The sequence below is a fragment of the Macaca nemestrina genome, chromosome 16 (genome assembly GCF_043159975.1).
Source record: "Macaca nemestrina isolate mMacNem1 chromosome 16, mMacNem.hap1, whole genome shotgun sequence".
Classification (NCBI taxonomy): domain Eukaryota; kingdom Metazoa; phylum Chordata; class Mammalia; order Primates; family Cercopithecidae; genus Macaca; species Macaca nemestrina.
In genome coordinates this window covers 104793626-104936993 of record NC_092140.1, presented here as the reverse complement: position 1 = coordinate 104936993, position 143368 = coordinate 104793626, and the positions used below count along the sequence as shown (strand labels likewise).

Sequence of the window (143368 nt, the reverse complement as noted above, 5' to 3'; positions counted from 1 at the left end):
CTACTAAAAATACAAAAAATTGGCCAGGCGTGGTGGTGGGTGCCTATAGTCCCAGCTACTTGGGAGGCTGAGGCAGGAGAATTATGTGAACCAGGGAGGCGGACGTTGCAGTGAGCTGATATTGTGCCACCGAACTCCAGCCTGGGCAACAGAGCGAGACTCCATCTCAAAAAAAAAAAAAAAAGATTTTGTAGAAGAGGAGCCCCTGATGATTCTGTTTAATGGTCAGACATATTTGAGCAAAACCAGGAAAGTGAAGGTAATAGAAGCTAAAGGAAGAAAATGTGTCACTTGAATTCTGGCACTCTGAATTAAAAAACAAAAAAGTCGGGGTCGGGCGTGGTGGCTCACGCCTGTAATCCCAGCACTTTGGGAGGCCAAGGCGGGCGAAACACGAGGTCAGGAGGTCGAGAGTTCTTGTTGGTTTGTTTTAAAAGATGGAAGATAATTAGAGCATGTTTTAATACTCCTGGAAATAATCCAGTCGAAAAAGTTCGAAGGTATGGGGGAGATGGCTAAGAGGGAGGAGAATGGAAGAGGTTCCAAGGTTGAAAAAAGGTGGAGAAGGTCTAGAATAAGCAGAGAAGAGGAGAGATGCTAACTAGAGAAATACAGTAACATTGCTTGGTAAGTTTAGGTGCTCAATTGACACCAACAATTGTGAGTTTATAGTGAAGCCTTGTCTGGTACTCTCGTAACCCTATTTTTTCCACTGGTCTTCATCAGGTACAGACATGGAAAAGACAGATGGGGAAATGTACCCAAGGTTGGAATTTGTTGGGCAGTTGCAGAGAAAGGACTCTGTTATCATCAAAGACATGAAATTTAATATAAACGACAATTTATATTAAATGTATTTTATTATTTATATTAATTTAATATAAATATAAGAAATGAATGGGGCTAATGAACAGGAAGAAAGTGGAGGAGTTAGATTAGAGGTCCTGATGAAGTTAAAACAGTTGCAATAGTCACTTCGGCGTTTTGAATTAGTGATCATGGAAGTGGAACAGTTTTGAGCTGGTAACAAGGTTCAGGGTTTGACGATGGGCATGGTCTGGAGGAGGCCATTTGAGATAAGGAGTCCAAGGTTTGAAGCCACTGGAATAAGTGGAGAGGTCGCTGTGAGCCAGGCGGCAAAGACTGAGGGAAAGCAAAGAGGAAGTTGGAAGAGATTTGGTAAACGGTGTACCAGATGGCCCAAGATTCACAGCTGCAGAAAATCTGCAAGTGGGTGGAAAAACCGAGGAGAAACCACCAACCCTGCCTTCTGACTCAGACATCCCTGAGCTGTGAGAGAATCAATAACCTAGACCTGATAGGACTCCAAGGGAAGCAGTATCCTCAAAGGACTACCAGTTTTCTGTGAAAGGAGAGGTGGGGAGAATATTCGGAAAACAAGTGGAAGATACGGGGTATCTGCTAATCACAAAACAAATTCCAGTGGGCTTTGGGAGGGATTGAACCAGGATATGTTGCTGACCAGAATGACCTGTAGTCTGGGTGGTGACCAAGGACAACAGAGGTGTGAAAGGAGGTGGATGTAGACCTGACATACACTTCTAACAGAATATGGCTATGGCCTGCAAGTGAGGCTCAGTGGCTCTGGCAAGAGGCTTGTCACTCTTCCTTTTTCACCCAGGTCAGCTGGTGATGCAGTTGCAGCCAGCAATGAGTGAGCACCAGCCTGGGAACATCTATTCAGCAAAGGTGGTGGAGGATGGGCCCCTGCAGGCTGGTTTCCTACATGAGGCTGATGCTCTCGTGGTTTTAGGGTCAATGTTTTTGGGTCTTGGCTGTCTGATGTTCATCAATAATTTGACCCAACCTGCTGCATTTCTCTCCAATCATTGCACCTCTCTCCTTCCCCCTACAACCTAGAGGGTCTAGGCAGCTCTTCTCTCACCTGCCCTGTTACCACAGCCTCCTGCCTTTTCTCACTGTTTTCTCTCTACTCTTCTGTCTTCCGGCTTGCTCTCACTCAGTGGATTCTCCACACAGTCCCTCCTCCCCACTCTGCCTTGACTTTTGGACAAAGTCTAAACTCCATAGTGTGGCTTAGAAGGCCCTTCACAGTATGACTGACCCCTGTGGCACTACTCAGGATTCTTTGTTTCAGCCAAGAAAAGCCAATTCTTGTTGATTAAGCAGAAAAGGAGTCTTTTTGGAAAGATATCAAGTAACTCATAGAATTGTCCAGAAGGCTAAGGAACAGGCTTGGAAAAACAACAGAAGCTCAGGGAGGTAAGGCACAGTCAAAACCCTAACACAGAAACCATCTGCTCATGTGGCAGAGACCAGTCCTCCCAGTTTCCTCAGGACAAATTGGTCACCCCGCTTAGTCAGTGGCTGTTGGCAGGATCTCCACTTGACACCTGCCATCTTGCCATTGGACACTGGTTGCCACACAGCTGCACTCTTTTATCGGGCACTTTCTGCCCCATTGGACACAGGGATCTCCGACAGGCTCTGTGAACAATTTCTAACCATCCTCCCCTTTATCTGCCTACCTCCCAAGTCAGAGTCCTGGACAGGAACACAAGCGGGCTGTGTGTAAGGTCAGTGTACTGTGTTGTAGCTGCCAGGAGCTCAAAGACGCGGTATCTGCTTGCTTTAACCCTCCTCCCACCTATTTAGGGATTCTCATAAAGTGGAAAATGTGTTCAGATATTGCGCAGCCAAAAATGATAGCTACCCATTGAAGTTTAACTGTCCCTGATATTTCCCTTTGCCTCCTGTCTTGTTTACTGTGCTCCAGCCATACTTCGCATGTTTCAAGTCACTGCAAAGTACCATAACCTCTCTCACCTCTAGGCCTTCACACATGCTATTCTCTTGTCCTAAAATGGGCTTTCCTACAGTCCTCTTAGCCTGGCCATTCCCTTCTCTAGGAAGCTTTCCCTAGTCCCTGGTATACAAGTTTTCTAGGGCTGCTGTAACAAAACACCAGATAATGGTGGTCTTTTTTTCTTTTTCTTTTTTTTTGAGATGGATTCCAGCACTTTGGGAGGCCGAGATGGGTGGATCACTTGAGGTCAGGAGTTCGAGACCAGTCATGGCCAACATGGTGAAACCCCTTCTTAACTAAAAATGCAAAAATTAGCCGGGCGTGGTGGCAGGCGCCTGTAATCCCAGCTACTCGGGAGGCTGAGGCACGAGAATCGCTTGAACCCAGGAGGTGGAGGTTGCAGTGAGCTAAGATGGCGCCACTGCGCTCCAGCCTGGGTGACAAGAGACTCTGTCTCTAACAAACAAAAAACATGTAAGAAAGACAGTAGGTAGGCCCAACTTCACCTATACTGCATCAAATGTACTGTACTCTCTCCTTTAACAGTCACCTAAGTGAAACCCTTATTCTTTTTTTTTTTTTTTTTTTGAGACCAAGTCTTGCTCTGTCGCCCAGGCTAGAGTGCAGTGGCACGATCTCGGCTCACTGCAAGCTCCACCTCCCAGGTTCACGCCATTCTGCTGTGTCAGTCTCCCGAATAGCTGGGATTACAGGTGCCCACCACCACGCCCAGCTTATTTTTTGTATTTTTAGTAGAGAAGGGTTTCACCGTGTTAGCCAGGCTGGTCTCAATCTCCTGACCTCGTGATCTGCCCACCTCGGCCTCCCAAAGTGCTGGGATTACAGGCGTGAGCCTCCGCGCCCGGCCGAGACCCATATTCTTTAATATGAAAAACACTATTTTTCTGTCACCAGTCAAGTCCAGGGAAATCATCCTCATGGCCTTTGGACAGGATCTTTAGATCCTAGATTGTGACTACACCATGTACTTACACTTTAACCCAAAATCACACTTTGAAACCAGGCTTGCAAGATTTCTTACTTGCAAATTACAAATTGAGTCTGCCAGCAGTTTCAATCTGTTCCAAAACAAATGGACATTGGACTATAAATTACCCTGATGAAAGAGTCCTGTGTCCACTCACACCATAAAAACTGCAGCCATTAGCAAGTTGGGATTAATATGTAGTATACAGGAAACCATGAGGCATTTCAAGTTGTGCTCCTGCTATCACAGGCCCCAATGGCAGCGTATGAACTAAAGCGCAGTTTATCTAAGGAAGTCTATTTTTAAAGAAAGGACTACTCACTAAAGTCTGACTATTAATTTCATAGCATATTGTTTGCCAGAGAGGAACTAGGTATAATGACTTAGCACCATTCATGACTTAAAGGATGAAAAAGCCAGGCTCCTGGCCTTCTAATGGTAAAGTGACCCAGTCATACAGTCAGTGAAAAGCAGTTGGTTGTTTTTGCCTCTTCTTTCTTTGTTTAATCTTGATTTTTGTCTTGGATCATTCTTCCCACTCAAATCCGGTTTTAAAATGCCACAGTCATGCTCCCAGCCTTATTACTACTGAAAATTCTTAATGTCTGCAACAAAGAATAACCCAATAGTTTAGTTGACTTGTGTAAATGTTTAGAATTATCCACATATTTATTATGTCTTCCATTTTCTTTTTAATTTTCCATGCAGAGGTGATTATTCAGCAAAAAACAGGTCTCTCAGTTAGTGAGCATGGCAGCTGATGTCTATAATCTCAGTGCTCTGGGAGGCCGAGGCAAGAGAATTGGTTGAGCTCAGGAGTTCAAGACCAGCCTGGACAACATAGGAAAACCCTATCTCTACAAAAAAATAAACAAAAATAAAAATTAAAAAAATTAGCTGAGACCAGGTGTGGTGGCTCACGTCTATAATCCCAGCACTTTGGGAGGCTGAGAAAGGTGGATCACTTGAGGTCAGGAGTTTGAGACCAACCTGGCCAACATGACAAAACCCCGTCTCTACTAAAAATACCCAAAAAATTAGCTAGGCGCGGTGGTGGCGCCTGTAATCCCAGCTACTTGTGAGGCTGCGGGTCAAGAATCGCTTCAACCTGGGAAGCGGAGGCTGCAGTGAGCCAAGATGATGCCACTGCACTCCAGCCTGGGCGACAGAGCAAGACTCTCTCCAAAAAAAAAAAAAAATAGCTAAATGTGGTGGTGTGCACCTGCAGTACCAGCTACTCGGGAGGCTGAGGCAGGGTGGATCACTTGAACCCAGGAGTATGAAGCTGCAGTGACCTACAGTCACACCACTGCACTCCAACCTGGGTGACAGAGCAAGACCTCGCCTCTAAAAAAATGTTTTTAAATGGGATATTTCAGAGGAATTTCTAACAATTGTGTTGAGTTTACCATTTTTTGGGTATAAGCAAACTTAAGTTTCTATTCCTATCAGTTTTGCCATGATTTTGCAGCTATTTATCTGCATTCAAACTCTCCATATCATGAACTTCCCCTGCCTTCCTTTTCTTTTTTTTTTTTTTTTTTCCTTTTTTGAGACGGAGTCTCACTCTGTCACCCAGGCTGGAGTGTAATGGTGTGATCTTGGCTTACTGCAACCTCTGCCTCCCGGGCTGAAGCGATTCTCCCTCCTCAGCCTCCCGAGTAGCTGAAACTACAGGCGTGTGCCATCACAGCCATCTAATTTTTGTGTTTTTAGTAGAGATGGAGTTTTACCACGTTGGCCAGGCTGCTCTCAAACTCCTGACCTCAAGTGATCTGCCCATCTCGGCCTCCCAAGAATTTCATCTGCCTTTCTAACCTTATTTTTTTTCTGTTAAGAAGAGATAAAGACGCTGGGAGCAAAGATGAGGTTCAGAGAAAGGTTTACTGTCAAGCAAGGAACCTGATCTGACCCATAGAACTTCAGCTCTGGGGATGAGGCCCTAGGAACCCAGTCTCTGTCAGGAAAGCATCTGTGGGCTCTGGAGCAACCTGGGCTCTGGAGTGTAAGTGTATCTCTATCAAGAGGCGGTCTTCTCTGTGAATGTGAAGTGCTCATTTCAGTGTAATAGCACCTCCGTGGTTCTCACTTCTTCCCGATTACGGTACCCTCACAATCATTTTAGAAAGACTTAAGTCTGCATTGCCTCCCACTTCTTGGATGACATCGCTACTGTCATCATTATCATAATCACTAATACTATCATTGTAAGATTTTGGAGACGGGGCCATGCCTTATATTTCTTGCATTCCCCCATGTATGTGTAGAATACACTTTCTCTCTGGTCTTAGATTTTTTAATAATAAAAAGAAGGGCTGGGTGTGGTGGGTCATGCCTGTAATCTCAGCACTTTGGGAAGCCAAGACGGACAGATTGCCTGAGCTCAGGAGTTGGAGACCAGCCTGGGCAACATGACAAAAACCCGTCTCTACCAAAAAATACAAAAATTAGTCAGGCATGGTGGCGCACGCCTATAGTTCCAGCTACTCAGGAGGCTGAGGCAGAAGAATCGCTTGAATCCAGGAGGCGGAGGTTGCAGTGAGCCGAGATTGCGCCACTGCACTTTAGCCTGGGCAACAGAGTGAGACTCCATCTCAAAAAAAAAAAAAAAAGAAAATGGGGACGGGGGACATGGATTTAAAAACTATTGGGTACGGTGCTCACTACCTGGGTGACAGGATCTATTGTACCCCAAACCTCAACATCATGCAATATACTCATATCATAAACCTGCATACATACCCACTGAATCTAAAATAAAAGTTGAAATTATTTTAAAAATAAATAAATTGCAAAACTTCTAACAACCATAAAAATAAAATAGGCAGATTTTTAAAACACTGTTATCAGTGAAATATTAAGTTTGGAGGCGGTCTCCTGACCCAAGAAGGGAAACATGTTCATCCTCCTTCACCACAGGGCTGCTTTGGTGGGAGAACCCGAGAACCACTGGCCAAGGAAACTTGCCTTTCTCAGAGTCAGGGACTTTGACTCTTCCTCTGATATGGCTACTGAATTATTGCATGACTTTGGGCAGATCCCTTCTCTAGGACCGTGTCTTGTCACCTGCAAAAGGTGGGGGTGGCAGAGCCTTTCCCACTGTAGCTGCTTTTGAGTACTTGACCTCATTGACCTTCTTTTGAGTCCTTGACCTCATCTACTTTCTTTTGGGTGTTACACCCCAGAGGGGTTTTTTTTCTTTTTTTTTTTTTGAGATGGAGTCTCGCTCTGTCGTCCAGGCTGGAGTGCAGTGGTGTGATCTTGGCTCACTGCAAGCTCCGCCTCCCGGGTTCTCGCCATTCTCCTGCCTCAGCCTCCTGAGTAGCTGGGACTACAGGCGCCGCCACCACGCCCGGCTACTTTTTTGTATTTTTAGTAGACACGGGGTTTCACCGTGTTCGCCAGGATGGTCTCGATCTTCTGACCTCGTGATCCGCCCGTCTCGGCCTCCCAAAGTGCTGGGATTACAGGCCTGAGCCACTGCATCTGGACCACCCTAGCGTTTTATTACCTGCTAATTTGACAATGTTCACAATGAATGGACTCTTAACTATTGCTAAGGGGGAGCTCCTTAGTATTTATTTATATTTTAGTTCAGGTTCAAAAGTAAGATTTCTCTTCACACAAACGTCTCACTTTTTTTTTTAGAGACAGAGTCTCGCTCTCTCGCCCAGGCTGGAGTGCAATGGCGCGATCTCGGCTCACTGCAAGCTCCGCCTCCTGTGTTCAAGAGATTCTCATGCTTCAACCTCCCAAAGCTGGGACTACAGGCGCCACCACCACGCCCAGCTAATTATTCTATTTTTGGTAGAGATGGGGTTTCACCATGTTGGCCAGGATGGTCTCAATCTCTTGACCTTGTGATCCATCCGCCTCGGCCTCCCAAAGTGCTGGGATTACATGTGTGAGCCACTGTGCCCGGCCACGTCTCACTTTTAAGAACCAGTAGAGTGCTCTAGATTTAAGGTAGTAAGTCTGTATTCAGAGATCACTGATTAAAACAGAAGGGAGTGGAGCAGAGGGAAGAAAGAAAAGTGGAAAAATACTCTAATAAACATACAAGCCGCTTTTATGGATGGAAAATAGTAAAAAGCTGGCCTGTGGCATGCTCTAATTGCAGCCCACATGACCCTGCTGGTGCCTGGAGCAAAGTGGGGCCCTGTGAAAGGTTTCCTCACAAAGCAGCACAGGCCGGCTCCTGAACTCACACACTGCGCTGCTGTTACAGCCAGGCTTTCATGCTGTACCAGAGCTGATTTCCAAAAGGGCGTTTGTGCAGTCTGTGTGCAAAGTAAATTTCCATCACTTTGGCTTTTCTTTTGCTGCTTTCAGAAGAGCTGGCTTATAAAAAGCCTTGTTCCCTGGTATAACATGTCCATTTTTTCTACTTGCTTGAGTCAGCAATTAAATTGGTTTCATAATAACAGATATGAATTTAGCTTTTCAACTTGAAAGTAGGATCAGTGAAGGTTGGAATGTGGCTTGAAGAGAAACCAACAAGTTCTTTCCAACCCAAAGTCAACTCTCCCTTGTGCAGCATCCAAAATCACTAAAACCCGAGCGCTCAGGTTAACCGAATAAATATTGTACGAAGATATCTGATGACAAGGAACAGTGAAATTAAGTGCATTATGTTTTCAGCATTAATTATCTTTGTTGATCCATGTCAGCGCTACACAAGGTCTAACAGTAACACGTTCACTCATTCCTTCATCCATCTATTCATCTGCAGGGGTTTCACAAACGGATAAGCCAGAAGGAAGGCATTCCTGGCAGATACAAGAGCATATGCAAGCTGCGCACCTAACACAGTAGCCACTAGCCACGGGTGGCTGTTTAAAATTAAACAGAAGGCAAGGCGTGGTGGCTCATGCCTGTAATTCCAGCATTTTGAGTAGCTGTGGCAGGAGGATCACTTGAGGCCAGGATTTGGGGACCAGCCTGAGCAACACAGTGAGATCTGTCCCTATAAAAAAATTAATGTAAATTAAATTTAAAATAATTCTAATTAATGTTATACTTATGTTATACAAATTAAAATTTCAGGCCAGGAATGGTGGCTCACACCTGTAATCCCAGCACTTTGGGAGGCCAAGGTGGGTGGATCACCTGAGGTCAGGAGTTTGAGATCAGCCTGGCCAACACAGTGAAACCTCATCTCTATCAAAAATACAAAAATTAGCCAGGCCCCTGGTGCACGCCTGTAATCCCAGCTACTCGGGAGGCTGAGGCAGGAGAATCACTTTAACCCAGGAGGTGCAGGTTGCAGTGAACCAAGATCATGCCACTGCACTCCAGCCTGGGCAACAGAGTGAGACTCTGTCTCAAAAATAAAAAGAATAATAATAATTCATTTCCTCAGTCACACTAGCCACATCCAGGTGCTCAACTGCCATACAGGGTTAGTGGCTAACCTGTATGTTGGGGAACGTGACATAGAACGTTTCCTTTATTGCAGACAGTTCTGTTGGACAGTGCTGCAAGGATGGAGAGACTCTTAAGATCACCTGACTAAAACATTTAAAAACAACTTTGAATGAACTGTCTTTGTTTGTAAGCCCCAAAACATGGTCTGAAGGCTCATTAGTGACCTGATCCTACAGCTGACCTCTGAACAACATGGGTTTGAACTGTGTGGGTGTCACTTATAGGCGAGTGTTCAACTGCACGGGGCAGGACAGTTGGTGTCCAGTCCGCTAAGTGTTCAAAGGTAGAGTGTAGTTTTTAAAGACAAGTGAGGTAATTTCTTTTAAATCTCTAGGCTACTGCAATGCAGAATGCTGGGAAACGAATTAATGTTATGCTTACGTGTGCTTTTTGAAATTCCGCTTGTGACTAATGAGATGTCACCCCGCAAAAACATTGTTAGTTTCCCATCGATTCCGCCGGTTTGAGTGTGTTTAATGCTGGGGAAAGTGAGAGTTGTTTGGGAAGATGGTAGGTTTTTGTCTTTTTGAGGTGGCTCATTTACTTTGAGAATCATCATTCTCTATTTTCAAAACCAAGTCTCGTATGCAAAATTCTTGAACTGTGAGAAAAGACAAATAAAATCTTTCTTTTTCATTGCAAATGTGTCTTTATCCAGTAATGACTTTGAAACGGGCATCTAAATACTTTCTCTGAAACCCCAGTGAAGAAAGTCAAGGGGTTACCCAGGGTGAAGATCTTAACTGGCCTGCTTCCTTGAGCAAACACTGCATGCTTGTTGATGTAGCTTCTCAGCTTCTAATTTTTGTAGATTTCTCAAATTCAGAATCTCCATCTCCCTTCCTCTTACTCATCATCCTTCTACCACCCCCAGAATCCTGAACCTAGACAAAGATAAAATCCCTCAGTGACATTTTCTATAAGTGAATTTGGAAATAATTTGGGAAAAAGCTACAGTAATTATAAGTGGTTATGAAATCCTAATGTTCTGACAAGAAGCTACTATCTCTCTGGACATAGTTATGCTCAAGCACATCAGTTTCCCGAGACGATATCATACACATCACTGCCTCTGTGACGTATGGCTGTATAGGTTGTGGGTTGTGCACTGCACAAGGACACATTTAAGGAGGTGTCACTCACATTATTGACATCACAGATTTGGTACTTACTACAAAAATAAAAACAATTTTCCAGAAGATGGCAGTAAAGTTGTTGGAGGCTGAAAGAATGAGGGTCGTGATCAAGTCAGTGCACCACTGGAGGCTCTGTGAGCAAACAGCACACCGTTCTCACGAAAGCAGGATGTTGGTAAACTGACAAACTGTGTCTGCCACCCAGAAGGAATGCTGAGGGCAGTCACGCCCCAGGCACGAGTGTTTCTTGTAATTAGGCATGTGTGAAGCCTGTTAGCAATCGTGAACCTGTGCTCAATTAAACTGCTGACCAATCATTACCTCCTCCTCCCTGCTCTTTCTACCCAATAAATGTGAAGGGCTGAAGGAGCTCGAGGCTGCCTTTGCTCACTAGAATCAGGGAGCTCTCTTCTTCTTCCCCTGGACCCTTCCTTTAAAACAGTAACTTTTGTCTTAAGTTTTCATTTCCACGTTCATCCCTTCATGCAGTCTCGTAATGAGGGCCTCAAGTGGTAACAGTAGTAACTGTCTCAAGTAGTAACAGTAATAACTGTTGTAGCCACGGGTCTCAAGTAGTAACTGTGGCAGTCTCGCACATAGAGTATCTTGTTCTAAAAAAAATCAAGGGGCCAGGCCCGCACTGTGGGAGGCCAAGGTGAGCAGATCACGAGGTCAAGAGATTGAGACCATCCTGGCCAACATGGTGAAACACCGTCTCTACTAAAAACACAAACATTAGCTGGGTGTGGTGGTGCGTACCTGTAGTCCTAGCTACTCGAGAGGCTGAGGCAAGAGAATCGCTCGAACCTGGGAGGTAGAGATCGCAGTGAGTCAAGATCGCACCACTGTACTCCAGCCCTGGTGACAGAGTGAGACTCTGTCTCAAAAAAAAAAAAAAAAAAAAAAAAAAAAAAAAATTTAATACATTATGACATTTTCTGTAGAGGGGAGTACAATGTCTTGATGAAGTGCCTTTTTCTGATTTACACAAAGGTGTGAAATGGACTACCATTGGCTCTACGGCCTGTATAAAATCAAATCCTAACTATTAGTGAAAGTGAACCAATGCAGTTTAATAAGTAAAGAAAAAAAAGAATGACCAATAATAAATAAATATTGAGGCCAGGCACAGCGGCTCACGCCTGTAATCCCAGCACTCTGGGGAGCCGAGATGGGCTGATCTCCTTGAGTTGAGGAGTTTGAGACCAGCCTGGGCAACATGGCAAAACCCTGCCTCTACTAAAAATACCAAAATTGGGGGCAAGGGGCGGTTGATGGTGTGGTGGTGTATGCCTGTAGTCCCAGCTTCTCCAGGGCCTGAGGCTGGAGAATCGCTTGAATCTGAGAGGTGGAGGTTGCGATGAGCCAAGATCGTGCCACTGTACTCCAGCCTGGGTGACAGAGTAAGACCCTGTCCCAAAATAATAAGTATTGAAATTCTGGCTTCCAAAATATTTGTTCTTTGCTAATATATTATATTACATGTGCAATATAGTGTTTTCTTCCATTCAGGCCGCTAGAACAGAATGCTGTAGACTGAGCGGGACATGGTGGTATGCATCTGTTGTTCTAGCTATTTGGGAAGCTGAGGTAGGAGGATCACTTGAGTCCAGGACTTTCATTCTAGCTTGGGTAACACAGCAAGACCCCTCTCTAAAAAACAAACAAAAATGCCATAGACTGGGTGGCTTATAATAACAGACATTTATTTCTCACAGTTCTGGAGGCTGAGGGGTCCAAGATCAAGGCACTGGCAGTTTCAGTGTCTGGACAGGGCCCACTTCTAGGTTCGTAGACATCCGTCTTCTCACGGGCTCCTCACACGGTGAAAGGGGTGAGGCGTTTCTCGGGCCACTCTCATAAGGGCACTAATCTTGGGCATGAGGGCTCTGCCCCACGACCTGACACAACCCAGAAGCCTCGCTTTCTAATAACATCACCCTGGGGGTTGGAATTCCAATGTATGAATTTGCGGAGACATAAACATTCAGTCTAATATGTGTAGTATAACTAAGATAGTGTAATACATGCTTGCTTAGGCCTCACGGAACCACAGGTACACATGTGATTAATTCATATGGGGAGGAATTTGTCAGTTTTAGGAACATATTTCTGTCACCCCAAAAGTCTCCCACACACAAACGCACCGTCTTCCATCTTTGGATCCCCCGAAAAATAATGTATCAAAAGTACTCTGATGTTAAGGAGGAAAGGGTTGTAGAGAAAAAATAAATTCCCGATTCACTTTGTGGCGTGTTTAAATTATTTTGTTCCTTGTTCAGGACTATGAGCTTTCTGGCTTGGGCAACTACAGCTGAAAAATGCAACACTTTTTCTTGTAGAGGAATTTTACCAAAATAACGTTTCTCTTATGTTTTGTTCATTTCAGAAATTATCATTTTCCTTTCCCCCTCTCTTCTTTTCTCTCTCCCTTCCTCCCTCCCTTCTCCCTTTCTTTTTTTTTTTTTTTTTTTTTTTTTTTTTTGCAGGTTGGGGGGATAAGGTTTCACTCTGTTGCTCAGGCTAGAGTGAAGTGGCACAATCAAACCTCACTGCCGTCTTGACCTGCTGGGCTCAAGCAATCCTCCTACCTCAGCCTCCCTAGTAGCTGTGACCACAGGCACATAGCACCATGTCTGGATAATTAAAAAAAAAAAATTTTTTTTGTAGATATAGGGTCTTGACATACCGCCCAGGCTGACCTCGAATTCCTGGGCTCAAACAATCCTCCTGTCTCAGTCTCGAAAAGTGCTGGGATTACAGGCATTAGCCACCTCGCCCGACCTTCCTTTCTAAGCAAAATAAATATAGGCAAGGGATGGATGATCAGAAAGCATTTGTAAAGTGGAGTATTAAAGTCAGCTATTACTTGTGATATTTTAAAGGATGTCAGAAGTGGACAGGAGGAGAAGGACCTATGACCAGTGTGTTTAGACAGGGGTTAGGAACAGACAGGAGCAGCGACATGTGCACTGCTTTTATGAACTAGTTTGCTATGACCCTGCAACACCTTTGCATGTTCCTGGAGACTATGCCTGAGTTTTCAAATTCATCTTTTGTAAAACACTGTTCAAGCTTAGGATAAATATATAATTCAAGACATTTTGACTAGAAAGGAAAGATCTGGTCTGAGATGGACCTGCTAAGTGGCCCTGGAAGTCTTGGGGCTGTCACCTGTAGAATGGTGGGGCTGGAATCTGCTTTACATATGCCAGGGAGGTGCCAGGGAGGGCCGAGTGAGAGTATGTGTAAGGAAGAGCTGTTGTGTGAGACTACAGAGGACCCAGAATGACCCAACACTGGCCATGTGCCCAGCACATTTTAGAATGGATTCTATCAGTTAATCATTAACAATAACCTTTTAAGAGGGAACCTCTATTATGACCATTGTACTGCTGAAAAGGCTGAGATTTGAGGAACTAACTTGTCTAAAATCATGCATCTATCCAAACACGGTGGCCCACATCTGTAATCCTGCACTTTGGGAGGCCAAGATGGGCGGATTGCCTGAGCTCAGGAGTTCAAGACTAGCCTGGGCAACACATTGAAACCCTGTCTCTACTAAAATACAAAAAATTAGACAGGCGTGGTGGCGTGCGCCTATAGTCCCAGCTACTCAGGAGGCTGAGGCGGGTGAAGTGCTGGAATCCAGGAGGTGGAGGTTGCAGTGAGGAGATCAAGCCATTGTACTCCAGCCTGGGTGACAGAGCAAGACTCAGTCTCCAAAAAAAATAAATAAATAAAAATAAAAATAAAATCATGCAACTAATGAAATAAGAATTTGAGATTCAGACCCTGGCAATCTGACTCAAGAGCTCACATTTTTAACTACTGCACGGTTTTGCCTTTCTGACATTGACTTGTATACTATTACCTACGTAGCAACATGTTAAGTTAGGGATTACGGCTGATGCCCTAAGACAACAGATCAGAGATGTAAACATGAATTGCCAGACCAATGTGCATTTTTTCAAAGTAGGTGGTCCAGAATGTTTTGAAACTTTTTGATCTCTTACTAGTGCTGGGGTAAAGGATGGAGAGTTGGGATTTCACCTTCAAAGTGTTCCTCTGCGAAGGGTCCCAGTTGGCAAGAGGGGAGATTTAATGACCTAATTAAGACTGTATTTGCAACTTAAATTACCCTTAGGCTTTTATTTCCCAAAGTGGTCAGAAAAATCAGGGCCCCACCTAAGTTTTAAAAGGGGAAAGGGAGACGAAAATAAAGTTGGGCTTGAAATACATCCCATGAGTTGTTCTAGTTCAATGAATCTGTTCAATTACACATGCTGTACAGAGTTCTTTATACTACTTTAAGCAGTTAATTTCTATTATGGGTGGAGTAGCCACAGCTTCAGAGAGGAAGCAGGGCTGGGCTATGTAAAAGAAGAGGAAGTTTTAGATAATTTGTGGTGAAGAGAGCATGGGACTTGGCATTGCTATAGCTCTGTAGGGCTATTTGAGTGCTCGAAACCTCACTGCCCAGGAGAGGCCTTTCTTCACCATTGATTCCCAAAACCATCTTCCTCACCTCCATCATCCTTAATCCCCTTGACCTCTTTATTTCCTACATAACACTTAGCATGACCTCTTTATTATTCTCTTACATATACCATTTATTTCTTTATCTTCCTGTTTAGTTTCTGTCTTTCACTAGAACAACAGTTCCATGAGACTAGAGGTCTGTCTGTCTTGGTCACCACTTTGTTCCCAGTGCTTTGAACTGAGCTGTCTAATGGGGTGGCCACTAGTTACATGTGGCTATTTAATTAAAGTGAGTTAATTAAAACAATTTTTTTTTTTTTGAGATGGAATCTCGCTCTGTCACCAGTCTGGAGTGCAGTGGCGTGATCTCGGCTCACTGCAAGCTCCGCCTCCCGGGTTCAGGCCATTCTCCTGCCTCAGCCTCCCGAGTAGCTGGGATTACAGGTGCCATCACCATGCCCAGCTAATTTTTATGTTTTTAGTAGAGACGGGGTTTCACCTTGTTGGCCAGGATGGTCTTGATCTCTTGACCTCGTGATCCACCCGCTTTGGCCTCCCAAAGTGCTGGGATTACAGGCATGAGCCACCGTGCCTGGCCTAAAATAAAATTTTTAAATATTGATTTCATCAGCCACTTCAGCCATATTTCATGCCAATAGGCACATGTGGTTGGTGACTACCATATTGGACAGTGTTGATGTTGGACATTTCCACTACTGCAGAAAGTTCTCTTGGACAGCACTGATTTGGAATAGTGACGGGCACATAGGAAGTGCTCAACAAATATTTAATGAATGAGTGTTAAATAAATGAAAGTTGTTGAACTTGCCCTCTTCGAAGACAATAAAGAGATCATGAGGATTTGCTGAGATAATGAAGCAAAATTACTCCTGTATACACTAGAAACACGACACTAATGTGAGCTGTTATTACTGGAATTCAAGCTTCCCTGGGCTTCATAAGCTGCAGGTACGAATGTGAGTATGTAAAAAGGAAGGACTTAAATTTCACTGGCTCTTGCCCTGGCCCACATAACACACATGGGTTATCTTATGAGACCGCTTCTTGATGTCTGCCCCTTGGAGTTGGGAGAGCTCCTTACTGGCCATTCCTGCCAGCGACTAGCTTGCCAGTGTTGATAATCAGGCCATAGATCTGTTTTTTCCAGAAGTATTCAATTCACAATTAGAAAAAACAAATTAGCAGGCTGCAGTGGCTCATGCTTGTAATCCTAGCACTTTGGGACACTGAAATGGGAGGATCACTTGAGCTCAGGAGTTAAGAGACCAGCCTAAGCAACATAGGGAGACCTCATCCCTACAAAAATAAATTAGCCCAGTGTGATGGTGCACACATGTAGTCCTAGCTACTCAGGAGGCTGAGCTGGGAGGATCACTTGAGCCTAGGAAGTCAAGCAAGCAGTGAACCATGACTGTGCCACTGCACTCCAGCCTGGGCAACAGAGCAAGGTCCTGTCTCAAATAAATAAATAAAAACAATAAAACAAAAAATTTAAATTAAAAAAATCTGCAGGTCAAAAGGTTCAGCCAACATCAAAGTGTCTATGGCCTCCCAGAAGCCGTCAGGGACCCAAAGCAATGCTCGATTATCCAGCCTTCATGGTACCACACACCAGGTGGAAGGCACCTGCCCCTGCCCAAGTCCTCTGTTGTTTTTTTTTTTTTTTTTTTTTTTTTTGAGACGGAGTCTTGCTCTGCCGCCCGGGCTGGAGTGCAGTGGCCGGATCTCAGCTCACTGCAAGCTCCGCCTCCCGGGTTCCCGCCATTCTCCTGCCTCAGCCTCCCGAGTAGCTGGGACTACAGGCGCCGCCACCACGCCCGGCTAGTTTTTTGTATTTTTTAGTAGAGACAGGGTTTCACCGTGTTAGCCAGGATGGTCTCGATCTCCTGACCTCGTGATCCGCCCGTCTCGGCCTCCCAAAGTGCTGGGATTACAGGCTTGAGCCACCGCGCCCGGCCAAGTCCTCTGTTTTTTAAACTTTGTCACGTAGGCACCAAAGCCCAGCTGCTGTGTAGCCCTTTGTCCCATGGAATTCCACAAGAGCACCCCTCCCTCAACTTCTCCCTGCAGCTCTTGTCGACAAGACCCAGGCCAGATGGGAGGTCGGGGAACAAGAGTCACCAAGGTCCCACAGAAACCTGATGCTCCCCTTTGCCTATACAAATTATTCACAGACAGAGGTATCACAGGCTGCAGACCCAGTCATCATCGGACACAGCCGAACCAACAGCTTCAGTAACAGCTCATCTCACCCGGACCACCACTGTACCAAGGTCTTATCCTCACCCAGGAGTAACTTTTCGGAGGGTACAGAAGTGCACAGCTGTTGCCTGATTTCTTCAGAGCTTTGTCATGGGCTCCATTTCCTGGTGTGCTGGTTCACAAGACTGCGTGATGCTGGGCCACGTGGGCTTTTCCCGGATGTCCTGGAGCTGCGGAGGCCGCCTGCGCCCTGGCTGAAGTTCTCCACCCTGCCTCCAAGGTCCTGACTCTGTGACTGGGCCTTTTCTGCCCAGCTCTGCTTTCTTCAGGCTGAAGGGCTGGGCTGGAAGCAGCACTTCCTTTTTCTTCAAGCACTTTATGATCAAGAAGACTTAGGCCGTCTTCATCTCTAGGCAGCCCTCAGGGCTTGAGGCCCTCTCTTTGGGAAGTATCCTGGTTTTCCACCACTGATAGGAGTTTGGGGTTGTTTTTCATATATTAAAAAGATGATTCAGGGGTTTACTTTTTATTTAAATGATTAATATTCAATTTATTAAAGTTACAATATCAAAGTTTTTCCTTAGAGATTGAAGGTCATCGGAAAATCTCATTTTTCCTCTTTAAAGTACATTAATTTTTTTTTTTTTGAGACGAAGTTTTGCTCTTGTTGTCCAGGCTGGAGTGCAAAGGCACCATCTCGGCTCACCGCAACCTCCGTCTCCCAGTTTCAAGTGATTCTCCTGCCTCAACCTCCTGAGTAGCTGGGATTACAGGCATGTGCCACCACACCTGGCTAATTTTTTTGTATTCCTTTTAGTAGAGACGGGGTTTCTCCATGTTGGTCATGTTGCAGGATTTTGAAGGAATCAGAGAGACCAACGGGGTTCAGGAGGATATTATTAATTATTTAGGTGCCCCAGCCCAGTCGGGTTAGCATCCAAAGGACTGAGCCCTGAACACAGAGTGAAGTTACCTTTCACGCATTTCGTAGGGCGGAAGGACAGCTGTGCAGGGGGAAGCATACTACAGAAGCGAGAAACAAAGGCAGTTATTCAATTAATTGAGACATGCATTACATCATTTCTTGCTTTTCAAGGGCAACCTTTTGTGACTTGAGTTTATCTGTCTGGTGACCTTGCAGCTGCACCAGCTGGGGAATCAGGGTCTTTACAGTGCCTGGGAAAGGAGGAGAGATAAGGCTCACTAGCCGCAGAAAAATAGGCAGTTAATTTTTAAAGGACTCCAGCTCTTTCTCTTTCTCAGGGGGAGTTGGGTTTTCTTACATATAACTGAGTTTTTACTTATGCATTCTTTAATTCCTGTTTCAGTCAGGCTGGTCTCGAACGCCCAACCTCAGGTGACCCGCCTGCCTTGGCCTCCCAAAGTGCTGGGATTACAGGCGCGAGTCACTATGACCGGCCTAAAGTACATTAAAATTGTTTAATGATCACTTATAGGGGCTGTTGAATTTACTGAGGTGATTAAATACTTTTGCAGCAGTTAAAAACTGCATTTAGGCCAGGTGCGGTGGCTCACGCCTATAATCCCAGCGCTTTGGGAGGCTGAGGTGGGTGGATCACGAGGTCAGGAGATCGAGACCATCATCTCTACAGTGAAACCCCATCTCTACTAAAAATGCAAAAAAAAAAAAAAAAAAAAAAAAAAAAAAAAATTAGCTGGGTGTGGTGGTGGGTTCCTGTAGTCCCAGCTACTCCGGAGGCTGAGGCAGGAGAATGGCATGAACCCGGGAGGCAGAGCTTGCAGCGAGCTGAGATTGCCACTGCACTTCAGCGCGAAAGAGCAAGACTCCGTCTCAAAAAAACTAAACAAAACAAAAAACTGCATTTATATGCCGGGCACAGTGACTCACGCCTGTAATCCCAGCTCTTTGGGAGGCCAAGGCAGTTGGATCACCTGAGGTCAGGAGTTCGAGACTAGCCTGACCAACATGGAGAATCCCCATCTCTACTAAAAATACAAAATGAGCCTGGCGTGGTGGTGCATGCCTGTAATCCCAGGCTGAGGCAGGAGAAATTCTCCCTTGAACCCGGGAGGCAGAGGTTGTGGTGAGCCAAGATTGCACCATTGCACTCCAGTCTGGGCAACAAGAGCGAAACTCCATCTCAAAAAAAAAAAATAAAACAACCCCTGGCCCCAGCATTTATAAATGTACTTTATTTGATACCCTTTTTGTATATTTCAACAGATCTGACTTAACAAAACTCCCCCAAATACAAAACAAGTCTTATAAATGTAATTAAAAACTTATAAATGATCCTAAAGTGATTCTAAAATTCTCTTAGATGTTCTAAAACTCTGCAAGAAATTAGGAAGTTTTCATTTTAAAATATCGTCTAAAGCAGTTTATTTTAAAACAGCAGTTATAAGGCTGTCTCTGAAACTGAATCTCTCAAAAATTAAACATTACTAACTCAAAAACGTAAATACTTAAACATTTATTTCTTCTCTTAAACCTTTACATACTTCATTCTTAAAAGATACGTACGACCACATTGAGGTCACCGAAGAGCAGAGCATTTGGCTGGGTATTCTGAGTAAATCTCCTCACTGCAACCATCCTGCAGATGGAGTCTGCAGTCCCTTTGGTATCTTGCCATTAATCTCTGCAAGGTTTCTTGCCTCTGTGAACAGAAGTGTCCCAGACCAGCCTTGTCCCCTTCCTTCTCTGAACACAGTCAATCATTTCTCTAAGGAATTCTGGTTCCTTCTAGTGAAAAAATGGCAAGGTTTGAGCATTGGGGTTTCAGGTCATATTTGAAATACCAGTGGCATGAATCCGAGGCCATTTCAGAGGGCGGAACTGGAAAATACTCTTTTTTATTTTTGAGAGACAGGATCTCGTTCTGCTGCCCAGGCTGGAGTGCAATGGCAGGATCATAGCTCACTGCAGCCTCGAACTCCTAGGATTAAAGGATCCTCCTACCTCAGCCTCCTGAGTACTTGGGACTACAGGTATGTGCCATTACACCTGGCTAGTTCTTCAAAAAATGTTTTTATGTTTTTTTTTTTTTTTGAGATGGAGTTTCGTTCTTGTTGCCTAGGCTAGAGCGCAATGCCGCAATCGGCTCATTGCAACCTCCACCTACCGTGTTCAAAAGATTCTCCTGCCTCAGTCTCCCGAGTAGCTGGGGTTACAAGCATGCACTACCATGCCTGGCTAATTTTGTATTTTTATTAGAGATGGGGTTTTGCCATGTTGGTCAGGCTGGTCTTGAACTCCTGACCTCAGGTATCCACCCACCTCGGCCTCCCAAAGTGCTGGAATTACAGGCATAAGCCACTGTGCCCAGCCCCCAAATTTTTATTTGTAGAAATGGGGTCTTGCTATGTTGCCTAGGCTGGTCTCAAACTCCTGGCTTCTAGCCATCCTCCCGCCTTGGCCTCCCAAAGTGCTGGGATTATTGCAGGTGGGAGCCACTGTGCTCAGCCTTATTTATTTATTTATTTAAGACGCAGTCTTGCTCTGTCGCCCAGGCTGGAGTGCAGTGGCACGATCTTGGCTCACTGCAAGCTCTGCCTCCAGGTTCAAGCCACTCTCCTGCCTCAGCCTTCCGAGTAGCTGGGACTACAGGCACCCGCCACCATGCCTGGCTAATTTTTTGTAATTTTAGTAGAGATGGGGTTTCACCGTGTTAGCCAGAATGGTCTCGATCTCCTGACCTTGTGATCCACCTGCCTTGGCCTCCCAAAGTGCTGGGATTACAGGCATGAGCCAAGTGCCTGGCCTTTTTTTTTTTTTTTTTTTAAAGTGTCAGCTCATATGAATATTTTTGATTCAGTTCTGACATCATTGTGTTTCTCTTTAAACTTTTTGTTTGTATAATTAAACCTTATGTTCTCTTATGGTGAAATCTTCGTGCCAAACAAAATCAAATTTATTTTTGGCTTAACTGAAATACAAAAGATAAAAAATAAAAATAGTAATACCTGTATTGGTTTGAAAAATAAAACTACCACGTGAAGTTCAAGATTTTCTTTATAGTCCTTTTTGTCGTGAGACTGTATCTCAGAGTGGTTTCTGGAGTTACTTGGGATTCTCATGTCATATGGTTGCCTAAGAACATTTTCAGTTTGAAGTGTTGGCATTCAAGCTGTGAGTTCTTAAAAGCTGGCAACTGTGGCCTACTTGTCTTCTCTTGTGGTAATATTGAGCTATTAAAGGAGTGCATTAATCAATCCTACCTGACTTTGTGAAACAGTGGAAAAACATAAGAAATTCAGCCTCTGAAGTCTGTCCTGTTTGATTTTACCATCATCTGGCCCAGGCAGCAGCTGAGTATTTGGTTATATGTGCAGTATTTATTTATGGGCTTCTGGGTCGGGTGGGGACTCGGAGAACTTTCCTGTCTAGCTAGAGGATTGTAAATGCACCAATCAGTGCTCTGTGTCTAGCTAGAGGATTGTAAATGGACTAATCAACACTCTGTAAAATGGACCAATCAGCATGATGTGGGCGGGGACAGATAAAAAATTGGTTTTATTTTTCAAACCAATACAGGTATTACTATTTTTATTTTTTTTGAATTTCAGTTAAGCCAAAAATAAATTTGATTTTGTTTGGCACGAAGACTTCACCATAAGAGAACATAAGGTTTAATTATATAAACAAAAAGTTTAAAGAGAAACACAATGATGTTAGAACTGAATCAAAACTATTCATATGAGCTGACACTTAAAAAAAAAAAAAAGCCCAGCCCCGGGCTCCAAGACTTCCAGGAGTCAGGGCACCAGCGCATTTCCTCTTTCCGACACACGAACCCAGTGCGGCGCGTGCTCCGCGGGGGATTCAACCGCGTCCTGCCGCCGCGCAGGTGAAAGCCTCTGGTGCTAACGTGTCGCCGTCCCCGCGCCCAGTGCGCACCTGGCGGCGGCGCCGGGCGTCCTTCAGAGACGAGTCAGCGAAGAGGACAGTCTCTGACGGTTTCTCCAGCGCGCTTTAGCGCTGCAGCCCGCGCCATCCTGGCCGCGCCCCTCCTGAGACACGGTGAATGCTGCGCGTCACAAGCGCGTGGGCTTCCCGCTCCCCCCAACGCCGACGTGCCCGCGCGCTGGTCCTGCCACTGCCCACGAGGGTCGGCGCGCGGGGCGTCTCCGGGTGTCTCCCGCCCGCGACGCGCAACGCCCTCCCCGCCCTCCCGGTCCGCGCGCGCAGCCAATGGGCGCGGGACCCGCCCTCCCCGGAGCGCCGAGCTCCAAGCTCCACCCGCGCCTGGTCCCAGCGCCCGCGGCGCCGCGTCCCCGGCCCAGCCATGGCGTCCTCCGCGGCCGGCTGCGTGGTGATCGTCGGCAGGTAAAGGGCTCCAAGCCGCGCTGCTGCCCCTGGAGCCCGGGGAGACGCCGGGGACGTGGTTCCCGCGTGTGGGGCCCTCGGGGTGGGCGCCGGGTCGCTGTCCCCGCCCCCGCCTCTGGTCCTCCGACGCCCTGCGCCCTGCGGTCCCCGCGGCACTGGCGGGCTCGGGGAGCTGCGCGGCTGGCGGAGCTGGGCAGGTGGAGGCGCCCCGCGGAGTTGGGTCTGCTCACCCGGAGCCGGCGTTGCAGGAGGTTCCGAGGCTGACTGCGCAGGCCGCGGGGCCCGCGGCTCCCGGACCCTGTCGAATGTCGCCGCGCCTGCCCGCAGGTCCCCAGAGAAGTGCCAGGCACCGTGTTGAACGAAACGAATTCTGGCTCATCCTGCGACGACTGTGTTCTCATCCCCTTTACGAGTGAGAACACTGAGACTAAGCAGGGTACCTAAGTCATAGCGTTCAGTGACGGAGACGGGACTAGCCCCGCAGGGAGGGTGCCGGCGCCGTCCTATCCGCGACCACGTCGCTGGAGGCCGCGGCAGGTGTTAGGCGAACACACAGGCCGCCCTATTTCCTGGGCGAGGCGCTGTTTCCAGAGGAGAGGTGGGGGCGGTTGAGCCCGGATGGTTTGCTAAGCCTGTCCATTTACAGCCCGAATTCTGCCCAAACTGATTTCTAGTATGTGCTTCCCCCAACACCCCCACCCCCCAAGTTTACAATCCTTGCTATTTTTAGTTTTTAAAAAGGGTCATTTGTGTGCACCTTTCTTTGGCCAGCTGTTAGCAGCAATCTATAAGCATGTTAATACTTGCTATTGATAGTTAAAAGTACAGTTTTGGTGACTGCTGTTGAGGTGTTGGCCTGCCCCCGACTCCGCCCCCCATCAGTGTACAACCCGGTGTGGAGACCACTTCCAACGTCAGGGTGTTTCCTTCCCATTGAAGGAACGCATCAGATTCCTTGTTGTCAGCTTTCTTGTCTCCAGAGCAGTGGAGTTAACTGTGCCTTTGTTCTTTCTGGCCCGTGGGTGCCCGTGGTTGAATAGTGAAGGCATATTAAAAAGTGCACTTTGGGCCGCGCGCGGTGGCTCACACCTGTAATCCCAGCACGTTGGGAGGCCGAGGCGGGCGGATCATCTGAGGTCGGGAGTTCGAGACCAGCCTGACCAACATGGAGAAACCCTGTCTCTACTAAAAATACAAAATTAGCCGGGCGTGGGGGCGCATGCCTGTGGACCCAGCTACTCTGGAGGCTGAGGCAGGAGAGTCCCTTGAACTGGAGAGGCAGAGGTTGCGGTGAGCCGAGATCGTGCCACTGCACTGCAGGCTGGGCAATAAGACCCAAACTCCGTCTGAAAAAAAAAAAAAAAAAGTGCACTTTGTACAGGTGGTGGTAGTTACCTCTGTCTTGCATTTTATTAATAGTTAATTTTTTTTATCAGAGTTTATGTGTGTATATATATACACACACACACATCTATATACACAGTTTTCTAAACGCATGGGTGCGTGCACGTGCACACACACACACACACACAATTTTAATAGGACAGGGTCTCGCTCTGTCGTCCAGGTTGGAGTGCAGTGGCACTGTCATGGTGGATCTCAACCTTCCAGACTCAAGCCATCCTTTCACAGCAGGCATGTGTCGCTACACCTGGCTGATTTTTAAAATGTTTAGGTAGAGATGGGGTCTCACCATCTTGCCCTGGCTGGTCTTGAACTTCTGGGTTCAAGCGCTTTGACCTCCCAAAGTGTTGGGATTACAGATGTGAGCCACCTTTCCTGGCCTTGTATAGCTCCATCATGCCTTGAAGTAGTGTTATGTATGCACCTAATACACATGACGTAAAATTTTAGTTGATTGTGCAGTTATCTGGCTGTGGGTGGCTCAGTCTACTGAGGAGAAGCTGCAGTTGACAGTTTACTTCTGATTCCTTGAGGGGTGTTGATAAGGAATTTGAGAAAGGCTGCCAAACTTTAAGGACCACATTATTCTCTGGGGCCTCTGCTCATTTCTTTGTTTTCTGGTGTGAAAATCCTGACTATCCCCTACTCTCAGCACCTCAGCACACACCCAGCTCTGCCTCTGGGAAGTGCTGGTTTCTTCCCTTCCTCCTTACCACCCTTCTTTCTCTTCCCTCTATTTCTTTCCTGGCCCCATAGGTGATTCCAAGGAGCACCCACTTAACATATAGGGCTTGGGGAATGTAAATTAATTTGCCAAAATCTGGTTCAGTTTCATTCTTAGGTTTCAACAGATCAAAATATACATATTTCAATTTCAGGAGCATATTGTGTTTTTAGCTTTCCTTATCGGTTTATAGATTTCCTCTTGAAAGTACCTGCTAGGAATACAGTCCCACTTAATTCTTTCCCACTGATCTTTTCCCAAAGTTCACTCTTCCCTAGGGCCACTTAGCTGTCCTATAAACATCCAGGGCGAGTGCCTTCAGAATGGTGAGGACTTGAAAGAGGATGAGAGAAATCCTTTGGGCCTAGGGCTGCAGGAAAATCTGGTAGTGATAACTTTTAAAAATGGGAGAAGTCGGGGCATGGTGGCTCATGCCTGTAATCCCAGCACTTTGGGAGGCCTAGGAGGGCGGGTCGCCTGAGGTCAGGGGTTGGAGACCAGCCTGGCCAACATGGCGAGATCCCGTCTCTACTAAAAATACAAAAAGTAGCCAGGCATGGTGGCGCATGCCTGTAATCCCAGCTACTCAGGAGGCTGAGGCAGGAGAATCGCTTGAACTCAGGAGGCGAAGGTTGCAGTGAACCAAGATCACACCACTGTACTCCAGCCTGGGGACAGAGTGAGGCTCTGTCACAAAAAAAAAAAAAAAAAAAAAAAAGAAAAAAAGGAGTAGAAATGGGTACCATGAAGTTAAGTTTGCATTGGAGTAGTGTTCTAAGGCTTTCATTTTGTTAGCCTTACCTTTATAAAACACTGTGTTTCTCAATCACTAAAATGTGAGTTCTGTATTTGTATGCACACTACAAGATTCAGCTTGTAGCCCTGAGCTTGTTTAGACACAAAATGTTCCTGGTGCGGGGCATGCCCTTTCTCCTGTCCTGCTTTTTAGGGGGCACCCTTCTTCAGGATCGAGCTCAGGGACTGTCTCCTCCAGGAAAAGGTCTGCTTCTGGGATTTTCCCCTAAGGGTAGAAACCGTATTGTTGCCATTTGTATCCACCATGCCTGGTCCCAGTAGACAGAGATTTGAGCATTGGTAACAGAGACTGCTTAGTTTTTAACTGATGTGCCTTGTGAAGGGCTTGGTAGTATGTTGTTTTATATCAAGAAAAACATCCCATAAACTAGAAAAGCAAAAAAGAAGGGCATCCTATAAACTAGAGTCTCCTTCATTTTTTTTTTTTAATTCCAAAATTTTGTTTGGGGTGATTGTAGTTTTTTTTTTTTGAGACGGATTCTTGCTCTGTCAGGCTTAGGCTGAAGTGCAACGGCACCGTCTCAGCTCACTGCAACCTCTACCTTCCGGGTTCCAGCAGTTCTCCTGCCTCGGCCTCCCAAGTAGCTGGGACTACAGGCACACACCACCATGCCTGGCTAATTTTCGTATTTTTAATAGAGACAGGGTTTCTCCATGTTAACCAGGCTGGTCTCGAACTCCTAGCCTCAAGTGATCTGCCCACCCTGGCCTCCCAAAGTGCAAGATTACAGGTGTGAACCACTACACCCGGCCTGTGCATTTTTTATAAGAAACTTTCTGAGGCATGAATTTTCTTTGAAATGCTGTTCTAGGTATTTTCCTGCTAATTTTTAGACACATACACAGCAAACCCTAGGATGCCCCCCTTGCCTTTTGAGTCAGCTTAGGCACTAAAGGTGCCCTTTGCAGGAGTTACTTAATAGCTCTTTCTGGCAAAATTTCCATAGTAGACTTAGATCATGAGTGAAGGAAAAGTTTTACTTCAGTTTTTAACCCAGTAAATAAATAACTATAGCTGGAAAGGTACTTTCAAATGTATCTAAAGTGAATTTATTCAAAATTAAGTGACATTAATGATAGAATGGAAGCAATTGTATCACTTTTCTCCCTTGCTGCTTTGCTGCTGTATAACAGAATACATGTTCATCTGCATTCGCCTTTTGTATTACCCATTAAGATTCATGATTTCTGAAGCTTTAAGGTTTGAAAGGAGGCCAATCAGATGTCACAAGCTCTCAGGACAGGAAGTTAATTACTCTTGGGCCTGATGTCAGGCAGTATTGGGGAACAATACTGAGGGAAACCTGAAACAGAAACCTGAGGGAAACCAAGGCAGGGGACTTGGCAGCTCTGGGGCTGTGCAGTCTGGTCCCTGTGCCTCTGCGGCTTCCTTTGCTCTCTAGATTCCCTCTCCTTGTACTTGCTCACTTTTCTCTCCTTACCTTTGACTTTATCTTGCACATCACTGCCAACCCTAAGGTTACACTCTTTCAAGTACGGTGCCTCTCACTGACTTTTTTTTTTTCCTGCATTTTGGGTCCAGTTTTCAGGAGAGGAAACCCAGTGGCCTCAGCTCTGCGCATCCCAGGCTGTAGATGACACAGGGTGCTCCTAAGCCAGTTGATTGGCTGCTTTGGGTCACGTGTCCAATCCATGTCCAATCAGCAGTGACTGCGTGTGTGGGCGTGAAGGGCGGGGGCGGGGAAGGACACAGGCTGGTCTGCAGGGGTCCGCGTTCTGCTCTGGGTCCTCTACAATGAAGGGGCCAATCTCAAGACTGAAAGGGAAGTGGGGCGCCGTCCAATCACCTGATATTTGATGCCAGAATCCCTGCCAATGGTCAGATACTTGCGGTTCCAAGGATTTGCTGCCTGATTACAGGGGCTGCCTTTCCCTGAGCCACAGCAGCTTCAGGGTAAGACCCAGGCCATGGAAGCAGGTGCATTAGCCCCAGACCAAAGTGCCACGCTCCCTCCCGCCTGATTGCTTCCCCTCTCCAGGTTTCAGACCCTGCAGCCAGCAAACATACAGTTGTTCCCTGCAAACAGAAAAGCACCCTCTCTTGACCCCATTTTTCCCTCTGGTAATTGCCACATTGCTCCTCAAAACTTAATAAAGTTATCCATATTGTCTCCAGTTTCTTTCTTCCTATCCATATTCTCTCTCTTAACTTTGTATTATGGAACCATTTCAAACTGTGTTAAAGTTGAGAGAACAGTGCAATGAACCCTAAGGTACCTTCTCCCACCCCCTCAACTTCAACAATTATTAACACATGCCTTATCTGGTTTCAGTTATTCTCCCTTCTCTGGATTGTTCTGAAACAAATGCCAGGCATTGAATCATTTCATCTATAAATATGTCAGCATGTATAGTATCTAAGATATGGACTGTTTTAAAAATATATAACCACAATAGCCTCATCATGTGTAAAACATTAACACAATTCCTTAATATCTTCATGTAATATCTTTAAATATCTCTTCCATATTCAAGAGTTCCCTGATTAATTTTTTAAATACTTGGTTTGATTGATTTAGGGTCTAAATAAGGCCCACATGTTATATTTAGTCAATAAGATTTCTTAGTTCTTTCAATCTATAGATTCTCCATCCCTCTCTGGTTTTGTGAAAATTTTCTTGCAGTTTATCTATTGAAGAATTTGAGTCATTTGCCCTGTAAAATTTCCCATATTCTAGGTTTTGCTGAATGTATCCTTTCCCTCTCCTCCCTTCCCCTCCCCACCCCTCCCGTCCCCTTCCCTCCCCTTCCCTCCCCTTCCCTCCCCTTCCCTCCCCTTCCCTCCCCTTCCCTTCCCTTCCCTTTCCTTCCCTTCCCAAGACGGGGTCTCACTATGTTGCCCAGGCTGGTCTTAAACTCCTGGGTGCAAGCCATCCACCTGCCTCAGCCTCCTAAAGTGCTGGGATTACAGGCGTGAGCCACTGCACCCAACCCCTGTAGTGTCATTTATCATGTTCCACCGTCCGTTCATTTCCTGAAACTGGTAGTTAGGGCTAAAGGCTCATTTTCTCTTAAACCTACCCTGGGCAGTCTTTCATCAAGCCCACAAATCTGCTCTTGTCATGGTCCCCACCCCTGTTCATCTTGCGAAGCCCAATGGTCAGTCCTCAGTTCAAGTATTCATCAGCAGCGTTTGATGCAGATGGCAGCTCCCTTCACTTCCCTGACCACACCCCCCCACCCACCTCACTAGCGCTCCCTTTGTCCCCATATTCCCCATTAAAGTTGGAGTGTCCCAAGGCTGAATCCTTGGACTTCTTTATCGACGTTCACTTTCTTAGAGATCTTACCCAGTCACACACTTTTAAATACTACATCTATACAGTAAATCCCAAATTAATATCCCAGCCCAGCCCTTGGCTCTGAACCTGAATACTTATAGCCAGTGATTTGCTAGACCCACCCCTTAGCATTTCTCACTGAAAACATCCCATTTTGAACGGATTTTCCCTCCTAACATCTGCTCTGTTGCTAGTCTTTCCCAGCAGAGTTAGTGACATCTCCATCCTTCCTTGTCCAAAAGAAACTTGGCACTGTCCTCCATTTTTCTTTTTCTCACACCCACATGCAACTCACGAGCAATTCTTCTTGGCTGTACTGTGAAAATATTGCATCTTCATTTCTCAGCTGACCACTTTCCAGCACCCCCTCTGCCTCCGTCCTGGTCCTGCCTCCCGTCACATTGGGCACCAGCCTCCTGACACCCAGCTGGTCTCCTAACTTCCATCTTTGCCCATCTGCAGTATATTCTTAGTAAGGCAACTAGAATGTCCCTTTAAAAACAAGTCAGATGATATATTTTGTCTACAACCTTCTATTAGCCAACTGTCTCACTCATTAAAACCCAAAATCTGTCCATTGCTTCTGAGGTGCCGTGAAATGGGCTCAGCACTCTCTCCTTCCCTTTGACCTCATTGTCCCTCCTTCCTCTCCCCCTACCGCCCCTCCAGCAGAGCACCAGCCTTGCTGATCTGGACCAGCTGGGCAAACAGACTCTGCCAGGAACACTTGTTGCAGAAATACACTCATGGCTTGGCCCCTTACTTCCTTTGCTAAAATGTCACCTTCCCAGTGAGACAGTCCCTGGTGGCACTTTTAACATTTCTCTGCCTCCCAGTCCCTACTCCCCTGCTTTCTTTCTCCCTAGTGCTTTTGCTTTAGTTTGTTGTCTGTCTACCTACTATGAGCTCCTTGAGGTCAGGAACTGGGCAGTGCCTGCACATAGTAGGTGCCCTTTACGTATTTCTTCAGTGAGTCATCATTGCCTTCCGATTAACCCCATGGCAAGAGCCAGCTGACCGTTATCTCGTATTTGTCATTTGATAACCGTGGCTTTTTCACATTTATTTAGCCTCTACAACGTGCCAGGAATATGAAAGTGAGTGCTAGTGCATAGAGTTTACCCTGTTGAACAAACAAATTCATACAGCTCACTAGCATTGCTTTTTTTTTTTTTTTTTTGAAACGGAGTCTCGCTCTGTCACCCAGCCTGGAGTGCAGTGGCGCGATCTCGGCTCACTGCAAGCTCCGCCTCCTGGGTTCACGCCATTCTCCTGCCTCAGCCTCCCGAGTAACTGAGACTACAGGCACCCGCCACCATGCCCAGCTAATTTTTTGTTTTTAGTAGAGACAGGGTTTCACCGTGCTAGCCAGGGTGTTCTCGATCTCCTGACCTCGTGATCCGCCCGCCTCGGCCTCCCAGAGTGCTGGGATTACAGGCATGAGCCAGCGTGCCCGGCCACTAACATTGTTTTTTATTTTAAACTTCACTATGCAAAATTTACTTTTTTTTTTTTTGAGACGGAGTTTTGCTCTTGTTGCCCAGGCTGGAGTGCAGTGGTGTGATCTCAGCTCACTGCAACCTCTACCTCCTAAGTTCAAGTGATTCTCCTGCCTCAGCCTCCAGAGCAGCTGGGATTACAGGTGTGCGTGCCACCACTTCTGGCTAATTTGTGTATTTTTAGTAGAGACGGAGTTTCACCGTGTTGGCCAGGCCGGTCTTGAATTCCTGACCTCAGATGATCCACCAACCTTGGTCTCCCAAAGTGCTGGGATTACAGGTGTGAGCCAAGGCACCCAGCCACAAAGATTTCAAAATCTGAAAACAATTTGCAATCTGAAATACTGGGCCCGAGCATTTTGAATGAGGCCCACTCGGCCTGTACTGCATTTGTCATCTGCTCCTGTCTCTCCATCCACTCCCAGGCTCACGTGCCCACATAAGGTGGGTGCCAGAGGTAGAATTTTTTTCAGAGTTTTGTCCCAGGGTAAAGACTGTATTGAGAAAATTGACTTTGGGTAGAGCAAGATTACCTTCTTTTTTAGACAGGGTCTTGCTCCGTCGGAGGCTGGAATACAGTGGCGTGATCGTAGCTCACTGCATACTGCATCCTTGAACTCCTGGGCTCAAGTGATCCTCCTGCCTCAGCCTCCTGAGCAGCTGGGACCACAGGCACGCGCCACTACACCCAGCTAATTTAAAATTTTTTTGTAGAGACGCAGTTTCCCTCTGTTGCCTAGGCTCTTCTTGAAGTTCGGAGTTCCAATTATCCTCCCGCCTCAGCCTCCCAAAGTCCTGGGATTACAGGCATGAGCCAAGCCTGTTCAAGATTGTCTTTTGCTCTCCAGTCCCTAGGAGAACAAAGCCAGGTGCTAAGGCTTGAAGAGGGGCCAGGGAAACTGCGATTGAAGTGTTACAAATACATGTTTTCTCCAGGCTAGTGAGAAAGTGCCCACTTGCCTTCTGGTGGGGTAGGTAAGCCTTCCCAACTCAGAGTCATCCTTTTGCAGCGTCAGTTAGTGTTCATTTTTTTAAAAAATGTTTTTTTTTGTTTTTTTCTTGTTTTTGTTTTTTTTGTTTTTTTGAGACGGAGTCTCACTCTGTCGCCCAGGCTGGAGTGCACTGGCCGGATCTCAGCTCACTGCAAGCTCCGCCTCCCGGGTTTACGCCATTCTCCTGCCTCAGCCTCCCGAGTGGCTGGGACTACAGGCGCCCGCCACCTCGCCCAGCTAAGTTTTTGTATTTTTTTTAGTAGAGACGGGGTTTCACCGTGTCAGCCAGGATGGTCTCGATCTCTTGACCTCGTGATCCGCCCGTCTCGGCCTCCCAAAGTGCTGGGATTACAGGCTTGAGCCACCGCGCCCGGCCTTAAAAAATGTTTTTTAAACTTTTAAACCACATTTACCCATAGTAAAATACACATAACCTACAATTTGCCTTTTTTTTTTTTTTTTTTTTTTTTTTTTTTTGAGATGGAGTTTCACTCTTTCACCCAGGCTGGAGTGAAATGGTGCCATCTCTGCTCACCACAACCTCTCCCGGTGGTCAAGCGATTCTCCTGCCTCGGCCTCCTGAGTAGCTGGGATTACAGGTGCCCGCCACCATACCTGGCTAATTTTTGTATTTTTAGTAGAGACGGGGTTTCACCATGTTGGCCAGGGTGGTCTCGAACTCCTGACCTCAGGTGATCCACCTGCCTCAGCCTCCAAAAGTGCTGGGATTACGGGTGTGAGCCACTGCGCCTGGCCCAATTTGCCATTTTAACAGTTCTTAGTGTACAGTTGAGTAGTGTTAAGTATGTTCCCATTGTTGTGCAACCAATCTCCAGAACTTTTTCATCTTGCAGAATTAAAACTTTGTACCCATTGAACAACAGCTGCTCATTTCCCCCAGCCCCAGCCCCTGGCATCCACCCTTCTAGCTTTCTGTCTCTATGGTTGCCTCAGGTAAGTGGAATCATAGGGTATTTGTCATTTTGTGACTGGCTTATTTCATTTAGCAAAATGTCCTCAAGGTTCATCTGTGTTGTGTCATGTGTCGTTTCTTTTTAGGGCTGAGTTAGTGTTTATTCTTAAAAGCCTAAGACTCTGAATATAGATAGCTGTTCTTTGCATTCACACCTTAAGGCAACTCCCTGCATTATGCCAAATGTGACATTTGTTTCCCCCTCACCCTTCTACTCAACTAAATTTAAGTATTATTATTATTATTAATTACTATTATTCACTGGCTCCATCCACTCTTATGAAAATTTAAGTATTATTGCTTTACATTTTTATGGCAGGAGTTGGTTGTCAAAGCATGTTTACAAACATTTATTTTTGGCCGGGCGCGGTGGCTCAAGCCTGTAATCCCAGTACTTTGGGAGGCCGAGGCGGGTGGATCACGAAGTCAGGAGATCGAGACCATTCTGGCTAACATGGTGAAACCCCGTCTCTACTAAAAATACAAAAAACTAGCCGGGCGAGGTGGCGGGCGCCTGTAGTCCCAGCTACTCGGAGGCTGAGGCAGGAGAATGGCATAAACCCGGGAGGCGGAGCTTGCAGTGAGCCGAGATCGCGCCACTGCACTCCAGCCTGGGCGACACAGCGAGACTCCGTCTCAAAAAAAAAAAAAAAAACATTTATTTTTAAAAACAGCAATACTGAGCTGTAATTCACCCATTTAAAGTGTACAATTCAGTGGTTTTAGTATATTCACAAGGTTGTGCATCCATCACCAAAATCAATTTTACAACATGCTCATCATCCCAAACCTTGGACTAGCTATCACTCTTCACTCCTTCCTCCCCTAGCCCTGGGCAACCACAAATCTACTTCCTGTCTCTATGGATATGTCTCTTCCGGACATTTCATAAATGGAATCATACAATACGAGAACCTTTGTGACTGGCTTCTCCCACTCAGCATAATGTTGTCAACATTCATCCGTGTGGCATGTATCAGCATTTCATTCCTTTCACGCTTACCTTGTAGGGTTGTTGTAAAGATTAACATAGGTAAGACCTGTGGTATGTTTAATGGTGCCTGGCACCTAATCCATGCTGAAATGTGGGTGGCAGTGGCAGGGGCAGTGGCAGTCATTATTGGGGAGGACAGGGCAGATGCTCGCTCTGTTCTTTTAAGTTAATTAAGTGACTTGCCTAAGACATGGCGAAATGGAAGTTCACTAACAGGTCTTGAGTCTCCACGGTACCCTGCTACCTCCTGACTGTAATATTTTGTTTCAGCGTGTGAGACATGATAAACACCTGAGATGCTGTGGGGCTCCATGTGGGATATGAATACCAGCACCGGAGTTGAGGGCTCAGGGGGTCCTGGGTGGAAAGAGTTAACATTTAAAATAAATAATGTTATCAAAATGTGTACTTAAAACAATTCAAACATAATATTTCTACATACTTATGGGGTACCTGTGATATTTTGTTACATGCATAGAATGTGTAATGATCAAGTCAGGGTATTTAGCACACCCACCACCTTTAACATTTATCATTTCTTTGTGCTGGGAACATTTCAAATCTTCTAGCTGTTCTGAAATATACAACAGTTGTTGTTACCTTTAGTTACCCTAGGTGCTATCGAACTCTAGAACTTACTTTTTCTATTAACTGTATGTTTGCACCCATTCACCAACCTCTTCCTCCCTCTCCTACCTCCGTCCAGCCTCTGTTAACCATCACTCTATTCTCCACCTTCACCAACCTCTTCCTCCCTCTCCTACCTCCGTCCAGCCTCTGTTAACCATCACTCTATTCTCCACCTTCATCAACCTCTTCCTCCCTCTCCTACCCCGTCCAGCCTCTGTTAACCATCACTCTATTCTCCACCTTCACCAACCTCTTCCTCCCTCTCCTACCTCCGTCCAGCCTCTGTTAACCATCACTCTATTCTCCACCTTCATCAACCTCTTCCTCCCTCTCCTACCCCGTCCAGCCTCTGTTAACCATCACTCTATTTTCCACCTTCACCAACCTCTTCCTCCCTCTCCTACCCCCGTCCAGCCTCTGTTAACCATCACTCTATTTTCCACCTTCACCAACCTCTTCCTCCCTCTCCTACCCCGTCCAGCCTCTGTTAACCATCACTCTATTCTCCACCTTCACCAACCTCTTCCTCCCTCTCCTACCCCGTCCAGCCTCTGTTAACCATCACTCTATTCTCCACCTTCACCAACCTCTTCCTCCCTCTCCTACCCCGTCCAGCCTCTGTTAACCATCACTCTATTTTCCACCTTCACCAACCTCTTCCTCCCTCTCCTACCCCCGTCCAGCCTCTGTTAACCATCACTCTATTCTCCACCTTCATCAGATCAACATTTTTAGCTTTCACATGAGTGAGAACATGTGATATTTGTCTTTCTGTGCCTGGTTAAAATGTGTACTTTTAAGATATTTATTAAATATTTTAAGAATAGGATACTGTGTAGTTAAAAAAAAAAAACTCATCCTGGGTTAGGGATGAAGAGCCATTCAATTATTAAATTAACTCGAATCCTTTCTTTTATCTCCCTTTAGTGGAGTCATTGGGCGAAGCTGGGCCATGCTGTTTGCCAGTGGAGGCTTCCAGGTGAAACTCTATGACATTGAGCAACAGCAGATAAGGAATGCCCTGGAGAACATCAGGTGGGCCAGCTGCGCTCTCCAGGAGGAATGGAAGTGGGTCTGTTTCTCTCAGTTGGTCTCGTTCGTCATATCCTCAAGGCTGTGAGGACCTGTGACGTCACGTTTTTGTCTGATGGTTACTGCAGTACCTCTGAGTTGGTAAAGGTCAGGCCTACAGTGGCGAGAATGTGAATTCACTCTGGGGAAGGGCTCCCGTCGGGGAGGAAAGGACCCTTCTGGCTGAATGGATCTGCTTCAAGCATGAGTGACTTTGCAGCTTCTCTGGCTGTTTGCCCCAGGGCTGGAGGGCTGGGGTTTCCTGCTTCCATCCAGGCAGGAGGAACTCCCTTCCAGCATGTAACAGCCATAGCTGCAGGGGCATTACAGTTTAGGAACAGAGGTCCAGCAGCTTGTTTTGACCTGTTGATAGTAATGGTAGGACCCAATGACAACATTTTAGTTAGAGGTTTGGCACTCTTGTGAGAGGACAAAACTGGAGCTACTTATGTGGTTATGATGAACTGTGACAGTGGTACTAGTTAAAGGTGTGAGAGTGGATGAACTCCCCAAATGTTGAGTGCTGAGAATGCAGAGGGCTGTTTTAGCGATGGTAGTCACAGGAACCAAAGAAAGGCTGCGAGTGAGGGAGGTCAAGGACGGGGGGAAGACGCCATCGCAGCAGGCCCAGAAGCACAGGCACTGGCATGAGGCATCCGCACTGCACGGCATGTCCCCGTGCGGTGCCGTCCCGGAACCAGGTTCTGACCATCCCTGACATGCATTAGCTGGTTATTATCCTCATTTGGAGGATATCCATGAATATATAACTTGCATTTGCATTTTTGTGCAATAAAAATAAGCTTACTTTATTATCTACATTTTGAAAAGACTAATATGTAGGGTATGATGTTAAACTATAGGCATTAAGAAATTATGTACCCTAATCCAGCGTTGTTTTAGAACCTGAACACAGAGAAGTTAAGTTACTTCTTCCATATTGTAACAAATAGTCAATGCCAGGGTAAAATGTCAATCTAAAAATCAAAAACCTTGGCCAGGCCTGGTAGCTCACACCTGTAATCCCAGCACTTTGGGAGGCTGAGGTGGGAGGATCACTTGAGGCCAGGAGTTCAAGACCAGGGTGGGCAACTGTCTGTCTTTACAGAAAAGAAGAAAAAAATAGCCAGTGTGTTGGCACCCATCTAGCTAGTAGTTCTAGCTACTCAGGAGGCTGAGGCAGAAGGATTGCTTGAGCCCAGTAGTTCCAGGCTACAGTGAGCTATGATTGCACCACCGTACTCCAGACTGGGCAGCAGAGTGAGACTTTGCCTCAACATAAATAAAATAATAAAGTACAAAACCAACCAGACAAAAATCAAAAGTAAAATGATCCCCCAAAAAACCACTCATATAGACTATACTGTTTTGGAAGGAAGGGGACTTGGTGTTTCAGTACCAACTACCTAACAGCCATGTTCTGTTCACTAGGGATACATAGTGGATAATGTAGACCGTCTTTCTTGCCACGGAGCTTATCTAGTAATCTTACTGTATTAAATTCTCGTAATCAACCCTTTTGCCTGAGCTCAGGAGTTAGAGACCACCCTGAGCAACATGGTGAAACTCTATCTGTACTAAAATCAACAAAATTATCTGGGCATGGTGGCAGGCGCCTGTCATTCCACCTACTCGAGAGGCCAAGGCATGAGAATCACTTGAGCCTGGGAGACGGAGATTGCAGTGAGCTGAGATCGTGCCATTGCACTCCAGCCTGGGCAACAGAGTGAGACTCTGTCTCAAAAAAAAAGATTCACTTGGTGTTTACCCTCTATGGATTTGGAGAAATGTATACTGACATGTATCTACCCTTGTAGTATTACACAGAATAATTCCACTGCTCTCAAATTCTTCCTTTACATCCCTCCCTTCCCCACTAACCTCTGGCAACCACTGATCCTTTTACTGTCTCACAGTTTTACCTTTTCCAGAATGTTATATAATTGAAATCATACAGTATGTAGGCTTTGCAGATTGGCTTCTTTCACTTAGTAACATGCATTTAAGTTTCCTCCATGTCTTTTCATGGCTTGAGCTTGAATGATATTGCATTGCCTGGACGTACCACAATTTGTTTATCCATTCGCCCACTGAAGAACATCTTGGGTGCTTCCAGGTTTTGGCAATTATGAATAAAGTTGCTGTATATTCCATGTGCAGGTTTTTGTGTGGACATAAGTTTCCAACTCCTCTGTGGGAGTACCAAAGAGCACCATTGGTAGATTGGGGGGTTCTAAGAGGATGGTTAACTTTATAAGAAATTGCAAAACTGTCTTCCAAAGTGGCTGTCCTATTTTGTGTTCCCACCAACCATGAAGGACAGATCCCATTGCTCTATATCCTTACCAGCATGTGGTGGTGTCAGTGTTCTGGGTTTTAGCCATTCTAATAGGCATATAATGGTATCTCCTTGTTTTTTTCTTTGTTTTGTTTTGTTTTGTTTTTTGAGACAGTCTGCCTCTGTAGCTCAGGCTGGAGTACAATGGCACGATCTCGACTCACTGCAACCTCCGCCCCCCAGGTTCAAACGATTCTCCTGCCTCAGCCTCCGGAGTAGCTGGGATTACAGGTGACCGCCACCATGCCCAGCTAATTTTTTTTTTTTATTTTTAGTAGAGATGGGGTTTCATCACATTGGCCAGGCTGGTCTCTAACTCCTGACCCCAGGTGATCCACCCACCTCGGCCTCCCAAAGTGCTGGGATTACAGGTGTGAGCCACCGCGCCCGGCCTAATGGTATCTCCTTGTTTTGACTTGGATTTCTCTGATGACATGTGATGTGCAGCGTCTTTTTATATGTTTATTTGCCATCTGCGTATCTTCTTTGAGTACTTTTTAATTTAAAAACATTTTTGGTTAAAGGGGAAACCTTAGAAATTTTTCTTTCTGCATTTGCTGCAACTCTCTGCATAAAATCGAGTTTTAGGAAGGATCCTGGGATTTTGAAAAGAGAGGCCCTTCAGGGATTCTGGTCCCTCATAGTGCTGGAAGTAGAAGTCTTCAGGTCATCTTTAAATAAATTTTAAGCCTCAGTAAAAATAGCTCAAACTCATGTAGTCAGGAGAAAAAAAAAACCCTTGACAGAGCACTAATTCTAAAAAAACAAAAACTGTGAGGCAAAAGGATGTTCTCAGATTGAATCAATTTTTTTTGTTGTTGTTTTCTGAGATGGAGTTTTGCTCTTGTTGCCCAGGCTGGAGTGCAATGGCGCGATCTCAGCTCGCTGCAACCTCTGCCTCCTGGGTTCAAGCAGCTCTCCTGCCTCGGCCTCCCAAGTAGCTGAGATTACTGGCGCCAGCCACCATGCCTGGTTAATTTTCTTGTTTTTAGTAGAGGCGGGGTTCCACCATGTTAGTCAGGCTGGTCTTGAACTCCCAACCTCGGGTGATCCGCTCACCTCGGCCTCCCAAAGTGCTGGGATTACAGGTGTGAGCCACTGAGCCTGGCCCAAAATGTTTTTAAAAGGCAAACACAAACAGCTTAATATTTGGTTTTATGGAGGTGATTTAGGGAGCAATAGAAAGTAATTTATTGATAATAAAAAAGCCATTAATTTTATAATTGTAAAGAACGTTAAGGAATTTGTGGTCTTCCTGAGTAAATTACATCTACTTAATTAAATTCATCTTTTATTCCCACATTTATGTATGAAAGAGCATAGCAAGCTCCACTTTGGAATGGTGGCTGCTAAAAAATGCTTCTCCTTCTGTCCTGGGGGGCTATCCTGGCTTTTCAGGAGGCCTGGACTTTTATTTTATTTTTTATTTGTTTTGAGGCAGTGTCTGGCTCCGTCGCCCAGGCTGGAGTGGGGTGGTGTGATCTTGGCTCACTGCAGCTTCCATTTCCTGGGTTCAGTCGATCCTCCCACCTCAGGCTCCTAAGTAGCTGGGATTACCGGCATGTACTACCACACCCAGCTAATTTTTGTATTTTTTTGTAGTGATGGGATTTCACCAAATTGACCAGGCTGGTCTCGAAGTGATCAGCCCACCTCAGCCTCCCAAAGTGCTTGTTTTTTTTCTTTCTTTTTTTTTTTTTTGAGACAGAGTCTCGCTGTGTTGCCCAGGCTGGAGTGAGTGGCGCAATCTTGGCTCACTGCAAGCTCCACCTCCCGGGTTTATACCATTCTCCTGCCTCAGCCTCCCGAGTACCTGGGACTACAGGTGCCCGCCACCACGCCCAGCTAATGTTTTGTATTTTTAGTAGAGACGGGGTTTCACCATGTTAGCCAGGATGGTTTCGATTTCCTGACCTCGTGATCTGCCCGCCTTGGCCTCCCAAAGTGCTGGGATTACAGGCGTGAGCCACTGTGCCGGCGTGGACTTTTAATCAGTTTTCTGGTGACAGTATATGCACCAGGTGGGTTTGGAGCTGAGAGACATTAGCTCCATAGCTGGCCCAGTGCTGGAGGAGGAGAGGACCTCCATGGGAAGAGGAGACCCCTGAATCTCCGATTAGGTCATGTTTTAAGCCAGTCCCAAGTGGACTCCAGACAAGGAGTTGACAAACTGTTTCTGTAAAGACCAGATAATAAATATTGTAGGCTTTGCGGGTCATGTGGTCTCTGTTTCAACCTTTCATTGTAAAGTAAAGGCAGCCATAGACAATCAGTAAACAAGTGGAGGTGGGTATATTCCAATAAAACTTTATTTTATGGATTAACGCTGAACTTTGTTCATATAATTTTCCAGAGTCACAAAATATTATTTTAAAATTTTTCCAATTGTTTAAAAATGTAAAAACCGTCCTGTATTAGTCTGTTTTCACGCTGCTAATAAAGACATACCTGAGACTGAACAATTTACAAAAGAAAGAGGTTTAATGGATTCATAGTTCCACGTGGCTGGGGGGGCCTCACAATCATGGTGGAAGGTGAATGGCACGTCTCACACAGTGGCAGAAAAGAGAACTTGTGCAGGGAAACGCCCCTTTATAGAACCATCAGATCTCGTGAGACTTACTATTATGAGAATAGCATGGGAAAGACCTGCCCCTGTGATTCAGTCGTCTCCCACCGGGTCCCTCCCGCAACACATGGGAATTATGGGAGCTACAATTCAAGATGAGATTTGGGTGGGGACACAGCCACACCGTACCACATCCTTATTTCCCAGGCCATGTAAAGATAGGAGATGGGCCAGGTTTGGCCTGTGGGCTGTGGTTTGCCCACTCCTGCCATAGACTTTTCAATTCTGTTACCATTTCATCGTTGATACTGTAAAGCCAATTCTAACCAACTTGGAATGAAGACAAAATCCCACGGTTCCTAATTGAAAGTCCTTTGTTCTATTTCTTGGGTATTTGTGTTTTAGGCCTTATTTTTAGATGCATCTAAAAATAAGATGCATTGGTGGTCTTCCTAAGTAAATTACATCGACTTAATTAAATTCATCTTTGTTCTATTTCTTGGGGTATTTGTGTCTTAGGCCTTATTTTTAGATGCATCGTTAAAGATTTTTAAAGTCCTTTCAAGCATCAGGACTGATGATGCTGAGTGATGGAGGGTTGTGGGGAAGGATTTTTTTTTAAACCTGGTTAAAGGCTTTCCTGTTATCCTACTCTGCTTAATTAAGAGCTGTATTTCTTAATATCATTGGTGCCTGATTAGATTTAACTTTTAGATACTAGTCCGTAAGATTTTTGAACCAGAAAAAGCTAAATAACTTACAACTATTAGCAGTCGTGTTCTAGAAGAAGCAAATGTACTGAATTCTTATGTGCCTGGGATTTTAAAGGAGTACATACAACTCTTTCCTCAGTAGCAGGTACTTTATTTTTATAACACACACATTTAAGCTGAGTTAAATATGCAGAACTGGTTGTACTTCTTTGGCAGGAAATGGGAAGCTTAGGATATCTTGTGACCAACTACTTCTTCCTTCTCAAATAACTGGCAAATAACTTCAGGAAAATCCAGTTATGTCATGTCACATTGCACCCCTAGGAAGTACTGGATTCTTAGTCTTGAGTGACTTTTTTTTTTTCTTTTTTTTTTGAGACAGAGTCTGGCTCTGTCGCCCAGCCTGGAGTGCAGTGGCTAGATCTCAGCTCACTGCAAGCTCCGCCTCCCAGGTTTTACGCCATTCTCCTGCTTCAGCCTCCCGAGTAGCTGGGACTACAGGCGCCGGCCACATCACCCAGCTAGTTTTTTGTATTTTTTAGTAGAGACGGGGGTCTTGAGTGACTTTTAAATAAAGCTACCTTTTTCTCTTTCTTAAATCACAAGATCTTCAAATGTACCATTCCTGCACAGAGTCCAAGGTGAAAGGACTGAGACCAAACTTTGTTTTTGTAAGTATTTTGGTCAGTGCAATGAGTTCTGGGACCAGGAGGTTAATGATTGTGAACTCTTGTCGACAGCAACACCGTGTGTGACCTGTGGTGCTTAGATGTTCAGAAACCCCAAGGTTAAAATGTCCCTGGCCACATTATCAGGCAAAAGGAATGTAAGGAAAACCAACTTAATCCTTTTGTCAAGAAGTATAAATGATGTATCTTGTCGATTGGGTTGCATCGACTGTTGGGTCCAAATAGCTTGTGTCCACAGACATCTTCCCTGACACCCTGTTTTGTGGTCTTTGTCTACCACTGTAGGCCGTGGGCTCCCTCAGGACAGACCATACATCACACCCCCAGTGTCCCTCACTATTCAGTGTCGTGTGGTCTCTCTACTAGCCATTATGGATGCAGAAATAAGCAACACGCACGTTTCCTGTCCCCAGAGCCTGAACCTATTAACTCAGTAATCGTTTTATCTGAGTCACAGGAACCTTTTCTAGAGTCTCCAGAGGCAATGTTTCCAATCATATTCCTCACATACTTTTTTCTCGCTATCTGTTCCACCTTGCAGTTTGGCCCACTTCCCATATTCTGATTCTTTTCTTTTTTATTTTTTTTTTTGGTGAGATGGAGTCTCCTCTGTCACCCAGGCTGGAGTACAGTGGCATGATCTTGGTTTACTCCAACCTCTGCCTCCTGGGTTCAAGCGATTCTCCTCCTTCAGCCTCCCGAGTAGCTGGGACTACAGACATGTGCCACCATGTCTGACTGATTTTTGTGTTTTTTATTAGAGATGGGGTTTTGCCATGTTGGCCAGGCTGGTCTTGAACTCATGACCTCAGGTGATCCACCTGCCTTGGCCTCCCAAAGTGCTGGGATTACAGGCATGAGCCACCATGCCTGGCCATATTCTGATTCTTTTTTAACATTTCATATTAGAAAATGTCATGTGGTTGAAATTTCACTACATCTGCATGAATATTCTGTGTGTGTTAGACCTATTAAACACTAATGGTATTAAATAGTAGAAATGGTACATATGGATTTTGAACCTGTAAAAATGAACTTAAACTGGGGGAAGTTGATTTAAAAAATATTAAAACATTAGAAGATTAAAGAAATTATCACAACTCATACCATGCCAAGGGATCTTAGTGAAATTGAAAAACAAAAAAGCTGTCATCTAAGACTAATCTTTTTCTGACAGGGTGGCCCAATAAGAAACTTAAAACTTAGCATGTTTACATTTAATAATAGAAAGGTAGCTTGACCTTGGAGAACCTTGTTGGCAGACGCTTTACTGCTTTGTCTTTGTTCACCATTGTATGCCCGGTGCTTGGCATGCATTAGGTCTCAAGTAAGAAGTTTAGAGGATAAAGCTGTGTTTTAAGGAGAAAAGCAAATTGGTCCAGGCACAGTGGCTCATGCCTGTAATCCCAGCACTTTGGGAGGCCGAGGCAGGTGTATCACCTGAGGTCAGGAGTTCGAGACCAGCCTGGCCAACATGGTAAAACCCCATCTCTACTAAAGATACAAAAAAATCAGCTGGGCGTGGTAGCGTGCACCTGTAATCCCAGCTACTCAGGAGGCTGAGGCAGGAGAATCGCTTGAACCCAGGAGGCAGAGGTTGCAGTGAGCCAAGATTGCACCACTGCACTCCAGCCTGGGCGACAGAGGGAGACTCTGTCTTAAAAAAAAGAAAAGAAAGAAAGAAAAGAAAAGAAAAGGAAATCAAGTAAACAAAGTTGAAACACGGACCTACAGATCAGGAGTGTTTTGGTTTACGATTTGGAGCTCGATTCATTTCCATGTAGCAGGTGGGCCATCCTAGTCCTCAAGGGACCAGGCTGCCCTGACATGGGCCGTGTTGACATCTTGGTGACCACCCCAGCTCCAGGGGCCATACACACTGCCTTGTCTGGCCTGAGTCCCTATCTGAAATCGCCATCTTTAGGGGCCTGTGCCCTTCGATCTTGGTTTCTCCACCATCTGTCATGGTCATTCTGGCACTCAGATCCACCTGAAAGTGAATCATCTTTCCGAATGGACTAGGAGTTAATAAACCACCAGCAGTGATCTCTGAAACTAGGTCGCTGCCCTGTACTCTGTCTCCTAAGTGACTGATCTCCTTGTTCTTGGACACGGGCATTTCCAGTAACTGTGGGTCTCTGACCTGTTTTTAACTTGCTACCCAGGTCTCTGCCCTGGCCTAATCTTGCACTCTGTTTTGATCTGGATTCTGCTAGATTGGTCTGTTCTCCTGATTTGAAACTCACTTTTAGTTTTCCCACATACTGTTGGCCAGAATAACTGAGTGTGGTCACAAATTGTTCCCATCTCTGTCTACACTCCCCTGTGCATTGTGACTTTGCTACTCTCACCCCGACTCTGGGCTTAGCCACGGACTTGCATCAGCCAGTGGGTTATTAGCAAGTGCGGCATGCACAGCAAAAGGCCTGGAAAGTGCATGTGCATTGATTCCTTCGCTTCCTACTGGGGACCCTTCCTCCCTTCTCATCTGGTCAGCTCAGCCTAGTCAGCTGGAGGTGTGTGGCCCAGCTATCAGCCAGTACCATCCAGCACAGCACCGACTGCTAGACAGATGAGGGAAGCCATCTGAGACCAGCAGCCCCCAGACAACCCACTGCTCATTGCAGCCGCGTGGATGAACCCAGCTGAGCCAGCCAAAATTATTAAAGCCCATGTCTGTTGCCAAAAGTTCATGGCAGTGGCTGCGGGTTCAGCCGGGTTGTTCAACCTGACTTCCCTGTCAGTTCACAGATCCTGCTGTCACTTAGCTGTCATTAGGAAAGATCAAATAATTACTTCATTTGCTTTATTTATTTTTCTTCCCAAACAAAAATAGCTTTGTTTTATCTGATTTGTAAAAGTCATATAGATGCTAATTATATATCCAAAGTATTGAGGAGAAGTCAAAATATTAATACTTTATTTTTTTGAGACGGAGTCTCGCTCTGTCACCCAGGCTGGAGTGCAGCGGCACGATCTCGGCTCACTGCAAGCTCCGCCTCCCGGGTTCCCGCCATTCTCCTGCCTCAGCCTCCGAGCAGCTGTGACTACAGGCACCTGCCACCACTTCCCAGCTAATTTTTTGTATTTTTTAGTGGAGACAGAGTTTCACCATGTTAGCCAGGATGGTCTCGATCTGCTGACCTTGTGATCCGTCCTCCTTGACCTCCCAAAGTGCTGGGATTACAGGCGTGAGCAGCCGCGCCCGGCCAGTATTAATACTGGGACTCTGGGCGGCCGGATTCCGAGTGATCGTGCGGCGCATCCGAGGCTTAGCGCTTCCGGCTGGCCCTGCGTGCTGTGCATCCAGACCGATGCGCCTTAGCAGTCACGGCCGGGCTGTGAAGGTGTCGGTCCTGCCAAGGATGGACTCAAGAATTGTGTGACTCCCGCCTTGACTAGCTATTGTCTCTCTGTGAGGTTTGCAACAAGGATGAACAAGAAAGCAAAGTTCCCCATTTTTCAGCTGGGCCTGATACTCCAGTGTAAACTGTGGCGACACTTAAGCAGGCCCTTCCCTCCCCCGTCTGTCTCCCTCTACCCAGATCCCAGTGTTTCCACTGGCCTGGAGGGAAGAGACCCTAGTTTTTTTTTTGAGGCGGAGTCTCGCTCTGTGGCCCAGGCTGGAGTGAGCGGCGCCATCTTGGCTCAGGGCAAGCTCCGCCCCCCGGGGTTCCCGCCATTCTCCTGCCTCAGCCTCACGAGGAGCTGGGATTACAGGCGCCGCCACCTCGCCCAGGTAATTTTTTGTATTTTTAGTAGAGACCGGGTTTCACCGTGTTAGCCAGGATGGTCTCAATCTCCTGACCTCGTGATCCGCCCGCCTCGGCCTCCCAAAGTGCTGGGATAACAGGCGGGAGCCACCGCGCCCGGCTGGAGGGAGGAGACCTTCTGAGTGAGGAGGGGAAAGCGGGAGGGCAGAGACCCTGATGGCCATGATGGCGTGGGTCCAGGCAGGCCGACCCACAGCCCTCCTGTGCAACAGACTGAGGCAGTTTCCTTTCTACAGTGCGTTTAAGTTCACATGCCTCACTACAAGGTTTGCAGATCCGGAGGTCTAAGGGGGCTGGGTGGCTAGTGGGTGTGAATAATGGGGTAGGGTGGAGACCTGGGCAAACTGGAGAGAGTCTTTGGAGATAGGCATGCCAGATTTTTAAAACATTGTGCTGTCAAACAGAAGTCTGGAGCTACTCTCCTTAATGAAAAGTTGGGTGTTCTGCCCTCTCCCCAACTTCAGAAACACCTACCGTGATTGTTAGTGTCCACACACTATCACCATGCCACATGGACTCTGTGGTTGGGCTGTCTTCTGACTCTTTTGCATTGCAGTAACTTAATTGAAGGTTTTTGTGCAACCTCAACTTAACCTGCCCATATGGAGTTAGAGTGATCCCTGGGGCTGGGGTCAGGGGTGGAGTCTGGCTCAGCCTTCTGTGTGTGCAAAATCAGGGCCTGGAAACAACAGCAATGTCAGTGTCAAAGCAGACAGCACAACACAGCCATCCCATGAGGATGCAATCCCTGGCGTTTTTATTTCCTCACTGCTTTCTGCTCTCTGCCTCCAGTGTTCTAGGATTTCTGTTGGCTGGAGATGAGGTAGACTCACCTCCTTAAGCTAATCTTGCTTGATCTTCCATGTCTGCCCCCTTCTTCCCTATCTTTAAATTCCTTAGGTCTTCAGACCTTCAGGAATAGGTGGGAGCCGAAGACCCTGCCAGAAATCCCCTTGGGAGTTCACGACAGGCTGGCACTGAGATTTCTGAAAGAAATGTTAGCCATGCCCTTTATTCCTCAGGAGGCTGCATTATACATGGAGTCATACTGTAGACAGAAAGCAAGCAGCACAGTGTGAAAATAAGTGAGCAGTGCAGAGGTGCCTGGTGTGGCTTAGCGGCCCAGACTGAGCTTTGCAGTCAGATCTGGCTCAACCTTCATAGCTGGGTAAGTCACCACATCTGTTTCCTCATCTGAGATGTGAAGACATAATAATACCTTCCTCATAATGTGGTTTTGTTACCAAAACACCTAGAGTTGGGTCTAGATCCTGCTGCTCACCGCAGTGAAAGCCAATGACAGATGATGAGTACTGCCGAGGAAGAAGGCTTTCATCTGGTGCTGCAAAGGCTTTCATCTGGTGCTGCAGCGGAGGAGATGGGAGTTCAGTCTCCAATCCATCTCCCTGACCACCTAAAATCAGGGGTTTATATAGCAGGAAAGAAATGTAGCAATGTGTAGGAAAACAGGAACTAGGGAGGGGCAAGGAAGCAATCATGGTGAATGAGGGGCCTGGACTCTCATTGCCTGGATGTGATGACCTGGTAAGTTTCAGTTCTTCAATACTCCTTTTTTTTTTTTTTTTTTTTGAGAGGCCTGAAGGTCATTTCCTGAGGAAGGAATTCAGATAAAACAAATATAAGTTTCAAGCTTTAAGGCAAGAAGGATCAATTTCTGTCTTTACTGAAAAATTTGAGTGGGTTTCAGTCCCCCTTTCTGTTTATAGATTCCTCAACCATGGGGCATCTGGTCATCCATCTTTCTGGCTGCTTCCTGCTGAGGAGAGGCATTGTGGGCAACTCCATACCATGGGTGACCTCATGGCCATCCAGGAATCAAAGGTTAATCTAATATTAAAATTTTTCATATGAAACACAATCTTGCTCTCCAGTCCACCACTTTCATAAAGACAAATCACAGCAGGACCAATCTACCTGCAAAATAAGCTTCAGTCCCATATACTTGGCCTGATTATCCACACAAAATGCAACAAGAATCGCTGTTATCATAGGCTCTCCTAAATTGGCTTTGCTAGAACCTCTCACAAGGCCATTTTAGTCAAAGCCCTGGGAAAACAACCAGTTCCTTCAACTGTGTCCCATTAGCAAAGAAAACATGTTATTATTAACTGTATGCAAACAAACACATTGCCATGAATTAAGAATATTCACAAATAGTTTATAAATTAGAGAAATACGCCTCAAATTCTATTTACAAAAGTATACTCGATATACTTAAAAGATACTTAAAGGCTATACATGATTCAAAAGAAAAAAATTCTTCAGACTCTGAAAAACAAAAAGAATCAGCAATATTTCAACAAAAAAGGCCATAAAAGTTATTTCAGTCCTCCATTAGTTCAGTCCATGCAGTCAACTCCTGCTCTGCTTCATGGTGAGTTAGCCGTCTTTGTGACCACATCAGTCTTTCCATTAGTGCACTGGAAGTTTTCTCTCAAATCCAATGGCACAATCTCCAAAGTTATCAGAAACTTGCATTCAAGAGTCCTTTTCATGAACTCCCTCCAAAGAAACAAGCCCTGGACAGTAGCTGATTTTAAGTCACTTTTTGTGAAGAATCAACACAAAACAACAATTGTGGATGACAAAAGTCTTAGGACAGCCACAGTTAAAGACACTGGTGACAAGGAAATTTGGTTATTTCTGTGGGATACAACAATTTAATGTGAAAATCATAATTATTACTGACAACCTATTAAGACATATCACAATTTTAAGAATCTAATATAATCTTGGAACACATTAACAACACTTCTATGTGAACATAACCAAAGGGAGCTAAACAACATCTCAGATCTGGCAATGCTTCCTACAATTTTTTTTTTTTTTTGAGTTGGAGTCTCGTTCTGTCACCCAGGCTGGAGTGCAGGGGCGCAATTTCAGCTCACTGCAAGCTCTGCCTCCCGGGTTCATGCCATTCTCCTTCCTCAGTCTCCCTAGTAGCTGGGACTACAGGCACCTGCCACCATGCCTGGCTAATTTTTTTCATATTTTTAGTAGAGATGGGGTTACACCATGTTAGCCAGGATGGTCTCGATCTCCTGACCTCATGATCTACCCACCTCAGCCTCCCAAAGTGTTGGGATTACAGGCGTGAGCCACCACACCCGGCCACAATTTTTTTTTTTTTTTTTTTTTGAGACAGGATCTTGTTCTGTTGCCCAGGCTGGAGTGCACTGGTGCGATCTTGGCTCACTACAATCTCTGCCCCCTGGGCTCAAGCGATTCTCCAACCTCAGCCTCCAGGGTAGCTGAGACTACAGGCATGCACCATCACACCCAGATAATTTTTGTATTTTTTGGGTAGAGATGGGGTTTTGCCATGTTGTCCAGGCTGGTCTCTTTACTCCTGGGCTCAAGCGATCTACCCATCTTGTCTTCCCAAAGTGCTGCAATTACAGGCAAGAGCCGCCATGCCCAGCTTGAATAATTCTAACATAACTAATAAGCCTAATATGTCTCTCTTGGACTTCAGGGAAACTAATATCTGAAAAAGTTAGTTTAAGGTCAGATAATTTAGACGAGATCGGGTGCGTTCAGGGTGGTATGGCCGTAGACAAGGTCAGATAATTTAGAACTTGATATTTTGCTTTTGGGAAGTCTGTCAAATATCAAAGGTTTAAGACACTTGATATCACAAAATAGGATCACAGGTTACTATAGAACAGTTATTCATTTGGCCAAAATTATAATACAAAAATATTTTCTCTTTGATAGGAGACTCGGTTTCCTAAACATTAAGACCTAATAAAGACAGCATGAGGCCAGCTAAATCTGTCTTTCTCCTTCCCTCTATTTTTTTCTTCTGTGGTGTTACTGAAAAGGTAAATAAAAATCTCTTATCTCTTACGTGAAAATTTTGTTCAAAAGAGAAAACCAAATTTTACCTTTGTGTGGTATATTATTAATGTTAATGCTAATTTCAATAAAACTTTATAAATAAATCTAATCAGTTGGACCGTAAGGTGAGATTTCCATAAACTTTTTATAACCTTTTGTAATTTTATATTAAAGAGCAGATCAGTGCTCCAAGAAAACCCTGTTATTCTGACACGGGCCTAGACACTGGCCTTCCATTAGGCCAGTGTGCTTTTGATATTAATGTTTAATTTATAGAAATACTCTGATTAATCTTACCCCTCAAAATTGGCCGTTACAATCACACACACCCACCTCTTCCTCAGTGGTACGTGGGCCTAGAGGGACTGAATGGTTTTGATTTGTGGCCATGTGTTTGGTGAACGTCACCTTCTCCTGGGTCTAAAGACAAGGCTTCCACTGGTGTCAGCGCTCAAGATTTATCAGGGATTGGCACCTTTTTCAGACCTAGGAGTCAAAGCCCTGTAACTTAACAGCACAACAGAATAGTTATGCTACAGGTCGGGTGCAGTGTCTCACACCTGTAATCCCAGCACTTTGGGAGGCCGAGGCAGGTGGATCACCTGAGGTCAGGAGTTTGAGACGAGCCTGGCCAACGTGGTGAAACCCTGACTCTACTGAAAATACCAAATTAGCCGGGTGTGGTGGCGCACGCCAGTAATCCCAGCTATTTGGGAGGTTGAGGCAGGAGAGTCTCTTAGGACCCTGGAGGTGAAGGTTGCCGTGAGCTGAGATCACACCACTGCACTCCTGCCTAGGTGACCCAGTGAGACTCCATCTCAAAAAAAAAAAAAAAACTACAGAAAGTTCTGTCATTCTCTCTAACATGTCACAAAACACTGTGGTTTGCTGTCTAGGAGTTATTTTCTGCAGCACTTCACACCACTGTGTTAAAGTAGTTAGGTTACTCATGGCATGTGTCTATTGCTAGTAGTCTAGAGACAGAACTGTGACCAAAAGCAGCAAAAATGTGATAGGTCATATGCCAAACTTATCAAAGTAAGATAACTTTTTCTCCATCATTAAAAAATGGTAAATGTAAATATTAGTCTTGGAAATTCATTATGAGGATAATCTTTCACTTCAACATTATACAGCAAAACAAGGACAAAGTAAGAACAAGCACACCCAGCTAATTTTTTTTGTATTTTTAGCAGAAATGGGATTTCACCATGTTGGCCAGGATGGTCTCGATCTCCTGACCTCGTGATCCACCCACCTCGGCCTCCCAAAGTGCTGGGATTACAGGCCTGAGCCACCATGCCCGGCCTCATCTTTGCCATTTTAATGTGTTTAATAGTTGAGTAGCATTAAGTACAATCACATGGTTGTGCAATCAATCTGCAGAGCTCTTTCATCTTGTAAAACCGAACTCTGTGCCTGTTAAACAACTCTCCTTTCATGCCTCTGCCAGCCCCTGGCATCCACCATTCTGCTTTCTATCTCCATGAGTTTGACTGCTCTGGGGACCTCTTGTAAATGGAGTCATATGGCATCTGTCCTTTTGTGTCTGGCTTATTTCACTTAAGCATAATGTTAAGTAAAAGATTCATCCTAGGCCGGGCGCGGTGGGTCACACTTGTAATCCCAGCACTTTGGGAGGCCAAGGCAGGTGGATCCCCTGAGGTCAGGAGTTCGAGACCAGCCTGGCCAACATATAGTGAAAACCCCGCCTCTACTAAAAAATACAAAAATCTCTTGGGTGTGGTGGCGCATTCCTGTAGTCCCAGCTCTTTGGGAAGCTGAGGCAGGAGGTGGAGGTTGTAGTGAGCTGAGATTGCACCACTGCACTCCAGCCTGGCATATGACATATGATAGGATTCCTTCCCCTGTGGGGCCGAATAAGATTCCACCATAGGTGTGAAACCATGTTTTGTTTATCCCTCCCTCTATTGGTGGACTTTGGATTGCTTCTTTGTTCTGTTGTTGACAACAATGCTATGAACATGACTGTGCAAATCTCTCTTTGCCATCCCGCCTCAGTTCTTTTGGAAATATGTACAGCAGTGGGGTTCCTGGATCATATGGTGGCTCTATTTTTAACTTTTTTAGTTACCACCGTACGTTTTCCACAGCAGCTGTGCCGTTTTCACATTCCCGTCAGCAGTGCACGAAGGTTCCAATTTCTTCAGTCTTTTTAAACAATAAATACATGCTCCTTTTGAGTACACTTCAAAAATGGAAGCATTAAAAAAAATTGAAATCACCCATACCCTGTCCTACCTTGAGAATTTTTAACATTTCCTTTTCTCTAATTTTAAGTAAAAATTTAACTTTGCTGAGTAGCAGCCAGTATTTTGAGTCCCAGTGTTAGGCTGACCTCTAGAGGTCGACCTGCACATTGCAGCCTTCTACGGGTGCCTCTAACCTGACGTTAACTGTTAAGTGTGGCAGTGCCACAGCCTGGTATGTGTGTGGCATTTGAAAATCCCGGTTGATTGGCACATCTTTTCTAGGTGTTTATGTATGTCTTCTACAAAGCTTGAGTCAGAAGTTCTTCCAAAAGAATAAAAAAAAATTGGAGTTAACCTAACTGGGACAAAACGTTGCCAAAAGGCTGGGTTTGATTTGTGGCACGTGGATTTGTTGGCCCTGAAGAGAACACGGGTCTGTCTGCAGATGTAGGGAAGCTCCTCTGCAGCTTTCACTGGAGGTCCCTCGGGACCACACAGCAGGGTCCTGGAGTTTGCAGTCGGCTAATGGGTTAATGTGTGACCGTGTCTCTCCCTCATGCCCAGGTTCTCTGTCTCACCTGTGCGTGCTGCCCAGGGAGGAAGGGCCTGAGGCAGAACCACCACTGCACATTCCTCAGCCTGAGTCTGCTCTGCAAGAGGCCAATGGTGGTGGCTTTTCTTGCCACTGCTTGCTGTCTCCATGGGATGTTCTCATTCCGGGGTGGTCCCTGGAGGATCGAGGAACAAGAGACTCCTGTTCTCCCGTTATCTGTCTAATCTCACTCAGTACTTTTGGGAAAAAAGGTCAAAAGTTTGCTTTGGATTAGTGGAAAGGTTTGAAGACACACAGGTGGCCTCCTAAGGCTTGGAGCAGGTGCTTTGAGCACATCAGGTGCTGAGACATAGTTTCCTGAAGGACGCAACGGTTACTCACTATGCTCCCAGGCCTTGGCATCGAGAGACCCTGTGTGTGTTCGGTGGAAAGATGGTTGGGTGAGACTGGGATGGTGGCGCCAAGAGATTCATTTAGGTTTTGCTTCCTTAAAAAGTGACAAAGAGGATTGGCGTTGGTTAGTTCTGGAGGGTGGAGATATAAGGATGTTTATTATTCTTTCTACATTTAAAATTTCTTAAATACATTATGAAAAGGAAATGGTCTTAGAAAAGCAACAGGCACAGTATGAAACATCTCACTTATTCCTCTGTAACACCGAAAACTTTCAATTAAACTGAAGCGAGTTTCTGTTTGGTAGCTACAAATCGCTTTTCTGCCATATGACTGTTTTTCTTCTGGTTGTATTTATGGGCAGTGTGGTTGTCTTTTACCAATGTTGACTCCTAGGCTTAGCCACTGCTGCAGGTCAAACTTATATAAATCGTACAGTTAAAAACTGAAAAATTCAAATGTGTTGTAATCTCCAAAGAAAGTCTGCGCTAGGCCCTTTCAGGCTCTAAAAGACGGTACTCTGATTTCTCTCTCCATGAGGGCTGATTGTGATACCAGGCGAGGGAGTAAGATACAGGACACCATCTGCGGCTGCATCTTTGTCTCAGAAACAGACATTGTTCAGGGGACACCTGAGCCTCTGACAGTCAGACAGTGGCTCTGGCAGCTCACGGCAGCTATAGGGCGGCTGTGTCCTTTCCTAAGGTCCTGCCTTTTTATGGCCTGCAGTCATGGTGACTCCACTACCGGCTGTGTTTCTGTTGCTCCTTCCTGCCCTCAACCAGTCTGCCCACTGTGGACGTCTGCATTTCTTTCTCTTCTTCTTCTTCTTCTTCGTTTTTGAGACGGAGTCTAGCTCTGTCGCCCAGGCTGGAGTGCAGTGGCGTGATCTCAGCTCACTGAAACTTCCACCTCCCAGGTTCAAGTGATTCTCCTGCCTCAGCCTCCTAAGTAGCTGGGATTACAGGGGTGTGCAACCACACCTGGCTAATTTTTGTATTTTTAATAGAATCAGGGTTTCACCGTGTTTGCCAGGCTGGTCTCAAACTCCTGAGCTCAGGTAATCTGCCCGCTTCGGCCTCCCAAAGTGCTGGGATTACAGGCGTGAGCCACCGCGCCTGGCCTGGGGTCTGCATTTCTGACCGCCCTGTCGCTACAGGGCTCAGGCTTCCTTTGGGCTGGTTACTGCAGCCACCACCAGCTGCCCATGGGCCTCTGCCATTGGCCCAGATTCCCACGTGGGGTCCAGTCCATGGAAGTCATGGTAGTAAACTCACATGGCAGAAAAGTAATGGAGAATTTCAGAGGCCTACCTCTGGAGCACCAGTTCCAAGGGGTGCTTGACAGCCACAGCGGGCGGCTGCTCGAAGGGTGTTTACCAGTTAGTCTTGCTAATCTAGAGCTTCCATTGTGACAGCCAACCTGAGTCTGTGCAAGATGGGAGTCAAATTGGAGACCCCTGACAGAAGCTGGAGTTCTCTAAGGGCTACATCATTGGCAAAAAAAATAACTTGGATCCCCTAAGTGGAGGGTCACCGGTGGGGGCATTGACTCCGAGTGGAGGGGAGGAAGAGTTTCTTTGAGAATTTGTAACCATAGAGCGATCCTCAAAGTTTCAGAGCTCAAATTCGTACTACCTGTGTCATCTGAAAAACCCCCAAGCCAAGAATTCAGGTTGGTTCCTTGGCTGGTAGCACCCCCAAGTGCCTGGCAGGAGCAAATTGCGTATCATCCCCAGAACAACATACCTGCAAACACAGTTAGATGTCCAGATTTTTGGCGCAACTTTGGATGAGCCAGAACCTCATATGGCAAAACAGACGTTGCAGATGTAATTGAATTAAGAATGGCAAGATGGGGAGATTGTCCTGGAATAGCTGGCTTGGCCTGATGTAATCGCATGGGTCCTTAGAGGGATAAAGGGAGGAAGGAGACATGATGACAGAAACAGGTGGGGCAGGGGTGGCTGGCTGTGGAGGGGGAAAGGGTCATAGCCACGGATGCAGGCAGCCTCTAGAAGCTGGGGCAGGCCAGGAACACATTCTCCCTGAAACCTCCGGAAGGAGTGCGTTCCCTGCAGACACTTTGATGTTAGTCTACTTGGGATTTCTGACCTTCAGAACTGTAAGATAATATATTTGTATTGTTTAAGCCACTGTTTGTGATAATTTGTTACAGTCGCAATAAGATACTAATGCTACTGCTTTATTGAGATAAATTTACATGTCACACAGCTGACTCATTTGACGCGTCCAGTTCAGTGGTTTTGTAGTATGTTTACAGAGTTGTGTCACTCAACATTTTCAAAGATGGATCAAAACGTGCTACACAGTGGATGATAAATGAGCTTTGGATCGCGTGGTGCTCTTTGTTCCTGAATAATGCCGCTTAAGAGGCACAGTCTGCGTTCAGGGAAGCGTGCTGAGTGCTGTTGACGCAGAATCGCAGGAGCCTGTAGGACCCGTGAGCGTCTGCATTTCCATTTTACCTTAATAGAGGAACCTTTCCTCATGACCCTTTTTGTTATATTTCCCTCCATGATGTTTCAAATATGTATTTGCTGGCACTTACCTTGGACCAGTTATTTTTTGATTTTAGGTATCTACCTTAGAAATCTTAAATTTCTAATCTGTTGCTAAGACACCTCACAGTACCCTATGCAACTAATAAACTTCCAGATGAACTGGCCAAGACACATATTTTGTTTTGTATATTTTTCACTAACTAACTTATTTTTGTTTTTCACTTGTTTGTTTTTTGAGACAGGGTCTCACTCTGTCCCCACGTTGGAGTACCGTGGCACAATCATGGCTCACTACAGCCCCCACCTCCTGGGCTCAAGTGATTCTCCCACCTCAGCCTCCCGAGTGGCTGAGACTACAGGTGTGCACCATCATGCCCAGCTAGTTTTTGTATTTTTTGTAGAGATGAGGTTTCACCATGTTGCCCAGGGTGGTCTCAAACCCGTCCTCAAGTGACCCGCCTGCCTTGGCCTCCCAAAGTGCTGGAATTACAGGCGTGAGCCACTGTGGCTGGCCTCACTAACTTTATAAGCCTCTAATTCAAGGAATTTGTTCTATATGGAATTTTAAAAATGCGGGCTCACTGGGGATGGTGGTCCAGGATATTTGGTACTTAACACTGAGTTGTTTTGTGGGTGATAAGATCTGAGCAGGGATCAGTATGTTTGTCCTTATAATTCTCCAAAACAAGATAGCTGTTTTGTGGCCCTATTTTAAGATAGGTAGATTTTTTTTTAAGCTGATATATTATGAATCTTCCAAATTACTTATATGAGAAAAACTTCTCAAAGATTCTCTCCTTCCTTTAAAAAAAAACTTAGGGCCAGGTGCTGTGACTCATGCCTATAATCCCAGCACTTTGGGAGGCCAAGGCAGGAGGATCACTTGAGCCCAGGAGTTAGAGATCAGCCTGGGCAACATGGCAAAACCCCGTCTCTACCAAAAAATATAAAAAATGAGTCAGGCGCGGTGGTATGCCTGTGTAGTCCCCGCTACTTGGGAGGCTGAAGTGGGAGGATCACTTGATCCCGGGAGGTCAAGGCTATGGCGAGTCATGATTGTGCCACTGCACTCCAGCCTGGGTGATAGAGCAGGATCCTGTCTCAAAAACCAAACCAAACCAAACAAAAAATCTAAACAACAACAACAATGACAACAACAAAACAAAACCCAAAAGCAAAAATATATTAAGAATTGTAAGATGCTGCTGGGCACGGTGGCTCACGCCTGTAATCCCAGCACTTTGGGAGGCCGAGCGGGCGGATCACAAGGTCAGGAGATCAAGACCACGGTGAAACCCCGTCTCTACTAAAAATACAAAAAATTAGCCGGGCGCGGTTGTGGGCGCCTGTAGTCCCAGCTACTCGGGAGGCTGAGGCAGGAGAATGGCGTGAACCCGGGAGGCGGAGCTTGCAGTGAGCCGAGATCTCGCCACTGCACTCCAGCCTGGGCGACAGAGCGAGACTCCGTCTCAAAAAAAAAAAAAAAAAAAAAAAAAAGAATTGTAAGATGCTAACAGCAGAGCAGTAAACCCAGCACAGGCCCTTCTGAGCATGGTGGCCCGGGAGACCACACAGATCACACGCCACAAAGCCCACTCTGCCGTAAGGTACCTTCTTCCAATCCTTCCATCCCAGGGGACTGACCCAAGGGAGAGGATTAAGAACCACTGGTTTCCAGCATGCCCCCCACCCTGCCCCCTGCCATGAGGATTGTTTCATTTTAAAATAAGTAATTAAGATTTTAAATTGTGGTAAAGTGTATAGAATAAAATTTACCTTAATGTTTTGAGTGTATTACGCATATTTACATGGTTGTGCTACCATCACCATCATTCATCTCCAGAATGTTTTCATCTTCTCAAACTGAAACTCTGTGCCCATTAAACCTTAACTCCCCATTCCTCAACCCCCAGCCCCTGGCAGCTACCAACATTCTAGTTCTGTCTCTGTTATTAGTGTTTTGAGACAGAGTCTCACTCTGTTGCTCAGGCTGGAGTGCAGTGGTGCGACCATAGCTCACTGCAACCTCTGCCTCCCGGGTTCAAGCGATTCTTCTGCCTCAGCCTCCAGAGTAGCTGGGATTACAGGTGCACGGCACCACGCCCAGCTATTTTTTTGTATTTTTAGTAGAGACGGGGTTTCACCATGTTGGCCAGGCTGGTCTTGAACTGCTGACCTCAAATGATCCATCCACCTCAGCCTCCCAAAGTGCTGGGATTACAGGAGTGAGCCACCTGGCCTGGTCTGCCTCTATTATTTTGACTGCTCTAGATACCTCTTCTAGGTGGAATCACAGTATTTTTCCTTTGTGACTGGCTTATTTCACTCAGCATAATGTCCTCAAGGTTCATCCATTTTGTGCATGTGACAGAATTTCCTTCCTCTTTACTGCTGAATAATATTCTGTTGTGTGTATGTGCCACATTTTGTTTATCTGCTCATCTGTTGATGGATGCTTATGTTACTTCTAGCTCTTGGCTATTGTGAATAATGCTGCTGTGCACATGGGTGTACAAAAACCTCTTACAGACCCTGCTTTGCATTATTTTCGGTTTAGACCCAGAAGTGGAGTTGCTGGATCACACTGTGATTCTGTTTTTGGGACCTGCCATATCTGTTTTCCGTAGCGGTTGCAGTATTTCACAGTCTCACCAGCAGTGCACAATGGTTCCAGTTTCTCCACATCCTTGCCAACAATTGCTAGTTTCTATTTTTGGTGGCCCCTAATGGGTGTGAGGTGGTATCTCGCTGTGGTTCTGCTTTGCATTTCCCTGATGATTCCTGATGTTGAGATTTATTTGTTTTTAAATGCGGTATTGAATACTCACAGTGATCCTTCTCTCTGCCTTTCCAGAAAGGAGATGAAGTTGCTGGAGCAGGCAGGTGCTCTGAAAGGCTCCCTGAGTGCCGAAGAGCAACTGTCCCTCATCAGTGGCTGCCCCAATATCCAAGAAGCAGTAGAGGGCGCCATGCACATTCAGGTGAGTGAAGGGCACTGGGGCCTGAGACGTTGTCTCCCAGCCTCTCCGGAGGATACAGGGCAGTAGCAGGTGTGGGCATTTTGCATCTTCAAGGGCAGGATTTTATTTTATGTGATAGGAAATGTGGTCCTCAAAACGCCCTCTATACTGGGTTCTCATCAGACTAGTGCGACAATGTTCTGTTTTAGGAGACCAGTGCCTTGTCCACGAGGCCACTGGGGATTCTGGTGACAATGTTGTATTTTAGAGGCATTAACAGTTTTAGCAAAAATAGGTTTTCTGGGCTGCTAATACTATTTTGTCATCTTATCAAATGAGAGATTATATTATTATTCTCATATATAATTGAGCAAAAAAGCTTAAATCATCAAAAAGAAAACTTTTCAGTTGCATGTAGCCTTTCCAACAACTTTACTTTAAAAAAGAGAAATCCTCGTGAGGGTTGTTTGCACAGTGGGATGAGCCTGGGGAGGTGAGTGGTCCCTCCAGGTGGAGCTGGGAGCAGCCCCTGTGGCTTGGCCCTCTTTCCAGGCATCCCGCTCCTGGAGCTCCTGTGCCCACGGCACAGGCCCCGCCCTGTTGAAGAATCCCGAGGCATACCCTTGTCTTTTCAAAGGCTGCACTTACTGCTAGAAGGTTTATGCAAATTTACCTAAAACTAAAAGAGTCCTTATTCCCAGTATCTTTCCTTGATATTTTGTGTTCTGAGATCTGCAATTTTACGTTGTTGCTCTGTTGATATTCTAGCTGAGAATTTGGAAGCAAACCAAAGAGGCTGTGTGTGTTCTCTGGTCGGTTGCTGCTCTCAGATTTGGGTCAAATACAGAAGATGGAGGTTTTAGGTCTCTCTGACTCTAACATTTCTTTAAATTGTTAAATTTCTCAATTTGCTAAAAATTCATTAAACAAATGGGTGTGGCAACAACACAAGGAGACGACTGTTTTTCAACTTCTTATCTCTTTCTAATATATTATCCTCTATCTCCTGATATGGTGGAGTTTGTATGAAGTTGAAGGGCCTTTAAAGAGACACGAGGTCTCCTAATGAGTTCCCAGTGACACCCATTTCTGTTCTTACTCAGTTGCGGGTGCTGCAAGAGGAGTTGCTTCTGAAGAGTACAGACGCTCTCCAGGCCTGGTCTTGGCAGAGAAGTTTCTTTCACATGAATTTAGTTTTATTTTTTATATTTTTGAGACAGAGTCACTCAGTTGACTCAGGCTGGAGTGCAGTGGTGTGATCTCGGCTCATTGCAGCCTCCACCTCCTGGATTCAAGCGATTCTCGTGTCTCAGCCTGCGGAGTAGCTGGGGTTACCTGTGCACCACCACGCCCAGCTAATTTTTGCATTTTTAGTAGAGAGAGGGTTTCACCATGTTAGCCAGGCTGGTCTCAAACTCCTGATCTTGGCCTCTCGAAGTGCTGGGATTACAGGCCTGAGCCACTGTGACCTGCAAGAGTTTAGGGGTTTTTTTGTTTTTGTTTTTTGTGTTTTTTTTTGAGATAGAGTCTCGCTCTGTCACCCAGGCTGGAGTTCAGTGGTGTGATCTTGGCTCACTGCAACCTCCGCCTCCTAAGTTCAAGCGATTCTTGAGCCTCAGGCTCCCAAGGCATGAGCCACTGCGCCTGGCCATGAGTTTAGTTTTTAAGGAAAGCATTTAGTTATATAATGTGATTGAAATACGAATAAGTGATCTATTATTATAATATTTCTACTTTCACATTTCACAGAATGCTTTTGTTCAAACTCTGGGCTGATATCTCCAACTTCAGCACGTTTGTCTTCATTACAGTCACTTTTTGAGTCTCTCTAGACAGAGTTCCCAGACCACGTTACCTTTGCCTCCTGGAGATGTTTGCTATGCAGGGCTTTTTGAACCCATCTAGAATGCTGGCACTGCACATTTTATTCCCAGCCTCAAAGACTAATTCTCAAACATTTAGGTGTTTTTTCCTCTTGTAACTTGTGATTCCATCGCACGGCAACTTGCTGTGGTGGTGTTTTTTCTTTTTTTCTTTGAGACAGAGTCTCACTCTGTAGCCCAGGCTGGAGTGCAGTGGCCGGATCTCAGCTCACTGCAAGCTCCGCCTCCCGGGTTCACACCATTCTCCGGCCTCAGCCTCCCAGGTAGCTGGGACTACAGGCGCCGGCCACCTCGCCCGGCTAGTTTTTTGTATTTCTTAGTAGAGACGGGGTTTTACCGTGTTAGCCAGGATCTCCTGACCTCGTGATCTCCTGACCTCGTGATCCACCCGTCTCGGCCTCCCAAAGTGCTGGGATTACAGGCTTGAGCCACCGCGCCCGGCCAGTTTTTTCTTTTAAAGAATCTTTCTATAGCTAATTTATAAATTTCTTGGCAGTGACAATTGTAAAGTCATTCCCTAGGAATAATTCATCTATCCATGTTAAATTTCTTTGTGTCCCCATCCCATTTTTTTTGATAGTTTATCATATGATTTCTATAAACATCAAAAACTACCCTAATTGAATTAGTTCTGGTTAATGTGTCTCCCTCAAATAGTATATTGTTTTTTACAAAGTGGTGAACCCTCCGTAATATGAGAACATTATCATAGACCTGGACAATAAGGCAAGTTTTTCTGCTAAAGAGTAATCTGGGGGGAATATGTGAACTTAGAAGGCATGTGAAGTGCTTACATGGTACTTGGCACACAGAAAATGCTCAGGAAATGGTAATTATTTTATAATGTGGCCATTTATAACAATTTTGGTAATAAAGAATGGCATGGGGCAGCATATGATGTTCTGTACATGGTTGGCACTGGTGAAAACGGCCCTTTGACTATGGCCTATCTTTATTTTATAGATTAAATGAGTATATTTACAAAGCATGACATGTTGCGCCACATCTATTACGTAGAACACAGAGCCAGGCCGCATGAGGAGAGGAAACTAGAGAAGGATGATGTAAACTAGTAGGTTTAATTCCTATGAGAGTTTATACGCTTCAGAAATGGTTGTACCTCCAGTACCAGAGCGAGGAGTGGGTAGGAATAGTTCTGACCGGGAGTCTTCGGGAAGGTTTAATGCAGGTAGGATTAGAGCTTGTCTGGACTTTTGACAAGTAGATTTTGGGAATGGGGGTGGGAGGATTGTGTCTCAGGAAGAGATGAACGAGACGAGAGATCCCTTTGAGGATGTTCTTAAGGCCACATGACCCATTGGAAAGGTAGGAAAGGCTGGTCCAAGGTGGAAACCAAGTCAGCATGCTCTGAATACCAACCTGAAGAATTACTTAGGTGAATTGAGTCATATACAGTGCTTAGAGGAGTACATGAAGAGAAGCACCATTTAAGTGTTTCTTTAAAGAAATAAAGATGAAGGCTGGGCGCGGTGGCTCACGCCTGTAATCCCAGCACTGGGAGGCTGAGGTGGGCGGATTGCTCGAGCTCGGGAGGTCAAGACCAGCCTGGCCAACATGGTGAGACCTCATCTCTACTGAAAATACAAAAACTTAGCCGGGTGTGGTGGCATGTGCCTATGGTTCCAGCTACTTGGGAGGCTTCTCAAAAAAAAAAAAAAAAAAAAAAAAACAGATTGTGAGACCTGAGGAAAAAATAATTATAAAAAAAATGAACTAAAGGGTTTGGATTTCAATCTATGTCCTGATTAGAATCCTGCAAGGAAGGTATTTAGTAGGAGAATGAAATGAATCAGAAGGAAAGATGAGTAAGAAAAAAAAATCAACAGTTCATTTTTGCCAGTTGACTGATTTTCTTGGGCATGTTTACACATTTCTTTTCTTTCTTTTTTTTTTTTTTCTTTGAGATGGAGTCTCGCTTTGTCACCCTGGCTGGAGTGCAGTGGTGTGATCTCGGCTCACTGCAAGCTTCACCTCCTGGGTTCAAGGGATTCTCATGCCTCAGCCTCCTGTGTAGCTGGGATTACAGGCATGTGCCACCACACACGGCTAATTTTTTGTGTACTTTTTTTTAGTAGAGATGGGGTTTCACCATGTTGGCCTGGCTGCTGTCTGACTCCTGACCTCTCACTAGAGTGATCCACCTGCCTCCGCCTCCCCAAGTCCTGGGATTACAGGCATGAGCCATTGCGCCCAGCCTACACATTTCTTTATATGATGTAGAGCAAATTTAATCCTCTGAATTTTAAAACTAGTGCATAGGCTGGGTGTGGTGGTCCACACCTGTAATCCCAGCACTTTGGGAGGCCATTGTGGGCAGATTACCTGAGCTCAGTAGTTCAAGACCAGCTTGGGCAACATGGCAAAACCTCATCTCTACTGAAAATACAAAAAATTAGCTAGGCGTGGTGGTGTATGCCTGTAATTCCAGCTACTCGAGAGGCTGAGGCATGAGAATCACTTGAACCCAGGATGTGAAGGTTGCAGTGAGCCGAGATGAAGCCACTGCACTCCAGCCTGGGCGACAGACTGAGATCTTGCCTCAAAAACAACAACAACAAAACTAGTGCATGTTAGTGTCTCAGGTTTACCAAACAAACAAGTAAATGAAACCCCCAAATGCTGCACCACATGTTTGTTAAAGTACATTAGTGTTTCTAACAAAATATAATGTTAAACTTGTATCTTACCTAATTAAACATCTCTGTATTGTAAAGAAAGTTTAGGACAATCTTGTTTAGCTTCATTATTCCAAAAATACTTAAGATTTTTGTGTATTTATGTTTCCACTTCTCCTGTTTATTTTCTCTTTCTCTAATGCATTTGAGATTATACTGTAAATAGAATTTTGTATCATGGTTTTTATTTAAAACTTTAGAATATTTCCTGCTGTATGATTTGCTCAGGGTTATATCAGATAGAAGACATACAATTTTTTATTTTTATTTTTTTTGAGACAGAGTCAGTCTTGCTCTATTGCCCAGGCTGGAGTGCAGTGGCACTATCTTGGCTCGCTGTAACCTCTGCCTCCTAGCTTCAAGCGATTCTCGTGCCTCAGCATCCCAAGTAGTTGGGATTACAGGCATCTGCCACCACACCCAGCTGATTTTTGTATTTTTAGTAGAAACAGGGTTTCACCATGTTGGCCAGGCTGGTCTTGAACTCCTGACCTCAAATGAGACGTATAATTTTTAGACCTAAAATATTGTGATAGTCACCATTTGATGGCAAACCTGAAAGAAGCTTCCATCTGAGAATTCCATTAAAGCTGAGCTTCCCAAAATCCGCAGCCTCCACCGGGCTGCAACCACTCAGCCGCGCCGTGACGCTGCCTCAACTCAGGGTCCACAGACTTCTTGCCAGTGGCACCCGCTTAGCAGCTCTCACAGCTCCTTTTTCTGATTTATACAAGGGAAGGTTCTCAGTGTAGAAAAATCCGTCTAGGCTACTTGGAGACAGTTTTCTTTTTTTTAAAGAATTAATTGCTGTATCTTAATTGTACATATTTGGGATTCGTGTGAGGTTGATTTGTGTGTTCAGTGTGTGTATGGTCAAATCCCGGTGTATTAGGATATCCAGAACCTCACATGTTTATCTTTTATTGTGTTAGGAACATTATACATCTTCTAGCTATTTTGAAATATATAAAATGATTAACTCTAATTTCCCTACTGTACTATTGAATGCTAGAACTTACTCCTTCTAGCTAACTGTATTTTGTACTCATTAACCAGCTTCTCTTCATCCCTCCCTCCCTTCCTGGTAACTTGGCCGCGGGTGTCCACCATTCCACTCTCTACCTCCATGAGACCCACTGCTTTAGCTCCCCTACATGGGTGAGAACATGGGATCTTCGTCTTTCTGTGCCTGGCTTATTTCGCTTAATATAATGATCTCCAGTGCCATCTATGTTGCTATAGCTTTCTTATAAAATATGTTGCTGTGGTTTTCTTATAAAAAGAAAATTATTACTTTAGGGAATTGTTCAAAAGCAGGAGGCAGAGCTTGAGCATGCGCGCGCGCGCGCGCACACACACACACACACACACACACACACACACACAGCTTGCCACAATGCTTCAACTAAAAATAATCCCCCTGTTGGATCTGCCCAGCCCCAAGGGGCAAAGCCCAGCAATGGGAGTACGTTTTCCCCGTGGATTGTCTTCTACCCAGCCCTAGAGGGTGGGGAGCCTGGGTCACTCTGCTGAAATGTGGGAGCATGCAAGAAAGAAACCTGAATTTCTAGAACTTAGTGCAATTTTGAAATCAAATCTTGCCTGGCAAGAAAACCTACTGTGCTGGAAAAATAAGTGTACTCTGAAAAGCTGGTCTCAAGCCTTGACTTCTAAAGCACATTAAGGCTCATTAGCCACTATATAGAGGCCTTATCTAATCTCTGGAACTTAAAATGGAGATCACAGTAGCTGGTGGGAGCCATGGGAATGCTTTATAGAGTTATGAAGTTTAAATGGGGTTTCCTTACACAAAGTCAGAACAATAGCTGAAATTGAGAAGTTAAATTGATATTGTCTATGTAGGTGATCAGAATTTGCATCTCAACTATACCTTTAAAATGGAGAGCATGCTAGTCATTTTGAAAAGGACTTTCAGACACTGTCAGTAATTACAGGAAGTCGTGTTCTTTGGAAATTTGTTTTCTTAAAGGATAGAAGCTTGTTGGACTTTCGGTCTTGGTTCACTGAGACTCAGAATATTCCTTCTTTTGGTAGGGGTGGGTGTGGGGGTTCAGGCAGCTCTGGGCACATGGGATGGCCAGCCCTGAGAATATTCAGGAATGTGCAGGGAAACTGGAGTTAACACTTTTTCTGTTGTATGTGGTTTTTCTTTTTCCTTTTGAGATGGAGTCTCACTCTGTCGCCCAGGCTGGAGTGCAGTGGCGTGATCTCGACTCACTGTAACCTCTGCCTCCCGGGTTAAAGTGATTCTCCTACCTCAGCCTCCCAAGTAACTGGGATTATAGGCGCCCACCACCACGCCCGGCTAAGTGCTAAGTTTTGTATTTTTAGTAGAGACGGGGTTTCAGCATGTCGGCCAGGCTGGTCTTGAACTCCTGACCCCAGGTGATCTGCCCGCTTCAGACTCCCAAAGTGCTGCAATTACAGGAGTGAGCCACCACGCACGGCCATACGTATTTTTTTTTTCTTTAAAAATTGTAAAATCGGGTTTACTAAGATATAATTTACATACAAGAAAATTCACTCATTTCAGCATTCAGTGCTATGTGTCTGATGTGCTATGTGACAGATGCATACAGTCACGTATGAAACCGGAGTCACCGTCGGGGTTCAGAGCACAGAGCTCCTCCTTCCCTTTGCCGCGAACTTCCTCCCACCCTTCCCCAGGCCTTGCCCACCACTGATCTGTTTTTTGTCCCAATAGTTTTGCCTTCTCCAGAATGTTATGTAAAATGGAATCATGCATGATGCAGCCTTTTGAGTTTGGTTTCTTTCGCAGAATAAAACGAACTTGACGTTGTCTGTGCGGTTGTGTTGATTGGTAATTTGTTGCTGAGTGGTATGACATTGCTAAGGTGCGTGGGACCCCGGATGGACTGGGGCAAGCCCACCTCACGCACTCCCGAGGTCACCTGGAAGCACGAGCCTTCGGTTTTCACTTGCGAAGTGTGGAAACCTTCTGTCCTAATGTTCTACTAGTTTCCTGCCACAACCCTTACTTTTCCGATGGCTTGTTCTTGCTTTATTCGAATAGTGTGCTTACAGAATGGGCCTGAGGTCTTATTTCTGGGAAACTGTATTTTTATTTATTTGCTTGGCTTTTTTTTAATAGTACGTGTAGCTTCAAAGATATAATATGAGCAAGTAATGAAAAATGTTATACATTCAAGAGACAGGCAAGTTTTTCTCTTAATCTGTAATTATGTATTTAGGTTCTTCTGTGACCAAATAGGACTTGAGAAAATGCTAAGTCAAAACATAATAAGGACAGTGAAATAAAGTTTTAGAAGAGGAGGGCATCCTCATTGCGTTCAGTCTGTCTGCAGGTGAGGACTAAACATGGCCAGCGTTGTGGGTCCCCGCAGCGTCCACGAACGGCAGGTTATTGGCACGGTCTGTGCCGGCAGGCCCTGCGGTGATGGACGAGGCTGTGACCTGCCTGTGTCTCAGACATTGTGGGACCTGCAGGAGCATTAGGAAAGCACTCACCATGATTTGTTCTCTTCGGCCTCTACCTTGTGGGGTGGAGTATGAAGTTACGTGTGCTGGAGCAGAATGTTAGAAGGCGACAGGCTTCGATCTTTGTCAGGAAGCCTGGCTCAAGGTCAGCGTTAGCCTGAATTTCTACTTTACCTTTGAGTTTGGGCATTTTGGCTTTTCCCTTCACAGCCACCTGCCAATGGAAGATGGTAGTTTTTTCTTTTGAGACGGAGTTTTGTTCTTGTCACCCAGGCTGGATTGTTGGCTCACTGATCTCGGCTCACTGCAACCTTTGCCTCCTGGGTGCAAGTGATTCTCCTGCCTCAGCCTCCCAGGTAGCTGGGATTACAGGTGCCCACTGCTACGTCCGGATAATTTTTGTATTTTTAGTAGAGACGGGGTTTCACCATGTTGGCCAAGCTGGTCTCAAACTCACCTCAGGTGATCTGCCTGCCTTGGCCTCCCAAAGTGCTGGGATTACAGACATGAGCCACCGTGCCTGGCCGTGCATTTTTTCAAAGAAGTAAATGTTTCTGCTTCGTAATGTCTCTAAGTCTGGAAGGCTGGGATCTAGCTGTGTTGTGATTTTGACTTCGGTGTTAGGGAGTGGATGGGGAGGTCACCTGGTGTGTTCTTCCAGCAGTGCAGGAAAATGCAGTTCTTGTTAACAGCTTGGTCCGTGACTTCCTGATGAACTGTGCGATGTGGGAGAGCGCAGGGGCAGCCCCAGCATCCCTGTTTCGACGTTGACGTACTCGATGCTCTGTCCCCAGGGCGCGGCCAGCCACAGTTTTCCTTCCAGGATTCTTTAGGACAGAAACCCTCCCTTTAAAAAATATTAATTATACATATTAATAAAGTTTGCATGCTACAAAGAGGAAGATATGCCTAATTCAATTCCACTAATACCCATTTTTTACATTTTAATGTATTTACCTCCAGCTTTTTTTCTCATGTAATATTTATAATTGTAATGATAGTGTGTCTTTATAGATACAGTTCATATTCTACTTATATTAATCAACATTTCATACTTTCTAGTGGCTGTGTAAGAGTCTGTCAAGTGGATGTATCAACTAAGTCAAATATCACATAGAAAATAATGATCTTATTGCTACTTCCAGTACGGTGCGATTGTAAGTTAAACTTGGTTGATCATCCCTCTGTCTCATTCTTCCAAGCTTTTTGTGACTTTCTTCAGGGCAAGGTCGTTAATAGGGAATTACTAGATATAAGCCCCTTTCCGGCTCTTGGTACCGTTTTGCTGAGTGGCATCAGTACACCTTCAGGAGCCATGTGTTAGCACAGTAGGATTTTAAGCTTGCCAATGTCGGGTCTATTGATCTTTAAAATGATTATTAAAGTGTTACCGGAAAACATTGTCTCAGTTTGCAACAATCAATGTGGCAGCATCCCAACATCCACATTCTTAATTTGGTTCCTAAAATAGTTTTAACCCTCACTTTCCTCTAAACTTAAAACGTAGAATCTCAAATCCCTATTTAAAAGAAAGATGGCCGGGCGCAGTGGCTCACGCCTGTAATCCTTTACAGGTGTAAAGGGAGGCCTTACAGATTTTGGGAGGCTGAGGCGGGGGGATCATCAGGTCAGGAGGTGGAGACCATCCTGGCCAACATGGTGAAACCCCGTCTCTGCTAAAATATGAAAAAAAACAAAAACAAAAAACAAAAAACAAAACTAGCCGGCCTTGGTGTAGCGCATGCCTGTAGTCCCAGCTACTCGGGAGGCTGAGGCAGGGGAAGCACTTGAACCTGGGAGGCGGAGGTTGCAGTGAGCCAAGATCGCACCACTGTACTCCAGCCTGGCGATAGAGCGAGATGAGGGCTGTGATCCCAGAACATTGGGAGGCCACAGCAGGTGGATTGCTTGAGCTCAGGAGTTCGAGACCAGCCTGAGCAACATGGTGAAACCCCACCTCTTCCAAAAATACAGAAAAGTAGCATGGCATTGTGGTGCACGCCTGTGGTCCCAGCTGCTCGGGAGGCTGAGGTGGGAGGATCACTTGAGCCCGGGAGGTGGAGGTTGCAGTAAGCTGAGATCGCACCACTGGACTCCAGCCTGGGTGATAGAGCGAGACCCTGTCTCAACAACGAACAAACAAAAACGAACTGAAGTAAAAGAAAGACTGTCCGGAGCTCTTTTGGAAGGATGACGTGATGTTATAGTCCAGGGGGAAGCTGACTCCATGCTGATGATATGGTCGGTCTAGATGGAAACAAATTGTCTCTTCTGCTTTAAAAGTTGCAGGTTGTTAAATTAATGCCCAGAGTCAAAATAAGCACATATCTAATAGAAACAATTTTATTTTATAAAGTGTGTTAAGTGGAAAATATAGATATAAGCTAAGAAAATACTTTTTGATCTTATCACTGGGTTAAAAACATGATAAGCCCGTTCGAAAGTGATCACGGTGTACATATTTAATGCTTGGAAACTAGCAAACACTTCAGCAACTACAATATTTGCTTCTCGTTATTTTTTCTAGAGTATTTTACTTTCTGCTGTTAGCAGTGGGAGATGGTTATTTACGAAGACTGTTGGATACTGTGGACTATACAGGATATACCATGGAGCCTGCCCATATATATTTTTATATATGTAACTACATAATATATATTATATAATACTGTAATATATGATATACTGTAATATATTATACTATAATACATGTGATAGTATATACAGTATAGTATTATATATTATCATTATATACTATAGTACATATAGTATAATCTATATCTATAATCTATAATAGAATATATAATGAAATATCATATATTATCTATTATACAATTATATATTATCTAGCCTACAAAATAATATAATATAAAAATAATTTTGTAACTTTTAAAATGTTTTTTAATATATTTTAAAATATATTTTTATGTATTAATTTTAAACATTATTAAATGATAATATGTGATATTGAACACACCGTGGAGCCTGCCTGTGTATAGACCTACTGTGTGTCAATCCCTTACTATGGGCCAGGTCCTGTGCCACCCACTTTATGCAAAATGACCCACTTCAGTCCTCAGGACGCCCATGTAAAGTGGGCGCTAATATTTATTCCGTGCCATGCCTGCTCTCCACCCCCAGTCATTGTTGCCTGCACACCTCAGGAATATTTTTGATTGTTTTACCTACTGCTGTTTCTCCAACACCTAAAACAGTGCCTGGTTTATATAAATATAATATATACATATAAATTAATTACTTAAGATTTTTAGAGTCGAGGTCTCACTCTGCTGCCCAGGTTGGAATGTAGCTGTGTGATCAAAGCTCACTGACGTCTTGAACTCCTGGGCTCGAGCGGTCCTCCCACCTCAGTCTCCAAGTAGCTGGGACTACAGGCGCCGCCACCACACACAGGTAATTTTTTTTTTTTTGAGACGGAGTCTCGCTCTGTGGCCCAGGCTGGAGTGGAGTGGCGCGATCTCAGCTCACTGCAAGCTCCACCTCCCGGGTTCCCGCCGTTCTCCTGCCTCAGCCTCCCGAGTAGCTGGGGGCTAATGTTTTTTGTATTTTCAGTAGAGACGGGGTTTCACCGGGTCAGCCAGGATGGTCTCGATCTCCTGACCTCGTGATCCGCCTGTCTCGGCCTCCCAAAGTGCTGGGATTACAGGCTTGAGCCACCGCGCCCGGCTGAGGCTGCGTTTTTAAGAGGTATGAGGCATAGGTGGGAATCTGTCTGGGAGCTTCATGTTAATGAAAAGGAAGGGGCACCTGCAGAACTCGGTGCGGGCCCTGCTGCGTGTTCTTCCTCCGGCCTGGGCTCCCCACTGCTCACCCAGCGGCATCAGCATGCTGGGACATATCTGCTGACGTGGAGCTGCCTCGCTGTGTTTATTTTCATTTGAAAGTCAATATTCAAAGACTTGTTGCCCAGTAAATCTGTTTGAACCGCTGGGGGAAATCAAAAGGTTTCTGTCAAGTTGGGGCGGCCTTTCACCTCGTAGGAGTCAGGTCGAGCTGTATCCGTCCCTGCTGCCCAGCGGAGACCTTCCTGCGTTTCTTTTTTCTTTCTTTCTTTCTTTCTTTCTTTCTTTCTTTCTTTCTTTCTTTCTTTCTTTCTTTCTTTCTTTCTTTCTTTCTTTCTTTCTTTCTTTCTTTTTTTATGAGACGGAGTCTTGCTCTGTCACCCAGGCTGGAGTGCAGTGGCGCGATCTTGGCTCACTGCAGCCTCTGCCTCCCGGGTTCCGGTGATTCTCCTGCCTCAGCCTCCTGGTAGCTGGGATTATAGGCGCCGCCACCACGCCCGGCTAATTACCTTCCTGCTTTTCAGAGGCCCTGGTGTTCAGCAAGTATCACATTGCACGTTTGTGTGTGGGAAGACACCTGGGACACTGGAGTAGCTATTTCTGTTGTTTTGGCAGAGGAGGCAGCGACTGCGGTTTTCTCTGAGGGACGATGAGTGAGTGAGATGGGGACACGGACCTGCCGCGTGCCCAGGACCTGCCCCGGACTTGCCGTGTGCGCGGGGCAGGTGACGCAGGCCAGGATGAGGCTGCGGCCTTCCTGGAGCAAGTCCACTTTCCACTGACTGAGCACACTTACACGGCCTTCCTTTAACAGGCTCTCTGCCTGCGATTTGTGGATATGTCACTGGGACTCGTCCTGCGGCCTTTTGCATCTTGCTTTTGCTCGTGTTTGAAGGCACTTGCTATCTTGCCACCCTAGTTGGTAGGTGGTAGGTGGGAATCTTCCCCTGAAAGGGTCCCTGGTTCCTCTGAGCCTGGCCAGAGCCAGCCTCCCAGCATCAGGTGATTTCCCTGTTCCCAAGGCCTCCTGAGGCTGATGTGGCTCTTTTTTAGTCTTGGCCTATGACCCGCAGCTAATGGTAATTACTGTGCGTCCATCCCTTATGGACCAGGTCCTGTGCCACGCTCTTAATGCAAAATGACCCACTTCAGTCCTCACGACACCCCCGTAAGGTGGCTGCTGGTATTTACTCCGTGCCATGCCCACTCTCCACCCCCAATCATTTTTGCCTGCACACCTCAGGAATATTTTTGATTGCTTTCTCTACTGCTGTTTTTCCAGCCCTTAAAACAGTGCCTGGCACGTGGCAGGAACTTAATAAACATTTGTTGATGACTGAATGGATTATCTGTTTACAAATGACAGGATGAAGGTCTCACCCCAGAGCCCACAGGGGGAGTCAGCCTTTGGGCCAGGTGGCTTGGACTCCAGCTGGAGCCTGAGTGCCGGCCACCCCTGCCAGGGAGGGAGAGACCGGGGTGTGGTGGGGTCTGGGAATGTGGGGAGGCCCTCTTCCCAGTGCTCCTGAGGCGGCGGATGGCTCCCCTCTCCCTGTCCAGTTGTCTACCTTCCCCGTCCCTGTAGCCCGGTGCTGGCCGTCCTGTCTGTGAGGCTCGCCGCTCTGGGCAATGGACATCGCGAGTGGACTTGGCTGCCCTGTGTTCCGGGTGTTGGAGGGTGAAGGAGGCTACACACGGGTCCAGATGCTGGGGTGTTAGAAGCTAGAGTGGATAGACCAAGAGTTTGGGGCTAGCTTGACCCTGACGCAGGGGACCCTGGTCCCTGAGACTTTGGGAGCTGAATCACAAGATCCAGATTTGAGGGGGTCAGGATTGTTAAGGCCAAATGGTCTCCCTCCCTTTACTGACAGGAAAGGAGGCTGGGGCAAGTCCAGGCCGGAGAGGGTTTCTCCAGCAAACCTTTCTGGGCTGGTCGTTGGCCGAGGGCCCTGGGAGGGGAGAGGAAGACCGTGTGTGTCTTGGACACAGCTGAGCCACGAGCACTCGCAGCGTGAGCGGCCTGGGAGTCCCCGCGGCCTCTGCGGGGCCAGGAGCATTTTCTTTCTTTCCGAGGTATCCTCTCATGTTTTCCTCAAGCTGTCCCTTGAAATACTTGAAATACTGTGGAAAATCATTACTAATTGCGATCACTTACATAAACAGGACTTCCATGCAATAATTATGCATCTTGTCAAATAGGGGCTGGCTGGCTCTCGTGAAGCCTTTTGAGGGCGACCCAGGATTTTTCATGTGTTTGTTGCTTTACAGGTTTGTTGCTCGTGGAATATGGCCCTGTCCTCCCAGCTCAGATATTAGGGGAAGTCTACATGCCATCCCTGTGCAGCAAGGGCTGGGGACGGGACAGGGCAGGTGGGCGTGAGTGCTGCCTGCTGCCAGCGCTGGTCCCGGACCCGAGGTTTGCTCCGAGATACCTAGTGAGCACTTCAAAGGCCACTCTGATGGCCGAAAGTGGAGGAAATTATGAAAAATATATTGTCACTATCTTAGGATTCTAACTCTTGTATGCTTTTAAATGGAGCATTTCCAGGAGCCATGGTTGAGCTCTAGCTGCTGCTCTCTGTGGAATTCAGGCCGTGCCCATGCCTTTCTCATTGTGCCCAGATATTTTTATTCAACGTCTGTCCCCTTCCCAGCCCAGAGGTAGGGAATCCCCTTCAGAGAAGAAGAAATGGAAACCAGTGCCTGTCATCCACAGCCATGTGGGTGACCCCCAACTAAACTACCCTGTTGCTTATACCCGATTCACTTGCTATGGTTTTGGTGCTTTCCTGAGATGTTAGAGTCCGTGAGAGCCGTTGTTTTATTGTATAAATCATGATGAAATGAGAAATGGGAAATGAGTTATCTTGAGTCTTAAACGAAGTATTTTTGCTTTTCCTGTTTTCTTTTGCTCTGGGTGCGATGTGATGTTAACTGTTACACCTGTGTTGCACGCACCCAGTCCCACCTTCACCAAGGGGCTCCTTCTACTTTGTTTGCACTTTCATGAAGCACACCATGTTATTTGTGATGGCCAGGACGGTGGGCTCTGTGAAGCCCCAGGCAGACCCCTTGGCATCCAAGTGTGCCCTCTACTTTGGGGTGGGCTTTGACCCCATCCTTGACGCTAGCCCACCCACTCTGCCAGGTCCCCTGAGATCACAAGGCTGCCTCTAGCTTTTCTAGCTGAAGGCCAGTTCAGAGGTCTCAGACTGGTACCAGGAGCCGAGTCTGGCCATGTGCAGCTTTAAAAATACTTGTTCATTTGTTTGTTTGAATGACTCACTGATGTTTAAAAGTCTGGAAATTTCCACATAAAATATAGCTGTCTCACAGCTCCTTAAAGTCTGATGCTCCTGCCACAGTGAGCAGTTGTGGGCACCGCACCGTGGGACTGCGGTCTCCCTGCCACTCTTGCTGGCGCCTATTCGTGGCTGTACATCACTGTGTTTACGCCGTTTTTCTTCAAGTGGAGAGAAAGTGAAATATTTCTTCAATTCGTATTTCAATCAAAAGTGGGAAAACAAGAATTAGACCGAAGACTGTGATTTTACATCACCTTCTTTAACGGACTTACTGCCTCTCCGAGCAGTGCGGGCACTCGAGTTTAGTCCTCTGGCCACTCCACCTCCGTTTCACCAATGAGACTGGATCTTGGTCCCCCAAATCCTGACATCACGATGGCAAGAAGAGGCCCAAAAGTGAGTCCAAAAAGCGATTGCACCTCCCAGACACTGAGAGCACAACAGGCTTCACTCCTTGAGCTTCTCTCCTCTGCCCTCCCCTCCCTGGCCCCAGCCAGAGTCCTGCGATTTCCTGGGGAGCCTCCCTTCTCCCCAGCGTACCAGCATCCGTGTGTTGTTCCGGCTGTCCGGGACCTGGGAGATGCCAAAGCTGTTCAGCAGAGCGAATCCCCAGGTGGGAACCTCAGCTTCTTCCAGCGACAGATCTGCCCCAGTGAGCCAGTCCCAGGCCTCGGAGGGCCACGCGCTGTCCCTAAGCGTCAGAATCCCCTCTCTTTAGAGGTAAAGGCAGTGGTTGGGAGGAACCTTCGACTCTAGCTAGCCTTGCCCGTACATTAGGAGGGCACGGCCAGCACCTTTACAGGAAGTTTAGAAAGCAGAAGTTTTCTCATCTATAAAATGGAGATAATACGAGAAACCACCCCCGAAGGCTGTGTGGAGGAGGAAACGGCCACGACGCGTGGTGCTTAGAAGACCGTGCCTGTCATAAGAGTGAGCTATGACAGCTGCCCTCCCTCAGATTCTGCATCGTGGTTTCAGCCAACCATGAATTGAAAATATTTGGCAAAAATGTGTCTGTGCTGAATATGTACATATTTTTCTTGTCATTATTCCCTAAGCAATACAGTGTAACAACTATAGACGTAGTATTTACACTGTATGAGGTATTATAGGTCATCTAGAGGTGATTTAAAGTATACAGGAGGATGTGCACAGATGATATGCAAATACTAGGCCATTTTTTAAAAATCAGGGACTTGGGCTGGATGCGGTGGCTCATACCTGTAATCCCAACACTTTGGGAGGCCAAGGCGGGTGGATCACCTGAGGTCAGGAATTGGAGATCAGCCTGGTCACTATGGCGAAACCTGGTCTCTACTAAAAGTACAAAAATTAGCCCTGCATGGTGGCGGGCGCCTGTAATCCCAGCTACTCAGGAGGCTGAGGCGGGAGAATTGCTTGATCCCGGGAGGCAGAGGTTGCAGTGAGCCAAGATCGTGCCACTGCATTCCAGATTCCAGCCTGGGCGACAAGAGTGAGACTCCATCTGAGAGAGAGAGAGAGAGAGAGAGAGAAACCGAAAGAAACAGAAAGAAAAAAAATCAGGGACCTCAGCATCCTCGAATTTTAGCATCCACGGGGTTCCTGGAACCAGTGTCTGACAGATCGCGGGGGATGACTGTATTATTAATAGGAAAGTAGGAAGGAGCACCTAGAAACCTGGTTTCCTCAGGTAACCATTAGCATCAATTTTGGATTTCCTTTGTCTTTTTCACACACATGTTTTTGTTTGCTTTAGTACACAGTTGTCATCAAAGTGAAGAAGTTATTTAATGTAAGTGTTCCATGTTGCTTCATAGTCCCATGGCCACTTCCGTAATAGCCACGTCGTACTCTTTCCCGTGTATTTACTCTAACACAGAAAACCATCCCCGTGCTGCAGTTCATGTGGTTTGATATCATTTCACTCTTCTGACACCTTTTGATGGCTGAGACAACTTCTATGTATTGTGAATAATTTTGTTCAGAATACTTTCCCTTAAGTGAAACTCAGATCAGAGGGTATAAGCTCTTATTTTTTTTTTTAAGAAAGATTCTTTATATGTATGCCATGGTTTTTGTTTTTTTTTTTTTTTGAGATGGAGTTTTTCTCTTTTTGCCCAGGCTGGAGTGCAGTGGCGTGATCTCTGCTCACTGCAACCTCTGCCTCCCATGTTCAAGCGATTCTCCTGCCTCAGCCTCCCAAGTAGCTGGGATTACAGGCACCTGCCACCATGCTCAACTAATTTTTTGTATTTTTAGTAGAAACAGGGTTTCACCATGTTGGTCAGACTGTTTTCAAACTCCTGACCTCAGGTGATCCACCTGCCTCGGCCTCCCAAGGTGCTGGGATCACAGGTGTGAGCTACCGCGCCCGGCCAGGTCATGGTTTTGTAGCTTTTGTCTTGAGACTCTGGGAGGAATGAAGTTTTGGGTTTAAATGTCACCATTCAAAATCTGCTTCCCCTTCCTTTCCGTTCTTATCTGTTGTTAGGGAGAACAATGAATTGGTTTTTTGTGTCAGTCTCTGGAAAAATAGAAGGTCGTCAGAAGATTGGACGATGTCACTGCTCTTGTCCAGCTGAGCGCCTTGGAGGGCTGGGTGCCTTCCCTGTGGTTTCCCAGTCCTGGCGGCCTGGAGACCTTGGTGTGGTCTCCTTCCCCGCAGTGGCCGCTGCTTGCATTCTCGGGAAGCACATGCTACGCACTGTGAACAGAACAGTGCTTGAGGCTGTGCTTGAACTTGCACCCAGGGCCAGGCCTGAGTCACCACAGTGGGGCAGAGGCTTTCCATGAACCAGAAGGGAGGTCCTGCTGCCTCTCCCAAAGCTGGTTCTCTTCTCTTTTCCTGAGACTTTGATTTTGGCAACAGTGGGCTGCTGAATGCATTGCTGGATATTTGAGGAAGAAGAAAGCCTGCTTTGCAGGGAGGACGGGTGTAGCTTTGTACCCAAACTCCAGGTGATCGCACTGTCAATAGCCTTCTCCAGGACCCTGAGGCGTAAATTAGCGAACTCAGTCCTGAACTTCTAAGATGTGGCGTGAATACTGTGTCCCTCCAATCCTTCCACCTCATTTTTATTAGATTCCATTTGGTATAAAGGAGTGGCTGCAGCTTTGGGAGTGGGACTTACCTGGTCGCAGTCCATCGGGGGAGCCCAGTGCTTTGCCAGCAAGCCCTCCCGTGGGGCCAGACATTGGTGCTAGATGAGTGACTGGCTCAGCCAAGACCTTGACAGGTTTCCCGGGGCTTTGGGCTCCTCCTTCTCCTAAGCAAGCCTTAGGAAGAAATTAAACGTTGTCATGCTTGGCTGTGGGGATCAGGGGTCATGCAGCCATCTTGCTTCCAGCCTGAGATGAACAGATACAGGAAGGAACATATAGCTAAGAGAATTCTAGAGGAAGGAAAGTCCCAGCCACTGAGTTAATTGAACCCTGAGTCCCTGCCAGCCTCTGGCCTTTCTGTGATGTGAGCCACTCCACTTCTTTATTGTTTGAAGTGGGTTAAATTAGGATTTTGATTGCATGTAGCTGAAAGCGTCCTGACCTGTAAATATGATAAAGTATTTGCTGACCCAGACCTGAACTTCTCAAGGGCTTCCTGGTAGCTTTTAAAATCCTATTGTAGGTTCAGAGGTGTAAAACATTGCTTGTTTCCTCTGTGGACTTACAGAAGAAAGGTGAAAGTAAATTTGTGTTTATAAAGGACTGTTGAGCCTAGGTTTGAATTATGTGAACAAAGGAATTGAAAAGAAAGTCCTGGGTTTGAACTTGCTTTTTCTCCTTGACATCTTCATATGTGGCGGTCCATCCGCTTAAGGAAATGGCCTGTATGTTTTTAGACTTCCACAACTTATTTTAATCATAAAGCCCTGAAAAGGCACCAGAAAGGAAGTTGTTGTCGTATCTATGGTAGACACTTAACACTTCCTGAGAAACTGCTGATGGTGGATGGAGTTGTAATAGGGATGCCGTCCAGGGGAGCGGAGCTTGATACCGACGCTCTCCACTTCTCACCTCACATTACGGTTTCAGGAAGCCTAGGCGATCGCTCTTTGACTCCTAACACTAGATGCTAGAAAACTAGGTAAAGGCAGGACTGGGCATGGTGGCTTATACCTGTAATCCCAGCACTTTGGGAGGCTGAGTTGGGTGAATCGCTTGAGGTCAGGAGTTCGAGACCAGCCTGGACAACACGGTTAAACCCCATCTCTACTAAAATTACAAAAAATTAGCCAGGCATGGTGGTATACGCCTGTAGTCTTTGCTACTCAGGAGGCTGAGGCAGGAGAATTGCTTGAACCTGGGAGGCAGAGGTTGCAGTGAGCCAAGATTGTGCCACTGCACTCCAGCCTGGGCAACAGAGCGAGACTCCACCTCAAAACAAACAAACAAACAAAAACTAGGTAAAGGGAGAAGGTGATATCAGTGTCTCTAGAAAGAAGCCTTTGAAGCTGGCTTCTTATTTGTTCAGTTAATGGTCAGTGAAGTGAATCCCACCTGTGGTCACTGGTAGATTGTTGAATGCTGGAGATTATTGAATAGCTAAGGCACAACTTCAACAAAAAAGTAAGTTTTGAGCTGAGCATGGTGGCATGCATCTGTAGTTCCAGCTACTCAGGAGGCTGAGTTTGGAGGATCACTTGAGCCTAGGAGTTTGAGTGCTGTTTGGGCAACACAGGGAGACCTTGTCTCTAAAAATGAAATGAAATAAAAAGTAAGTTTCGAAGAGATAGCTGAATCGGAGAAGAGTGCAAAACTGGAAAATGGTAGGCATCTTTAACACCTTAAAAAAATTCAAATGGTTACATGTTTAATTACAGAAAGATCCAGGATAAAAGAGAATAATCCTGTTAAGACGGCAGTTCTCAACCATTTTGGCACCAGGGACAGGTTTTGTGGAAGACAGTTTTTTCCATTGCCGGGTGGGGGTTAGGGGAGGTGCGAATGGCTTCGGGATGAAGCTGTTCCACTGCTGATGATAAGGCATTTGTAAGATTCTCATGGAGAGAGCACAACTTAGATCCCTCACGTGCGCGGTTCACAACAGGGTTTGCGCTCCTATGAGAATCTAATGCCGTGCTCATCTAACAGGAGGTGGAGCTCAGGCGCACGGCTCACCTCCTGCTGTGTGGCCTGGTTCCTAACAGGCCAGGGACTGGTACCAGTCTGAGGCCCCGGGGGTTACAGACCCCTGTGTTAAAGTATTGATGTTTAGCTTTCCAGCCCAATCTCGGCTCACTGCAACCTCCGCCTCCCGGGTTCAAGCGATTCCACTGCCTCAGCCTCCCGAGTAGCTGGGACAACAGGCGTGCGCCACCACGCCCGGCTAATTTTTTTTTTTTTTTATTTTTTATTTTAGTAGAGACGGGGTTTCACCATTTTGGCCAGGATGGCTTTCCAGGTCTTTTATTTTATTTTTGAGACGGAGTCTCGCTCTGTTGCCCAGGCTAGAGTGCAGAGGCGATTTCAGCTCACTGCAATCCCCACCTCCCAGGTTAAAGCGATTCTCCTGCCTCAGCCTCCTAAGTAGCTGGGACTACAGGCGCCCACCACCATGCCCAGCTAATTTTTGTATTTTTAGTAGAGATGGATTTCACCATGTTGGCCAAGCTGGTCTTAAACTCCTGACCTCAGGTGATCCACCCGCCTCGGCCTCCCAAAGTGCTGGGGTGACAGGCATGAGCCACCGCGCCAGGCTCAGATAATTTAAAAGTGAACCTCATAGCATTTCCAATGAAATATTTTAGACATACAAAAAGTCATAGAATAATATAGTGAAGACTTGTGTATATCCATCCAATTTAAGGGGAAAAAAACTTTACAAGTACAGGTCCCTGTTGTAGCTCTCTTTTGTCCAGAGGGGATTGTGACATGAACTTTGTCATTTACACTTTCTATGTGTATTTTTTACTACATGTTTATGCAGCTGTAAATAACATACAGTACAGTACTGTGGGATTTTGAACGTTATTTAAATGTTATACTGTGTGCGCCGGGCGTGGTGGCTCACTCCTGTAGTCCCAGCACTTTGGGAGGCCGAGGCGGGCAGATCAGGAGGTCAGGAGAGCGAGACCATCCTGGCTAACATGGTGAAACCCCGTCTCTACTGAAAAAAAATTACAAAAAATTTAGCTGGGCGTGGTGGCAGGTGCCTGTAGTCCCAGCTACTTGGGAGGCTGAGGCAGGAGAATGGTGTGAATCCAGGAGGCGGAGCTTGCAGTGAGCCAAGATTGCTCTACTGCACTCCAGCCTGGGCAACAGAGCGAGATTCCGTCTCAAAAAAAAAAAATTTATATTGTGTGACTTATTCTGCTACTTATTTTCATTCATTGCTGTGTTTCATACAAATATTACACAATTTACTTATCTGTTTCCCTGTTGATGGATGTATAAATATTATCAACAATGCTGAATTATAAAGAGTGCTGTTATGCATATTCCTGTACATCTCTTCTTACATTCCTGTGCATAATTAGGGTTTGTAATTAAGCATAGACTCGCTGTTTTGTATAGCAGGTGCAACTTCAACTACACACACACACACACACACACACAGAGTTTTCCAAAGTAATATACCAGTTTATTTTCTCACCAGAACCATACGAGAGACAGTTAAGTTTGTGCCAGTCTGATATGTATGCAATGATAACTCATTCTTTTAATTTGCATTTCCCTTATTATTCAAGGGCTTGTGTATTTGAGCTGCTTCTGCTTGTGCGTGTGCGTGCGTGTGTGTGGATGTGAAGTATCTGTTGTACATTTTGCCCATTTAAACAAAATCTTTTAACGTTTCTTTCACTGATTTATAACAACTCTTTAAATATTTTAGATGCTAAATCCTTTAATATCTGATCACATTTTGCCAGCCGCCCCTGTCTTTAGTGTCCTTTTAGGTACATACTTAAACATTTTTTCAGTGCAGTCAAATTTACCCATCTTTTCCTTTATTTCTTGTGGACCTTAACACTTGTTTAAGAATTCCTCACTCCCTCTGTTTAGAGATTGGGGCATATGGAAGGCTGCGAGGCCATGCCTATAAGAAGGCATATATCCAAGTGCATTGTGTTGCTATGAAGGAATACCCGAGGTTGGGCAATTTATAAAGAAAAGATGTTTATTTGGCTCTTGGTTCTGCAGGCTCTTCAAGAATCATGGTGTTGGCCGGGCGCGGTGGCTCAAGCCTGTAATCCCAGCACTTTGGGAGGCCGAGACGGGCGGATCACGAGGTCAGGAGATCGAGACCATCCTGGCTAACACGGTGAAACCCCGTCTCTACTAAAAAATACAAAAAACTAGCCGGGCGAGGTGGCGGGCGCCTGTAGTCCCAGCTACTCGGGAGGCTGAGGCAGGAGAATGGTCTAAACCCGGGAGGCGGAGCTTGCAGTGAGCTGAGATCCGGCCACTGCACCCCAGCCTGGGCGACAGAGCAAGACTCTGTCTCAAAAAAAAAAAAAAAAAAAAAAAAAGAATCATGGTGTTGGCATCTACCTGGCTTCTGGTGAGGGCTTTAGGCTGCTCCCACCCATGGCGGAAGGTGAAGGGAAGCTGGTGTGTGTAGAGATCACATGGTGAGAGGGAGACAAGGGAGGCGATGGGCTTTTTTTTTTTTTTCTCAACTAGCTCTCATGGAAACTAATAGAGCAAGAACTCACTCACAGCCCCCTCCAGGAGGGCATTAATTTATTCATATGGGATCCACCCCCATGACCCAAGCACCTTCCTCTGGGCCCCACATCCAACATTGGGGATCATATTTTAACATGAGATTTGGAGGATCAAATACCCAAACTAGAGGAGCATGTCGTACTGTTGCTGCCAGCATTCTGGTAAACTCTCTATGGCTCAGGGCCAGGTCTTTGCCAAGAGGAGGATCTTCAATACTGCAGAATTTGGGAGTGGCATGAATCCACCCTCTCGGAGCCTGCCAAGCTGCAGGGGGACTGGTGCCTGCCTCTGTTCTCTCTTACCCTTGCTCGAGGATTAATGGCCATTGTCCTCTCCAAGACCCAGCAGTGATGCTTTCCAGCTGTTTGTGTATGGCTCTTTCCTTCCATAGGGGAGACAATGAAACCGAACCTCCAAATTACTCCTGAGCAGCTCCTAGGAACTTTCTGCCCAAGCACACCCCTAGGGCACCTTTGACATCTTGTGTTTTGGTTCATTGCTTAAAGTCTGTTATTTGTTTCTCTGATGTGCAGAGATCATAGCGGTCAAGTGACTTGCCCAGGGTCACTCAGCAGGGAGTGGGGAGTAGTTGCAGGTTTCCTGACTCAGTTTAGTTTTTTGATTAGTCCCAAGCTATTCCCTGCTGCGAAACTTTGTTTATCTGTCCTTTAGGTCACTTCTGGGTATGCTTAGAGAATAGTTGGGATATTTAAAAGCCTGATATCCCTTAAGCTGGAGATATTGTCCAGCCTTGCAGTGCTTGTACAAGACTGCTAAAGAAATTATTCTGCTCCTCTGCTTAAACTACTACCGAGTTCTTGGTGTATCTTTTCTAAAAATAAGAGCAAATTTAACCTGAAATATTTAGAATCTTTTTAGTTGACTAAGGGATTCCTGTCAAGGGACTTATGGTCAGAGAGCATCATCAAAGTTGCTTTGGAAAAGGCGCAGAGGTTTTCTTTCAGGGATATGGCGAGGGTGGCTGTGTGTAGCATGTTTTTGTCCTGAAGGAAGGTTTTTATATTCTTGAAAGTGTTAAAGGTTTTTCTGACACCAAATGGAATCTAAAGCAAAAGTGACAAATCTACCTCAGATTAATGCACTTATGTGAGGCAGATACAATGAACAGAGTCAGCAAATGGCAGATCAGAAAGACGTTGATAGCAGTAAAAAAAATTCCAAAAATTCCAGGAGACTAATATATAAATAACTGCTACAAATGAAGAAGGATACAAACAACCCACTATTAAGATGGCCAAAAGTTATGAATGGCTGGTTCTCGCACAGAAATAGACTTTAATAATTGCAGTTCCTGGTGAAGCCCTCCCTAAGACCGTTTCTCCTCCTTCTTCCTCCTTAAAGGCAACCATTACCACAAATTTGATGGGTGTCCTTCTGTCCATACTTTTATACTTTTAGTACGTATTTCTGACAGTCAACAAATAACAGTAATACTATTTTGTATGCTTTAAATTTTATGTATTTATTTTTGGAGACGGAGTCTCACTCTGTTGCCCAGGCTGGAGTGCAGTGGCACAATCTCGGCTCACTGCAACCTCTGTCTCCTGAGTTCAAGCGATTCTCCTGCCTCAGCCTCCTGCGTAGCTGGGACTACAGGAACGTGCCATCATGCCCAGCTAATTTTTCTATTTTTAGTAGAGACAAGGTTTCACCATGTTGGCCAGGCTGGTCTCGATCTCCTGCACGTAACTTGTATAATGAACATATTTATGTATACAGAAATGTTTATATTTTTGCAGTTTGCTTGTTTTTACTCAGTCATATGCTTTTTGAGATCTGGTCTGATTGACACATTAACACCTTTTTATTCATGTTAGTTTTATTTATTTTAATGTCGGTTAATAGGAATAGGCACAATTGACACAGCCTCCCTTTAACGGACACCTGACTCAGTTTTGTGTCTTGCTTTGCATAGAGTGGCTCTCCCTCGGGCATTCTGCAGCCTCTTTTTGAGGGTTCCTCTCTGAATGGACATAGGCAGCATCTCTGGCTTGCAGGATTTGTGCATTTTCAGTACTACTACATCTTCGAATAATGCCGTATTGTCCAAAATGTGTCATTTTATACATTTCCAAATGTATTGAGTTTTCATTTCTCCAGATCTTCTTCAATGCTTGGTATCATCCGATTATTTAGTTTTTCCAATCTGTTGAATGTGCAATGGTAGGTCATGGTTTCGATTTGTGTGGGACCCTGAGCTAGCTGCCTGTCCTTGTTTTAAAAAGCCAGGAAGAAGCTCTCAGTTTAGAAAGTACATGGGTCACATTTGCCTTTGAGAAGTCTCCCCAATAAGTCAGTTTAACACCTAGTTCAGAAAGGGGATGATAACATTTCTCCAGCCTGTTGAAGGATGGGGTAAAAGCTCATGAGACAGAAGTTATTGAGACTGTTACGCTGGTTGGCTTCCTTCAGAACGACATACCAGAGGGGAAGGTGTCTTAGATTTTTTTTCTTGAGAAAAATCAATCACTATGTGTCTTAATCTTACTTGGAGTAAGACTGCAAGCCTTCATGTATAGTGATCTGTGTTTTTCAAAGTAAGTCAGTGGGAAAAAACCCAAGCATCAATACTGGTTATCTCTTGGAGGTGGAGTTTGGTTGAGGTTTGTCTAAATTTTTGACAATGAGCATATGTTACTTTTGTAGAGATAAAAGCATGTTTATTTTCTTTTTTTCTTTTGGAGGGAGTCTCGCTCTGTTACCCAGGCTGGAGTGCAGTGGCGCGATCTCGGCTCACTGCAAGCTCCGCCTCCTGGGTTCACACCATTCTCCTGCCTCAGCCTCCCGAGTAGCTGGGACTACAGGCGCCCGCCACCACGCCCGGCTAATTTTTTGTATTTTTAGTAGAGACGGGGTTTCACCGTGTTAGCCAGGATGGTCTCGATCTCCTGACCTCGTGATCCACTCGCCTCCGCCTCCCAAAGTGCTGAAATTACAGGCGTGAGCCGCTGCGCCCGGCAAGCATGTTTATTTTCTAAAAGGCCTTTGGTGCAGGTTGCCTGGTAGGTGTGACATGCAGGTCTCCTCTGGGCTGCCTGCATGGGTGGCAGCGGGCGGGCAGGCATCCACACTGAGGCTCAAGAGGTGGGCAGACCCCGCTTCAGGTTCTGCTGCCTTTCCTTCTTAGTTACACGAGCTTGTGAAACAGATTTCTCCATTTACAAAAGGTGTACAAGGTAAGTACAGCTTACTCTGAGAGTTCAATGAAAAGGCATAAAGTGCTTGCTGCGTACCAGGTACTGTTCGAATTGCTGGGAGATATTAGTAATGATAATGGTTGACTTTTAGAGTTTCTTATGCCAACAGTTTTACATACGCTTTTTTACATTTAAGTGCAATTTAGGCACGTTTGGCTAATCACTAGGGCCGTGGGACGGTGCCGTTCCTGCAGGTGTTGGAAAACCTACATCATGTGCTGCCGCTTTAGGAGACAACAAACTCGGCAGCCCCTCCCCCGAAGCTGAAGTACCAACCTTAAGGCTCCGGGTAAACTGCCCTTTCCATGAGAGCTTTGGATTTAGGCAGCAGCCACAGGCCTAAACAAAGTCGAATGGATGAAACTTGTGATCTGTCCTTGGAAATACGGCCAAGAGTGAAACAACTACTTAGTTATGATTTTCAGTGCAGGCTGCTAAATAGCTTGTGTTGGTAGGTAATGGCATCCTAGATAATGGGGCCTGCCAAGAAAATATTCACACTGGCAAGTCAATTAAAATACCATCCTCCCGCTAAGAGGCCTGGCTGGATTCCAGAGCTTCCTTTAGGGTAACGCTCAAACCTGTCATAGTTTATCTTGTTCCTGTTTTCAGGCAACAGATTTGGTCATTGCTTTTATTGTATGAGTCCTGAAAGGGTGTCCTAACAGTCATCTGTACCGCCATCCCCTGGCACCCCCTCCCAGGGCCTCCCACCAGGCCGTCCTCCTGCTCCCCTTCTCCTACCAGGCCCTCCTCCTGCTCCCTCCTCCCACTAGGTCATCCTTCTACCTTATCCCTTCCACCAGGACCTCTTCCCACGCCATCCCTCCCACCAGGCCGTCCTCCCACGCCGTCCCTCCCACCAGGCCGTCCTCCCACGCCATCCCTCCCACCAGGCCGTCCTCCCACGCCGTCCCTCCCACCAGGCCGTCCTCGCACGCCGTCCCTCCCACCAGGCCGTCCTCCCACGCCGTCCCTCCCACCAGGCCGTCCTCCCACGCCGTCCCTCCCACCAGGCCGTCCTCCCACGCCGTCCCTCCCACCAGGCCGTCCTCCCGCCCCGTCCCTCCCACCAGGCCGTCCTCGCACGCCGTCCCTCCCACCAGGCCGTCCTCCCACCCCCTCCTCCCCCCAGGCCACCCTCCTGCCTCCTCCTCCCACCCCATCCCTCCCACAAGGTGGTCCTCCCACCCCCTCCTCCCACAATGCTGAGCCCCTGGAGGCCCAAAAGCACTCCTGTGCTTGGGAAGATGGTTTGGCACCTCCGCAGCTCTGGGTACTGCTTTCCTCTCTCAGGAGACACTCTGTTCACCTTAGACACCCAGTCTCAAGAGTGTTTCCTTTTTTTTTTTTTTTTTTTTTTTTGAGACGGAGTCTCGCTCTGTCGCCCAGGCTGGAGTGAGCGGCGCGATCTGGGCTCACTGCAAGCTCCGCCTCCCGGGTTCACGCTGTTCTCCTGCCTCAGCCTCCCGAGTAGCTGGGACTACAGGCGCCGCCACCACGCCCGGCTAGTTTTTTGTATTCTTTTGAGTCGAGTCGGGGTTTCACTGTGTTAGCCAGGATGGTCTCGATCTCCTGACCTCGTGATCCGCCCTCCTCGGCCTCCCAAAGTGCTGGGATTACAGGCTTGAGCCACCGCGCCCGGCCACGAGTGTTTCTTTCTGTGAGGCCTTAGTGCCACCTGCCCCACTCGCACCAGAATCAGTCAGGCTTTCTCCCACCCCGGGGCTGTTTCCATGATCCTGAGATGGGGTGAGTCGTGCTGTGTCGTGGCTTTGTGTGTCTGGCCGTTTCTCCACTTGGTTCTGAGCGGCTGGAGGCGAGGCTGTGGCTGCTTGGTTTGTGGTGCCAGCCTTCACCCCAGCTCCGGAGCCTGCGGCCTAAGGAAAGATTGGTATCTGGAGCTGCCAGGTCTTTTTAATAAAGATTGATAAATTTTACTTCATGCTACATGTAAAAGTAGGCATGAAAAAAGTAAACCCAAGATGGATTAAATAAACATTTAAGAAATACTAAAATGTTCTGGAAGATAGCATAGGTCCCCAAACATGGAAGTAGGAGGCCCTCACAAAGTGACGTACAAAAACCATGAACAAATGCTGGGTTTGTAAACAGTGAACCTCTGTGGGGCAGGTGGGTACTATTTACAGAATCAGAAGATAAGCAGCAGACCAAGAAAAATGTTTGCAGTGTCTGCATCATATTACACAATATAATGTTTGCAGTGTCTGCATCGTATTAAAAAATATAACTCAGTAAAAAAAAAAGACAAATGCCCCAATAGAAAAATGGGCAAAATATAGGAACTGGCATTTCAGGAAGAGGAAAACCAGAGAGTCAGTGTGCCTGTGAAAAGATGAATGATAAACCTCAGTAGCATCTAGAGAAATAAAAAATAGAACAGCTGGCTGTGGAAGTGGAGACGGCGGCTACCCTAGTGGTGGTGGGAAGGGAAGATCCCCACGGTGAGGCCCAGTGGAGACGGCCGCTGGGACGGGTTCTCTGCTGCCTACATGTGCCCTTTGTGTGAAAACCCACCCCGCTGCACACTTACTGTATACATTCTTTGGTACGTATGTCACTCTTCAATAAATCAGCAAATTACTGAACTCTTAGAAAAGAGCGGCTGCTGGCCGGGCGCGGTGGCTCACGCCTGTAATCCCAGCACTTTGGGAGGCTGAGGCCGGCGGATCATGAGGTCAGGAGATCGAGACCATCCTGGCTAACACAGTGAAACCCCGTCTCTACTAAAAATACAAAAAATTAGCCGGGCGTGGTGGCGGCGCCTGTAGTCCCAGCTACTCAGGAGACTGAGGCAAGAGAATGGCAGGAACCCGGGAGGCGGAGCTTGCAGTGAGCCGAGATCGCACCACTGTACTCCAGCCTGGGCGACAGAGCAAGACTCCGTCTCTAAATAAATAAATAAATAAAAAGGTTTAGAATGAACATTCAGGATAATCTTGAAGTCTCATTAATTATTAGGGTGTGGCCAGGATTATTTGTAGCCAGTGAGTTTGGTGAGTACACCTGTTTCCTGTATTGGTGGAGGTCATGCCAGGAGACGGAAACCACACCATTCATTGGAAAAGGGCAAATTTAATATGAAAAATTATTAACTGGTAATAAGGGATTAACTTCTAACTTTAGTATTCTAAACAGAACACTGAAGAACACCCTAAGGCTGAGAGAGAATACCAAGGAAATATGGGACTTGGAGGGGTCACCGCCCAGGGCCGAGGCTGTGGTCCAGTGGATGGAGGATGCCTTCCTGTTCTCGAGGCTGCCCTGGGCCACAGCTGGTCCACAGAGGCTGGACTGAGGTGGATAAGCTGGGAGCTGGGACTGGAAGCTGGAATCCTTGAGCTGGGCTGCCAGTGAACTCATATCCTGCTGGCAGTCTGCACTGGAAGAGCCCAGGAAGAGAGGAAGGGAAGCCCCTTCATCCCACCAGGCTCCTGCTGTCACAAAGCAGGGCAAAGAAGTGTGGGTGTGCAGCTGAGTGGCAAAGTACTGATGACTGGTGCTGGTCCCTTTTCATCTGACTTCCCTCTGCTGCTCAGAGTTTCTTCCTCCATATCTGCTCTCTCCCAGAGTCTCCCTGCGCTGGGTCACCCAGGAGGGTTCAGAAAGGCCGTGAAGAGTGAGGGGTAGGCAGGTCATGTAACAGGAGCATAGCTGGCTAAGAAGAGAAGGAAGGGCTGGGATTGCTAAGAAGGGCATTCTGGTGTGTGTGTGTGTGGGGGGGTGTCTGTGAACGTTTTAAGAATCGTGGTCTTGCCCAGGCCTGAGTACAGATTATAGCTTACTGCAGTCTGGAACTCCTGGGCTCAAGCAATCCTCCTGCCTCAGTCTCTCTAGTAGCTGGGACATAGGCATGCACCAGGTACCTGATATTTGTATAATTTCTTTTCTTTTTTTTTTTTTTTTTTTGAGACAGTCTCACTCTGTCACCCAGGCTGGCATGCAGTGGTGGAATCTTGGCTTACTGCAGCCTCCACCTCCCAGGTTCAAGTGAGATTCTGGTGCCTCAGCCTCCTGTGTAGCTGGAAGTACAGGCATGTGCCACCACCCCAGCTAATTTTTGTATTTCTAGTAGAGACAGGGTTTTGCCACGTTGCCCAAGCTCATCTCAAACTCCTGACTTCAGGTGATCTGCCTGCCTCCGCCTCTCAAAGTTCTGGGATTACAGGTGTGAGCCACTGTATCTGGCCCTTGTGTTATTTCTTAAAATTTTTTGCCTAACCCAAGGCCTCACAGATTTTCTGTTTTATTTTAGAATATTTATAGTTTAAAATTGTACATGTATGGCTATGATCCACTTGAATTAATGTCATATAAAATATACAGTATATACTAAGTTACATTTCTTTGCCTGTGAAAATCTAGTTGTCCAGCACCATTTGTTGAATCCTATCTCTTCCCCATTGACCTGTCTTTGTACCTTTGTAAGAAATCAGCTGATTAGATGTGTATGCATCTATCTCTGGGCTCTCTTTATATAATATTGATCCATGTGTCAATGTAACAGTATGTGCCAATATTACTTTCTCTTAATTATTGTAGCTTTATATTAAGCCTTGAAATTAGATAGTGTGTCATCCAACTTCATTTTACAAAATGGTTTTGGCTATTCTGATTCCTTTGCCTTCCATATCTTAGAATCAGTTTGCTGATATCTACAAAAGAAATTTCTGGGATTTCTATTGGGATTTCGATGAATCAGCAGATCAAGTTGAGGAGGACTGACGTGTTAACGACACTGAGTTTTCCAGTTCATGATTATGGCATAGCTCTCCACTTTACCTAGGTCTCCTTTGGCTGATTTCATCAGCATTTCATAGTTTTCTGCATACTTAAAGCATTTTCTTAGATTTATGCCTAAGTAATTCTAGTGTATGTGTGCTATTGTGAATGGTATTTAGCATTTTTAAAATTTCAATTATTAATTGCTACTGTGTAGAAATACAATTTTTTTTTATATTGACCTGTATCCTGCAATCTCGCTGAGCTCACTAGTTCTTGGACTTCTTCATAGATTCTTTGGGATTTTCTATGTAGGCATTTATGTCTTATGTGAATAGAGACAGTTTCATTTGCAATCTATATGCTTTTTATATCTTTCTTTTACCTTATTGCACTGGCTAGGACATCAATATGATGTGGAATAAAATTCTATTCCGGAATAGAATCTGTCCAGCCTGGGCAACACAGCGAGACAGCTTGCCTTATCCCCAGTGTTAAGTAGGAAAGCCTTGAGTTTTTCACCATTAAGTGTGATGTTAGCATAGGAATAATAGCTATCTTTCATCGTGTTAAAGGAATTCCCATCTATTCCTAGATTGCTGAGAGTTCTAAAAAATATCATGAATGGGCCCGGCGCAGTGGCTTACGCCTGTAATCCCAGCACTTTGAAAGGCTGAGGCAGGCAGATCACGAGGTCAGGAGACCGAGACCATCCTGGCTGACACGGTGAAATCCCGTCTCTACAAAAAAAAAAAAAAAAAAAATTAGCCAGACGTGGTGGCGGGCACCTGTAGTCCCAGCTACTCGGGAGGCAGAGGCAGGAGAATGGCGTGAACCCGGGAGGCAGAGCTTGCAATGAGCTAAGATCGTGCCACTGCACTCCAGCCTGGGCAACAGAGCAAGACTCCATCTCAAAATAAATAAATAAATAAATAAATAAATAAATAAATAAATAAAAACATGAAGGGAGGTTGAATTTTGTGAAATGATTTTTTTACATCTGTTGGGATGATCACATAATTTTTCTTCTTAAATCTGTTTATATCATGAATGATAACGATTTTAAAAAGTTGAACTAGTCTTGCATTCCTGGGATAAACTCTAGTTGGTCATAATGTATTATCCTTTTTTGTTGAGATTTTTTTGCATATGTGTTCAGAATAAATACTGTTTTTTTGATTTAATGTCTTTGTCTAATATTTTGCTATTAGGGTGATTCTGGCTTTGTAGAATGAGTTGGTAAATGTTTCTTCTTCATTTTCTGAAAGAGACTGTAAAGATTGGGAGTAGTTCTTTAAATGTTTGGCTGAATGTGACAAACTCTGGGCCTGGAGTTTTCTGTGTTGATAGATTTTGAACTACAAATTTAATTACTTTCCTAGAAATAGACTAATGAGGTTTTCTATTATTTTTTAAGTGAGTTTTGGTAGTTTGTGTCTTTCAAGTAATTAGTCCATTTGTTCTAAGTTGTAGGATTTGTTGGCATAAATAATTATTCATAATATTGCTTTATTATTCTTTTAATGACTATTGGACTGGCAGCGATGTCCCCGCTTTCATTCCTCATATTGGCAGTTTGTGACTTCTCTCTGTTTATTGGTCAGTCTGCTTTGAAGTTTGTCAGTGTTATTGTTTTTTCCCTGAGAAACCAGATTTGATTTCATTGATTTGTTTCTGTTGTTTTTCTCTTTTCAATTTCATTGATTTCTGCTTTTATTTTTATTATTTTCTTTCTTCTTTCTTGGTATTTAATTTTATTTTTTCGGTTTCTTAAGATAGAGGCTTGGATTAACAATTTGAGATATTCTTCTTTATTAATGTAAACATGTAATGCTATACATTTTCCTCTCAGCATTGCTTTAGTTGAATCTAATGATTTGATATGTTTTCATTTTCAAAATATTTCAAAATATTCTAATTTCCCATGAGAATTTCACCTTGACTGTAGATTATTTGGAAGTGTCTTGATTAATTTCCAAATATTTGGGGATTTCCTAGATATCCTTTTCGCATAGATTTCCACTTTAATTCCGTTATGGCCAGATAACATACTTTGTTTGATTTCTATTCTTTTAAGGTTTGTTTCATGGCCAGACTATAATGTATCTTGGTGAATATTACATGTGCACTTGGAAAAGGCAGGCATTCTACTCTTGGGTGGAGAGGTCTCTAAATGTCAAGTAGATCAAGTTGGTTGATAATGTTATTCAGCTCTGCTATAATCTTATTGGTTTTTAAATCTTGTTCTGAGAAAGAAAGTTATTGAGGTCTCCAGCAATAATTGTGGATTTGTCTATTTCTCCTTTCAATTCTGTTTTTACATTATGAAATTAGGAAAAACTAATTTTAAAATTCATCTAAATTTAAACATTTTAGAAATTAGTATTTAATACCCAAAATATGTTAAATCTAATATAATGCTTTTTTTAGAGCAGCTTTAATTCCACAGGAAAGTTAAGAGGAAGGGACAGAGATTTCCCATAAAGCCTCTGCCCCTACACATGTATAGCCTCCCCCATTGTCAGCAACCCCCACCAGAATGGCACATTTGTTACAATTGATGAACCTACATTGGCACGTATTAATCACCCAAAGTCCATAGTTTCTATTAGAGTTCACTCTTGGTATTATGCATCCTATAGGTTTTGACAAATGTATATTGACATGTATCCATCAATATAGTATCATACACAGTATTTTCACAGCCCTAAAAATCCTCTGTACTTTGCTTATTCATCTTCTGCAACCTCAACTTCATGTATTTTGTAGCTCTGTTGTTAGGTGCATAAACACGTAGAGTTGTATCTTCTTGGAAAATTGACCCGTTTAGTGTTATTGTAATGCCCTTCTTTTTCTCTGATAGCATTTCTTGTTTCTTAGGTCTACTTTTTCAGGTATTAATATAGCAACTGCAGGTTTCTTTAGTGTTTGCAAGGAATATTTTTCCATTCTTTTACTTTTGACCTATCTAAGTCCATACATTTAAAGTAGATTTTTTTTTTTTTTTTTTTTTTTTTGAGACGGAGTCTCGCTCTGTCGCCCAGGCTGGAGTGCAGTGGCGCAATCTCGGCTCACTTCAAGCTCCGCCTCCCGGGTTCCCGCCATTCTCCTGCCTCAGCCTCCCGAGTAGCTGGGACTACAGGCGCCCGCCCCTGCGCCCGGCTAATTTTTTCTATTTTTAGTAGAGACGGGGTTTCACCATGGTCTCGATCTCCTGACCTTGTGATCCGCCCACCTCGGCCTCCCAAAGTGCTGGGATTACAGGCGTGAGCCACCACGCCCGGCCTAAAGTAGATTTTTTTTTTTTTCTAGATAGCTTAGAGTTGGGTTGGATTTGCTTTTTTTTTTTTAAATTCGGTCTGACGGTCTGCCTCTTTTTTACTTTTTCTTTGATCCTGTCACCCAGGTAGTAAGCATAGTAGCTAATTGTTTTTCAACCCTCTCCCTCTCCCTTCTCCTTCTAGTAGTCCATGGTATCTGTGGTTGCCATCTTTATGTCCATGAGTACCCAATGTTTAGCTCCCACTTATAAGTGAGGACATGTGGTATTTGGTTTTCTGTTCCTGCATTAATTCTCCTGGGATAGTGGCCTCCAGCTGCAGCCAGGTTTCTGTAAATTACATGATTTTCTTCTCTTTTTTTTTTTTTTTTTTTTTTAATAGCTGCATAGTCCTCCCTGGGCTATATGTACCACATTTTCTTTATCCAGTCCAGTGTTGAAAGGTAGCTAAGTTGATTCCATGTCTTTACAATTATGAATAATACTGTGATGAATGTGCAAGTACATGTGTCTTTCTGGTAGAACAATTTGTTTTCTTTTGGATACCCAGTAATGGGATTGCTGGATCAAATGGTAGATCTGTTTTAAGTTCTTTGACAAATCTCCAGACCACTTTCCACAGTGGCTGAACTGATTTACTTTCCTACCAACAGTGTATAAGCATTCCCTTTTCTCTGCAGCCGTGCCAGCATCTGTTGTTTTTCAACTTTAGTAATAGCCACTTTGACTGGTGTGAGATGGTATCTCACTGTGGTTTTTATTTGTATTTCTCTGATCATTAGCGATGTGAGCATTTTTTCATGTTTGTTGGCTGCTTGTATGTCTTTTGAAAAGTATCTGTTCATGTCTTTTGCTCATTTTTCATGTTTTTTTTGTTTGTTGCTTGTTCAACTGTTTTGAGTTCCTTATAGATTCTGAACATTAGAACTTTGTTGAATGAATAATTTGAATATTTTCTCCCAATCCATAGGTTGTCTTTTTACTCTGTTGATAGTTTCTTTTACTATGCAGAAGCTCTTTAGTTTAATTAGGTCCCACTTGTCAGTTTTTGTTTCTATTGCAATTGCTTTTGAGGACTTAGTCATAAATTCTTTCCAAAGGCTAATGTTCAGAATGGTGTTTCCTAGTTTTGTTTTGTTTTTTTTCTAGGATTCTCATAGTTTGAGGTCTTACATTTAAATCCTTAGTCTATCTTGAGTTAATTTTTGTATATGGTGAAAGGTAGGTGTTTAGTTCCATTCTTCTGCATATGGCTAGTCAGCTATCCCAGCACCATTTATTGAACAAGGAGTCCTTTCTTCATTGCTTATTTTTCTTGACTTTGTTGATGATCCAGTGGTCGTAGGTCTGAAGCTTTATTTCTGGGTTCTTTATTCTGTTCAATTGATCTGTGTGTCTGTTTTTGTACCAATATCATGCTGTTTGGTTACTGTAGCCTTATAGTATAATTTGAAGTCGGATAATATGATGCCTTCAGCTTTGTTCTTTTTGCTTAGGATTGCTTTGCTTATTCAGGTTCGTTTTTGGTTCCATATGAATTTTAGAACAGTTTTTTCGAGTTCTCTAAAAAATGATGTTGATAGCTTGATAGGGATAGCACTGAATCTGTAGATTGTTTTGGGCAGTATGGCCATGTTAACAATATTAATTCTTCCAATCCATGAGCATGGAATACTTTTTCATTTTTTTTGTGCTATCTGTGATTTCTTGTGGCAGTGTTTTTTAGTTCTCCTTATAGAGATCTTTCACCTCCCTGGTTAGAAGTATTCCTAGATAAGATCGAGACCATCCTGGCTAACACGGTGAAACCCCATCTCTACTAAAAAAATACAAAAATTAGCTGGGCGCGGTGGCGGGCGCCTGTAGTCCCAGCTACTCAGGAGGCTGAGGCAGGAGAATGGCGTGAACCCAGGAGGCGGAGCTTGCAGTGACAGCCTGGGGGACAGAGCGAGACTCCGTCTCAAAAAAAAAAAAAAAAAGAAGTATTCCTAGATATTTTAGGTTTTTGGTGGCTATTGTAAATGGGATTGTGTCCTTGATTCGGCTCTCAGCTTGAACATTATTGGTGTATAAAAATGTTGCTGATTTTTGTACATTGATTTTGTATCTTGAAACTTTATTGAAGTAATTTATCAATTTCAGGAGCCTTTTGATGGAGTCTTTAGGGTTTTCTAGGTATAGAAGAATAGCATCAGTGAATAAATTCGATTTCTTCTTTTTCTATTTGGATGCCTTTTATTCTTTCTCTTGCCTGATTGCTCTGGCTAGAAATTCCAATCTGTCTTCTATTTGATGTGTTTAAATCATTTACATGTAATGTGATTATTCATACAGGTGGCTAAAAACATAACAGCTGTTTTCTATTTGTTCCATCTGCTCTTTGTTTCTTTTTCCTGCTTTTGTGTTAATGGAACGTTTTTATGGTTCTATTTTATCTTCACTATTGATTCATTATTTATACGTCCTTTTAAAAATTTTAATAATAACCATAGGATTTAAAGTATACATCTTTAATCAGAGGCCACCTTCTAGTATTAGACTGCTTCACATTCTTTGTGCCATTGTTGTCCATTTACTTTTACATGTGCATTTACAATGAATTGCTATTTTTGCTTTGAGTATTTTGGTATGTTTTAGAGCAAATGGAAACAGGAAAACATTTATTTTACTTTCAATTATTTCATTTCTAGCGTGAGTCTCACTCTGTCACCCAAGCTGGAGTGCAGTGGCTCGATCTTGGCTCACTGCAACCTTCGCCCCCTGGGTTCAAGTGATTCTCCTGCCTCAACCTCCCAAGTAGCTGGGATTACAGGAATGCGCCACCGTGCCTGGCTAATTTTTGTATTTTTAGTAGAGACAAGGTTTCACCATGTTGGCCAGGCTGGTCTCGACCCCCTGACCTTAGGTGATCTGCACGCCTTGGCCTCCCAAAGTGGTAGGATTACAGGCGTGAGCTACCACGCCCAGCGTATTCTTTATTTCTTTGTGTAGATCCAATTTTCTGTCTGATATCACGTTTTCTTCTACCCGAAGACTTTCTTTTAAAAATTATTGTAGATTGATTAGGTCTGCTGAAAATGAATTCCATAAGTTGTTTCTCTCAGAATAATTTTAATTTCTCCATTTTTGAAATACATTTTTACTGGGTATAGAATTCTAGGTTGATAGTTTTTTTTTTCTTTCAGCACTTAAAAAATGTCATTGCATTGTCTTCTATCTTGCATTATCTCTAACAAAAAGTCTGTATTAAACCTCACCTTTGTTTTTATGTATATAATGTGACTTTTTCCTCTTACTGCTTTCAGTATTTCTCTTTGTCTTCTGTTTTCAGCAATTTGAATATGGTATACCTAGGTACGTGGAAACGTTTTGGAAGGGAGAGGTGTATATTCTGCTTTGTGTTCTCTGACCTTCTTGGATATGGAATTTGGTTACTCTCATTAGTTTTGGAATATTCTTAGCTATCATTTCTTTTAATTTTTTTCTGTCCAATTCCTTGTTTCTTTTACTTCTGAGGTCTCAATTACACATACGTTAGATTATTTGATACTTTCACTGGAAGTCTTGGATGCTCTGTTTATTATTCTCAGTCTCCTTGCTCTTTTTCATTTTGTCTGATTTCCATTGACTAACCTTGAAGTTCAAAGATTCTTTCCTCAGCTGTGTTGAGTCTACTGATGAACCAGTCAAAGACATTCTTCATCTCTGTTACTTTGTTTTTCAGTGTTAGCATTCTCTTTGATTCTCTGCTGAAATTACCCATATGATCTTGCATGTTGTCTAGAGTTGTCATTAGATATTAATCATAGCTATTTTAAATTTACTGTCAGATTTTTCCAATATCGGAGTCATATCTAAAGATCACTCTCTCGGGTGTGTGTTGTTTTTCTCCTGCTTTTGTGTATACCTCATGATTTTTTGTTTTTGAAAGTCAGATACCGGAATAGGAGAGTAGATACTGAGGCAAACAGTTTTTATGTCTGTGAATTGGCAAGCATTTTCTTCTGCTCTGCTTTCATTGTGGGCATTTGAGTTAATTTAGTTGGGAATTGAGCAAGGTGTTAGGTTTGCAGTTGTTATGGTTATCCTTAGTGCATTAGAGGTTTCAAGTTCCTCTAGTAATGCCTTGTGTTTAAGATGAGGACTGGTTGGCCAGAGGGTTTTGTGGGGTTTTTTCCTCCTTAATATCTGCTCCACCTTTTGCTTTCAGTTTTCCCTCTGCACTTCCCTCACAGAGGATTTCTTTTCCTGTTCTTGTTCTGTGCCTCTCCCAGAAGTATTATTCTGTTACTTTTTACTTAATATGTGTCAGCCTAGGGAGGGGGAGTGGTGGAAGGGCTCTGATTTAGTAGTAGGAGGCACTGTGTCCCTGGAACTTGGGGGTCAGACCTACTCAGTGCTCCTGGCTCTCCCTGGGGTAGGGGTGAGGGTGAGCAGTACCTTTTCCTGCCTCTCCCCCAGGGATAAAGGTTTTTATTTCTGTTCTCTTTCCCCAAATGCTATGAGTTTTCAATAACGGGAGTTTGTGTGCTATTGTCTTCAGTCACTTCAGTGAATTAAACTGTATTTGTATCATATATTGAATGAATCAGATGTTAGGTTGCTCTCGATGTCACAAAGAAACTCTGTTGGTCCTGATTATTTCCCTTAGATTTTTCTTGTGGACATCTGAACTTTAAGAAATCTGTGATAATAGTCCTAAGTGGATTGGGAAGTCAGTTAGCCTCATCATCTACTGCTAGGATTGCCTGTCAGCTGCCCTGTGCCAGGAGTAATTCTGTTAATCTGTTCACAGCTCCAAAAGCCGTTGCAGCATGGACTAGAACATTTCAGCTGCTGGTTAAATCTTTCCGGCATATGTATAAACTTAAATAATTGTAAAAAAATATTCCAACTAGATTATAAAATGGTTTCACCACAAATGAAGGGCTGTTTTCTTTTTCAGTACTTAGTAGCCACAATGAAGATTTTGAAGTGTCTCTGAAGCACTATCCCCAAATTAAAGGCTCTAGTCAATGTAAAAAATCATCTTGCTAAGTCGTTAATAAGAATACACGCTCTACCAACAAGCATAATTAGAGCCTCGAGATTAACAAAATTGCAGTCCTTCTTGATTTAAAAAACAAAAAAACTTCTAGAGGTGAGTCACAGGTCTTAAATTAAAAGGGAGATAAGTCCTATTTTAAGAATGGAGAGCCCAGGTGTGAGAATGAGCTGACACCAGCCTTTGTCACCCTATTGGTCATCAGCTGATTCTCTGGTCTGGCTAGTTCCCCCATTCTGCTCAATGGGGAAGGCTCAGTCCCTCAACAAAGAATAATCCTTCTTCAAAAGCATGCAAGGACTGTCAGGGTAGCAGTCAGTGGGGGCCTTTTCCTTATTTTACCCAGCTATGTATGTCATTCAAACTAGTCCACTAGATAATTTTTAGCTGGGCACGGTGGCTCATGCTTATAGTCTCAGCACTTTGGGAGACCAAGGCAGGTGGATCATCTGAGGTCAGGAGTTTGACACCAGCCTGGCCAACATGGCAAAAACCCGTCTCTACTAAAAATACAAAAATTAGCCAGGCATGGTGGCACAGGCGTATAATGCTAGCTACTCGGGAGGCTGAGGCAGGATAATCATTTGAACCTGGGAGATGGAGGTTGCTGTGAGCCAGTGTTATGCCACTGCACTCCAGCCTGGGTGACAGGGCAGGACTGTGTTACAAAATAAATAAATAAATAATAGGGAATTTAAAAAATCTACTGAAAACTATTTTGGGTTTTAAAATAAGTAAAGTAGTGCCCGTTCTCATCTTGTATACTATGGTTAGCTTTAAAGCAGCGTAGTGTATAGTTATGTGTGTTTCACCATTGCATTCACTTAAGCAGTATTCTTGGTTAGGTACAGATCTGTAGGAAGCCAGCTTGAAGACAGAACCAACTGGGCTAGTTAATAATATCCACACATCTGTCCGTTGTTAAACCCAATAACCATGCCAGGAAATTCCTTGATTCTCTCATGATGAGCCGGCTAATTTTTATTATTTAGTTGTTGAATTTTCATTTGATTTTTGTTATAGTTTTACTTTATGCTGAAATTGCTTAATATCCTTTTAGTTTTTTAAACATCTTAATTATAGTTATTTCACAATTTATGTCTGATACCATCGTTATCCGAATGCCCTGTGGGTCTGTTTCCAAAGCCTGTTTTCTCTCTTGGTTTTCATTCAAGTCTTCCCTAATATTGTCTGTCTGTTTGAGTATGAGGCCTTGCTTATGAAAAACTAGGGCTCTGGCTGATGTTATCATGCTCCAGAGAAGCTTCACTAGAAGGCAGGTAGGCTAGGAGCATGTCTCCCTAACTTAACTGTGGATTGAGATAAATTGAGACTAAATTTCAGTCCTTGTGAAGACTGGTCTGTTTTTTGTTACTATTATTCCTTGTATAAGGGATGCTCAAGGGATATAGCCCTTGAGGGTTCCAACTGGAAGCCTGGGTCAGTTACCAGGCCCTGAATGTCAACATTTCTCCCGGCACTCTGAGTATGTTAAAAACTCTGTCATTTTAGCCATTTTGTCTGTGCTTTTGAAATAAACAGCTGCCTCACAGGTAAAAGTGGTGCCAAGTGTAAGCCTCATATCTCTGGGTTCCCCACTACCTGGATCTTGGAAATAAACCTGAATTTTCAAAAATGAAAATGCTACCGTGAGTTACTAATGTCCTTCACATAACTTTTTGTTTTCCATTCTTCTTTAAAACTCACTCTTTACTTAAAGAGTCTCCACTTTTATGTTTTGTGCTATTACCAGCACTTTGTTAAAAATAACAAAGGGATTTATTACAGGCTCACTCCTGTAATTCCAGCACTTTGGGAGGCTGAGGTGGGCATGGATCACCTGAGGTCAGGAGTTCGAGACCAGCCTGGCCAACATGCTGAAACCCTGTCTCTACTAAAAATACAAAAAACTAGTTGGGCATGATGGTGCGCACCTGTAATCCCAGCTACTCTGGAGGCTGAGTCAGGAGAATCGCTTGAACCCGAGAGGCGGGGGTTGCAATAAGCCGAGATCGCACCACTGTACTCCAGCCTGGGTGATAGAGCGAGACTCCATCCCCAGAAACATTTGTAATCAAAACTCTCACTTCTTCCTTATGAGAAATACTAGAAATGCAGTAAAACTATATAATTGCAGGATTAAATGGAATATTTTCAGTTGTATTTTTTCATGTCAAGCATTTTAACACAATTCTAAGTAAGTGATTTCACAAATGGTACAAAAACACCACTGGAATGGGGATGGGACAGACACATGATCAGGACAGCAACCGATGCCTGTGCCACGGTGGCCACCTCTGGGTCCTCTGCGGTCACCTGGAGAAAGGACTGCTCTTTAAAGCAAACAACAATAATCCTTGTAACGGGAACGCCTAAGCCCCAGGAAGTCACATTCTTAAACTCAGTCTACACTGACTTTTATTCTGGAAAGATCTGTCTTGATCGGGTATAATTCCTTCTCAATTATGGCAGAACTGTCATGATTTGTAATATGCTTTTTTTTTTAATTAAAAAATAAGCCCTTTATTTTGATTTTTAAGGAAAAAAAAAACGAGCTCCTGGTTAGAACACAGTGAGTTACTTGCCTGTAATGTGATGTGCTCTTTCCCCTTTTACTTAACACATTATTTATTCTAGAGCAAAAAGATTCTTCTTTTTTTTAAAATACATAATTATGGTATCCACCTCTTAAAAAGTGTTGTCGTAGCAGTCTATTAATCTGACAGATTTTAAAGATTGTGCTCCTGGGAGAAATGATGAAGAGAAACTGGGGTGTTAATTAGGCAGATTTAAGCCAGAGATGTAACTAGTGCTAACAGAGTTTATAATGTAGAACGCCTCCATCTTCAGCCCGAGAGTGGATTTCCTTCTGCTATGATTGCAGTAGGATTCTAATTCATATTTCCTTTCTTACCATGTCTCTTCCTCTTAAAATTATCCAATAGATCTTCTTTGCATGTAAAGTACCCTAAGTATTGAAGTCTTCTAATTTGTTTTTTCTTTCTGTAAAGCACATTGAAGCCTGCTTCCAGATATTTTGCACTAGCAAATACAGATTTTCTAGCAACAGGATGCCTATTTAAAATGCCTAGATTGGCCGGGTGTGGTGGCTCACACCTGTAATCCCAGCACTTTGGGAGGTTGACGTGGACAGATCATCCGAGGTCAGGAGTTCGAGAACAACCTGGCCAGCATGATGAAGTCCCGTCTCTACTAAAAATACAAAAATTAGCCAGGTGTGGTGGTGCGGGCCTGTAGTCCCAGCTACTTGGGAGGCTGAGGCAGGAGAACCTTTTGACCTAGGAGATGGAGGTTGCAGTGAGCCGAGATCATGCCATTGCACTCCAGCCTGAGCAACAGAGTGAGACTCAATCTCAAAAAATAAAAATAAAAATAGTTAAATGCCTGGATGGATTTAAAAACAATAACAACAAACTTGACAGAATTTTTTTCATCATGAAAATCTATGTTTTGGAAAATGTACGTTGCATAAGCAAGTGGATAAACTTCAGAAGTGAGTACTTACCCAGCACGCCCTTCCCCTGGGGATGGTCCAGGTAGCAGACTTGCTGGGGCTGTGCCAGTTTTCCGCATCAGGGCCCTAATAAGTTGAATTCACCACACAGGTAACTTTTACTAACCATGAAACACTGAAGCTTATAATTGATTTACTTTAAAAATACAAGTTAGAGAGCATTAAAAGTAATGCCTGGAATAGCATCATGTCATTGTTTTCCCTTCAAGAAAGGCAGGGAAATGCCACATACAGTGTCTAAACTCTGCCTCACCTTTCACCTGCTCATACTGCCTGAGCCAGTGATCAGTCTAAGGAAGCGGGTGATCCTTTTGACAGAACAGTTGTGAGAACTGGGAAGTTGCGTTGTGCTTTACCTCTCCCCAGAGTTTTATTTGTCAAAATCTGGGCATGCTGATGGTGGTTGTGCATGAGAATATATTTGTCATGAGTTGTGTCTCCCTCCCCCGCCTCAAAACCAACAAAACCCAAACAAACAAAAGTCAGTGCTTTGAAAGATGCTGTCGACCTTTAATTAAGCAAAATCAAGCTGATTACCTTTAGTAGTGGTAGAATTTTTGCTAGTGCTTCACGTTTGGTGCCTGTCTCTAGAAAGAGCCCCGTGAAAGAGTTGAGAGTGCATGGGGCGCATCTCTCTGGTTTGCAGAGGGAGTGCAGGTACCTTCTCAGCTGTCTCACTGACATTCTTCCCTGCCTGTCCTCCCCATCCCTTTAGGGCAAAGAGAATGATGGCAGCTTCTCTGAGCTTTGTAACCAACTGCAAGTGAGGAAGGTCCTGATAAATTTGTCAGACTCCCTTTCTCAGACCACGGGTATCTGAATGAATAATAGCAAGGAAATAAACACAGTCATGATACGGACAGCATCCTTATAACCCCAGCCCAGCACATCCAACACAATTGGGTCACTCTTAAAAACAGCAACAACTACAGCAACAAAACTTCAAGCAAATGTGCCATTAAAAACTCTTACATAATTGGAACAGATTTGAGTTTCCTCTGGTTCAGGTTTTCTTGCCTCTTTGATAATCAAATGATCTGAAGAAAGGCATAGAATTTCAGGGGAGAATCTGCATGACAGGCTTACAATAAGGCTATTCATGGAGACTCTTTTATTAGCTTACACAGGATCTGCATCATTCTTCGTCTCTGGCTTTGCTACAAGGCTCCATTTAAACTTAACCCAACTTGCAGACTTAACTGATCCAGGAATGACTCAATACAATGAGCCAGCTACTGTAGCTCTTTTTCCCCCTTTGATAAGGGGAGTTAACACAATGGGCTTTACAGTTCTTAAATGACTGATTTTTTTTTTTTTCCGTCTTTGAGATGTGGTGCTTATGCGACCTTTTGTTTCTTTAAAAAGATTCACATGGTTTGATTATATTTTTAAAAAGTATTAAAAAAATCCAATATGGGCTCCCTACCCTTACAATAAAACTTTAAAAATCTTGTAGATAATATAGATGCAAAATTCATGTCACACTATCCACACAGCTGATTTCAATATGTTAGATATTATTAACTATTAGCATTATTCAATTAAACTTGAAAACATTTATTTTTGAAGGGTGATTCTGATACAATTTCTAGTAGTACTTCAGCATTGAATTTCACATCTGCACAATTCTTGTTATCTGCTAGTGTTTGTACTGTATTCATGACCTAATATGATACGTAAATTTAACATTTTAGTGAAATTGATCAGGTGGTTAGAGACCATGAGATGGCTGCAGTGCTAATAACCTTCCCATTTCCCATCAGGGCACCTTGTTTATCGCTGAGTAGTTGGGATGGAGAGGAAACCCTTGAGGATGCATTTCGTGGCACACTGCACCGAGAGCATTAAGGACTGACACTTGGGATACACACCTCAGAAGAGTGGTTCCCAAACTTTAGTGGGAACAGGAATCATCAGGGATGCTTGTTAGAACTGCAGATGCCTGGAACCCACCCCCAGAGACTCTGATTCAGTAGGTCCGGGATGGGAGCCCAAGAATTTGCATTTTTAACAAGCCACGCAGTTGATTCTGATGGGATGGTTATTGCACCACACTAAGAGTCATTCTCCTGAAGTCACTGGGGCATGTTGGGAGGCCCTACCTCCTCCCCTGCAGCACCTGTTGCCCCTAGGTGAGCAGGGACCTTGGTTAGGAGTGACCCCTGGTGTGATCCCAGAGGTGCAGATGTCAGGAGGAGAAGGACAGCTCTAGTATTTCCAAAGTGTCAGAGCAGCTCTTGCATCTTCCCCCTGGTCTGCTTCCATCCACAGCAGGGCAGTGTCCTCTTCATCCTCATGTGGCAGGGAACACGCCTCGCCTGTGGGCCAGTGCTGAGTGTTAGAAGGTGTCATCTCACTGTCACTCTAGCTTTGTAATTAGAACTTCAGAGTGGTTGTTATCTGCAGTATTTAATCCAAATTTGCATCTTTATCCCACTCCCCTACCCCGATTAACGTAGTTTTGGATTTTTGGAAATGGAGATCTTTTTCAAAAGGATCTCCAATTAAAAATGGATTCTCAAGAAGCCTTTTGGGAATTATGGATGTAACATGTTTGTTCATTTCATGAAGATGAGATTCTTCCTTAAAGATCTGTTGATCTGATGGTCAAAGCAGATAGGGAAAATAAATGTTGATGATAACTACTGATGTTTTTTAGCAGTTTGCCTGGGGTGCTGTTGTGTGTTTTGTTTGTAGAATCCACCCCCATATCGTTGGCAGGCTTTTTTATTATGAGAATTTCCAGGCTATTCAAAATTAGAAAGTACAACAAACTCCCATATATTCATCACCCACTTGCCAGAGTTATCAAGATTTATCATATTTTCCAGCAGCATTTTCTTGTCCTTAAATCTTGCTGGTGGATTTTGTAAGGCAGAACAAGTAAAATCTTTTCTTCTCCTATGGGAAGGTTCATGGCTGAGGACCCTATAACAAAAGATAGATAAACAAGAGAGAAACATACAGATGTATTTATTGTAAGTTTTACATGACACAGCAGCCTTCATAAGGAAGTGTAGACCCCAAGACACAGGGAAACCTCCGTATTTTTATGCTTAGGTTTGATAAAGAATGGACAGTCTTTCAGAGGTATGATAGGACAAAGGGGTATGATCTAGCTGGCATTAAACTAGAGGGAAGTTGGCAAGGCCTGTTTGTTCAGATTCTCCCCTGTGTCCCTGTGTCTTCAGAGACAAGGAGATTGTTTTTCTCTGGGTGTAGGGAGGGTACCTCTGGTATGAGGGTCTTATGACCTGCTTCAAGGGAAGGGCAGAAAATTCTCTTACAGCCTGCTTTAGGGGAGGAGAGAGCAGAAGGTCAGAGGGACCTCCCTGCTTCAGCTGTTTTCTCAAATGCCAAATTGCCATATTTTGGGATAACATGTCCTGAACCTCATCATTTTCAAAGTGGTTCATTTGAGGAATGAAACAAACATGAAATGCTTTGCTTGGGGCCTGACTGAGTCGAGTGGTCATGAATAGTCATTTCAACGTGTCCTTTTCAGGAGTGTGTTCCAGAAGACCTAGAACTGAAGAAGAAGATTTTTGCTCAGTTAGATTCCATCGTGGATGATCGAGTGATCTTAAGCAGTTCCACTTCTTGTCTCATGCCTTCCAAGCTGTTTGCTGGCTTGGTCCATGTAAAGCAATGCATCGTGGCTCATCCTGTGAGTATTTTAAATCTGGAGGATTGATTGTATCTCATTCTGTTTTTTTTTTTTTTTAATTTTTATTTTGTGGGGGAGCGGGCCAATAACTTGTGAGTAATCCATTAGTCTTTTAAACTGCTTTATTAAGATATGATTCACTTACACAGTTTGCCAATTCAAATTGTGCAGTTCCGTGGTTCTTATTGTATTTACAGAGTTGCACAATACCAGCATTTTAAAAAAGAATTTTATCCCAAAATTCCTTGGATTTATATCTGTGTACCTAACGTGCAACGGAATAGAGTGAACAATGCTTTGAGACTTTCACCCCCAAGTAACTGTGTAGCTGAGGAGGCCGACTAATAAACAAATAATTCTACTATCAATGTAAAAGTGCTACATCAAAAACATATACATTGTGTAGGATTCTATAGATATGTCGCTTGCACGGTGTAGTTTACTCAACACAATTCAGAGTAGGATCCATTTTGTTAAAATGTTAAAATGGGTCCTGCTCCTCAGATTCTGACTGCAGGTCTGACTTTAAGGACTTTTTTTCCCCCGTGTGGTTCCCTTCCACCCACTCACTGTAATTAACTGTGCAAGCTTATTTGCCAGGAGTACATTATGAGGTGCTTTGGACAGTAAGTTTCAAATTGGCATGCAAGCACTCAAGGAATCTTTTAGCGGTTAACGTATTGAAGTGAGGAAGGGAATGAGGAGACTCAGTGAACGACATTTGAGCCCCAACTGTGAGCTCAGTGTGACCTTGGAGAACCAGGACGCCTGTTCGAACGGGAAAGGTGACTTAGCTCAAGCTGTGATAACTATAATAGTACAAAATAGTGACCACACCTTTGGCATCACCAGGTTGTCAGAGGTTCAGATCAGGGAGAAGCAACACAGAGGGCCCAGCCTGGCTAGGAACTGGTTGGGCTGATGAAGGGATGAGAGGGTCCGAGCCTGGGGAAGAGCATAAGCAAAGACCTTGGGCCAAGGACCCTCTCGGTGTGCAGAGTTGTGGGAGGCCAGCCTGGTGGCATGAGCACACATGCCTTGGTGCCATGGGAGAACACTGGAGGGCTCAGTAATGGTTGGGTCTGGAGAATCGTGAGCGTTACTCTGAAGAGCTGGGACAGACAGCTTGGGTCCGGAGCATCAGTGTGATGTCGTGGAAGTGCTGCTTGGGGAGGGTAACATGAAGGTCCTTCCTGGGATGAAGACGGGTCAGAGAGGGGAGCAATGATGTCACAGCAGTCGGGCAGTATTCCGAGCATGAGTGACCAGGGCCTAGGATCAAGAGCGGGGCAATTCCTCTTTCTGAGCAAGAGCCATTTCGAGTGTGGAGGTAATCGCCTACCAGATCTGTAGATGCCCACCAGGTTTTGTGTGCTAAGAAGAGCAGCAACTTGGAACACCATTTACATAGCTGCATGGTCCTGGGAGATTCGATGGAAAGAATGAGGAATGGTTATAAAATAAGGAGGCTGAGATGCATAAAAATAGAAGAGAACCCGTCACATTTGGTCACCACTCAAATATGAGTGAGATTAACATTACGAGGGACCCTAATTGAAAGCGAGTCCTGAGAAGCCTGCCGTGCCTTTGCTTTGGTGACATACACACGTCTGCAGAAAGGGCTCCTGGAGGCCTCAGCACTTTCTAGGTTGCTGCTTGATTGCTTCAGTGGAAGGGGTCAGCCTCCTAATTTCTAACCCATGTTCTTGCTTCTAAGTTAGTTCAAAACAAAACTAATCTAAATAAAGTTGTTCAGAAAATACCTCCTGAGTTCTTTGACGAGACCTTTACTGTGTCTCTTTAATTTTAAATTGCCAGATGGGTGAGAGGACACTTGAGTCACTCTCTTCTCCCTCACACCCAACCCAGTCCCTTGACCAGCAGGAGTTGGTAACTGTTGAATAATGACACTTCTCTCCCTCCTTCCTACTCTTGTTCCATCCCACTATTGCTCACTTATTTAATGAAACAGCATAAAGTCCAGACCTTATTTTAAAAATTATTCTTCCCCTTTGGGAGGCCGAGGCAGGTGGATCACGAAGTCAGGAGATCGAGACCATCCTGGCTAACACGATGAAACCCCGTCTCTACTAAAAATACAAAAAATTAGCCGGGCGTGGTGGCGGCGCCTGTGGTCCCAGCTACTCGGGAGGCTGAGGGAGGAGAATGGTGTGAACCTGGGAGGCAGAGCTTGCAGTGAGCCGAGATCGTGCCGCTCACTCCAGCCTGGGCGACAGAGCGAGATTCCGTCTCAAAATAATAATAATAATTTAAAAATATCTTCCTTATTGTTACAAATTCTTTTTAAACAAAACCCATGTTAAAGCAAATCAAATAACCCAAATTAGCCATCTTTGGACTTTTCCCTTTCTTTCCTCTATGTTCCAGCTGCCCACCTCTCTCTCTCTCTCTCTTTTTTTCTTTTTCTGTGGCTCTGTCGCCCAGGCTGGAGAGCAGTGGTGCCATCATAGCTCACTGCAGCCTTGAACTTCTGGCCTCAAGCAAGCCTCCTGTCTCAGCCTCCCAAAGTGATGGAATTACAGGAGAAAGGCACCCCGCCCGGCCCCACCTCTTGCTCACCCCACGGGACCTCTAGGGGACTGGACAGGCAGTCCCTACAAAATCAAGACCTATTTGTGATCTCTGAGGAACCCCAGTTTCCACGAAGCCCCCCCCTCGTGGCCAGCCAGGAGCCCACCCTGCGGCCCCCAGTCCCTGCTTGGGGCCCTTTGTTTCAATCATTAGTGATTTTTGCCTGGGCCGAAAATAGGATGAAGAAAAGGGAGGCTTGTTCATGCCGTGACAAAAGTGGATATTCAGCGAATTGGAAAGGTTGCTTCTGCCTCCGCCCATACAGCGAAGCCTGCAGCCCTCGTGGCACGGCCACGGCCACGTGTTCCCTGGGGCGGGGCCAGACTTCCGGTCAGTGGATTGGGAAAGGCGCTGGCCAGGCGGCACGTACTCCCAGCGCAGGAGTTGGGGCTGGGTTTTAGGGTGCGCTTCCAGGACTGGAGCTGCTGATGGCCACACTGCAGGCCCAGGAAGAGGGCTGTTCGCGCAGGCCGGCTGTGTTCTGCACATTTTCTTCTCCTGTGTCATTTGTGGTGTTTCCTCGACTCCTCGTGGCAGTGACTCCGGAATTCCCACATGGAGGGGCTGGGGGAGGAGGATGTGCCGGCTGGGGCCTGTCGGTGACAACGGTGTGCACGTTGCATCGCAGTCTCAGGCCTTACTGAGCTCTAATGAGCACTGACAGAGTGGCAGTTTTCTACTGATAGTTTAGCCACACTTTACAAAGAAGCTCCCTCGGTTTTTCTCCTCCTCAGTTCAGTCTGGGAAGACGATGGTCCGACGGGGCTAGTGGGGGCTTCGAGCCCACCAAGTACTGTGCTGTATGGACGCGTCTGCCTGGGAAAGGGGCCGCGGCTGGCAGACTGGGGCGTGCGGTGGGCGTGGGGGGAGAGGCCACCAGTTAGCCCCGTCCCCCGCCCCAGCCCGGGTTTGGCCTTTCCGGACTCACCTCACGCCTGACACTGAAGCCATCTGCCCTGGTGTTGGTGGTAAATATTGGACCCCATAGGGCTTGCTGTCTGCCAAGCGCCCGTGCTGTGCGTCCCTTTGCACATGTGCGCGCCCCTGCGGCCGCTCGGAGCTGCCTTGGAGCCTCCCTGCGAGCGCGCGGCGGAGGGGATGGGCTGTCCACGGAGCACGGAACACCGAGGGCTGGCAAGTCTGCAGCGCGGCGGCCTCCCGCGAGGGCGCTGTCGGCCCTGGGGTCCTCGCCGTTTTGGTTGGTCCCGGCGCGGGGGGGAAGGGAGTCTGCGGGCGGCGGCGCTGTCGGCGCGGTCACACGGCCCCGCGCGGCGGGGAAGAATGCGCCCCTTGTGCTCCGCGGCCTGCGCGGCGCTGCCGTGGTATCTGTCTAACCCTTTCGGGGGCGTTTCTCAGTCCACCGCGCACAGTCCCACACGGAAGGTTGGGGGCGGGGGAAGCTGCCTCGTCTCCTCGCTGGTCTCCTCCCCTCCCCGCTGCGGTGGTCAATTCAAAGGGCACCTGACCTGATGGACAAGATTGACCTCTTGGGTCAGAGGCCGAGGGCTGAGGTTAGGGAGACTGTCCCAGCCAGGAGACCCCAAGGTCCTTTTGCGGCGACTTCGGCAGGTGGACACGCAGGTGTGGATGGAAGTCGGTGTGGATGGAAGTCTGTTTCGGGGGGCTGGGTGGGGCCCCAGTCTCTGGCCTCTGCATCCTACTCAGCCGCGTGCCTTGTTATCGTGGGTGCTGGGGAACCCTGCAAGATGTTTCGCTGGAGAAGTCATGAGCAAAGTCCTGTTTTTTACTTTTAAAGTTTGTAACTGTGGTAAAATACACATAACAATCTACCGTCTTAGCCATTTCTAAGTGTGCAGTTCGGAGGCATTAAGGACATTCTCCTTAGTTAAACCACCACGACCAAGGATCCATGGAACTTTCTCGTCTTATAAGACTGCATCCCCTACCCATGAAACCCTAACTTCCCACCACCCCACCCCAGCCCCTGCACCCAGCCGTTCTGTTTGCTGCTGTTGTGGATTGGATAGGCTCCTGCCACAACACGGATTGCTCTGGGAAGATGAGATAGAGGGGCTGAGACACCAGCAGGAGTCCCATGAAGGGAGTGCAGAATCTATTTGGAAACGCGGGCCCTGAGCTGAGGGTGGCGGTGGCAATGGTTTTTCTGAGAGAAGAATGAAGAGAAGTAACAGGACTATAGTAGCTGATGGTGTGTCCGGAATTGGTTCTTGCCGGTGGGTTCCTGGTCTTGGTGGATTGTGGTCTTGCTGACTTCATGAACAGCAGACGTTGGTGTTGAGTGTTACAGCTTTTAAAGATAGCACGGACCCAAAGAGTAAGCCGTAGCAAGGTTTATTGTGAAAAACAAAAGGACAAAGCTTCCGCAGCAAGGAAAGACACTGGACTTGAGCCCCAGGGTGGGGCGGGGTGGTGATCAGCTTTTATTGCCTAATTGGCCCCGCCCATGTTCCGTTTCTGTCCTGTCAGAGTGCCCTTTTTCAGTCCTCCCCGCGATTGGCTACTTTTAGAATCCTGCTGACTGGTGCATTTTACAGAGCCCAGATTGGTGCGTTTTACAATCCTCTTGTAAGACAGGAAAGTTCCTGATTGGTGCGTTTTACAATCCTTTTGTAAGACAGAAAAGTTCCCCAAGTTCACACTTGACCCAGGAAGTTCAGCTGGCCTCGCCTCTCAGTGGAAAGTGAGAGGGGCTAGGGAGAGGCAGGGGCCAGGGACACTTATTCTGGCACTGACTTGGGTGTGGGGATATGACACATTCTCACTGAGATCAGGAACCTCCCAGGGTGGGGGACCGTGGGGGTAACCCGCATGAGACAAGTCTGTGCTGGGATGTGCCCAAGGGAAGGCATCCGGCTCCAGGGTGAGGCTGGGATCTGTGTGACACCCGCAGGTGTGTTCTGTGTCCTCGAGTCTTGGTGGTGACACCAGGGAGTGGACACAGGTGGGCCACTGTGTCGGGCTGGGGGTCTCCATCACTCAGGGAAAGTGTGAGCATGAAAAATTGCAGAGAAGACTGAGAGGAGGGAACTGGTGAGTTTTAAATAGAAATGCTTTCTAACTCCTTGTCTCCATCTGTTTTTGCTACCAGTGAGGCTTACAATGTTTGAAAGACCCAGCCCCAGCATGCCTGCTTTATATAAAATAAAGCAAAATTCATCTGAGAAAGACACACTTCCAGTTCTTCTAATCTTGATTTTTCAAAAGGTCAGAGGTTAAGTATTTCTATAAGAATTCAGTAAGTGACAGGTGTTTAACCAAGACATCGATTTACCATCTGTCTATTGGGAAACAGGAGCCATCTTTTCCTGATTCCTGAGACATTGATTTACCATCTGTCTATTTGGAAACAGGAGCCATCTTTTCCTGATTCCTGAGAGGGCAGAGCGGGTGCCCAGGATGGTCCTTATTGCTCCTTCCCTCTTCTGTGGGAGTCATCTTTAAATGGAAGCTTTTGCTCATGGAAGCATCACTGAGCAAATGTGACATTCTACTTGTCACCCATATGGTGGAGGAAAACCCATTTAAAAGCACCATTTGGAGACCAGTTTTTGCTGTGGTATACTTGGTTCAGTGCTCAGGCCAGTCAGGTTCTACCAAGCACTGTTTTCTATGGACATTTGATAATTCCCTGTGAGGAATCTGTAAGAACAGTTTCTCAAAGTAAACCAAGAACACAAGAGTTGAATGGTAAAGTCCGGGGTCCTCCCTCAGGGCTCACTCACCTGTACAGTGCCTTCCTGTCTTGGGCTCGTCGGGGTGCTGGGGCTGCTGAGGTGTGTTGATGCTTGTTGATTTCTAGAGCAGGAAGGTGATGTTAGGTTGGAAGAGGCAGACGCTTAAGGTACAATATGGAGGAATTAAGGAAATACCAAGTTTTGGGAAGACACTGCTAATAATTTATTTTTGAGATCATCTGGCACTGTCACTTAGGCTGGAGTACAATGGCACAGTCATGGCTCACTGCAGCTTCCACTTCCTGGGCTTAAGTGATTCTCCCACTTCAGCCTTCCAAGTAGCTGGGACTACAGGTACACAACACCACACCTAGCTAATTTTTTTAATTTTTTGTAGCGACAGGGTCTTGCTATGTTGCCTAGGCTGGTCTTGAACTCCTGGGCTCAAGTGATCCCTCCACCTCGGCCTCCCAAAGTTCTGAGATTACAGGTGTGAGCCACCACACCCAGCTTGCTAATAATTTTTAACACTGACACAGGAGAATGTCAGAGCCTGTGGTGACTGCAGATGGGAAGACATGATTCTCAGGGGGTGGGCTGGGAGGAAGCTTTGAAGACAAGACAGATGGGAGCAGAGAGACTCTGTCCTGGGGAGGCCAGGGCTGTGAAGATTAGCCGTAAACATACAGGATAGCAAGCTGTTCCTCCAAATTCCAACTTTGTATTTTGGGTTTTTTTTTTTTTTTTTTTAATAAAACCACACAGTTCTGCATCAGGTTCCCTTTTTCTCTTTCCTTTGTGAACAAATTTCTTTCTCAAGTATCTTGTTGTTGGCCACTGAATCTAAAGGCACCATTCCAAAGATGCATCTGCTGCTCCTAACCATTCAGGGTAGGTGCAGTGCCTCAAACCCAGGGTCATTTCCTTGACTCCCCCACTTCTCTCTCTCTCCTAAGGTGAATCCGCCGTACTACATCCCGCTGGTTGAGCTGGTCCCCCACCCGGAGACGGCCCCTACGACGGTGGACAGAACCCACGCCCTGATGAAGAAGATTGGACAGTGCCCCATGCGAGTCCAGAAGGAGGTGGCCGGCTTTGTTCTGAACCGCCTGCAGTATGCAATCATCAGCGAGGCCTGGCGGCTGGTGGAGGTGTGTGTGCCCTTCCTCTCTTCCTGCCTCCCTTCCTTGCTCCTTTCTTCCCTCCCTCCCGAAGCTGAGCAGGACAGTGAAAGCCTGGAAGCTGGGAAAGTCGGAGGCTGCTTGGTTCTTCTTGCTCTATTCTGGAGACCAAGGGCCAGCTTTAGAAACAAAATAAAATGCAGCAATTCATTGTCTGCCCGAGAGGTTCTTCTTATAGTCACCTGAAACCAGGACGCGATGACAGGCTTCTCTCCTTCTTGCCCTTTCATAGCATTGGACATACTAACCCATGTGGCCCACTGCATTTTCCCACAGAGGCAGCTTTTACCCCTCAGTGTTATAATTTTTCAAGAAGAAAAAAAATTATATTTTGTGTAAACTTCTGTCTCCTGAAGGAACCTAATTGTTTCAAGAGCTTGAGAAAGAAATGATGAATATTCTTGTTAGAGTAAATGCTTGTCTTACATATAAAGAGGAAATGATATGTAAATATATTTAACATCATCCTCTAATGAAAGGATTTTACATGGAGGTGAGGAAATGGCCTGGCTGCACGCATTCCCGTGTACATTTGCATGAGGGGTCCTGGCGCCTGGGGGAGATAGGTCAGCTGGACCCCAGGACGAGGCGGAGAAGTCTCGGGACCTGGGAGTGGAGCCGTCCAGCCTCCCTGGTGGCGCTTGCCCAGCTTCTGCAGGGGGAAGGCAAGACTCTGCCCACGCCTGTGTTGCAAAAACACTGTGGAAGGCTCAAGGGCCGGAAGTACCCTGCTGCACAGCGTGGGGAGGACGCTGCTCCGGCTCGAGTCATCCGCACCTGGCTCCACAGTTCCTTGTTGAGACTCGCACGGACACACACCGAGCCTTGCCTGAGATGGCAGCCGGGAAGCTGACCGTGCCCCAGCTTCCTTGAGTGTTGCATTTCAATTTCCCAGCAGTTCTTCCAAACCAGGCAGGTGTGCGTGACAGACGTGGCCTCCCGCAGCCTGCTGCTCACGTTGGGTTCCCTGTTAGGTTCACTGTCTGACTGGACTGTCGGGTGCATTTGCCTCGATTCTGTGTCCTGATCTTTAAATCCACTTAAGGCTCCTGTATTTTCAAGAAACAGTGCTCGGATTTCCGCTGTTGCGGCGGCGGTTTGAATTTCTTAGTAATTTCTTGAATATCAGTCAGTGTCAAGGTATTTTTAAAGAAACACTGATCTATCAGAACCTTCTTGGAGATTTATTTAAAATATTTCCATTTGTCTAGAAAAGAGGAACAACTTTAGACTCCTTGCCCATGTTCACTTGTTGAATTAAAACCTTGTGGGGTTTTACAGGCAATCTCAACTTTTTATTTGTAAGATACTTTAGCACCCTGAGTAAAATCTTGCTTTCTCCAATCTGAAAGGTGTGAGCCCATTCAAGGAAGAGTGTGGGATTCTGGTGTAAGGGGATCGGGGGGAAGGTGTACACAAAGAACTCTCCATTGCAGGAGCCATGGAGGACTCTGGTGTTTCCTTTTGCTGCTCGAGGAGGGCGGGCGGGAGGGGTGAGGTGGGCTGCTCTGGTAGTTCTGCTGACTTGCGATGTCCCCGTGCTTTCGGTTGTCCTGCTTCGTGGTCATGGCAGCCTGAGTGACACTGTGTTACTGGCTAGCAGGAACGTTCTTACTCCTGGCTTTCCGCGGTGACGTGCCTCCTGAGAAAGCGAAGCCTGCATATGTCTCTGTGTTGGCCGCTGTGGGGACTCACGTGCCTGGAGTCCCTATAAGGAACTGAGTGCCAAAATCTACAGTTTGTGACAGAACAGGAAGAGGTCAAGAGAAATGGGAAACTAAGACAATGTGAATAAAACCCAAAGAATTACCTTGGTGAAAGTCTAGACGATAATTTGTTTCTAAAAATAAGGATGATCTATCTCTAGGTAGCGGGCCCCAGGCAGTTCTAGAAACTGCAGGTCCTCTCCTGGCAGGGTGGGGTGGGAATGGCGCTACCCGGCACCCCGAGCGCCACAGGGATGACTTCCAAGGTGTGAGGGGCTTTAGTTATGGGGCGAGGCTGGCGGAGAGGGAACACGGAGGCGTTCGGGGAGGAGGGAGGGCTTGTCGTGGTGCTGACCTTGACCATCACCGCTCAGTGGCAGCACCTCCGCTGGCCAGCTACTTCAGGAGCAGGGTCACCACCAGCGTGCCAGCACTCCAGTAGCAGGTTGGAGTTTGACCCTTGCTTGGCGTGTTAATTGGGTAGAGCCAGGACGCTTTCAGGGCGACAGAGGGGCCAGGTGACTTGGTTCAGGGCGCTGGGGGAGCCTGCTGGAACTGGAGCACTGGCGCGCTGGTCATGACCGTGCTCCTGAAGTAGCTGCTGACATGCACTCCCGAGCATCCACGTGGGTACCCTGTGTTCCGGACGGCTCCGGGGCCGCGCGGCAGAACCATGCCTGGTCTCAGTGTGGCCCTGGAGAAATCTTGCCCACCATGATTGTGCCAGCCACAGTGTGCCTCCCACCTAGCAGACAGCGGTGTACCTGACACAGTTCTGGTGGGTTGTTTTAAGGATTCTTGACTTTATTGTAGGAAAATCTATGCTGCTGTGGCCGGTTTCCATGCCAGATACTGCGAGTCAGCAAACGTGAGCAAGCCTCTCCGGGGCCCCACCTCCCCGTCTCGCAAATCCGTACAGTTGCTCCAAGCCACAGTAGAACACAGGGTGCAGTGACACCCCTTTGACTCACAACTTCCAAGCCCAGATGAACTTGAATTTTCGTTTTGGAGTCTTTCAGTAGTTGAACATATATTTGGTGTTTTCCAAGTTTACCTCAAAACTTTCAAGAGCAACTTTTAATAGCAAAAGGAGCGGAACTGGGGAAGTTTCACAGAAGAGACTAAGTAGGCTTGTGCGTGTTTTAAGTTGAAAAGCTCCAAAGGCCTTGCAGAGCTTCTCCTTCTCAGTGAGGCCTGGCGTGGGTTCCATGTGTGGCCAGAGTGCCTGGCCCCTGACCTTTGACTGTAGTGAATGGAATGAGCGTTGGCAGGGGCAACTAGGACTCACTGCCCCTCTAGGACTCACTGGTGTGGGCGCTTCTGTCTCAGGATCCTCTGGGCTCACAAAGTAAGCTGAGGTTCTGTTTGACCCTTGCGTGGCACGTTAATTGGGTAGAGCTGGATGCTTTCAGGGTAGGAGAGGTGCCAGGTGACTTGGTTCAGGGCGCTAAGGGAGCCTGCTGGAAACGAGCTGTGTGCCTCTGTCCAGGCGTGTGGGTACTGGGTCAGCAGGTGAGGAAGGAATGCCGTTCCCTGCCACCCCTGCCATCTGCAGGTGAGGCAGCTCTCCACAAATCATAGGAGAGTGTGAATTTCCAGGGGTCTGACCTCCAAGTTGAGGTAGGAGCTAGAACAGGATGGAAGGACGGCTTGCATTTCCACCTGTGACAGTGTCTTGCTGCTGATGTCAGGGTGGGGCAGAAGAAGCTGCGTTGCCACTCACTAAGTGGTGATACCAAGGGATCCCATGGATTGACTTTCGCGTGTTCAACTAGCCTCGCATACTTGGAATGATCCTACTTGGGATTGCTGGATTCAACCTGGTTATGCTTGGTTGTGAATTTTTTTTGCATCTAAATTCATAGGAGATATTTGTCTGCAGATTTCTTCTTTTTGTGCTATCTTTATTTGATTCTGGTATCAAGGTCATACAGCTGGAGAAGCCCAATGCCTGGGACCAGAAATATTTCAGATTTTGGATGTTTACAGATTTTGGAATATTATATACTTACTGTTTTAGCATCCCTAATCCAAAACTCTGAGATCTGGAATGCTTCAGAGAGATTTCCTTTGAGTATCATGTTGGTGCTAAAAAAGTTTCAGATTTTGGAGCACTTTGGGGTTCAGATTTTCAGATTAGGGATACTCAGCCTGTTCCGGCTGCATACAATGAATTGGGAAGTTCTTCCTCCTCTCTATTTTCTGGAAGAGATTGTGTATAATTTTTGTTAATGCATTTTTAGATATTTGGTAGAATTTTCCAGTGAAGCCATCTGGGCCAAGGTGGGGTTCTTTTCTGGGAGCTTTCTCGTTATGAATTTAATTTCTTTAATGGTTGTGGAACCATTTGGATTGTCTGTTTCATCTTGATTGAGTTATGATGGTTTGTCGTTTCTGAGAAATTGGTCCATTTCTTTTAAGTTGTTAAGAGCGTAAAGTTCTCGGTAGTCCTCCTTTTTGTCTTTCAATGGCTGCAGGGTCTGTGGTGATATCCCTGGTTTCCTTCCTGAAATTGGTGATTGGTGTCCTCTCTCTTTTTGTCTTTGTTCTCTTGCTAGAGGTTTATCAATTTTATTGATTTATTTTTTTTTTTTCGAGGAGCAAGTTTTTGTCTCATTGATTTATTTCCTTTTATTTTCTCGTTTTCAGTCTCACTCACTCCGGGACCATATTTGTACACCTGCAGCCAAGCATTAAAGAGACATTCTAAGAAAGGGGCAGGGGTAGCAGGGAGGCTCCCTCACTATGGGGGTTTGTGGAGGGGAGCCACACTGCCAGCACCATTTCTAGGTCAGAAAGAGAAAGCACTGGGAATGACAAGCATTTTCTTTTCTTTTCATTGTGGCATCCTGGGCTATGACACGCTCCCATGTGCGTCACCTGTAAGTCCTCAGACCTTCGTGGGGTGGAACGGACACCCGGATAGCCAAGGGAATGAAGGAGCCAGGTCTGTTGTGCCATCTCACAGATGTTCACTCCGTTTCTCTTCCAGTTGGCTTCGGATTTGGGATGAAGCAGCCCTGTGGTCTTGGAAATGCCAGATGGACATGTCTGGCCACAATCTACTGACACTTACTTCCCCTGCCAGAGGCACGCTCCCCGGGTGACAGGATCTCATTGGCTGGGATATCATTTCAGGTCACGCTCCCCGGGTGACAGGATCTCATTGGCTGGGATATCATTTCAGGTCACGCTCCCCGGGTGACAGGATCTCATTGGCTGGGATATCATTTCAGGTCACGCTCCCCGGGTGACAGGATCTCATTGGCTGGGATATCATTTCAGGTCTACATTTTTAAGGCATTAGCATAATGAAGGACATTGTGTTGTGACGATAGACTTCTGGCTGGACAGTAGCTGAGTTTGTTGCCTGTAAGTTCTTTCCCGTGAGGACAGGGTATGTGGAGGTGCCTGGGACTGAACCCGCAACCCTCGGCAGGTTCTCAGCCCGCTGGTGGGAGTCGGTGTGATGAGCTCCGGAAATTGCTGACCGTGGGTTCTGCCTGTCCTTCAGAATGAGGCCATCCCTGTGCTGTCCTTAGGGCCTGGGCTGCAGAGACTGAGTGCTTGGTCTCTTGATTTGTCAGGGCGGGTGTGGTCTGGGGCATCTGGATGGGGCCCTGAGATTCCAGAACTTCATCGCTGAGCTTTATTTCAGACATGACTGTTAGGAGACATTGTTTTAGTTAATGAAGCGTATCTCAGAGATCGTGTAGTAAAATTGGCAGATGAGGCTTGTTGTGGCAAACTTACTCAAAGGTTTCTGTTGAATATCATTGGTATGCAGATACCACGTCCCTGGCTGTGTATGTGTCTCTATGTGTGTCCCTTGTTTCTAACCCTTTCTCTCTGACCCCAGGCTCACGATAGATACATGTGCAGCTAGCCTGGCGCGGTGTCTCACGCCTGTAATCCCAGCACTTTGGGAGGCCGAGACGGGCGGATCACGAGGTCAGGAGATCGAGACCATCCTGGCTAACACGGTGAAACCTCGTCTCTACCAAAAAAAACCAAAAAACTAGCCGGTCGAGGTGGCGGGCGCCTGTAGTCCCAGCAACTTGGGAGGCTGAGGCAGGAGAATGGCGTGAACCCGGGAGGCGGAGGTTGCAGTGAGCTGAGATCGCACCACTGCACTCCAGCCTGGGCGACAGAGCGAGACTCCATCTCAAAAAAAAAAAAAAAAAGATACAACGTGCAGCTCTAACCAGCTTCTACTTAGTTGGAGATTCTCATGTGGTCACTATGTAGCTGTGATTCACAGTCCTAGTTTTAAGACACTGAATACCTCTGGTTATACCAAAAGATGTAAAAATTGATTTAAAAAAAGTAGCTGGGCAGGTGGCATACGTCTACAGTCCCAGCTACCGAGGAAGCTGAGGCAGGGGGATTGCTTGAGCCCAGGAGTCCAAGACCAGCCTGGGTAACATAGTGAGACGCTCTTTTTTTTCTTTTTTTTAAAATAAAGGTAGACTTAATTCACTTTTAATTAAAAACACAAACATATTAGAACGAATGAACAATATGTTGTAACTGCACAGAGGATGAGAATCACTCTCCCAAATCAAAAGCTCACCCAGACAGACCTGCCCCGCGTGGACCTGATGGAGAGCGACGCCCCAGGGGATCTCCCTTGTCATACTGCTTGCATGCTTAGCATCAGCCACCCGCCTCCAGCCGTTTGACTTCCTGAGCAGGGATGCAAATTGTGATTAGGTTTTCCTTTTAGGAGGTTTTCCTTTTAGGAGTCATGGGCCTGTGTGGGCAGAAGCAGGTCCCTCAGGAGGGACACCTGGAAACAGCCCTCCCCATGACTGATTGTAGCTGACCGCCTGTGCTCGGGTGTAGCCGCCTGCCGACTGTACAGTGGGGCCTCTGTGTACCAGGGCCTGGTCTCGAGTTGTCGGCCGGGTTTGCGCGTAATCCGCTGCATTATGAACTGTTACGCTGCAATTAGAATGTAAATCAGCAGCTCCTTGGCAGACTGGGAGGTTACACAAAGGGGAGGCGAGGGCATGAACATATTCTGGGGGGAAGATGGCCTAAAATGTTTACATTTGCTGCCGTAACTACCTCTTACATTTCTCTCACATGCGCTGTGTTCACTTGGAGGTGAATGGTCCTTTGATTTCTTCTCTCCTCTTACCAGCCAGCATTCATATGGGTCTGGTTCTCCACCTCTGCCTGAATTCCCAGGAAGTTGCCTTCTCACCTATTTCATTTTCTGAGCAGGAAGCCGTCTCAGCAGGCTGCCTGCGTGGCCTGTCCTTTTCCGGCAGTCCAGGGAGGCTCTGCCATTTCACTGAGTGGCTTTTAACATCATTGTCAACGTGAGCAGGTGCCCTGAGACCCTGTAACAGAGCAAGGCAGGCCCACTGATGGTTACTCAGATGCCAACTCTGGAAGAGAATCGGTACAAAGCAGGGGCTCCAAGGAGGAGCAGAACCAGGCTCCACCATCGTTTCGTAGGCTTTGAGGTCAAGGACAGGAACAGCAGTCTTGTGGCTGGAAGCAGCAGAGCTTGACAAGAGGAAGCCTGTGCGGAGCCACTGCCAACAGGAGATGGGGTCCTGCTGGCAGCTTTTCTGGAGAAGGACGGTGTTGGAAATGAACTGCTGTGGTTTGCTTCAGACTGTGGTGCACCCGGAATGTGTCCGGGGGAAAACGTTGAGGCTTGAGTAAAATAGCACAGCGCAGACACTGGTGACATATGTCTGGTTTTGGCACAAAGTCACATAGAGCGATGGGCCCAGCGTATGAGGAAGTTGGGGGAGCCAGGAAACAGCCAAGTCCAGCCTCTGCGCCACGCCTGAGCTGGAGGGGTTCTACATTTTACTTAGTTGAAAACTGAACCCTGAGAGTTTAGGATATTTTTAAGACACAACATTTGAAGCATCTGAGTGAATCGCTGATGGGGCTTCCAGAGTTCCATGTATCTCAGCGCTGCCTTTTCTTCCTGCTGCTCTGAGGCTCACATCACCCCAGAAAGGCTGTGTTCTCCCTCTGCGGCTTTGCCCTGGGCTAGGCCTGTGCGGGCTGTTGTTTTTCTCCCTGAAAGCATCATTATATACATAGTGTATAATGTGCCTCAGCCTCCCAAGTAGCTGGGACTACAGGCACATGCCACCACGCCTGGCTAATTTTTTGTATTTTTAGTAGAGTTGGGGTTTCTCCATGTTGGCCAAGCTGGTCTTGAACTCCTGACCTCAAATGACCTGCCCACCTTGGCCTCCCAAAGTGCTAGGATTACAGGTGTGAGCCACCGTACGTGGCCTTAATTGGGATTTGTTTTTCTAGCAGCAATTTTCCATAAGAAGTAGACTTTTTATAGCATTATTTATTATTTTGTAGGTGGCCATTTTCTGAGTAATCACATTGGTGAGCAAGAAAACCCTATTGAAAAGAGAGATACTGCTGATTTATGAATTTAGAGATACCTGATACCTGTATTGCCATTAGCAAGCAAATAAATAACATCAACCACATACTCATTAAAAATCCCCAAAATGCCGCAAAGCTTCTATGTTAGTATTCGAACTCTAAAAAATAAAAATAAAAATAAATAAATGAAAATGCTCTTGCTGTAACACCTTCTAGCAATCATTACCAATAGGTGCTTGAGCAGTAAATATAAATGATGGATTTCAGCTCCCTCAGTTTGAAATTGGGAAGTTAACAGGCCAGGGGTAAGGGTCACTAGAAGTAGAAGATGGGGGTGAGGAGTCCCCAAGAGAAAAGGCAAAAAGAAGGGAGGCGGGAGGTGACAGATTACACCGCATCCCTCTTCCCTTGTGGGAGCCAGCCTTCTTGCCTTCCATCAGCTGCAGGTAGAAGTCAGGTGAGAGGCCACTGGAGCCCCATGGACCATCAAGGCTGGACATGTCTCTGGGTAAGGATGTGGGGAGCAGGCAGATATGGGGCTTGTATTCCATGGCTGTTTTTGGTGTCAGGGCTTACACTCTTTGCGTTAAAACTTATTGTAGTAAACGGTATTCCCAGAGGAACCCTCAATGAACGTATCACTGCCCTCATAGAAGGGAAGTGAACATACTCACATTTATACACGATGGATTCTTTTTGCTGTTGTATTTGTTTTAAAAGTCGAGGCCTTTCCTTTCTTTCAGACTCTGTAATACTGTTGTTTTTCCCCCGAAAGCATCATTATACACATAGTGTACTAACAAAAAGTGCACCAGGAATTAGCACTGGGGCCTGAAGTCCTCCAGAATGCCCCTTTTATTAGGGCAAAGTCTTTCCTCTCTTTCCTTTCCATTTTTGTTGTTGTTGTTGTTGTTGTTTCTATTTAAAAGCTCTATTTTAGGCTGGGCAAGGTGGCTTATGCCTGTAATCCTGGCATTTTGGGAGGCCAAGGCAGACGAATCACGAGGTCAGGAGATCGAGACCATCCTGGCTAACACGGTGAAACCCTGTCTCTACTAAAAATACCAAAAATTAGCCGGGCAAGGTGGCGGGCACCTGTAGTCCCAGCTACTCGGGAGGCTGAGGCAGGAGAATCGCTTGAACCCGGGAGGAGGAGCTTGCACTGAGCTGAGACTTTGCCACTGCACTCCAGCCTGGGCAACAGAGGGAGACTCTGTCTCAAAAAAAAAAAAAAAACTCTATTTTAAAGAAAAGTCAAAGGGAAAAAGACCACCTGTGTTTGCTCTGCCCTAATTCAAATTGCCGTCAGTTTCCTTTGTTCCTGTCTAGTCTCTATTATGAACATGCTGCTCAAGTTTTTATTCATTCTTAATGGCTTTATGGTATTTCATTTAGCTGGTCTTTTTTTTTTTTTTTTTTTTTCTTTTAAATCCAATCTTTCCCTTATTGGGGGATGTGTTAAGGTCAGGCCTCGGTGAGCCTCTCTGCCCAGGTGGTCTCTCCTTCTGAAGTCTTTTCCAGAATAATTCTGGGAGTGGGCTTGCCCTGTGGGAGAGGAACATTTTTATGACTTGACAGGTGTAGCTGAGATGCCCCCAGAGGGGAGACCCGCCTCTCCTCCGGCAGCTGTGCATGTAGGCTTGTTCCCAGCAGCCTGGCCGGGGTGGTCCACCCGGTGTTTCTCATCTTCTTTCCCCGGAGCGCTGACTCCTGCGCGTCCTCTTGGAAGGCTCTTGACAGGACGGGTGTTTTATGGGCGTGATTCAGTGTCCTCTTGCATCAGTTCAGTGTGGTGGTGTTCAATCAACCCTTGTAGCGTTAGCAAAATTTGCTCAAGTCATTCCGCAGGAATGTCTGTGTCTTGCTTCCAAGAAAGCTTGTAAGTGCTGGCAACAGGCCGAGCAGCTCCCAAACCTGACCACAAGCCTCTGAGTAATTGTGGGGCAGCACTTAGCAGTCTTTTATTTTCGACTTATTAAAGTCCCATCTCGGCCTCACCTTCTCCCTGGAAGGTGGCGTGGGTGGGGACCGCTGGGTCACATCTTTTCCACCCTTGCCATGGAGCCAGTTTCCTGCTGCATGTGGGAGAAGCAACATGTGGTGAAGAGCATAGAAAACGGAAACATGTGGGTACAGTGTGTATAAGTGGAGGGAACAAACTCACAATTCTGGCTAGTTTCTCATGAGAGTCTCATGAATCATTGTGATAGTTCTCAATATAAACTTAATCTAGGCCGGGCACGGTGGCTCACACCTGTAATCCCAGCACTTTGGGAGGCTGAGGCGGGTGGGTCACTTGAGGTCAGGAGTTTGAGACCAGCCTGACCAACAAGGAGAAACCGTGTCTCTACTAAAGATACAAAATTAGCTGGGCATGGTGATGCATGCTTGATAATCCCAGATATCCGGAGGCTGAAGCAGGAGAATCACTTGAACCCGGGAGGCGGAGGTTGTAGTGAGCCAAGATCCCGCCATTGCACTCCAGCCTGGACAGCAAGAGCGAAATTCCATCTCAATAATAATAATAAGGAGAATAGACTTAATCTCTAACTCTGTAACTCCCCGTAGCATTTGCAAGGGCTGGATGTTTCTCAGAGGGAGAGTCTAGTACCCCGGCTCATGCTCGAGTTAGTTCTATACAAGTGATTGTTCTTGTCTGGGTCAGTCCTTGAACTTCTCTGGAGATGAGGAAATCACCGAGATTTAACTTTGTTCCATCCTTTCTTTCACTAGAGACTAAGGTGGACGTGCTGGTGTAATCCTTTCTTCTTGGCCGCTGCCCTGGGGTGATCTACACGAGCCCAGTGCTTGCTTCATGTCGCCCTCGTAGGGCTGACGGTGGCAGAGTACTCTCCTTCTCACTCTTGCATTTCTTTATTTGACACTCACCTAAGATAAAACCTTTTGTGACTCCTGACTCTTAATTTTTCTCCTGTTTCTCAGTTGACAGTGGACTTGTGCCCAAACTCTGGCTGAGGAGTGGAAGGACTTGAATAGAACCTCATCCAAATTCCTGGCTAGCAAGTCTGTGTTGCTAGTGGTGATGGTAGTAGTAAAGTTATGGTAGTGTTTGCACAAGAAAAATGTGAAAATTCAGGACCGAGTTTGGGGAAAAAGTAGAGCAAAACAAAATAGATCAAAATCTGGGAATCAGTAAAAAAGAAGTGGATGAGGAAGAATGATATGAAGAAAAATGAGAAAAGCAAGTGAAAATGAGGGCATGCAAAAAATACATGAACCAGAAAATTAAATCTAGGAATGGGATGATTACAGAGAAGGAAAGATGATTCTGTGTCGCTGGTAATCAGTAGAGGAGATAGTCACGGAGGATTTACCCATCAAATATCGTGTGCCTCCAGCACGCAAGTGTCTCTCCTGCCTTCCTCCTCTGGGACTGTCTGAAGGACCAGAGTACGTACCGCCACATCTGTTAACCCTTTGCTATTGTTATGTTGTTAATTGTTAGATGTGTCTTGCTTCCTCCTCTCACAACCCCACAAAGAAACAAAAGTGCTTGATCCAAGATCCCCGAGGGTATCTGTCCCCTGAGAGGGTCAGCTTGGCCAGGCTACAGCATCCAGTCAGTCAGTCAAACTCAGTTTAGATGTTGCTGGGAAGGTATTTGGTAGATAGTTGACTTTAAGTAAATGAAATTATTCTCCATAGTCTGGGTGGGCTAAATTCAGTTCATTGAAAGGCCTTGCAAGCAGAACTGAGATCTCCCTAAGGAAGGAGAAATTCCACCTGCAGACTGTGGGCAGTTCCTGCCTGGAGTTGCCGGCCTGCCTTCCTGAAGTCCTGTCCATGGCTTTCTGACTTGCCAGGCCCACAGTCACATGAGCCAATTCCTTGAAATAAAACTCTGGATGTATGTGTGTATGTGTGTGAATCTTATGGCTCTGTCTGGTAGAACCCTGAGTGATACATCCCTAAACCTTTCATTCTACTTAATATTTGTGTCACAGCAGTTGGGTATGTTAGTAACTATCTTGCATTTTCTCCTTCACGGATGACAGTCTTGTGGCTCCTTTCAGCCTGGGCATTTTCTCCCACCACATCAGGTGCAAAGTATACATACCCAACTGCTGTGCCACTTATATATAAGCAAATGATTATTTGTCATTGTTATGATAATATTAGGTCACAGATGTCACAAGGCTTTGGGTGGAATTGAGCTCAGTGGCAAAATTAAGCAACCTGAGCTTCAGAACATCCCATATGGGAAAGCTTTAGTTCGGCACCAAGTGCAGCAGGGAAAACTCAAATGTTTGCCTTGGGGACATGAAATCCTCGTTGTGGAGCTTCTCAACCGAATGCCTTGTGGTCCTTTTCTTTCTCTGTATTTAGCTTCTTGGTAAAAACTCAAGCTTTAAGAAACTATTTCACAAATTCAAACGGGCCAGAAAGGAGGAGTGAGAAAGGGAAAGTATCAAAACGTTTTCCCCTTTTCTAACTTGTTCTACTGGTGAATAGTGACTGATGGGAGACCGACAGCCCTCCTCTAGATGAAATCAGGCAGAGCTGAGAACACGGGAGTTGGAGGGAATGTGGCTCCTCCCACGTCATGGGGCAGCATGGAGGACCCTTCTCAGGCATTAGTCGGGAGCTGTTAGCTCAGATGACACAAACCAAAAGGAACTGCTCTTGGGGGACGCACGTTTCTTCTATTTTGCAATCCTAAAAGTGATTTTTTAAAAATCGGCTCTAAAAATACTCAATACGATTCTAAAAGAGCCAAGCCAAATAACACGGCAAGTACAGGGTGGCTTCCGTATTTGCATACTTCCCAGGTTGAATACTAAAATGAACACTTGGGGCTGTTTGGAATGTTGGCCTGGAAACCAAGGGTGAGGGACAGTCTGCAGGCCGCCTGGCTGCCTTTCACAGCATTCCAGAGCATTCCAGAGCCCACGGGGGTGCGAGGGGCCACAGCCCAGGCCTTCCAGCAGCCTGGAGAGAGGGCAGGGAGCCACCCTTCCTGCCTCCAGACCTCCTGCCAGGGAGAGCAGGCGGCAGTGCCTGTGTTCCACACAGGCTTCTTGACGGTTCCGGGCGTTTCTGTGGGCCTTCTGTAGCTCTCCCCTACCCCCACGATGCGCCTGACCCCTTACAGCTTTGCTGTTGGGAGGAAAGGAGGCGACCCTCCTCACCTTCGCAGTGACCTGCACGGACTGATTCGCTTTCCTTAGCAGCCACAGTGAACATGGGGTAGGGTGATTTAGAACTCGCAGGAAACCCGTGAGATCCCACTTCACCCCACCAGATTAGCCATACTTTGCAAGGGTGAGGACACCAAGCGTGGCGAGGCTGAGGCGCGAGGGACCTGTTCCACACCGTGCTGGAGGCCGGGCCGCAGCGAGGGGGAGACGCGCGCTCTGGGCCCTTTGCGCGTGTCCCTGGCTGCCCTGCGCGCAGGAGCCCCAGACTAGCCCCAGGCCCACGGCCGCAGGGTGGGAGAGTAAACGCAGGTCCCTGCATGAAGGAGATGGACACATGACGCAGGCTAATCTGAGAAACAGGATGGTGAGAGACAAGTCATGCAAGGACGCGCGCTCAGTGATTCCGTTTACAGGAAGATGAGAAACGGACCAGCGGCAAACGCTGCGGCTGAGGAATGTGGACACGGGCGGCCGGTCTAAAGCGGGAAAGCCGCCACCGCAGAGGGCAGGTGCGGGCCAGAAGCGGGCGGAGTCTGCGGCGGTCGAGGCCGGGGGGTTTGCTTTGTAACTTCTGGAAACGTGGACTGTGGCTTGTTCGGTCTCGATGCGTGTGTGTCCCATGTGCGCACACAAAACGAAACGCAAAGTGGCTGTCCAAAAGGTTGCTGCGGGTCCCAGTGAGTGGCCCTGGCCCTCGCCGGTGGCGTGGCTCTGGCGGTCCTCGTTCCCGGGCCGGGCCTCTGCTCCCGCCTCGCCAGCGCGCTCTGCAGACGCAGGTGTCTAGACCCGCACACGGACCCGAGGCACCGGGGTGTCGCCCGCCGAGCCGGTTAAGGGGCACGGCGGGGGTTTTGAACCCCTTTTCTCGCCTCTTGGGGGACCCCTGGGGCTGCCCTGGAGGCCCAGGCACCTGGAAGCCAGGCCCAGGCGCCCCAGGCTCGCGGTAGGGCAGAGGGCGCCTCCCTGCAGGCCGCTGTGCCGGTCCCCGCAGAGCCCTCGGCCGAGCAGGCCCCCAGCTCCGAGATGGCCTCTGGGCAAAGACAGGCTCTGCCCGCACCCCGGGGAGGGAGACGCGCTGTGGACCAGCGGCCCGGGCCGTGGCTGGGGCCGGGTGCGCGCGTGGGGAGGTGCCCCGGGGTAGGGAGACCGGGCCCAGCCGAGGACAGGCGGGGCCGCCCAGGCCGCGATGGGAAGGGCGGGCCGCACCGTCCACGGAGCCAGCGCCGCTGCCTCTGCCCCACCGAGCTGCGGGAAAACACAGCGCCCAGACGTATCCGATGAGACCCGGGGCGGCGGATTCCGCGGAGTGCTGCCCGTCTGGTCCGTGGAGGGGAAAAGGTGGCGGCTTCCCTCCGCCCGCCCTCCTGCCAGTGGAAATGCCCAAGGGGGAGGCATCCTCCGACGGGAGGGGCCGCAGATCATTATCTGCGCTTCCCTGCCTCCGTCCCAAAGCCACGTGAGGCCAAGGAACACAGGTGGCTGATCAGACGTCCAACCTCAACACATAACAACTTGCCTCTTGCTTTGAAATTTACATTGCAGAAGATTCTAGGGCCCCACCTTAGCAAACAAACCCGTGGTTCTAAGCTGCATTTCATCAAAGAATATCACTTTTTACGAACTCATTAAAAGTTGAACAAGGCCGGACTTGCAGGCGGGTGAAGCCTGGAGAGCACCTTCCCACGTCTTTTGGTGGCTCTAATCTTACTCCCCCCGGGTCCTAGGCAGAAATCTAGAAAATCCTTCCTGCCCTTTTCCTAGGATGCCCCCTCCTCACGCTCCCCTTGTCCTCAGCCTGTCCCACTCCCTGCAGCTGCAGGCTGTCTGTTGGTTGTAGGGTGAGATGAGGAGGCAGGGAGGTCAAGAGGAATTGATTTCAAACCCTAGTGGATTGCAGGGACGGAAAAGGTGAATTTGTGTTTGACCATTTCACACACAAAAAAACCATATATATATATATATATATATATGACTTTTTTTTTAGACCGAGTCTCGCTCTGACACCCAAGCTGGAGTGCAGTGGTGCAATCTCAGCTCACTGCAACCTCTGCCTCCTGGGTTCAAGCGATTCTTGTGCCTCAGCCTCCTGAGTAGCTGGGACTAGAGGCATGCACCACCATGCCCAGCTAATTTTTTATATTTTTAGTAGAGACAGGGTTTCATCATGTTGGCCAGGCTGGTCTCAAACTCCTGACCTCAGGTGATCTCCACACCTCAGCCTCGGAAAGTGCTGGGATTACAGGCATGAGCCACCACGTCAAGCCATTTATAACATACGATAATATTATAGTTTTGTCCTGCAAAATTCAATCAAAATACTATCATAGGTTGAGCATCCCTAATCTGAAAATCCAAAATCCAAAATGCTCCAAAATCCAAAACTTTTTGAGCACTGACATGAGATAGCGATACCTTTGCTTTTCTGATGGTTTTGTGTACACAAACTATTTCATGCACGAAATTATTGAAAATATTGTGTAAAATTACCTTCAGGCTAGGTGTGTATGAAACATAAATAGATTTTTTGTTTATTCCCAGGTCCCTTCCCCAAAATATCTCATTATGCATATGCTAATATTCCCAAATCTGGAAAATATCAGCCATCCAAAACACTTCTCATCATAAGCATATTAGATAAATGGTACTCAGCCTGTATAGTGCTTTGGAGAAGATTTTGGGATCCTGCTTTAAAGAAGTTAGGATGGAAGCGGTGGTCATGAAATCGTCTTTTTTTTTTTTTTTTTTTTTTTTTTTGAGACGGAGTCTTGCTCTGTCGCCCAGGCTGGAGTGCAGTGGCGCGATCTCGGCTCACTGCAAGCTCCGCCTCCCGGGTTCACGCCATTCTCCCGCCTCAGCCTCCCGAGTAGCTGGGACTACAGGCGCCCGCCACCTCGCCCGGCTAATTTTCTTGTATTTTTAGTAGAGACGGGGTTTCACCGTGTTAGCCAGGATGGTCTCGATCTCCTGACCTCGTGATCCGCCCGTCTCGGCCTCCCAAAGTGCTGGGATTACAGGCTTGAGCCACCGCGCCCGGCCATGAAATCGTCTTTTTACAGAACTCATCTATGCCGCCCATTTTCTCCATGTAGGAAGGAATCGTGTCTCCTAGCGACCTGGACCTTGTCATGTCAGAAGGATTGGGCATGCGGTATGCGTTCATTGGACCCCTGGAAACCATGCATCTCAATGCAGAAGGTATGTATCTGGGGCCAGGTTAGGAATTCCATTCTATTTAGTGTTGTCATGGGTTTTGTAAACCATCACATTTTGCCTTTTCTTACAACTGAATAGAGACAGTAGGATATATAGGAGATGATGGCCAGCCCTGGTGTTTCACAGACGAGGCAGGGATGCGAAACGCTGTGCACTGAGATGTCAGTCGTGCGGAGTGCGTGCACCGCAGGGCTCCGTGTGGTGCGTTCTGTTCTTCTGCTCGAAAGAAGAGAGGTGGGTGATGTCACGGAAACTCCGCTGCGTGTCACCCAGCCTGGCAGAAGGGAAAGTGGTAGTTTCCTGAGGAAGATGATGACATTATTTCCAGAGGCAAGAAGAAAAGACAGGAGGCTGACTTAACCCTTAACCCGCAGGGACCTCTGCTGGATGTATCTTCTGCCCAAATATGAGCGAGGTTTTCTTCTAGAAGGCTAGGGGGCCCACAGTGAGGGCTTCCACAGGCTGGGAGCTGGGGAGGGGCCTGTGGGTGGGGCAGACCAGACACTGGCCAGATGCCGCCTCCAGAAGGCTTGGGGGGAATTAGGTCTGAGCCCATTATCTGTGATCTGGTAACTCTAAAGGAAAGACGACTTGAGAAGGACAAGAAGCTTCCGAGAGTGAAACTCTGTCAACCAGATTTTAATTGATCCAAAAAGAAGATGTCATTTGATAACCAATAAAACTTATAGCACATTAAAACGAAGTAAATTTTAAAAACTATGTATAAAATCTGGAGAGAGATGTAACCTAGATGTTGTTATTGCCAGCTATCTCTTGGTACTGAGATTGTAAGTAACTTTTAGTATCTTTTTGCTTGTCTGTGTTATACATTTCTACAGCTACTATAGATTAATAGTAATATTACTAACTTGGAAAACGTATAGAAAGATAAAAGAACTATTGTATGCAGCTCCATGGTCTGCATTTAACAAAGGATACTGAGAAGCTGGGGCTTATCTAGAAAAAAGTGACCAGCTCTCTTGTATGTCTCTCGGTCTGTATCTTTTGTGGGGTGGAAGTGGAGTGAAAGACTGGAAATGGCAAGCAGACAGACAGGTTTGGGCTCAGTACATGGCAGGAAGAACTTTCTAGTAACAGGAGCTGATGTCCAGGAAAGGTCCATGCTTTAAGTGGGTAACTGAGCAGGGGGCTTGGTTGCCTGCCTGTGGGAGGTTTAGAAGTTGAGAGGAAGCTCCCTCCATGAGAGGGGAGGTTAAGAGGTTGTGACCTCTCTCCGTCTGTTTGACTTCAGTTCTATAATTTCAGTATTACATTTTGGTAATAGTTCAGTCAATTTTCACAGTAGTTAATGAAATGTGCTGTCTGATGGATAATTCAAGGCAGCTTTACTAGACCTGTTCCTGCACATAGCAGGTGCACAGATGATTTCTGAAGTGGATGGGCCGCGTGTCCTCTGCTTCAGTCCTGATCAGAATCAAGCTAAGAGGAGCTAAGGGGAGCGGAGGGAAGAGGGGAATCTGCTCCAGCACTTGTGTGTTAGTTTTATGGGAAGATAACCACTGAAGAGAGGAAGATAATGTAGAGAAAGACGGCCTCATGCAATGAAACAAGAGTCTTGTTGTATTATTAACACAAAGTCTTAGATCATTTCAAACGATGTTTTCAACCAGAACCTCAAAACTTGTGAGCGTATGTAAGCATTGGAAATGTATTTAGATTTGTATATATATTTAAGCATTTGAAATGTATAGAAATTTATACATTTGAAATGTATATAGACGCTGCCTGATAACCACGGTGTTTTTCTTTCTTCTTTTTTCTTCTTGAGAAAAATAAGATAATTGAGGTGTCATAATAAATAGATAGGGACAGAACTGAGAACAGCTTTGACTTTCAAACAAATAGAAACAGAAGCCAATGAAACCAGAAACTCAAGAATCAAATAGAGTGGCAGACAGGAAGGAGGCCCATAACAATTTTTCAAACAAAGCAGATGTGATAAGAAAACCTAATTGGCTTCATATGATAATGGTGGACGGATGTAGCTTTCAACTTCAGAGCATTCCGAAGACCGGAGTTGGAGAGTTATAAGATCTGGCCGGGAACCCATGGAGATGTTCATCATTCTTCCCTGTGTCACCCAGAATATATCAAGATTGGAGTTGGGAGAATTTTTCTTCTCTTCTGATACTGTTTTCATAAAGCCAGCATCTCAGGTTAAGGATAGTTATTAGCCTGAAAAGCTACCATTTATCTAGAACTAGTGCAAATATTTTAGGATTTATTTTTAATCTAATGAAATAGTGTCTGAGAAACAGGAGGCCAGCGCGCCATTGCCTTTTGGCTCCTTTTACAAACAACACCCTTGAAGGACGTGCCCTCAGAATGGTGGTTCTGGCCTGTGGAGCCAGTGGGCCAACTACTTACCCTGGCTTTCCAGCCTACTGGCTGTATAACCTTGGGCAAGTGACTTAAGTTCACTGCGTCTCAGTTTCCCCATCTGTGAAATGGGGACAACAGTAACTGCTTCCTCAGGGTGGTGTGAGAATCGAACCAGATGGAAGCTCTTAGCTGGATTGCTGGCACCTATTAAGTCCTTAATAAATGTTGTATTCAAACAGAGTTTTGTCTTGTTTGTTTCATGTACTACTTTTCTAGTTTTTTTTGTTGTTGTTGTCTTATTTTTAGTTTTTAAAATTCTTCCAAAAAGATTCACAAGTGCAGAGAGAGGAATAAATACAGATTAGGATTTTTGCTGTGGCGTGGAGAAGCCTCTAGAGCCAGGTACCTAGAGTTTCCCAGCCGGGTTTATTTCTTTGCTAAGCTTTAGACTCACAGGTCAGTAGAGAGACGAACTGCTCTGTCTTGTCCCTGGGGCTGTTTGGGTTCCTCCTGCGTTTTGTTCCACTTGAAATGAGGACATCTCAGAATCTGGCAGCATGGAAATCACCTCCAGGGGAAGTGGATGTTTATTTACCATTTTGCCTCACAGATTTCCTCTCCTGTGTAGACACTTGCCTTTGTTAAAACTGAGATGCCTGGTGGCTAGTGGGTTTGGTTGATTGACGGGAAGTGATTATTTGCCAACCAGTGGAAGAAGGTGAGCCGATGGGCGGGGACTTGGTGAGGTAAGGTGAGGGGCCCAGGTCGGTTCTGCCTCCCCTACCCTGGGCAAGTCCTCACTCAGGTGGGAATTTGATCCTGAGAGGAGGAATGAGATAATGTCGCTCTGTGCTTTGAGGCATTTTTGATCTTCCTTAATGAGTTCTGTGAAACCCTGTCTCCAAAAAGCAGGTGATTCACATAGGTACGGGTTCCCAGCTGTGTGAAGGAAAGCCGGACTTCCCCGGTATGGGTGGCAATCAGGGCTCTCCAAGGAGCTGATGTCTGGAATCCCTCCTAGTGGCTGTGGCCTCGGGCTGGGGTCAAGGCCTCCTCTGGTGCCTGCTCCATACATGGGAACAGAAAGGATTCCTGCCTGTGCACCTGGGCACTCACTCAAACCCGCTGTTCCTCAGAGGCCCACAGCCCAAGGCTCCCAAGTTAGAAAGCAGCAAGTTAAGCTACATCCAGTCTCATGAGAATCAATTCTTTTTTCTACCTTTTTTCTTTTTCTGCATAAGCATCTCTTAAGAAATTAGGTTCAGAATCTTCTAAAAAGCCAAGCTGTACAAGGATTTTGGAAGAATTAGAACTCAGAAGGACAGAGGGCATGGAAGCATAGAAGAAAAAATACAGGGGAGGCTGGATTCGATGGAAATCATGGGGAAGGGCAGACCAGGGGGATCAAAAGTGACGTGGGCTGTGTTGTGCTTTTCCTATTTCCAAAGAAATTGGCATTTTAGAGTAATTTACACCCAATTCCCCTCTTATGGTGTAGAGAAACCAAAATAATTGTTGAAAATAAATTATACCTCCCTAAAATGGAAGGGGGGGAGTTGCAAAGAACAATCACAGTCATAAGTTTACTGGAACATGGTTGTAAATAATCAGGCAGGTGCAGGTCGTGAGTCTAAGTCACGGCGAACTCCTGCCCCTGGAGGCTGCACCCGTCTCATGGTGAGCACGTGCTGTGGGAACCTGAACTTTGTCACAGACAGTGAGGGCTCTTCGTCCCAACAGCATGTTACAAAAAGTTTTTATATCACTAAGACTGACATTTCAAAGGGTTTCCTGAATAAAAATGGGGAAAAGTATGAATTGCACTATCATGAGTTCCAGCTTTATTCCAGAATAAAGCATTAGAATAAAATGCTTTATTCTGTTTTGTAGAAATAGATGTCCCTTTAAAACTTTACAAAAGCAGAAGGAAAGAAAGTTCTAGAAAGCTCCTGGGAGATTCAAATGGTTTCACAGGACAGGGGGAGATAAACACTTGCTCAGAGAATGTTCCAGAGGGCAAGTGCTGCGTGAACTGAACCCCTGGCCTGTTGCTGCTCTGGTAGGAGAGGGAGATGGAACCGGCTGCTGAGGGGTCTTGTGAGGGCACCTGCCTGCCTGCAAGGTGGGGATATGCAGCCACAGCCACTCTTCCCATTTTCTTCTAATTTAATATATTTTCAACTTGATTCTTGTGTCTCTGCCCCTCACCCCAAAAGGAAAGAATAAACTGTATTTGTGTCTAGATTTATCTCCTTTCGTTTTAATACATAAACAACTAGCAAAAGTGAAGTAAATAATTTCCCAAATGAAATAAATGTGTAGGTTGTTTTCTGTTCTCCAGAAACGCTAGGCCACCTCCAGTACCTGTGCAGTGCTGGAAAGCTCAAGAGCCTTCCAGAATTCTGCGCTGCCAAATCAGCACAGGTTAAATGAGATGAAACCCCTTCTTTTACAAACAGAGCACCCATCCGTTACTTTCAGGTGCGCATGTCAGAAAAGTTGGTGTGTTTGAGTCGTTCACCATTCAGAACCATTTTGGGGGAAATTTTAGCACACTGAGAGAGAAGAACTATTTGAAGCAAATAAATTGCAACCCAGTGATTTTAGGCTTTCACATCAGCATAGGTCAATCAAAACTAAACCCCAAAGCTGATGTTTGTTTGTTTATTTTTTGCTTTTTGAGCGTATCTAGTACCGATGGTTCGTATTTTAAGTTGATCATCCACAGTTTTTGTGGGGAGTGGGAAGCTGAGCTGGGGCAGGCGCTGCACGTTCTGCGGCTTCCTTGGTCCCCGTGTTATCGTTGTAGGCGGACTGACCAGTTGCTGAGCCTTTAAGGGTTTGAAAGATGTGGGAAACGGTCAGGGTGGCGGCAGTAGCCCAGGCTGTGTCCTCCATGGCGCCCAGAACCAGAAACGCCGCCTCCTCCCTTTCCAGGATCCCGGCCCGGGCTTCTGACTTGACTTGCTAAGCACAGGCCGGCACCGGCGCATTCGCCTCCCGGCAGCAGGGAGGGGAGGAATGTGAGGGAGAGTGAGTCTGCTTGGCCCGGCGGGTCGGGGCAGGCTGGTGCCGGGTGGGGGCCGTGACTGGCCTGCGCTTTCCCCTGGACGCACCCCATTCTTGCGCAGTCAGCCTAACCCGTGCGGCTCCCTCCCTCTCCCTCCAGGGTAAGTCTCTTCACCAAAGTCCCAGGGCCCTCTCCTTAGAATCTGAGAAATCATGGCTCCCCAAGGCTGGGGAGCAGCAGGAGCGTGGGGAGCGTGCATGGGGGCTTGTGCAGCCGAGCGCCTGGCTCCATCCACCCAAACCAGCAGGGCACAAGCCAACATGAGCTCTCCAGCCAGTGCTTCAAGTACCTGCAGCCTTGACGGTACCCAGTACAGTGGGGTCTCACTCTGTCACACCAGGTTGGAGTGCGGAGATGCTATCTCGGCTCACCGCAGCTCAGTGCTAACAGATCTGTGGCCTAACAGTGAGATAAGTGATGGGTTTACCTGAGATCTGACATCTTTAATTCTTGGAAAATGCGTTTAAGCGTTGTACACAAATAACCCCGTACATGGCTGGAGGAAACACTTTTGGTGACATTAGGACTTACTGGGGTAGCCAACAAATCCGTGTGTGAACGCGGGCCAACCGGAGTGTCCCGTGAGATCGTGAGATGCACCAGCAGAGGTGGCATGCGAGGTCTGAGGGACCTGGCACTTTTTTTTTTTTTTTTTTTGAGATGGAGTCTCGCTCTGTTGCCCAGGCTGGAGTACAGTGGCGTGATCTCAGCCCACTGCAACCTCTGCTTCCCAGGTTCAAGCAATTCTCCTGCCTCAGCCTCCCAAGTAGCTGAGATTACAGGCACCAGCCATGCCACCTGGCTGATTTTTTGGTGTGTTTAGTAGAGACAGGGTTTTACCATGTTGGCTAGGCTGGTCTTGAACTCCCAGCCTCAGGTGATCTACCCTCCTTGGCCTCCCAAAGTGCTAGGATTACAGGCATGAGCTACCATGCCCAGCTAGGCCCAGCACTTTTTGACATTCGAACACCCAGGAGCCAGTGGGCAGTGGGTAATGGGGAGGGTTGTTTCTCCAGTGCCAGCAGGCCCATACACATTCCCCAGCTCTGTCTTGTCTTCACAGGGAGGGAGGAATATAGCTTATCTGACCCCAGGGTAAAACTCTCTGAATGCATTTCTGAGTTTTAAGAATGTTTTTTCTGAGATTGTGGATTCTTGTCTTCATGCAATTCCAGGTATGTTAAGCTACTGCGACAGATACAGCGAAGGCATGAAACATGTCCTAAAGACTTTTGGACCCATTCCAGAGTTTTCCAGGGCCACCGCTGAGAAGGTTAACCAGGTGCGTAGACTCACTGTGGAGAAGCATGTCGGCCACCTGCAGCACTTGCCGCCCCTCACCTCTGCGGTGGGTGGGCGTGCATCTGCAGCTGGAATCTTGGCCCTTGATCTCAGTGTTTCCTCATTCATAACTTTGTTCATGCTTCCATCATGTCACCAGGACACCTTAAGGACAGGGTGACCAGTAAACTGGTAGCTCACTGTGACTTCTCTCTGAGGGACTGAGGTCTTTCAAGATTTGGAAAGCTGCCGTTCACTGAGGGTTTACTGCTTTTGCTTTCAAAGCAGTTTCTGCACAGTTTGCATAAACAAGAGCGATAATTACACTCCTGGTAAATTATTTCCTCTTTATTGTCCTTTTTTTCCTTCTCCTTCTCGCAGGACATGTGCGTGAAGGTCCCTGATGACCCAGAGCACTTGGCTGCCAGGAGGCAGTGGAGGGACGAGTGCCTCATGAGACTTGCCAAGTTGAAGAGTCAGGTGCAGCCCCAGTGAATTTCTTGTAATGCAGCTGCCACTCCTCTCATTGGAGGCCCTGTTTGGGAACCCTGGAGCTCTTCATCAGCCCTCTGTGACACAGGGAGCAGCCCACGGAGATCCTAAGCTGGCTGTCTTGTGTGCAGCCCGAGTGCGGTGGTGCAGGCCGGTGGTCTGCCCGTCGCTTTGGGTCGTAGCCCTGGGCCTGGTGGCACAGCAGCACTTGCGTTCTCGGGGCTGTCGATTTCCTGCCACCTGGGCAGATAACCTGGAGATTTTCACTTTTTCTTTTCAGCTTGATTACGTATGACTATATTTTACAGCCAGTGATTGTAGTTTCATGTTCATATGTGGCAAAATATTTTTGTAATTATTTTCTAATCCCTTTCTGAGTACTCTGCGGCCCTGCCTTTAGGAGGCACCTCCCTTCGTTTTGCTAACGCTTATTCTGAATAAACGTTTTTGATTCCTTACAGATGTCTTTTTTCTTCTCACTTTTTTTCTGAGAAACACAGCATTTGATCCTGTGACCGGCGTATTTTAGGGTGACCACGACGAATAAGTCATAAGCAGATACTTTTTCCCAGGCCCTTCGTCCATCTCTCAGCAGACATCCAGCAATGTGTGCTTTTCCCAGAGTAGCTTCCAGTGTCCTGAGGCTGTATGATCAGATGATGTTCTTGAAACACCACTGACTGCCCAGCCCTTAGACACCCCATGTCTCTAGCAAATTAAAGGCACCAAAGTTCTACACTAAAGTACCTGTTTGATCCAACATTCCATTATTGTCTTTGATGTGGTCTTTTCCTAGATCTAGTCCCAGTACATGCCCCACCACCCGCAAGGCCATGCACACCACAGTGGCCAGATGCCACCACTGGGCTCCCTTGACACTTCCCAGCCTTGCAGCTTCTGGTGCCCAGCTTCGTCCAGCAGGGAGATGCCTTTTCTTGGGGCCAGGGCTGTGGAGGTGTTGGAAGCAGTGCCCCGGTCAGGAGCTGTGTAAAAGTGGTCATCTTGGCTGACCTGTGCTCACAGGCTCCTGCCTCGCACTTGCTTATTCTCACAGCATGCGCTGAGCGACTCTGATGTGCCAGGCATCCCACAGGTGGCCCCTGCCCTTCAGAAGGTCACCATAAGAGAACACAAATTGAGAATAAAACAGGACTGGTGCTCCAGAGGAATCCAACACAGGAGAGCCTGGCCAGCTGCCTGCCCTGTGTGCCCTGGAAGGCCTTGAGGAGGTGGCCCATGAGGGGGCTCAGGTAACAGGTGGAGTCAGCCAGCCCTTCCAGGAGGAGAGCATGGGGAAGGGCTGGAGTGCTCTGGAAATGAGGAGCTGCCCACCATGACCAAAAAGGAGCCCTGGAGGGGATGCTGAGTGGGGCCAGGTGGGGAAGAATCCAGGGACTGTGCCAATAGCTGGGCCTTCACCTAGAACCAAGCATTCTGCAGGCAGGGAGTACCCCATCAGGTCAGGCTCTCGGAAAGCTCATCCCACAGCAGAAGGGACCAGCCTGGAGGCAGAGAGTGTTGGGGTCCACATGAGAGCGGGTCGGGCAGCGAATGTAGAAACCATCCCAGGTGGAACCCACAGTCCCCGCAGGACCTGAGAGAGGCGGGAGGTCGGTGCTGATGCCACCCACGAGATAAGGAGATTAGGGGAGAGGCAGGAAGTATGAGTGCCCGATATGCAAACTTCACTGAAAAGGTGATGTGGCCAGACATGAAGGAGGCTTTAGCAGGAAAAGGATCCTTCTCTTCATCTGATTAAGTTTCAGAAATTCCTTAACTGGTGACTAAATCCCTCACCCCTCACACCCTGTGACCTACTGACAGAGTTCCTTTCCGTCAGGCCTGCGCTCCTCCCTGAGCCTCCGGCTTTGGCTGCTTTCCTTCTGCTCACTCCCGGGTCTTGGCCCTGTCACTGTGCCGTCCCCTGTGCCTGCAGGACTCCCCTGATGAGCCGGCCAAGGCCATCTGCAGTTCCCAGGCCCAGATGTGGGGTCGCTGAAATGAGGGGGGCATGGGGTGCAGGTGGCCCCACCCATGGCCTGCTGGGCTCATGGCATCCCTCAGCCATGCATGCCAAGAGGAGCGGCCACGGCAGCCCTGGGCAGCACTGGCGCCAGCGTGCAGGGCGGACCTCTGCATGACTTTGAGGGACATCCATTCGTATAAGTTCTATTTTCCCACTTTTGCTGTCAGGCATTTTGTGTGGATATCAGGCATGTTCTGGCAGAAGGAAGCAGACAGAAGCTTCATGATCTTGCTTGAAGTAGGCACAGTGTGCAATGCGGAGTGATCAGCTGTGGGAGTGCCCAGAGAGTCTCACGTAAGGGCTGAAAAGGCAGACTCTTCAGGCTTGAGAGCAGCAGCGAGCTCATTTACGGTTCTAGGCCCAGCTTCAGGAAGACAGTTATGGAAACAGCTGGATAGAGCCAGGAATTGGCCCAAGACACAGCTAAAGGGAGAGCGGGGTATGTGAGCCTAACCTCACACAAAACCCAAGCAACAGGCCCTTCAGATGTAAGTGGGAGGGCTTCAAAGCAATCACCTCTGGCTTATGGAGGCCTTTCTGCTTTTCAGTTTGCCGTCCCTGGGGTCCGGCTACCAAAGCATTTGTTTGCTTTGTTAGTTTAGCGGCTGTATAATTTCATGTGACAGTTTTACCGTAAGTATCCTCTTTCTGTTCCAGGATCCCATCCAGGAGCTCACATTGCATGTCATTGTTCCGTCACCCAGTCTCCTCTGGTCTGTGCCCATTTCTCAGCCTTGCCTTGCTTGGAGCAGGAGAGACACACCTTGGACAGGGTGTACAGGTGGGGTGTGTGTGCAATTCTACAGAGGTAATCAAGGAAGATGATTATAACATTTGTGCAGAGACCCACAGGAGTGTGCAACCAGACCACGGGGAGCTCTAGGGAAGAGCGCTGCAGGGAGAGAAAACAGGAGGGCAGAGGCCCAGAGGTCAGGGTGAAGGGGTGCATCCAAGGGACAGTTGGATGGTCCATAAGGCTGAGTGGCAGGAGTGAGCGATGGAGAAGGTGGCGGGGGACAGACCAAGACAGGAAGGGTGGGAGCCGAAGGCTGACAGGAGGATTGGCTCATACTCTGTGAGGTGGGAGGCCAGAGGAGCAGCGCCATCTCGCTCTGTTTCTCAAACCCCTTTCTGGCTTGGGTGGAAGAGGGACTGTCCAGAGGCTGGGGTGGAAGCAGGGAGTCCAGGCTTTCTTGCCACTGTCTTGGTCAGGGATGGCAGCAGAGGTCTGGAGAAGGAGGAGGGGAGCAGCAGCCAGATTCTGGAGCTGTCTTGGAGATAAAGCCAACAGGATGGACAGACAGCATGTGGGGAATGAGAGAAACGCAAATGTCAAGGACAACTCTTCTGTGGATGGAGGGAGAGTTGCCGTTTCCTGGGATGGAGAAGATGGGTGGGCAGGAGAGTAGAACCCAACCATGACCAGAAAGTTGCTTGCTAGCTTGGTGTCTGAGCAGGGGTGTGGTGGGCGCTGCTGAGCCGTGACAGCCTAGGGGAGGGAGCTTGTGGTTCCGTGGGAAGAAGCTTGGCCCTTCATGGTGATGGGGAAGAACACAAGACCGGTGCCTAGGCTCCCTCCACACTCTGTTGTCACCATTTTGTCTTCAAAGAGATGAATAAGGGAACTGTGGCTGATTCTGCCACAGTTCCCTTATTCAATAAATGTGTTTAGAGCAAGGACTATGTAGGCGTCTGAGGCTATGGAATTGTGTTGACCTTGACCGTGACAAGTTCACAGTCTGGTGGGGAAGACGCACACATGAAGAGAAAAGCATAATTTAAAGCTGCAAGTGCAACCACAGAGCCATGCACAGGGTGGGTGTCCCAGGAGCACCCGGGAATGATGGTGGGGGACAAGGGCTGTCGGGGTGTTTCCTAAAGTAGGTGATGTTTCCGTTGTCAGTCCAAAAAGAGAGAAGAAAAGCCTAGTAGAGGTGAATTCCTACAACCTAGAATAGCATCGGGTCCATAGAAGGGACCAAAGGAGTAATTGTTGAGGCCAGGCACGGTGGCTCATGCCTATAATCCCAGCACTTTGGGTGGCCAAGGCGGGTGGATCACCTGAGGCCAGGAGTTCGACACCAGCCTGGCCAACATGGTGAAATCCTGTCTCTACTAAAAGTACAAAACAAAACAAAAAATTAGCCGGGCATTGTGGCGGGCACCTGTAATCCCAGCTACTTGGGAGGCTGAGGCAGGAGAATTGCTTGAACCTGGGAGGCAGAGTTAGCTGAGATCGCGCCATTGCACTCCAGCCTGGGTGACAAGAAAGAAACTCTGTCTCAAAAAAAAAAAAGAAAAAAAAAGAAAAAAGAAATAATTGTTGAAAGAAAGAATGAAAGGGCATAGGAGGGAGGAGCCGCAGATGGCAGAAAAGCGTATTGTGATCGGGGTGGCCTGGACCTCCAGCCCTGGCCCCTTAAAGGCGACGCTCTTTGTGTGTGTCTGGAAGACATCCCACCCCACAGGGCTTGTGCAGTGGGCTCGCCTTCATCCTGTGCTCATTTCATTTCCTGTCATCACGGTTTACCTTCATTATGGGCCTCACCCTGAGACCAACCTCACATCTAAGTGCAAAGGGCAACTTAAGCACTGATTAAACCCCCAAGCCATATAGCGGTCCAGCGTTTTCTAGTTCTGTTGGCTTCCTTCTAGCCTGGCTGACATCACAGACGTTAGCATAGTCCATGGGGCAACTGAGAGGAGGGTTACAGGCGCTTCGGTATGTGTCAGCACTGTCTCTTCAGATCTTTCTCCATGTTCCTTGTATCACTCTCCCTTTTATGTAGGCAAAAGCTAGAAACGTCTACAAACAGGCTGCCAGAAATCCTGTATGTAAATATGGCACAAAATATCATCATTGGTGAAGCTTCTACACACAGCAAAGGCACCTAGAGAAGACCAAGCCATCTTCACACAAGCGTCTCGGGCACGGAGTGACACGCTGGAAGCCTGAGGAAGGGACTTGAGTCCAGGGACTCTGCATTTGTCCTCTTTGCATCCCTGGCCCTCAGCCCCAGTGCTGTTCATAGCAGGTACCCAGCAGGATCTAAGTGCAAGGCCACAGACACAGGCGGAGCTCCCAGTCAGGGAGGGTGGCATCCCTTTGCCAGGCTGGTGGACATGGGGAAACTGCCCACTTGTCGCACCTTGGAGGATGGGGCAGAATGTGGGGGCTTCAACCCCACCCCTAAGTGTAGATCACGAGTGTGAAAGGTATTTCCTCAAGTGGTAAAGGCTGCTGACACTGGAGCTTTTTTTTCCCTTTTTTTGAATGGAGTCTTGCTCTGTCGCCCAGGCTGGAGTGTAGTGGTGATCTCGGCTCACTGCAAACTCCGCCTCCCAGATTCACGCCATTCTCCTGCCTCAGCCTCCAGAGTAGCTGGGACGACAGGCGCCCGCCACCACGCCCGGTTAATTTTTTAAGTATTTTTAGTAGATGGGGTTTCACCGTATTAGCCATGATGGTCTCGATCTCCTGACCTCGCGATCCACCCACCTTGGCGTCCCAAAGTGTTGGGATTACAGGCGTGAGCCACCGCACTCGGCCTGGAGCTTCTTACTGAAGGAGGAGATGGTGTACTAATCTCTCGAGACCTTGAAAATAGGTCAGTTTAGAAGAAAGAGGGCCTTGGCCTATCACAGAAGGAGAGCCGGATATTACTTACATACGGATATTTAGGTGGAAAGCACCTGAAAGAAAGCACACAGAAATGTTAAACCTGCTTGTTTTGGGGCAATTCTGATTTTCTTCTTTATGGTTTTCTTTATTCCGTCACTATCACCATAAGCATGTGTTATTTTTACTCCAAACACCTTGACACTGTTATATCGAGCGGTCTCTGTCTGCTGTGGGGACTTCCGTGTGGCCATGTGCATGGAGGAGATGACCTCCCGGCCCTCTGTCAACTGGTTTCGTGTGTTTGACAGGCCCCAGCATTTGTAAGTTGTAAGTTGTCCGGTTGCCCAGTAGAGCCAGGCAGGTTGGACACCATCGAGAGCCCAAGCATCCTGATGCAAAGCAGATGCTCTCCCTGTACAGAGTTGTGCGGTCCCGCCCCAGATCTGCCTGCATGGTGTGTGGTGTGTGTGTGTGGTGTGTAGTGTGTGGTGTGTGTGTGTGGTGTGTGAGGTGTGTGGTGTGTGGTGTATGGTGTGTGCTGTGTGGTGTGTGTGTGTGGTGTGTACTGGGTGTGTGTATGTGGGCTGTGTGTGGTGTGTGATGTGTACTGGGTGTGTGTATGGTGTGTAGTGTGTGGTGTGTGTACTGAGTGTGTGTATGGTGTGTGGTGTGTGGTGTGTGTGGTGTGTACTGGGTGTGTGTATGGTGTGTAGTGTGTGGTGTGTGTACTGAGTGTGTGTATGGTGTGTGGTGTGTGTGGTGTGTACTGGGTGTGTGTATGGTGTGTAGTGTGTGGTGTGTGTACTGTGTGTATGGTGTGTGGTGTGTGGTGTGTGTGAGGTGTGTGTGGTGTGTACTGGGTGTGTGTATGGTGTGTAGTGTGTGGTGTGTGTACTGAGTGTGTGTATGGTGTGTGGTGTGTGGTGTGTGTGAGGTGTGTGTGGTGTGTACTGGGTGTGTGTATGGTGTGTAGTGTGTGGTGTGTGTACTGAGTGTGTGTATGGTGTGTGTGTGTGGTGTGTGTGAGGTGTGTGTGATGTGTACTGGGTGTGTGTATGGTGTGTAGTGTGTGGTGTGTGTACTGAGTGTGTGTATGGTGTGTGGTGTGTGGTGTGTGTGAGGTGTGTGTGGTGTGTACTGGGTGTGTGTATGGTGTGTAGTGTGTGGTGTGTGTACTGAGTGTGTGTATGGTGTGAGGTGTGTGTGGTGTGTGATGTGTACTGGGTGTGTGTATGGTGTGTAGTGTGTGGTGTGTACTGGGTGTATGTGATGTGTGTATGGTGTGTAGTGTGTGGTGTGTGTGTGTGGTGTGTGAGGTGTGTGGTGTGTGGTGTATGGTGTGTGCTGTGTGGTGTGTGTGTGTGGTGTGTACTGGGTGTGTGTATGTGATGTGTGTATGGTGTGTAGTGTGTGGTGTGTGTGTGTGGTGTGTGAGATGTGTGGTGTGTGGTGTATGGTGTGTGCTGTGTGGTGTGTGTGTGTGGTGTGTACTGGGTGTGTGTATGTGGGCTGTGTGTGGTGTGTGATGTGTACTGGGTGTGTGTATGGTGTGTAGTGTGTGGTGTGTGTACTGAGTGTGTGTGTGGTGTGAGGTGTGTGTGGTGTGTACTGGGTGTGTGTATGTGGGCTGTGTGTGGTGTGTGATGTGTACTGGGTGTGTGTATGGTGTGTAGTGTGTGGTGTGTGTACTGTGTGTGTATGGTGTGTGGTGTGTGTGAGGTGTGTGTGGTGTGTACTGGGTGTATGTGGGCTGTGTGTGGTGTGTGATGTGTACTGGGTGTGTGTATGGTGTGTAGTGTGTGGTGTGTGTACTGAGTGTGTGTATGGTGTGTGGTGTGTGTGAGGTGTGTGTGGTGTGTACTGGGTGTGTGTATGTGGGCTGTGTGTGGTGTGTGGTGTGTGTACTGAGTGTGTGGTGTGTGGTGTGTGGTGTGTGTGAGGTGTGTGTGGTGTGTACTGGGTGTGTGTATGTGGGCTGTGTGTGGTGTGTGGTGTGCGTCCCGGGCTGTGGAGTCGGCGCCCTGCGGTCGGGGCTGGCTGCGCTGCGCTGTTCTGGGCGCTCCGGGGTCCGGGGTCTGGGGTGGGGCTGGTGGGCCCGGCCCTCTGCGGGTCACCGGGGCTGCGCGGGGCGGGGCGGGGCGCTGCTGGCCCTCGGCGTCCCGCCGGTCCTTGGACTGTCGCTGCCTTGGCGCCGCCCGGCGAACGCCTGCGACCCTCCGAGGCCGCTTTCCGCGGGGTGGGCTCGGCCCGGGCGGGCGGGAAGAGCCGAGGCCGGGGCAGCTCCGGGACGGCGCAGCCTCCAGGTCAGCACCGCGTCCAGGACCCCGCGGGGCTGAGCTCCCCGCCGTGAGAGGGGGCGCAGGAGACGGCACAGGGGACGCGGCTCTGTCCCCGGCCGTGCGGGGTTCGAGGCGCCCGCAAGACCGTTCAGCCAAGGAGGCGTCAGGCGGGCGAGGAGATGGCCCAGCGGGACCTGAAAGGGCTTCGGGCTGCACGGGGAGGCGTGCGCGGCGTCGGTGCCCCCGAGAGGTGAAGCCAGCCAGGCAGGGGTGATGCGGGCAGCGCTGGGAGGGAGGGCAAAAAGCCTATGGAGTCCAGAGGAGGAGGACGGGGAGAACACGGGAAAATTCCAGGTCCGGCCCCAGCACGGACCCCCGGGGTGCACCTGTTCCGCAGGGTGCCTCCCGGTGCAGTGCGCCCAACCCCTCGGGCTGCGAGAGTTCTCTTCCTCCCTTCCCCTCCACCCCGCCTCCCTTCCCCTCCACCCCGCTCCCTTCCCCTCCACCCCGCCTCCCTTCCCCTCCACCCGCCTCCCTTCCCCTCCACCCCGCCTCCCTTCCCCTCCACCCCGCCTCCCTTCCCCTCCACCCCGCCTCCCTTCCCCTCCACCCCGCCTCCCTTCCCCTCCACCCCGCCTCCCTTCCCCTCCACCCCGCCTCCCTTCCCTCCACCCCGCCTCCCTTCCCCTCCACCCCGCCTCCCTTCCCCTCCACCTCGCCTCC

The 143368-nt window shown here is 46.5% G+C and overlaps 1 protein-coding gene across 3 annotated transcripts; it reads left to right on the top strand.

The window, feature by feature from the left end:
- The first annotated feature begins 22200 nt into the window (after positions 1–22200).
- Positions 22201–135176, top strand: LOC105490295 (crystallin lambda 1). 3 transcript variants are annotated; one of them, XM_011755788.3, is made up of 8 exons: positions 22202–22355; positions 34617–34724; positions 57241–57367; positions 103486–103647; positions 110852–111046; positions 127409–127514; positions 134121–134227; positions 134608–135176. In XM_011755788.3, exons 1-8 carry the CDS (start codon positions 22315–22317, stop codon positions 134719–134721), a joined length of 960 nt encoding a protein of 319 aa, XP_011754090.1. In that variant the 5' UTR covers positions 22202–22314; the 3' UTR covers positions 134722–135176. The 3 variants fall into 3 exon arrangements, with proteins under 3 accessions (XP_011754093.1, XP_011754090.1, XP_070937783.1); XM_011755791.3 differs by lacking the exon at positions 103486–103647 and having other exon boundaries at positions 22201–22355; XM_071081682.1 differs by lacking the exon at positions 34617–34724 and having other exon boundaries at positions 22300–22355.
- Positions 135177–143368: the final 8192 nt, after the last annotated feature.

Excerpts from the sequence above, each read along its gene's own strand:
- LOC105490295 (XM_011755788.3), top strand. The coding sequence starts at position 22,315 with ATGGCGTCCTCCGCGGCCGGCTGCGTGGTGATCGTCGGCAG. Across the intron at positions 22,356-34,616 it reads TGCGTGGTGATCGTCGGCAG|TGGAGTCATTGGGCGAAGCT; the intron begins GTAAAGGGCTCC and ends ATCTCCCTTTAG. Across the intron at positions 127,515-134,120 it reads CATGCATCTCAATGCAGAAG|GTATGTTAAGCTACTGCGAC; the intron begins GTATGTATCTGG and ends ATGCAATTCCAG.